General features: G+C 32.3%; 5 protein-coding genes across 9 annotated transcripts; 3 read left to right on the forward strand and 2 right to left on the reverse strand.

Annotated features, from left to right (window-relative positions):
- Positions 1-10,034: 10,034 nt before the first annotated feature.
- Positions 10,035-15,703, reverse strand: LOC143084921 (sequestosome-1-like). Its single transcript, XM_076260986.1, has 7 exons — positions 15,360-15,703; positions 14,177-14,272; positions 13,260-13,573; positions 12,643-12,844; positions 12,005-12,303; positions 10,985-11,123; positions 10,035-10,668 (listed from the first exon to the last, which is right to left on the reverse strand). The coding sequence occupies exons 1-7, from the start codon at positions 15,526-15,528 to the stop codon at positions 10,502-10,504; spliced, it is 1,386 nt and encodes a 461-aa protein (XP_076117101.1). The 5' UTR covers positions 15,529-15,703; the 3' UTR covers positions 10,035-10,501.
- Positions 15,704-17,545: 1,842 nt separating this feature from the next.
- Positions 17,546-21,287, forward strand: LOC143084917 (uncharacterized). 2 transcript variants are annotated; one of them, XM_076260981.1, is made up of 4 exons: positions 17,553-17,849; positions 18,420-18,524; positions 19,582-19,685; positions 20,035-21,287. In XM_076260981.1, the coding sequence occupies exons 1-4, from the start codon at positions 17,624-17,626 to the stop codon at positions 21,040-21,042; spliced, it is 1,443 nt and encodes a 480-aa protein (XP_076117096.1). In that variant the 5' UTR covers positions 17,553-17,623; the 3' UTR covers positions 21,043-21,287. The 2 variants fall into 2 exon arrangements, with proteins under 2 accessions (XP_076117097.1, XP_076117096.1); XM_076260982.1 differs by lacking the exon at positions 18,420-18,524 and having other exon boundaries at positions 17,546-17,849.
- A 7,334-nt stretch (positions 21,288-28,621) lies between these two features.
- Positions 28,622-31,225, reverse strand: LOC143084918 (sequestosome-1-like). The gene is made up of 3 exons (XM_076260983.1): positions 30,845-31,225; positions 29,339-29,434; positions 28,622-28,853 (listed from the first exon to the last, which is right to left on the reverse strand). The coding sequence occupies exons 1-3, from the start codon at positions 31,011-31,013 to the stop codon at positions 28,819-28,821; spliced, it is 300 nt and encodes a 99-aa protein (XP_076117098.1). The 5' UTR covers positions 31,014-31,225; the 3' UTR covers positions 28,622-28,818.
- Positions 31,226-37,016: 5,791 nt separating this feature from the next.
- On the forward strand, positions 37,017-98,444 carry LOC143084922 (transcriptional regulator ATRX-like). 2 transcript variants are annotated; one of them, XM_076260987.1, is made up of 31 exons: positions 37,017-37,131; positions 38,199-38,218; positions 45,639-45,772; positions 47,170-47,253; positions 48,059-48,171; positions 49,032-49,212; positions 50,018-51,823; positions 52,532-52,798; positions 53,455-53,549; positions 54,305-54,392; positions 60,859-61,036; positions 68,700-68,940; positions 69,342-69,539; positions 73,214-73,367; positions 73,851-73,966; positions 78,156-78,299; positions 79,300-79,477; positions 80,280-80,417; positions 80,703-80,878; positions 81,426-81,668; positions 84,008-84,186; positions 84,825-84,889; positions 87,667-87,823; positions 88,877-89,042; positions 89,530-89,648; positions 90,951-91,128; positions 91,339-91,524; positions 94,290-94,473; positions 95,236-95,357; positions 95,932-96,036; positions 97,859-98,444. In XM_076260987.1, exons 2-31 carry the CDS (start codon positions 38,199-38,201, stop codon positions 98,096-98,098), a joined length of 6,255 nt encoding a protein of 2,084 aa, XP_076117102.1. In that variant the 5' UTR covers positions 37,017-37,131; the 3' UTR covers positions 98,099-98,444. The 2 variants fall into 2 exon arrangements, with proteins under 2 accessions (XP_076117102.1, XP_076117103.1); XM_076260988.1 differs by having other exon boundaries at positions 50,018-50,212.
- A 17,428-nt stretch (positions 98,445-115,872) lies between these two features.
- On the forward strand, positions 115,873-125,856 carry LOC143084923 (thyrotroph embryonic factor-like). 3 transcript variants are annotated; one of them, XM_076260989.1, is made up of 6 exons: positions 115,873-116,093; positions 119,666-120,004; positions 121,175-121,270; positions 122,241-122,327; positions 123,431-123,513; positions 125,231-125,856. In XM_076260989.1, the coding sequence occupies exons 1-6, from the start codon at positions 116,003-116,005 to the stop codon at positions 125,471-125,473; spliced, it is 939 nt and encodes a 312-aa protein (XP_076117104.1). In that variant the 5' UTR covers positions 115,873-116,002; the 3' UTR covers positions 125,474-125,856. The 3 variants fall into 3 exon arrangements, with proteins under 3 accessions (XP_076117104.1, XP_076117105.1, XP_076117106.1); XM_076260990.1 differs by lacking the exon at positions 122,241-122,327; XM_076260991.1 differs by lacking the exon at positions 121,175-121,270.
- The last annotated feature ends 18,323 nt before the right edge of the window (positions 125,857-144,179 follow it).

Consider the following 144,179-nt stretch of genomic DNA (forward strand, 5'->3'; position numbering starts at 1 on the left):
CGTAGTTTATCGATTGTCACCTTATAGTAAACAATCAACAAAGACGCACGGATATTGAGCACGTGTATAACTTGTACAATCAGATAATAGTTTAACTAAATGACAGATCCATGCATATTGCAATTACCGGATTTTTACGAGTAGGGTCAAGCTAAGGTCACTTGAAAACGGAAAATATATCGGCGAATTGCTCCCTGGAAGCAAGCAATTAAAAAAAGTTAACTTCAGCTAAATGTGGGCAAATTTAAAAATTTTCTTCAGAATAAAGTACATGTACATAAGTTTAATAATGACAACTATCCATCTTATTATAAAAAAAATAGGTATGCATTTTTTTTTTAATTTGAGGTTTCATATGACTTTAAATATTTTAATAAAATATATGGGTTTTTTTTTATAAATAGTTATCTGCTGTGAACTTTCATACAAGCTTCAAGTGGCAGTACAACTAAAATATATTTGACAAATAACTAGACAAGCTGATCAAAATTGCATTTGAACACACTTTTTCACATGGAATTTAGTTACGATATGAAATGACATAATTTTATCTTCCCAATTGTGAACTTCTCACTTCCCACACAGAAATTAACAGCGAACCCCGTCTTAATAGTTTTCCCATGTTTCATTTTATTTGGTAAAACTGCGATATTTAATATGTGACTTTCCGAAAACAAAATCTTTCTAATCATCAAACATTGACACACTTATCATTGATAGCCAAATTTAGATATCAGTCACATATTTGGTGTAAATAGAAAGAGTAATGTATCAGCTTTATAAATATACTAAACACAGAGCCCTGTCTATATTGCATATGGTACCATCGTGCAAAAGCGGTTTTCTACAAAATCAGCGCCCCACTCATAGATTAACAAACGTTTGCTTACAATTTCAGAGTTCATCACACGTACCTATAGGATAGAATTTCAGTTTATGACACGTATTTATAGGATAAACTCAATTTATTCATAGTCAATATAATCTAGGTCGTTACCTGCATACGACTTATAACATGATTAACATTCATCAAAGAAACAATCTCATAATATAGAAATTTAGAAGCGCGCGTCTTTCGAGTGAGATGCATCAGTGGCGCAAGAAGATAGACAACAGACTGAATCATTGTATCTTCAATATTCAACGGATAAGCACTATACAATTCGCTAAATTTTAGGGTTTCATCAAAATTTGTAGCATTTCATACCTTTTTCAAACTGTAATATTAATGAAAAATATGACCCCATTTCTATCACGTTGGGTGTACTATCTTAAATTGGTACAAAGTTGTGATAATTAACACCATTAGTTTTCCTACGCGATATTAACACTTTTTTGTTTCTTACAAATCATATAAACATGTGTTGGCAAACAGTCTTTCTAGTGGGTCATTTTAGCTTAGGATTGGCAACTATAGGGCACTCTATGGCCTTCAAACATCAGCAAACCAATATCACGAAATAATAATATTCTAATGCTAATAAAAAGCCAAGTTGATTAATACAAAACTTTATATTATACTTAAGATATGGAGAAGATACCAGTAGACATTGACACAGCAACAATGAATAAAACGAAAGTCAATGTCATAAAGGCTTGAGATACCAGCATACATATACGTAGTGTGGACCAAGCTGTTTATAAAAAGTAGCTTCCTTTTCTTTTATATGCAAACCTACATGTGTTTAACTCATTCCAAGCTTTACAAAATTATTTAATTTACCTTTATCTGTTTGGTTTTTATTCTAAGTGGTATCACCCTCCTAGTATTCAGCTCTTCGGTAAAACAAATTACTGTTTGCATAAAAGTATGAATTATTTGAAATATTAAATATATTCGTATCCCAGACATAGCTGTATTTGGCACAAGTTTTTAGAATTTTGGATCCTTAATGCTCTTTAACTATTTTGATCTGAGCGTCACTGACGAGTCTTTTGAAGACACGCGTTTGGCGTATCAAATTATAAGCCTGGTACCTTGGATACTTATAACTTATGAATTTTACATTTGACATTTGACAAGGGTCTTTTTGTATTTTTGTCATTTTTCTTTTTCACTCGCACTATTTTATAGTAATTCCGTCAATGCAATAGCTATTGTCAACACAGTTTAAATTATTAATTGAAGTGACATATCTATTAAAGCAAAAGTAACAGTTTATATTTGTTTTCATTGAGAAGCTTTATTATGTTAGACAAGTCTGCAAATAAGGCGGTACAGATTGTTCCCATAGACATACCGGTGAACAATTGAAAAACAATTGCATAAAAATATTGTATGAGATGAAGAAATACAAAATAAAGAATTATAAAAAAAAATAATTGAAAAACACTTTCTCCAAACGTAAAACGCGAGTTTAAGCTAACTTATATCACATCTGATTTCAAGACATGCATTCAATTGTAAAGTTTTAGTCCTGGTATATCTTTGATGAGTTTATTCATGCCACACGTCAACTTTTTTATGATAACAATGATTAAAGAGAAAATGTCTTCTTCTGTTGAATCTGTTTGGAGGAAAATAGTAATTGTATTAATGTAGATGTGCGATCTGTGTATATCAACGACTCTCCTCGAGTTATACATTATACACAAACAAACTGTTAGCACATATGCTCGAACCAAGTCATAATGTGACAGTTGTTATCCATTCGTTTGAGGTGTTTGTGCTTTTGATTTTACCATTTGATTAGAGACTTTCCGTTTTGAATTTTCCTCGAAGTTCAGTATTTTTGTGATTTTATGTTTTTGAGTAAAGCACGAAGGGTGTGTTTATACAATATAAAGTTTTGAATTATAAAAAACATTTAGATTATAAAAACAATTGAAAAACACTTTCTCCAAACGTAAAACGCGAGTTTAAGCTAACTTATATCACATCTGATTTCAAGACACGTATTCAATTGTAAAATTTTAGTCCTGGTTCGAGCATATGTGCTCACAGTTGTTTTTTTTTTTTTTTTTTGTGAATTTGATGAGACTGTCATCAAAGGGAGAGGTTTAGCGCTATAAAACCAGGTTTAATCCACCATTTTCTACATTTGAAAATGCCGGTACCAGGTCAGGAATATGACAATTCATGCCCATTCGTTTTTGAAGTGTTTTGTCATTTGATTTTGCCATGTGATTATGGACTTTTCGATTGGATTTTTCTCTGAGTTTAGTATTTTTGTGATTTTACTTTTTTATAAGAAGAATGTTTATCATTGAAAATATGTTTATTAACGAATGTCAACAGTAAACATGATAAAGGTTTTGCTACTAATGAAAGTATAACTATCCAGAAATGTATGCATTGGAGCGAATGCTTTCATGCAGGAATTGTAGGCAAACTATTTTTTATTTTATTTGAAACATGGTTTAATTGGCCTGATTGGTACAGTCAGAAACAATTTGTTAAATTACAGAAACCTTAAAGTCCTTTACCTCGTAGACACATGAAAAAAAGTAAATTCAGAAAAGTACTGAACTCCGAAGAAATTTCAAAACGGAAATTCCCTAATCACATGGCAAAATCAAAAGTTCAAACATGAAACTTTGTGTAGTCTGCGATCGCTTTAACGTTTGACGGTCATGTAAAGATTTGCTTGAGTCGTTCAGCTAAGGGTCGTCTGATGTTAAAGCAATCTCAGACTAGGTATGTCAAAGAACGACTTTCAAGATGTTTCATTATTTTCAAAGTAATGTTTATGATCGTAATTATGCTTCTAATGGATACAATATACTTGTAGATGAAAGATTTACTCTCATTAAGGGTGCGCTATTGAACAGAAATCTCTCAAAAAGGATAAGTTGATGAACCTTTGACTCAAATAAATGATATAGTTATGAAATAATTACTTTTATAAAATGTCTGTTAATAAAATACAAATACCTTTTATGTAAGGTTTGTTTATGAAAAAAATACTCTCATGATTGTAATGAAAGGCATGTTTATAAGTGTCTAATGGATGATATATTTAAGAACGAAGGACTCTCATAAAGGGTATTCGTTTAACAAAATGTCTCATGAAGGGTATGTTTATCAAAGAATTACAAACATAAAGGATATGTCTATAACCATAGAACGTCCTTTAGGGTGTGTAAATTTGCTTTTTGATTTTCAAATATAATGGCTTCGAGCATTACTTAAGAGAGATGATTGACAAATGCGCATCTGATGCAAATAAAAAATTGGTATGGTGTATGGTATTAATGAACGAAAAATTGTCGTGCTGGGTATACTTATGAACGCATGAGACTCATTAAGGTAATGAGCAATCTGAATATGACATTTAAATTTCATTCATATATGCATTGAGAGTCAATCCGCTGTGTAAGAGGAATAACTCTATTTCTGTTTATAGTTATTAAACTGTAAATTTTAAGCTCTTCGACTATGTTTTTTTAGTTTTTAACTGCATAGATAAAGTATATTATTCCCTCACCAAAAGTATAATGATAAAGACAAAGGAGGGAGAAGAGGGAAGATATCTGGATAAGATCATCATCGAGACTACTTCACATTTTTGTTTGTGATTACTTATTTTGGTTATATAGTGGATGTTGTTGTATTTAAAGCTATTTAAATTCGAAGACGCACTAAAGATTACCAGATACTTCATAAATCTCCAATAATGGTATATATAATTAGATTGCGGTCTAGATTAGAGGTCAGAGTAACTTAAACAAATGAATGAGCATGCATGCACAAAGATCTACAATATTAGAATGTTAAAACTATATATATATAAATTCCTTGGGGTAGGTTGATTTACTAGTATATGACTCAAATATTTTAGACCCGCAGCTAAACTGTTCATTATCACTGAACTAGTATATATTTGTTTAGGGGCCAGCTGAAGGACGCCTCCGGGTGTGGGAATTTCTCGCTACATTGAAGACCTGTTGGTGACCTTCTGCTGTTGTTGTTTTTTTTTTTTCTATGGTCGGGTTGTTGTCTCTTTGGCACATTCCCATTTCCATTCTCAATTTTATCACCCATTTTTTGTTCAAATTTATTGTAACATAGTGTTGTGCGAGGGGGCACTATGGCGTTGCCTAATGTAAGTTCAGAGTATATGTTTGAAGTAGATATAATTTAAATTTAATTATACATAATCAATATATTTTTAGACATTTAGCCGTAATGTCTCTTAAAAAGGATCATAGTCCATGTTTTTTTTTATAAATTTCATGACAATTATATTGTTGAAACAACTAATTAGAGAATTGCAATTAATTAGTGATTCTTTAAATGAAGGGATTTTAGAAAATTTCTTAAAACTACTTGTGATTTATCAAATCTCTAAATGTTTATCTGAAGCATCTGATGCAGAATACATCGTATTATAAATGAACGAAAAATTATTGTGGTGGGTATAATTATGAAATGAAAATCTATTGGCGACAATTCCATTCCATCCAGACATTCATTGAAAGTCAGTCCGCTGTATAAAGAGGGATAACTCTATTTTCATTCATATTTATTAACCTATATATCTAAGCTCTGCGACTGTGGTCTTTTTAGAACAATTTAAACTGCATATATGAAGTAATGACTATCCTCACAACGACTATAATGATAAAGACAAAGAAAGGAGGAAAACTTAGAAAATATCTGGACAAACCATATACGGGAAGTAAGCCTATAAAAGGTCCAGTAATGACAAAATAACAAAAAATATAAAACTTTTTTTTAAAAGAGCCTGGTATGTGCGGAAAAAAACACAAATAAGCAGATAAGACAACAACAAACGACAACTACTGTAGTTAAGACTATTGACTTGGAACAGCATACGCAGAACGTGGTGAGGTTAAACATGTTATTGAAAATTTAAGGTTCCCTCTAATATGGGACACTGTAATAACAGGTTTTATTAATTGGGAAATGTATTTGTTTTACTTTATCCAATCACAGCTATGTTTTCAATAACAAACAGGGACAAGCTCCACAATTTTTTTGAATACTCGTATTTATGAAATTTGCTTTCTTAGCGGAACAAGTTTTTCGAAGATTTAAACAAACAATCTATTTATTTTTTAAAGCAATGCCCCACAACGGTTGCCACAGGTGAAACAGGATCGTCTTACCTAATCGGAGCACAAGTAATGGTGTGTTTAGTGTTGCTCAGTCTCTAATTTTCTAAGTAGTTTTTGGTGTATTATTGTTTGTGGTGTTTTCTTTTCTAGTTATGAATTTGTAAATTTATTTTCGACTCATGGGTTTGAGAGTCCCTTTGCCTTCATTTCCTATCATTATTTTCTTGATAGAGGGTTGCTGCTCACAAGGAAGCTATTAAACCAAGAGTTCCAAATGGTGAAGTTGAAATCATCCCTTCGTTAATTTTACGGACACCATCACGAGTTGGTTGACCGTTATGGAATAACCGTTTCACAAATGATATCGGATATGTTCCTAACGTCGTAACTGCAATACCCTTCCCTTTCATGAATGTGACCTACCGAATTAGACTATTTACCGGATTTGTTAACAAATAAGCAACACGACGAGTGCCACATGTGAAGCAGGATCTGCTTATCCTTCCGGAGCACCTGAGATCACCCCTAGTTTTTGGTGGGGTTCGTGTTGTTTATTCTTTAGTTTTCTATGTTGCGTCATGTGTACTATTGTTTGTCTGTTTGTCTTTTTCATTTTTAGCCATGGCGTTGTCAGTTTATTTTCGATTTATGAGTTTGACTGTTCTTCTGGTATCTTTCGTCCCTTTTTGGTATCTTTCGCCTCTTTTCTACAAATTCTAATTTGTCTTCGTCTCATCTTCTCAATGCTTTCTTTACTTTCTGATCATATTTTCAAAATGTATCTACCTAAGATAGTGTTGTAACTGTATTTAACAGCCTCAGTTTATGTATGAGAAGTGTTTTGTCTCGATCTGTTCAAGGAATATCCTTTTATTCGTTACAATATTGATACTTGAAATTGCTTCCTTAGTTTATCATGTACATCTACGCCTCTTCCTTTTCCTCGTAAATTATAATATGAAGGAAGTCGACAACCAGCTGTTATGTGTACTGCACTTGAATAAATGTAGTTAACCATTCAGACTCAATGACTAAAGAACAACACACACACACAGGGAATTCAACAACTGCAGATATTGTTAAATGTGTGATTCATCTAGTAGACAAAAGGAAGCTTAATGGGAAAATTGATGGGCGTGGGAATCTTTTCTACGAACAATTATCAGCTTAGAAATCCCAATTCTTATTATATCAAGAGTTCACACGCTGAAATGTCTTGCCTGCTTTACATAGACTTTTCCTGATTTATGTTGAAATTCAGGAATATCACGTATCACATAATCATAGTAGTAGCATTGCCTAATCGAATCCGACCATATGAATGTGAGTTGTTCAGCAAACAGTTTTGTTTGAATGAATGTCCAATTGATATGATTCTCAAAAACATAATACAAACTGTTAACAAAGAAAAACGTCTCGCAATTATTGAATTTTGATAGCATAATGCAAATGTTGAAACTAATATGACAATACTTTTAAGTGTAAACTATGCAAACCGGTCCCGCTATTCCAACACCCAATCGGTCACCCCATTGATCCGAAACCTCATAAGTCGGACACTAGTCGTAATTGAAAATCTACTTCATATCGCAAATTTACCTGACAATATCGGGAAAAAGGTATTTAGTCGGATCTTAACACGTACTTGTGATTTTGTTTAAAACCGGTTTTGATAAAAAATAAACGAAGAAATGTCGAAATATTCAGGACTTAATTAAATCCGTATTTCGGTAAGATGGTGCAAGCATACGATTTTTATTGCGTCTTACACTTTGAGAACCGAATAATCTTTAACTACTTTATTCAAATATTGTTTAAAAACTTTAAGTATGAGCTATGAAAGTCAAGTGGCTCGAGCATTTTTCTGAGGAAGTTTTAAAAAATTGCAAAGAAATATTTTTACAGTAGGTTAGCTTGCATTAGTCTTCACTATCTTTAGATTAACAACTTTTGGTTATATTTATAATTTAGAATCATCATTGAAGGTAGAGCACGATTGCACAGTTAAAATTATATTGATGTGCCATTTGTATGCAAGAGTGACATTCCGTTGTATTATGTGCCAATTCGAAAAAGTTATGCGAGTATCGTCTCCCTTTAACAGGTTCATTATTTTATAATTAAGTTTAGGTTTCTGATATAATTTTGAATAATTACGAATGTATCAATTCAATATATTTCAGTGTTTGTTATTGGTGTATCAAAAACATTGATGTACGAATATAATTTCATAAATTTGAAACGTTTAAAATGATTACATACCAATATAAAGAACCGTTCATCATTTTTGAAAAAGACTATGAATGTAAATCGAATTACATATCTTCCCTTGATGATAGATTGATTGGGAAATGAACCAGAGTTATCTAATGATAATCACAAAGAGGGACTAGCAAGCAATTTTTGATTGTAGCTTATTCAACGTGAAAACAATTTTCCACTATAAACGAATGTTACTTTTTACAAATGTAAGGACTTTGTTAGCTAAATCTACAAATTGTATTAGATATTATGATTTTTTATTGCAATAGATTAAAAATATGCTACTTCATATATAAAAAAAAGTCTTGAAAAATGTGGTATGATTGCCAATGAGACAACTCTTTACAAGAGACAAGACAATAAGACCGCTAAAATCTGAACTAGCATTATTGAGGCAAGACAATAAGTCCACTAGAATCGGAACTAGAATTATTAAGGCAAGACAATAAGATCACTAGAATCCGAACTAGCATTATTGAGGCCAGACAATAAGTCCACTAGAATCGGAACTAGAATTATTAAGGCAAGACAATAAGATCACTAGAATCCGAACTGGCATTATTGAGGCAAGACAATAAGATCACTAGAATCGAAACTAGCATTATTGAGGCGAGACAATAAGTCCACTAGAATCAGAACTAGCATTATTGAGGCAAGACAATAAGATCACTAGAATCGGAATTAACATTATTGAGGCGAGACAATAAGATCACTAGAATCGGACCTAACATTATTGAGGCGAGACAATAAGATCACCAGAATCGGAACTAACATTATTGAGGCAAGACAATAAGATCACTAGAATCGGACCTAACATTATTGAGGCAAGACAATAAGTCCACTAGAATCAGAACTAGCATTATTGAGGCAAGACAATAAGTCCACTAGAATCGGAATTAGCATTATTGAGGCGAGATAATAAGATCACTAGAATCAGAACTAGCATTATTGAGGCAAGACAATAAGTCCACTAGAATCAGAACTAGTATTATTGAGGCCAGACAATAAGTCCACTAGAATCGGAACTAGAATTATTAAGGCAAGACAATAAGATCACTAGAATCCGAACTGGCATTATTGAGGCAAGACAATAAGTCCACTAGAACCAGAACTAGCATTATTGAGGCAAGACAATAAGCTCACTAGAATCGGAACTAGCATTACTGAGGCCAGACAATAAGTCCACTAGAATCAGAACTAGCATTGTTGAGGCGAGACAATAAGTCCACTAGAATCAGAACTAGCATTATTGAGGCAAGACAATAAGATCACTAGAATCAGAACTAACATTATTGAGGCGAGATGATAAGATCACTAGAATCGGAACTAGCATTATTGAGGCAAGACAATAAGTCCACTAGAACAATGTAGAATCAGAACTAACATTATTGAGGCGAGATAATAAGATCACTAGAATCGGAACTAACATTATTGAGGCGAGATAATAAGATCACTAGAATCTGAACTAGCATTATTGAGGCGAGACAATAAGATCACTAATTGAATGAAGAATAGACGACAATGAAACAGAAACCTGGTCATTAAATTCCTGTGTTGAAATGCCTGTACCAGTCAGGAATGTGACAGTTGTTTTCAATTCCTTTGATGTGTTTTTTTTTAGTATTTTAGTCATTTTACTTTTAGCTCTTTTGGTATTTTGTGACACATTTATTATGCCACTCCACCACTTGAATGGCATATTTGTATTTAGGTATGATGATGGCAAATTAGTTCATTCAATCAATAAACTGTAACATTTAATTATTTATTTCATAACAAAATCACAGAAACAATTGTTTTGTCAGTAAAAATATAAATATAAAGTAATCACTTTCTGTTTCATACAATTTTCTCAACTATTTCGCAAAAATATTAATCATAATCAGATTCTTAACGTTTTTTGTACCTAAAAATACAACAACTGAAACAGACACCAATAAGATATTAAAATTTTTCTTAAAATTTCTTTCAATTTTTGTTTTTTAAAAGCTATAACAAACATGATTATCTTATAACATGAAATACCCCAACAAAACCAAAGTCTTAATTTCTTAGCAACCACTAAAATAACAAGTTACAACATTAAAATAATAAAGCTGACATTTACAATATTAAAATAATATTAATTAAAACCTCAAAAATGTCATTAGATTTGTATATATATCAATAACAAAGCATCCAATTATTAGTCCCAAAACCACATGATTGTGTTTGAATCTCAGGCCATGTATCCGCCATCAGTGGTCCTGTTACGTCTCTGCTGGATAGAATCTAGAGCTTTCCCAATGTCTCCCTCTTTCTCGTTCAGAAGAGAGGTCAACCAGCCTCCTTCATTATGAAATCCCATTCCCATCATGGTATCCAAAGCCTCTCTTATCTTAGGATCTGTAATTAAAATACACTGATTTAAAACATGGGAGACAACTCTTGATGCTTTATTCATTATTCAAGGGAGATAATCAAACTTTCTCAAAAATATTTTTTTTATTCATTGTTAAACTATATCTCGTCTAATATACAAATGCATTTAGGATTGATTTCATAATAAGTCTCATTTAGTACATGTATGTCTGAAAAGAATATAACTTTTTTTTTCTCCAGAAAATACATAAAAAGAAACATGTTTCTCAAAAAAGAAAAACACTTTTTAATTTGGTTAAGTATGGTTTCGTAGCCTGATAAATCTGAGAATTAAACCTACCTAAAGAAGGGTAGAGACTAGTTGTACTTAACACAGAAGGTTCAGGCACTTCTGAAGGTCCTGGTTTGGGTCCACTAGATTCAGTGGCTTCTGTCAAAATAGTCCAATCTTCTGGCTCATTTGGCTTCTTTGTTGAGTCCTGAAGAAAATATAAGTTTGAAATAAGTTTTTGTACTTTTATCTAAATGTAACAAAATATCTAGAAAATTTCTTTATACAATTATTTCACTTTTGAATTAAGAATTATCCTTTTAATATATAGCCCTTGGTTCCTGCTAATTTACATCTTGGAATTTGCTTGATAGCTTAATAAATTTTATTAATTTTTTTTTTGCAATTCAGTTCACAACTTGAAATAAATCTAATTTTTAACAATATCGTGTTCAATATTGTTCACCCTTATGAGTTTTATAGGGTTATTGCACGAATATTGGGGAAAATTGTCCCGAGTAGAATTTTATATTGCACGAGCTTGTGAGTGCAATATATGTTCTACGAGGGACAATATTCCACAATATTCATGCAATAACCCTTTTATTGTATAGCAATATAATATTTGAAAGTAAAAATTGGTTTAAACTAAGATTTAAACGTTGATGACGTCATGAATTTTGAAGATTTATTGCATTAGTGCAATATTAGAATTTATTGCACACTAACTTTTGGTTACGTTCTGTGGGAAATATTATATTGCTATACAATAATATAGGGTTATTGCATGAATATTGGGGAATATTGTCCCGAGTAGAATTTTATATTGCACGAGCTTGCGAGTGCAATATATGTTCTACGAGGGACAATATTCCCAAATATTCATGCAATAACCCTTTTATTGTATAGCAATATAATATTTGAGAGTAAAAATTGGTTTAAACTAAGATTTTGTCGTTGATGACGTCATGAATTTTGAAGATTTATTGCACTAGTGCAATATTAGAATTTATTGCACGCTAACTTTTGGTTACGTTCTGTGGGAAATATTATATTGCTATGCAATAATATGTATTATTACAGCATTACCTTAAGAGAGGCCTCTTTGTGTCCCTCAGTATTCATTGGAACCTCCTTGGCAGGCTCAGCCTCTTTCATTGGAACATCATCTTTCTTTGTTTCACTTTTTTTATCTTTTGACTGTTGTGTTGCTGGTCCACCAAATCCAAATGGACACCCTGGAAACTGTCCAGGAAACTGTCCTTGACGTCCTGGGCAGCTTTGTGGTCTGGACCATCCACCACCACGTCCACAGCGCCCTCTACCAGCCCCACGCCCACATCTTTTCCTCTGTCCATGGTGTTCAACATCAATTTCTACATCTATTCCTGCAATCGGAAAGAAATGTTTTAAATAAACGTTTAGTTTTTCATCACATACATAATAAAACTTTGAACTGATACATTTTAACTTAAAGGTGTTTAAGAATTAAGGACTATTTTCTTGAATTTTAAATCTATAAAAACAACTTTTTCAATTTATTTAATAACCATTGCCAATTATTTACTTTTTCCTACAAAAGAAAGTTCAAAAGTCTATTCCATATATATATTGACCTAGTTAAAGTTTTGAATAACTTGATGAAGAAGTTATAAACATTTAATAAATAGCATTTTTACAGATGCATATCAACACTTCGATAGCTTCAATAAAAATAAATATCTTACCGAAAGGATCAAGCATTGCCTGGACACTTTCACCAACATTACGAAGATAATCATCAGCTTGTCCATCTTCTTCAGTTGCCTCCCCTTGTTTAGGATCTTCTTCCATTGGAGACTCATTCTGATCACCACATCCTTGCTGGTTCTTCTGCCAGCGTTTCATAAATCTCTGCATCCATCGACGAAAGTGTGGTGGAGGAACAAACTGTAATAAATTAAATAATTAATTATAATCAAGTGAGGATCTTAAACCATACACAATACAGGAGGGTATGAATGCCCTTTTCTGACAGGCATCAAACAATCATTTTCTGCTACAGTTAGCGTCAAATTGTTTAAACTTTAATCATAATTTTTCACAGGTATCAAAATGGTACATGTACATGTACCCACATTGAGACCCTCATACAGGGGATGTCGATTAATAAAAAAAAAACATTTTTAAAGGCTTTCATTACATGTATCTAATATATTTATAAATTTTTTCACTCAATATTTGGAATTGAAGGCTGTGCAATGTATAATGCAGAGACATACCATAACAAAATATAAAATGGTAATTATATAAAAAGATAAGTGATATTAGGTTATTAAAAGAAATCCAAGGACTATTGACTTACTCCGCCATGATTTCCTGTTGTACCAAATGGTGGAGGGGGTCCACAAGGAGGGCCTCCAAAAGGTCCACAAGGTCCTCCTCCAAAAGATGGACCTCCGAAAGCTCCAAAGAGTCCTTGACTAGGTGTTGTTATTTTCATCATATCATGTTCCTGGTGTAGTCCCTTTTTTTCACATGTTTCACACAGATCATAGTCTGGACAGATGGCACACTTAAATCTGTTACCCACTACTGGTCCCTCACAACCATCACATACTACTCTAGGGTGAATCACTTTCTCCTTCTTTTCATCATCACAGCTTTCTTTCTTTGTTTCTGAGGGAAAATACAGGTAATAATATTTTTTCATCTTCCTCTATAATATATCACAATTGTTGATTTATTTTTGTTTTTAACATTTGAATCCCTTAAAGAACAGTAGTTGTTTAAGTTATTATATATACATGTAAGCTACTTTTTATATGTGTGTAATGTTTAATTGAACTGTCTGTTCCACCATTTGATTGATTGATTGATTGTTGGTTGCTTAATGTCCAGTGGCAAATATTTCATGCATGATCAGGTAATCCACCATCATACTTAACAAATCAATATATATATCTTCTTAAGTTTTTAGCATTGAGTTTAATTTTACAATTCTGATGGGACCCTTTAAAGTACAAGTATTCTCACTTGTTCTATGTATTAACATATTGATTATTGTACTTTTCAGGATAAACGGAAATTAATATCTACTTTGTCTTTCTTAAACTATTAAGCAAACATCTGTTGCACAGTTTCATTTTTTCATATCAAAATCAATTGGAAATAAATTTAAATTATTATATTTCAATCAGTCTCAGAGACAAAAGTTACATGATGTGAACATGATGTACCGTCATTTAAAGTGCAATTAGCTCTTATATAATAACTAACTACCTTTGATTTTTATCCTAAAAACTCCATCATCTACGAAACCCAGAGCCTCTGTTAATTCATCGTCTGTAGAAAAGGCAATCTGGTCACCCTCAGGATCTAAAATAAATAAGATAGGTACATGTAATTCCTGATTAAGTCTGCCACAGAAACTTTAAATATCTGAACAATTTTAGAACAATCTGCAATGGGTTTTCCACTTTTTTCAAATAAGTTGAGTGTCTTGATAAACTATATCAGGGACATAATATATAGTCAGTATATTATTCTCAGATATTAGTAATTGTTTCCTTTTAGTTTTCAGTTTCAATAGTGTTTTCCTTGTAAACATAAGGAAATCTTTATATATATATATTCATGTACAAAATGTACATGAACTTATTCAGTGTCTATTGTGGAAATTAACATGTATTTGTTTCTGTTTCAATCAATCTTATTTTTTAAACATAATTAAGATTAATTGAACAAGAGTCAAAACATTTAAAAATCTCTTGCATTTATTGAGACAATGACTGGAATAAGAATTATAATTGTTATAAAAAATATTTAAACATCTGTTCACTTTAAATTCAACAAACTAATAATGCAGCATTTTAAATTGCAATAAGCCTGGTTTGAAAGCAGGTGAACTATTATTACACAAATTATACAGGATATACATTTTTGTACAGGTATACAACATTATATTCATGTATATATATATGATGAAACATCAGGGGCATTTAACAGAACATAATACATTACATAATTAATTATAAACTTAACCAAAAGTAAAATGGCAATTCAAAATACCGTGACTTTAATAAAAAAAAAAACTTTTTAGACAGCAATTCAATTTATAAAAGCTTCCTTTCATTGCATAAATTCATAAATTGACATACTGCTTCCATATATCAAATCCGTGAATTTAAACCATCGGTCTTATATATATATATATATATATATATATATATATATATATATATATATATATATATATATATATATATATATGACAAGATTGTTTTTATTTTCTATCCTATAAACTACATGAAGCAATCAGTTTTATAACAGCTGCATACAATCGTATACAGTTGATTTTTTTGGTTGCCTATTATAGTATATCATGTTATGTACAAATGTACAGGTATACATATCGCTTTTGTAAATAGTGTAAATAATTTTAAAATAATCAAAATCAACATACCAGTCCAATATAGATTAAAATTTCCTTGCTTTAGGGTAGGATAAATATCCGCCACTTTCTTCTGAAGATAGCTGAAGCTGCTTGAAACATCAGCAGGCACAGCAAATCTCCTTATTTCTCTCTTTTCCTCTCCTTTCTTTACCAAATAGGCTTTTACTGTCAATGACATCTTCGCGGGAAATTATTGTTGTTGTGTACACTTTGGCTACTAAATAGAGTTATGTCTAAATTCGTCAACTCTTCTCTTTTTATAAGCCCAAGTTGTCAGGTATGAATGACGATGAATCGACGAAAGATTTAATTCCAGAACCAACTAGACCAGGTAATTGAAAGTAATGATGACAAACATTTGTTCAAATATGAATCCAATGCGCAAGTTCCGTTCTGAAAAATATCAACAAACAACGATGTCATGTCTATTTTAGGAACACACATGCTTCCTATTTATGCAATACAAAATGACACAACGGAATTGAACAGAGAATAAGAAACTTATGACCATGACGAATACGTTATTCTTGAATTTCTGACAAACAAACAATTAGCAATGACAATTTCTATTGTCTTCAAATATTCCTTTTTTTTTTTAAGAATTTATCAAGGATTTGTATATATATAGTAACTATTAAAGATTTTATGTAAAAAAAATATTGTCTATTGTCATATTGTAAGCTGCAAAAAAAAAGACTTGAATTCCTTTGTTAGGCTAATTTTGTCACAGTATTGAAAATTAAATTATGAACGATACGCTAGGGAGGAGAAAGGAGGATATATTTTTTGTGCCGATTCAGATGATGACAAGGATTATGAAGAAATCATATAAGAGGGACCGCCCCGCCCCCCTTTTTGAGTACTAAATCCACCAGTGTAAATCTAATATTCATTTTCATCTCTTGTGAGACACTGCTATTGTTTTAATTTATTTCACTTTAACATTTCCTACGTTTTGATTTACAAACTGTTCATTTTCATTCTATTTTTTTTTATATTTGTCAATCACGGTTGAATATAAGCAGTTCGTACCTACGAGGCGGATCCAGCCATTTTAAAAAGAGGGGGGTTCTCAACCCAGGACAAAAAAGGGGGGTTCCACTTATATTTCCCCATTCAAATGCATTGATCGGCAAAAAAAGGGGGTTCCAACCCCCGGAACCCCCGCGCCCCCCCCCCCCCTTGAATCCGCCAATGTACCAGGCCAACCGCAGTATCATAATATGCAATTTACCAAACTACTCTTGGTTCCCGTATAATATAGGTCGCCCCAATATTTGGGGGAAATGTATTATGGTAAACTATCTATAGTACACACACCTTCTCTCCCAGTCCTTCTTTTCTTTATGTTGAGTCCTACCTTTTGAGAGAACTCTATATAAGCGTGAAAAATTTGCACGGATTATTTATATTACTGTTCCGTGAATTTCATAAAAAAAAAACAAAAAAAAACATGCTTATCCGTACAAGCTAGAAAGGTTTCAACTCCAAATATACAGAGTTTTAAATAAACAATAATCTAAAAAAAAAAATAGTTCGTATTGTTGTGGTGTTTTAATTTTTTTAGTCTAAACAGTTTTGTTTCAAAAGAGGGTTAACCTTAAAATAGTGCAATTTCTTCCTTTATTTAACATCCAAAAGGGAAAAAATAACCCCTCCCCAACACACACACACTCACTTACATACATGTACATATCTCGATCATGACTGGGAATGGATGAATTTTGTGATTTTTTTTGTTTGGATGCTTGAGGATAGTAGTTTATTATATGGTACTTCGATCATCTTCATCACAATATAAACCCTGCTCAAATATTTTAGAAATCCTGTATGTTGTCGGCTGCATGTGTATGACTTGACCTTTCAGTTTTGAATTTAATATTGATAAATAAATATGTTCATTGTTCCTTGTTTCGGGAGATAAATATAAGTTAGTGTAATGTTTGTTGATAATGTGAATGTTATATGTTTCCCAACAAGGCCCCTCAAATGTTCTATAACCTTAATTTTAAATAAAACGTTTTAAATCGTTTAATTGCTCCTTTGATAAATTGCCAAATTTTTCTCTTTGATTCTTTACAATCCTCTTTCGTCTATTCATCTACCGCGTGGCTCATTGTAAACCTTTAATAAGTTGAACAAATAGAATGACGTTATTCGATTTCATCTAATTTAAAAACCAATGACTCATCATCACGAGGTATTTCATCGTTGTTCTAGAACATTCTTTTCATCTATTTTCGTCTATGACTCACGGTCATGGGACATGTTAGATGAATGGTATAAAAAGCGATGATTCGTTTAAATGCGCATTTGTAGCGACGAAAATAAAGTTAGAATCAACTGTGAAAATGCCGCTCGTAATTAAAGCAGCCTTTATTAAAGGAGACGAAACCTCTGAATTCCGACGATTTACTGTCGATGAAAATTTGAGCTATGAATTCCTGAAGAGGAAAATTACCGAGATTTTCACAGATAAATGTGAACTAATGTGGAAAGGTAAGTTAACATATTATAATTAACTCAGGTAAATATACACATATATATATAGAGATAGATCGATGAAAGATTAGTAAATATAAGTTATTTATATAGAAAATATTTATTTAAATAAATACAAAATATGTATATATTGAAACTGTTCGTTTATTATTTTATAATGTCAGAGCTCTAGTATAATGAAAAAAAATAATGGACGGAAACGTGATTGAAATAAAATGTGCTGCTCTTTTAATTAAATAAAAGTGGTGAACAAAAGAAACTTTTGAAACTTGCGGTTTTTTTGCCAATTAAATCCGAATTAAAAATGTGAAAAATGCTGGTTTTGTTTTATGCATGGGGAACTATTTTACCTATTTTGTTCAACGTATTTAAAAGAAGAGAGATAATGTACACCCCTTTTTCAAAACTTAGTTTGATATATATTGGTGTGAAATAAGTGATCAATTATAGCAGTAAAAGCTTAGTGTTGTCAGTGTCTGCATTTCATCGTAGGCCACATGCGCATCATTTTATAATTTTAATTTTACAGGGAGTAATTAATCAATCACCATGTTATATCAATTGTAGATGCTGATGGCGATCTTGTCTCATTTTCTTCAGACGAAGAATTACAAGAGGCTTTGGACGGTGTCTCCGCGCGATCCGGTGGTATATTTAGAATGTTCGTCACAGGTAGGTTAAAGACATTTTATTTATCATATATGTGGTTCATTGTCTAGTGCCTGAAAAGGTAAAAAAAAAACATAACTTATTAAATATAGATTGAAGAACTATTAATTCTCTTAGAGATTTTTATTGACATAAAATCCTAAATACAAAATCCTATTAGCTGTGTCAATTTTTATAAGCATGAATTGTATATGTTGAAACTTTACACGTTATAGAAATTCTATTGCTAAAAAATTCGGTCTCTGTTGTTAGTTTAACATATCAGTGCCGAAAATAAAATCATCACACATGTATTAGATGTAGGATTTTCGTAGCCGAGGGCCGTCAACCCCGAAGATATGAGACATCTTCTCTTCATTTAAATCACATAGAATTAATAAATAATTGTTTTACCATGTCTCTTGTTCTTGAAAGAGCAATTGATTTTGATAAAACAGGAATAGTTTCGTGATCTGTTAGGCTTTGATCCTGTCCATAACGTTATAGTATGGTATTAGTTTTCTGTTGTGCTTTTTCCAATCATATTGTGTTGTAAAATGATGCCCTTTATGGGTTCTTGATTAGATTAATAAAATTCTTAAAATAAATTCTTATAGAACATCATTCATAGCTATGGACATGGAATGAAATCCTAATTGCGTCTATTTTTCACTGTCATCAGAGGCGAATCTAGACATTTTTATAAGGGGTACAGTGTCTGCCTAATAGGGGGCTGCTTTAGTCATGCTTCAGTGGTTCCCTATATAATCAACCATTTTTTCCACTAAAGGGCCCAGGATACCCCTCCCCCTCCCCCTAAATTCGCCTCTAAAATAGTCATTACATTGATACGCTTATATCACTGCTTTTGTTTTGCAATATGCATCGCTCTACTATCTTGTCTTTTTCTGGTTTAACTGCAATCTGAACTTTTTGCTGAATTAATAATGACATTATTCAGATCGAAATCTCGATTTTACAATGTAATTTTTGTGTGAAATATTTGATTCATGAATATTTTTTGTGGGTAAGTTTATTATATATAGTTCAATGCATGTAAAATTACATTTATTTATTTCAGTTGACCAACAGAAATATATGAAAAGTGTACCTCAGCTTAAATATTGTAACACAGTCAATAAACACAAAGGAGCTGGGAGAAGGCTGCACAAAGCTCAAATGATGGTAAGTAAAATTAAGATAAGAGGAACTTCCAACTATCTTATTTGCTTACCGAAACAAACTGAATGATCAACTAGGAGCAATTAACCAATTCGTAAACCATGAAAAAAAAAACACACAGACAGAAACTCAGATACGGACTTCGTAGTCTTATAAATGTGTATAGCCACATATACATCTGGATACACCCTATTTCACCACACAAATCATGTTTTGAAAGTAATTTATAGACATTCAATTGTTTAACATCCATATAAATAAAAAGACGAACTACTCTTGCGTGCATTCCTAAAATTAAATTCTCAGTTGAACTTAATATAATAATGACCTATTTTTCGTATATTTTTTGTAGAAGTCTCCTGATTTCAACGTTGACCAGAATAATGGGCGGTCTATATTCAAAATAAGACCCAGTAACCATGAATCTGCGCTTGAATCTTTTAGATTTTATCATCGTCGTCATGGAAACAAAATGCAGAGGAAATCTAATGAAGAAATGGAAGCCTGGTTTAACAGAAGACAACAAAAATGGTTGAAGCGACAACAAGAAATGGAACATTCATTAAACACAAGAACTGAAGGCAACAAGAACCAAAATGGTGAGAACGATCGTCTGCAAAAACGCATCTGGCGCATAAGGAACAAACTCGCACAATTTGAAATTGGAGATTTGACTCCAGAATCCACTAACCAGGAAGGAAGTATGAATTCAGGACCTCCGTCTACAAGAAAAGAAAAGGTGGGCCGTGGAAGATTCGGACGTCAACAAGGCAAATTTGGTATAGATAAAGACAATGCAGTGATAAAACTGAAACTGAAAAATCATCACCGTGCAAGAAGTTGTCCAGGTCGTATCACTGGGACAATATCTAGAGCAGTACAATTTGGTCGGTTTAATGCAGGGAGACGGTTTGGTAAGTTTGGTCCACACCATCATACCGCGGAATGTCATGATCGTAAATGCCGAAATGGTCACCACGGTGACAAACAATTGAGAAATGGTCCGTTTAAAAAGAATATACGCAAGATGTTCGTCGAGTCACAAGATAAACCAGATGATTATATAAACGATGAAATGAAAACTAAGCGTCGTTGTCGTCGTCAAGAAAATCTTGAAAAGAAAATCCATTTCCGACAGATGCGTGAGGAAAACAAGAAAATGCCAAATGCATGGAGGGTGAAGCAACGAGGGTTAGGAAACCGTCATGGGCATGGCATGAACTACTGGATACCAAGACGAATGAGACTTCTCAACAACCTGTCAAAACTGGAAGAGGAGAAGAATTTGGTACAATCTGAACTGAAGCATGGATGTAGACATACTCCAGGCGGCTCTATAGATTGTTTACACAAAGTCTAAACAAAAGTTTAAACCACCTTTGTGAACTTTTCAGTATCACTACAATATTATAATCATGTAACAATTAATGTTGTTTTATTTTTTTATGATAAATGTTAATAGTGAAGGGACGTTTTGAGAGATCAGTGTAACTTTGACAAACTGTATTTTATGTGTACATCATTGTAGCCTTAAAGAATTCTTCATCTGTAATTTTATAATGATAGATATGAGATTAGTCATTAAAATTGTTCATTATAACTATACTTCTGGTGTTTTTTCCTTGTAAAAGAAACCCTCTAAATATGTTCTTATGTACTTCTTGCGGACGGTATAGTCAAATAGCTTTTTAATGAAATTCCTACAATATAAAAATTTGAGATGTGATATGATTGGCAATGAGGCAACTCTGAACAAAGTCCAAATGATGTGGATGTAAGCAACTATATATATATGTCACCGTACATCCTTTAATATTCAGTAAAACCTATGCCGTATATAGTCTGCGATAAAAGGTCACAACATGACAAAAGGTCACAACATGACAAAAGGTCACAACATGACAAAAGGGGAAACATATCAAACAAACGAGCAAAGGTGTAAACATAACAATAAACAACAAACAGACAGACATCAGCCAACGACTAACACTTAACTATACATAGAAAGTCTGTCTTGGGACATCCATGTAGAGTGTGAACATGTTTGTAAGCACTCATCCCTCCTCTGATTGAGGTAGGTGGTGTAAAATATGATACGCTTGGAATCCTCGTTGCTATATAGGAACAATGTGTACCAGGGGAATTAGCTGACTAAAGACGACAACCAAGTTACGCTCGTACACTTGTTGGTTTGTGGACAACGATGTTTTGCCATATTTGGTATCACTTCATTAATATCCCAATAATAACTGAGTTTGTTGTGAAGGTTATACATCTTTAAATCTATCTAAATATACAGGTAGTTAAATCTTTATATAATATATTAATATGTGTGTACAGTTGAGTTTCTGAACAATATATCATCTAGCATAAAAATGACTAAATCTAAATTTCTCACGATCGCCACTTTAAACCTTCGCCAACTCTGACATGTGTTTTCTATAATTTCTCACGATCGCCACTTTAAACCTTCGCCAACTCTGACATGTGTTTTCTAAGTTTAGAGAACCCCAACACATCAATTGGAACCATAACTTCAAAATAATTATGGATTCCATTGAGGACTACGCCAGAGCATGGGCTAAGCGAGAAGAAGTTGAACTGGACACTTTGTCAGAATGGGTTAAAACTATCAGGTCTCTGATAAAACGTCGCATTCACAAGTTGAAAAACTGTGTGAACGATCGACCAAAGTCCGTTTTCAGAGACAAAGAGGCCATGAAATGTCTATCATCTCTTCATGATAAGTATGTTGTTGTTCCTGCGGACAAAGCTTCAAATAATATTGTCTTTGTATGTAAATCGTATTACTACGAATGTCTTGTAAAAGAATTGGGTATAAATGAGCACTCAGGTAATCCCACATACAAAGACATATCATTTGACAAGGATGAGATTTTAGCAAATCATAAGTCCTTCATGGCTTCAATAAACATTACATTGAACACCAAATCGGAGGACTTACCTTGTTTGTATTGGATACCAAAGCTTCATAAAATTCCGTACAAACAACGGTATATTGCTGGCTCATCTTCATGTTCCACTAAAGAATTGTCCATTAGATTGACTAAAATTTTATCCGCAGTGAAAGAGGGTCTTCAGAAATACTGTGAAACTGTTTACTCGCGTAGTGGTATTAACCATATGTGGATTCTTAAAAATTCTAAAGAACTTCTAGACAATTTTAAATCTCGGTCTATTTCTGAAATTAGTTCTATCAAAACTTTTGATTTTTCAACCCTGTATACCACCATTCCCCATGTGAAATTGAAAAATCGCCTAAAAGAAATTATCCACAATGCCTTTCAACATAAAAATGGTAGCATACGCTATAAATTTATTACTTTGGGATTTCATAAGGCATATTTCGTTAATAGTGACAAACAAAAAGGTAAAACATGCTACACAAAAGAACAAGTGGTCAGTATGCTGGAGTTTCTTATCGACAACATATTTGTTGAGTTTGGAGGTAGACTTTTTCAACAAATTGTCGGCATTCCTATGGGAACGAACTGCGCGCCTCTCCTTGCTGACCTCTTCTTGTTTTCATATGAATCTGAGTTCCTTCAGACACTTGTCAAAAACAAGAAGATCAAAGAAGCCAGGTTATTTAATTTCACTTTCAGATATATTGATGATGTTCTTTCCATTAACAATCCGAACTTTTCTGATTGGGTTCCATTAATATATCCACCAGAACTAGAAATTAAAGAGACAACAGACACGGCTTCCTCCGCCTCATTTTTAGACTTATACCTCGAATTTGACATACACAGTCATCTTAGTACCAGAATCTATGACAAACGAGACGATTTTGATTTTGAAATTATCAATTTCCCCCACCTTAGTAGCAATATACCAACTTCACCTGCATATGGAATATACATTTCCCAACTTATTCGGTATTCTAGAGCTTGCAGCTCCTACTCAGACTTTGTAAAACGTCACCAGTGTCTGAGCAGAAAGTTGATGAACCAGGGGTATGTCAAAGAACGTCTCGTCCTTTTTCTAAAAAAGTTCATCGGAAGGTACCCAGAACTTGTTGATAAATATTCCGTATCAACTTCACAAATAATACACGATGGTCTTGAAGTATAGATTTTGCGTACTGACGTTGTTTATCATCTTAATAACGTGTTATATTATTCTTTTATTTGTCTTTATTAATATAACTTTTACTGTTAAGTCTGTTTTTTTAGATATCCTTTTGACGTAACTCTGTGCTGATGTATCCCATCATACTTTGAACGACAAAATTATTTCATGATGTGACTCTGTACCTATGTATCTTGTAATACCTTGAATGACAAAATTATTTTATTTATTAATATTACTTTTACTGTTAACCCACTGTTTTTGTGATATACATTTGACGTGCCTCTGTACTTATGTATCCCGTCATACTTTGAACCGCACTATTATTTTATTTATTATTATTACTTTAACTGTTAAGCCAGTTTTTGTTATATCTATTTTGCGTGACTGTATTTATGCATCCCGTCATACTTTGAACGACAAAATTATTTCATGTCTACCTGTGCGAATTTCAAACGCGCAATTTTCACCAGTACTCAAAACCCTCCTTCCTTGATGGGTGCATTTTACATAGACAAATAAAATCGTATAATATAATCAAAATGAGGATGTTAATTTGATGTATGCCTTTTTGTGCTTCGTTACATTTGTTGTTTTTATAGTGATTAAGATGATAACACAATGTTGATTGCTGTACCCCTATTTTTGACATTTTTACCTATTGTGTCTATTTGTTTTGTTCACGCATCGGTTACAATATAATGGAATTTGATGCGACTGTCATACAAGTGAGAGGTTTAGCTAGCTATAAAACCAGGTTCAATCCACCATTTTCTACATTTGAAAATGCCTGTACCAAGTCAGGAATATGACAGTTCTTGTCCATTCATTTTTGATGCGTTTTGTTATTTGATTTTGCCATGTGATTATGGACTTTCCGAATTGATTTTCCTCTGAGTTCAGTATTTTTGTGATTTTACTTTTTTCTATAATTTCTCACGATCGCCACTCTAAACCTTCGCCAACTCTGACATGTGTTTTCTATAATTTCTCACGATCGCCACTTTAAACCTTCACCAACTCTGACATGTGTTTTCTATAATTTCTCACGCCACACTTTACTTCAGCGTAAGAACAAAGTGTATAAAACCGTAGGAAATGACTCGTAAGATTGGCACGAAGCACAAAATAAACTACTAAAAAAGACAAATGACAAAAACATACTTGCATGCATTTACTGAAAGCTAAATCAAAAGGCAATTTCAGTTAAAAGCATAAGAAGTTGTGGGTTGATTCTAAATTAGCCAAATATCAACCAGAGTCCAACTGACATGGGTGTTAGCAGCTATAGGTCACGATACGGCCTCCAACAATGACAATGAAAAAAGTAACATCGCATAAGCCTCTATAAGAACCCCTGATATATATGACAAAATGAAAAACAGTTCAAACGAGAAAAAAAAACATTCATGAATTATGACAGACGTAAAATAATGTGGCGGGGTTAAACATATATGTGTGGGTACTCTATACTCATCTAACTGGAAGTTGTTCAAAGTCATGCAAACAAAACTAAAACAAGAAATAGTTATCTCATACTATAGTATACATCAATACAAATCCAACGGATTTAGTGAAAACATGTATAGTCGATTAAAAACGTCATAGTATGTAAAGATAAAATATAAGTACATAGTGAGGGCCCTCATGGGGTTTTTGATTATGTGATTACTTGGCCGTTTTTTTAATGATTATTTGATTATTAAGCCAAATATTTCATGATTATTTGATTACCTAGGACTGTATTTTTAGTTTATGATTATTTGATTACTAAAGATAAGCAAATATTTAATGATTATGTGATTATATTGGCAAAAAAATGGTGATTATGTGATTACTAGGACCCCCCATGAGGGGCCTCCATAGTCTCGACTGGACTTATACAATATAGAATAAGGAGGTGTGGTTTTATTCCAAATACAGACATCAATCCACCAGAGTTCATACAACATGGACTAGTATATATTTTTGTTCAGGGGTCAGCTGAAGCACGCCTCCGGGTGCGGGAGTTTCTCGCTGCATTGATGACCTATTGCCAATTTGGTGGCCTTCGGCTGATTTCTGCTCTTTGGTCGGGTTGTTGTCTCTTTGGCACATTCCCCACTTCCATTTTCAATTTTATGTCACTGAACGGAATTCAAAGGAAGATAACAACAAAAAAATTAAAAAAAAACTATTCTGTAAAGTTAGCTATACAGAAAAACAACCACCACCCTTTTTTTCGACATATCAAAACGTTAAACAAATCAAACTATTTATAATTAAACGAAGATGGCGAATAGCAACCAATAACAAACACTAAACAATAGCTACAATCACTTTACAAAGAACCAACGACAAACACTAAAAAATAGCTACAATCACTTTACAAAGAACCAACTACAAACACTAAACAATAGCTACTATCACTTTACAAAGAACCAACTACAAACACTAAACAATAGCTACAATCACTTTACAAAGAACCAACAACAAACACTAAACAATAGCTACAATCACTTTACAAAGAACCAACGACAAACACTAAACAATAGCTACAATCACTTCCCAAAGAACCAACGACAAACACTAAACAATAGCTACAATCACTTTCCAAAGAACCAACGACAAACACTAAACAATAGCTACAATCACTTTCCAAAGAAACAATAGCTACAATCACTTTCCAAAGAACCAACTACAAACACTAAACAATAGCTACAATCACTTTCCAAAGAACCAACGACAAACACTAAACAATAGCTACAATCACTTTCCAAAGAACCAACTACAAACACTAAACAATAGCTGCAATCACTTTACAAAGAACCAACTACAAACACTAAACAATAGCTACAATCACTTTACAAAGAAAAAATACAACATACCGTTTTGTAATTTTACAGCTACAAAATAAATTTAACCCCTTCAAGTATCCTAAACCCATGAGTGTGTACAACACCCTATCATGCTGTTTAAAAAAAACGCATTTTTCATGACATCTACTATGTCATGCAAAGTAAACCCCCAAATTAAAATGAATCATACGAGTTAAATATGCAGACGATTGCAATTCTCATAAGATCTTTAGAGCAAGACACATTCAATAAATACAATGAAAAACATTTGACTTAAATATTTTATCTCGATAAAGCTTGAATTACATTATTTTTACTTGTCATCTTATATATATATATATATATATATATATATATATATATATATATATATATATGTATGATCATCACCGACTTTAAATGAAATTGCTTTGACTGTGTCTATGTCTTGTTTGGAAGGATCATTTGCCTATGTCTTGTTTGGAAGGATCATTTGTCTATGTCTTGTTTGGAAGGATCATGTGCCTATGTCTTGTTTGGAAGGATCATTTGTCTATGTCTTGTTTGGAAGGATCATGTGTCTATGTCTTGTTTGGAAGGATCATTTGTCTATGTCTTGTTTGGAAGGATCATTTGCCTATGTCTTGTTTGGAAGGATCATTTGTCTATGTCTTGTTTGGAAGGATCATGTGTCTATGTCTTGTTTGGAAGGATCATGTGTCTATGTCTTGTTTGGAAGGATCATGTGTCTATGTCTTGTTTGGAAGGATCATGTGTCTATGTCTTGTTTGGAAGGATCATTTGCCTATGTCTTGTTTGGAAGGATCATTTGTCTATGTCTTGTTTGGAAGGATCATTTGCCTATGTCTTGTTTGGAAGGATCATGTGTCTATGTCTTGTTTGGAAGGATCATGTGTCTATGTCTTGTTTGGAAGGATCATGTGTCTATGTCTTGTTTGGAAGGATCATGTGCCTATGTCTTGTTTGGGAGGATCATTTGTCTATGTCTTGTTTGGGAGGATCATTTGCCTATGTCTTGTTTGGAAGGATCATGTGTCTATGTCTTGTTTGGAAGGATCATTTGTCTATGTCTTGTTTGGGAGGATCATTTGTCTATGTCTTGTTTGGAAGGATCATTTGTCTATGTCTTGTTTGGGAGGATCATTTGTCTATGTCTTGTTTGGAAGGATCATTTGTCTATGTCTTGTTTGGAAGGATCATTTGTCTATGTCTTGTTTGGGAGGATCATTTGTCTATGTCTTGTTTGGAAGGATCATTTGTCTATGTCTTGTTTGGAAGGATCATTTGTCTATGTCTTGTTTGGAAGGATCATTTGTCTATGTCTTGTTTGGAAGGATCATGTGTCTATGTCTTGTTTGGAAGGATCATTTGTTTATGTTTGGGAGGATCATTTGTCTATGTCTTGTTTGGAAGGATCATTTGTTTATGTCTTGTTTGGAAGGATCATTTGCCTATGTCTTGTTTGGGAGGATCATTTGCCTATGTCTTGTTTTGAAGGATCATTTGCCTATGTCTTGTTTGGAAGGATCATTTGTCTATGTCTTGTTTGGAAGGATCATTTGTCTATGTCTTGTTTGGAAGGATCATTTGTCTTTGTCTTGTTTGGAAGGATCATTTGTCTATGTCTTGTTTGGAAGGATCATTTGTCTATGTCTTGTTTGGAAGGATCATTTGTCTATGTCTTGTTTGGAAGGATCATTTGCCTATGTCTTGTTTGGAAGGATCATTTGCCTATGTCTTGTTTGGGAGGATCATTTGCCTATGTCTTGTTTGGAAGGATCATTTGCCTATGTCTTGTTTGGAAGGATCATTTGCCTATGTCTTGTTTGGAAGGATCATTTGCCTATGTCTTGTTTGGGAGGATCATTTGCCTATGTCTTGTTTGGAAGGATCATTTGCCTATGTCTTGTTTGGAAGGATCATTTGCCTATGTCTTGTTTGGAAGAAGGATCATTTGCGCATTGATTCGTATGACTGCATGTGAGGTGACAATGAGTTAAAAGTCAGTTGACCTTTTCACAGGCACATTCATTCTTTATTTCAGTTGTTCTTATTTTCTTAGATAAGATAGCCATGAGCATCCATATATTTTTTGTTGGGGGAGAGGGGATTTCTCCAGGGGCTTTTTTGCAATTTCTTTTCTTCCGCTTTTCCTCCATTTGGAAATTTCTTCTTGGAGTCAATCGAATTAATTTGCGGAGTAACTAATTCTCCTGCTCGCAGTCCTCTCTTTTAGTTTCTGTGAAAAAATAAAAGTATAACAATTATATCCTTAACTTCCTTTATACTGGTACGCAAACAACAACTTATAGCAACTACATATTTCATTTGACAATCATGGCAACTACGTATTTCATTTGAAAATCATGGCAACTACATAATTCATTTGACAATCATGGCAACTACATATTTCATTTGACAATCAAGGCAACTATACATATTTCTTTTGACAATCATGGAAACTACATATTTCTTTTGACAATCATGGCAACTATACATATTTCATTTGACAATCATGGCAACTATACATATTTCTTTTGACAATCATGGCAACTACATATTTCATATGTAAAATAATTATTTTAATGTATCAATTTGTCTTATATGTAAAAAAAAAAAACGGAAAAAAAGGGTTGACGACCTTGACTCCCATGAAGAACCAAAAGTCAAATAAAGGGATTTTTAATGCATGTAATGTAGTTCAAATGTAAATATGATAATTACCTTTGATTTTTATCTTAAAAACTCCATCTTCTACGAAACCCAGAGCTTCTGTTAGTTCCCTGTCTGTAGAAAAGGCAATCTGGTCTCCATCGGGATCTATAATGAATAAGTCAGAATTAGAATCCAAGGAATCTGAAATCTACAACGGATGTTTCTCCTTTTTCTAAGTATAAAAGTAAAAACAGTTCAACAGATTCGTGTTAATTTCAGTAACTTTTTCGTTATTGTTCAGTTTTTCTTTGTAGGCATACGAACGGTTGCATACAAATGCTTACATCCACTTCATCTGACTTTTGGTGGATAACTGTCTCATTGGGAATTATACCACATCTCCTATTTTTTAAATAAGGAAAAAAAACATGTTTAATGTTTTAAATTTAAGAATAAATATTGTTCTGTCAATGTTAAAATTCTTCATTTCGTGGTTCTAGATTTGTCAGGTTCAAAATTTGTTAAAATATGCTCAATTACATTGCTTATGTTATAGTGACTTGCAAGTGAATTAATTCGACCGCAAGTGAATCCGTATTTTGTGAACTTCAATTAATCCCATAGCTGGAGATGGGTATGCATATTCTACGTTTTCATCTCTGAAAGGAAATTATGTTAACATTGAAAGTGAAACAAGGGTGAACCATTTTGTTGACTGATAAGATCCTCAAAAAAAATCATTCTCATAAAGGTAAACAATTATTAATATATCTTGTTAACCCATAACATGAAATCAAACAGACCTAAAAATAATCCAATAGCACGTACTCGCTATCTTTTCATATTTATATTTAAGTTTATATCTGTTTACAAATGACCACCGGTTTCTAAGGTCATTCGATGGTTTATTAGATGACACTTAGATTAAGATGCACACTAAATGCTGATATTTATTATCAAGTCCATCTTTTATTTATTGTTTATTTTATACTTTTTGTTATTTTGATATACGTTTTAGCATGATATAAATCAAATATGAGAATTTAATAAAATCGGGGAACATGAACTTGACAGCTAGTGCTCCTTTAACAAAACAGGTCAGGTAGAATTTAACAAAACAGGTCAGGTAGAATTTAACAAAACAGGTCAGGTAGAATTTCTCCTTTAACAAAACAGGTCAGGTAGAATTTCTCCTTTAACAGAACAGGTGAGGTAGAATTTCAAATCGAACAGAAAATAAAACTGGTCTTCGAAATATACTGTTGCTTTCAGAACTTAAACACTGTCTTGAAAGACGAAAACTCAATAACTAAGTTAACACTAAACATAGAAACTTCCTTGATAAAAAATTAACATCTGGAAAAAAAGTATTAGCCTTGTCATCACTCAATAGTATTCATGGTCAATCGCCCTTTCTCTGAACTCAAAGATTATTAAATTAAAGATAAGATTGTATTAATAGCAGTTATATTACAGATTGAATAATAAGAAAAACATGGTATGGCCTATCAATATTGTCGAATGTTATTCAAAAGTTAAAAGTTCATTTAACATTTTAAAGAATTCTTGACCTACCTGTCCAAAACAGATTAAAGTTTCCTTGTTTCAAACTAGGATAAGTTTCTAAAATTTTCTCCTGAAGATGACTGAAACTGGTTGAAACGTCAGCAGGCACAGAAAATCTCCTTATTTCTCTCTTTTCCTCTCCTTTCTTTACCAAAAAAGCTTTTACTGTCAATGACATCTTCGCGGGAAATTATTGTTGTGTTCACCTTGCTATCAAAGAGCTCTTATATTCAAATTCGTCAACTTTTCTCTTTTTATAACTCGAAGTTGGATGGTATCAAATTTATGCCAAATTAACAAGGGAACGAGAAGGTCGCACTTGTTTGGCTGCCATTCGTTGTTCTTTTGAAACAATGATTTCTTTTTATTTAACACACAGATACGAAACAAATAAAAGCTTAGTATTTATGAACACTTTAAATTTGAACGACACAGATTTATCATAATCCCATAAGAATGCTAAGTTCAGTACAATACATTAATGATTTAATAAGAATTTTAAAAATATTTCTAAAGAAAATAATTACAATATGAAATAATGTTAGAAATAAGTGAGGGTGTGTGGGATATTATCATTTCTAATGTTATTTGTTATTTATTTTCTACTTATCACTAAAACAACTACTAGTGACAAAGAGACAAATGACACATGGTATCAATCTATAAGTACTCCCGGTTACTAAATGCTAGTACCTGCTTCACTCCAGTTGCTACCCAAATATCATAAGTGTCACACTGCGAACAACGTTACATCGCTTGGTCTAACCATTTGTCCATCAAATCGTAGTATTCCATCAGTCAATCTTCTATCATCTGACAGTATAGAAGTCGCAAAAATTTAAAAAAAAAAAACGCAAATTCACATTTAGATTAACTTAAGCTACAGGAGTTGTATACATGGGAAACTGAATCGAGCATCTATAATTCCTATACACGTACTTTGAAAATATCTATGATTCGTGTTAGACAACAATTTAAATCTAAAATTGAGAATGGAAATGGGGAATGTGTCAAAGAGACAACAACCCGACCAAATAAAAAACAACAGCAGAAGGTCACCAACAGGTCTTCAATGTAACGAGAAATTCCCGCACCCGGAGGCGTCCTTCAGCTGGCCCCTAAACAAATATATACTAGTCCAGTGATAATGAACGCCATACTAATTTCCAAATTGTACACAAGAAACTAAAATTAAAATAATACAAGACTAACAAAGGCCAGAGGCTCCTGACTTGGGACAGGCGCAAAAATGCGGCGGGGTTAAACATGTTTGTGAGATCTCAACCCTCCCCCTATACCTCTAACCAATGTAGAAAAGTAAACGCATAACAATACGCACATTAAAATTTAGTTCAAGAGAAGTCCGAGTCTGATGTCAGAAGATGTAACCAAAGAAAATAAACAAAATGACAATAATACATAAATAACAACAGACTACTAGCAGTTAACTGACATGCCAGCTCCAGACCTCAATTAAACTGACTGAAAGATTATGATTTCATCATATGAACATCAGGCACAATCCTTCCCGTTAGGGGTTTAGTATCATACCATCATAACATATATGAGAAGAACATAACCCGTGTCATGCCAACAACTGTTTTTAGAATAAATGTGTTTAGTTCCGATGCAAAGACCTTATCAGTGACTCAATGTTAACGCCAAAATATGCAATCTTTAATGACTTGACAACAGTATCGTAATTATATCCCTTCTTAATAAGTCTATTCAAAGGTTTTGTAAGTTTCTGAGGTGAATACTGACACCTTTGTGCTTTATAAAGAATATTTCCATAAAAAATTGGATGTGAAATACCTGAATGTATTAGAAGTCTGCATGTTGAGCTATATTTACGAATGATGTCTTTATACCGATGATAAAATTTAGTAAATGTTTTGACTAGTTTGTGATATCGAAAACCCTGGTGTAATAATTTTTCAGTAATACATAAATTTCTCTCGTTAAAATCTAAAACATTGTTACATACACGAGCGAATCGTACAAGTTGAGATATATAAACACCGTAAGATGGTGACAAGGGAACGTCACCATCTAAAAACGGATAATTAACGATAGGAAATGAAAAATCATCCCTTTTATCATAAATTTTAGTATTCAGCTTTCCATTAGTGATATAAATATCAAGATCGAGAAAAGGGCAGTGGTCATTGTTAGTATTAGCTTTATTTAAAGTAAGTTCAACAGGATAAATTCCATTAATATACATACTGAAGTCGTCATTATTGAGAGCCAAAATATCATCCAAATATCTAAAAGTATTATTAAATTTGTTTATCAGATGTTGTTTCGATGGGTCTTTGCTTATTTTTGTCATAAATTGTAACTCATAACAATACAAAAACAGGTCCGCAATAAGTGGTGCACAGTTAGTCCCCATTGGAATTCCGATAATCTGACGATATACGGAATCCCCAAAGCGAACAAAAATGTTATCTAGTAAAAATTCAAGGGCATATATAGTCTTTTCCCAAGTTTTTTTTTCTCTAAATTTTAACATTGCTTTCTATTTCCTTCGTGTAGAAATCTTATGCATTAAAAATTCAGAAAGAATTTTTGTTATTTGTGTCGTTAGGTTGTTGAATTATAGATTTACCCCCCACATCTCCTTTTACAAATTGATTTACGAAAAGCTCCGGTTGGAACGAAAATAGATTTATAACAGGAGAAATCGTTAAAAGAGAGACAACTCTTGAATTTTATATAATACTGAGTTGACACGGCCTTGCCATTTGAATAAAGGGAGAAATCCGTTTGCGCCAAAAATGCGTCCTTTTGGTCCACAACTTTTCCTCTCCTATGCTACGTTTGCGCCACATGTTTCAAAATTACATAGTATCATTTGCGTCAAAAATAAAACATGCGATTGCGCCAATTAAAAGAAAAATAACTTCCCTACTCGTTTATTCGGACTTGGAACCGGCAGTTTTCACGGCAAATGTTTCCTGTTCTGAAACATATTTTCTTCTGACTGCTGCTGCATGGGTACTTCCCAATTTTATGAATGTAGTAGCTTGTAACTTCACTCTATTGTCCAAAAACACAAACATTGAAGGTTGAAATACATAAAACAGTTCATAATAATTCCTAGTAATAATAAAGCCCATACGCATGGTGGGAACAAAGCACTACGTTATCAACATATGTGGCTAAAAAATAATCATCAAATGCTTCTATTTTCTTCTCTATTGGTATATCTTTATTAAATATTCAGCAAAGCAATAAGTATTATTCTCTCTCTGTACATTGACTGTCTAATGCATTTTAAGTCATTTCTCTCCAGTTGTTCATCTTCATGGGGAAATATCTCCGAACATATGATACTTTTAAAGCCAAAAATAAGAATAAATATATATCAATCATTAATATTTATGATAGATATGTGTACAGGTAAATTGGCGCAAATGAGTTTCGAATATTGGCGCAATTGATACATTTGAAAAACAAAATTTGGCGCAAATGATACCCCTGAAAAACAGCAATTGGCGCAAAAGGAGTGAATAAAGAACTATAAAACATAAACTATTGAATCCATTGGCGGATTCCAGGGGACGTATAGAGAGTGTTTTCATCCCTTTTGATAGGAAGATACAATTTTTAGGCCAAAATCGTCCATAAAAGGTGTTTCATCCTTTATATAACCGTAGTTGTCAAGCATGTTAATAATTTAAAATAAAACGACAACGTTTAATTGTATAATATCTCTCAGGTAGAATAGATGATGGCGAAGTAAATAATAAGTTTGAAGAAAATAAGAATCAAACAATTTACTTAAAAACCCTGCAAAATAGTTCGTTTCTATTGAAAATTAGGAAGATAAATGTTAAGATATCATAGGTTATCGAGTCTTACGTCAGTCCGTCTTATATTCTGATTGACATTAATATGATAAAAGCTCCATCTGTTTTATTCATACAGCTCCTTTCATGTAGGAGGTACATGTGATGCGTATATATGTTATGTTCTGTTGAAACACTGATTTGTTGTCTATATTTTTAGAGTTGATTGTTTCTAAGTTTTCGTATACAACACTCACACCCGTAAATTTCCATCTGTAATCTTTACAATCTTTAACGGTTTATTGTTAAAATGATTTATTTATACATTTTAATGGAAAGTTTTTTGTTTGTAAATTAAAAATGTATTTCCCAGAGATAGTTCCGAGTTCCGTCCTGTTTACATATAAATGTTTTCTTCCCTATAAGTATATATTTTTTGTTTTATTGTTTCATACTAAAAAGGAAAGACACCAACACAAAATATTTCTATTGTTTTATAAATATATGACCTTTGTCTTTGTCCAACTGATTTGTGTGTGAAAACTTTGACACACTAAATATATATTAGATATAGGAATTTCGCTAACGTGACAAGACATATATATGTTGTGTACAAGTTGTAATGTTGTACAAATTATAGTTTGTACAGATTTTTGTACAAGTTATCAGTGTTTTGTGATGGAAGTATTATATTGTCAATATAATACTTCCATGGTTTTATGAACCGCTTAACACATATGGATGATGCAAGTACATAATCTTTTGTTTCGTGTATTTCTGTCATATGTCTACAACTAAATGATGCAATCTTATGCTGAGCATTGATACAAAACATATTAAAAGAACACAAAAAGACTTATTATGGATATGATTTTGGTATAAGGAGAAAAATAAAATAAGAATTCAAACCATTTAGGTATCATCATTTCCAGTTTTTGGACAATGAGTATAGCACTAAAAAATGTTAAGTTGAAGTATATAAATTTGAGTTTAAGACATTAAACTGATACATTTTAGAAGATACATTTGTATCACCTGTTGCAAGAAGGTAGGTGTCAAAAATCTTATAAAATGTACCAAAATCTTGCACAAATTATAATGTGTACAAACTTACATCTTGTACACAACATATACATCAAATACGTTAAAAAAAACTTTGAGGCAAGAAAAAAAACTCTTGTAAAAAATAATCTTGGAATAAAATCGGGAGATACGGAAAATGACGTACATATATGATTTATCGTTTATGATATTCCTTGGCAACCTTAGAAATTGTTAAGTTAAACATGAATTTCATCCGCTTAAAAAATTACTAAAAATTATCTTTATAATATTTGTTCCCTCATTGACTGACTTAGTTTTAATGTTTCAGATAGAAATAATCTTGAAAAATTAAAGTAGAGGTATATATAAACTGGGAAATGTGTTTATATAGGCCTGTCCATTATTGGTCTGCGGATGTACATTTAACAAGCTAGTTTGTTTTGGACAATTTACTTGGAGATTATGAAAATCATAGTTTGACAATTTATCGAATAACTGAAGCATGGCTACGAAACGAAATAGGAAAATTTTATTAAATTTGGTAAAACTATGTCTGTATAAAGGTGCATTGAGTTTGGCAATTATTTTTTCTAGCGACTGATGATTAATGCTAGTGATGTGAGAAATTTTCTTTGCAGTGGTGCAGGGAAAGTTAAACGTGTCTATATCAACTTGGGCAAGCACGTGACATAAAATGATTAATTAAGTCTGAGACTACTACTCAGATTAAGTTAAATCCAATCATTTCACAGAGTTTTAAATTTCTTGTTCTAGGGAAGATAACTCGAGCGACTAATTTAAAAAAAATATTGTTATCTCATGTCACAATGTATCAGTACTGTACGCTGAGATTATATCAAATAAACGTCAGCGAAGAACCATCAACAGAACGGTTATTTTTCGTGAAAAAATAAATACTTGTCATAAGAATATGAGATACATTTTATGACGGACGTTCGTTAATATTAAAATAGGAACTTTTTACGTGACGTCTACTCGATTCAATTCAATGTTTGTATAACGTCGTTCACCAAAATTAAACAAAACGTCAAATCACATTGCTTTATTGGTGTAAAAGTGAGAGTATTCTTTAAATTAAAGGAATGTACGATTCTTGTTCCGTTAAAAAGTGAGGAATTGCGTCACAAAATGAAGAAACGTCACTTTTGAAAAATTTTTACTTTTGACGTTGAAAGGTCTGAAAAACGTCCAGGGAACCGATTTTTCATTGACCTTGAAAATTGGGCCTTGACCTTGAAATTATGCAAATTATATGCAAATGAGTAATGTGACGTCATGCATAAATTATGCTAATTAGGTGGCCAAAACGAGGTTGTCATGTGACTTCTACGTCCTTTCCGTTTGCCGCCATTTGTACAGAAAAGAATAATAAATCGTTATGGAATAACATTTATAATCTAATATTTTTTTAACATAACCGTATATTTTGGAAGGGTAAGTTTTGCTGAAACATATTAACCTAAGTAGATATTTTGTACTCCGCGGGTTTTCCGAATGTATATTATTTCTTATCGTATGCCAACCGGTGCATGCGCAAATTTTGTCGGTAATATAATTTCCTGTTATAATCGGTGGTCGCTCTTTGTTTAATATCTATAATAGTCATTGCAATGATAAATAAACTGTTAAAACTATATAGATATTAAAAAATTGGTTATTTCCACATTCTTTCTGAAGCTTCTTTGGGACTAATTAAAAACAAAAGATGAAATCAAAATCGTTCCACCCAGTCAAAAATTCTGGTTCTGCATTGAAAAATCTGCCTTTATAAACTACTAAAATATTAAGCATAATATAAACTTGCACATTTGATAAGGAATATTAACATTACACATTGTATAAATGTGCGCTAAACAGGCACTTGAAACTGAGCCTATGAGAACCAACGGTAAAAAGGTGGAGGGAATGATAACATTTCAAATTCAATTCAGAGATATTTTCTTTTTGGGCTTTCCAATTTATTAACACTCAGTATTTAACTCTACTGAACGAGCTGTAGTGGTCAACATCATTGCAGCTGGTTATTTTCCCTGTCAAACCTTTTTTATATATAGATATATATTATAATTATATCAGTATATTTTTGATGATTTTTGCTTTTAAGGCCTGCAATGATGATCTGTGCATTGTAGCTGTGGAACCATAGCTCTTTGGTCCTTATGTAATTTTTTTGTGGACAATACATCTACAAGCACTGCTTTACAAACTATCTTGTTATAATATTAGAGGAAATTTTATTAATATTATAGATATGCCGCTATTTACGCTCTTGGACAGAGCGTATTACTCATATAACACGAATATTTCATGCCCTTCTCACAATCAACCTCTATTTTCGGTGATGATGGTGTCATCATGGAGCAACAGACTATGCAGACATTTTGGTTAAATTGCTTGGAAAACTGAATACGAAAAACGAATTTTAAAACAGAAAGTTTAAAAAGGAAACAAAATTATCAATTAATTTAAGTTGGCCTTACTTATCTGTTCTTTATTTTCAGATGTCCTCTTCAAGAAGAAGGTATGTATATGTTTTAAATAAAATTTGAACATGCAATATATAAAATGCTAAAAATCAAATTACAGCATCCTATAGCATTTGTATAGTAATATAAAAAGTGTTTTGGGGAGATATTTAGGTCAACTAAAAAATGTAGGCCTCAAATATATACCAAAATTTACACAAATTAATAAACTTAATGTCATAATGAAGTTTCTGATCATTACAAATCTGTGAATGAATACATAAAAGGTGTGAAATTACTTATTTCTATTTGATCTATGAACATGTACATGTAAAACAGATGATCTGGTACTTAAAATAAATATTAGGCCAGGAAGGCATTTCATTGGATCTCATTGGCTTTAGCCTTTTTAACTACTGGAAGCAAATCAAGGGCAATGAATTTCATTCAGGGTCATAAGTTCTTCCTTTTGACATGTTTGATATTTGTTACATGAACTGACAGTAACTCTTACATGCATGTAGATCTCTGTTGTTATGGGTTTCATCAGGGCTTTCTAAAGTAGCCAGTAGACATGGATTTCCGCTGTTTACGGTGGGTTCAAGTGCCGGCTACTTCACTGACAAAAATATAAATTCAAAAAGAAAAAGAATCTTTTTCAAATGTTTACAAACAGCTGAGAGACATATTGTTGCAAAGTCGCGGTCAAGATAAACAAAGATGAAAAGTCAGTGTTTAACTTGGGCTAAATATAGTTCTCATGAATTCAGGTCACTGATTGGTTGTCTATTTAAAGTCAGAATGCATCACTTCTTTTCAAAGATAACAAGAGAGACGTTCCGATATTCATTGAATGATAATAATAGAGACGTTCCGTTGGTCATTAACTCCCGACAATCAGATAGGATGACAATTTTATGTTATGGAATAATATCAGTCAAACAAAAGAAAGTGTAGTAGATCATGTTGTTCAGAATCTGGAAAACAGTATATTTTAAAGTACATTTTTCAAAGCCCACGTGGTGTTCAGAGAATCAAGGTTAAAAACGAAAGTAGAATATTGTCGACTCAACCACAAATAAATAACATTTCCAAATGATTTATGTATCCGACTTATTTAATCATGTTAATAGTTTACAAAAAAAGAGAAAATCAGAGGATATATCAATTTTCTGTCAATGGTTGAGAAATAATTGTATGATTTAAATGCGCGTAAAAGTCTTTGGAGAAAAAAGGGGGTCATTTGTTTACAAATGCACATATTACTTGATTTATTTCACTTGACTGGGTGGGGTATAACCGGTTCGTTTAGCCTTAGGCCAAAAAAAAATATATGTCTGTTTCCTGCTTCCAATGCAAATAAATCAGGGTCGGTAGGTCGGGATTTATTTTTTTTTTTTTTTTTTTTTTTTTTTTTAATTTTTGCACTCCCTGTCAGATTTGCAGTCGGTTAAATGTCATGTTTGGTTAGGGTCCTGTACCCCAAAATGATTTAATCCCTTTAAAGAAGCTTTAATTGAATAATCCTCCCAGTGCTGACATTTTTTAAACCTTAATTGTAGCACATTTGTGCTGGGAGCAGCCATTTTGATTGTTTGGGCATAGTAAAATACGGATCTGGATCGGACCGTAAACGATTTTTTTCCGGATTTGAATAAAAAGATCTAGGGTCGGGGGGTTTGTGTCAGGGTCGGTCGGGAAACAGGAAACAGACATATATTTTTTTTTGGCCTTATTTAAGACCAGTTTGTCTCCAGACAGGAGTTTTGGGATAGACTCATAAATGAAGTGACCAGTTAATCGTCCTGTATATCCAATCAGTTCTTTTGTATATCCATTGTGGTGACACTGATAGGTGATTATAAATCAGTAATAATTATAACGGCAATCTTTCTAATCATACACATTTTCAAATAGACTGTCCTTATGCAAATTGAAACGTAAGCTCCGCCCGATCATTTGAAATAACATTGGTAATAGTTATGCAAAATAAATCGATCAAGAATTTTAACAAATCAGATTATTATATAAATAAAACTCCTTTAAAAGCAAATGAATTTTAAACATAAGAATAATGATAAAGAAAATAAAAAACAAAACAATTCCATAAAAAAAAAATTGAAATTTCTTTGAGATTTTTTTTTCTTCTTTAATTTCATACATAAAAAATGGTAATTTGAAAGATGAAATTAGGTGCCAGGAGATGGCGAGAATGCAGGATTTAACTCTATTTATGCCAGAGCTTCTGGGGGCCTTAAGTGGCCCCCAGACCACCCCCTGCCGTATAGCACCAAGCTTACAGTGGGTGTCCGGCGAAGGCGTCCGGCTTTGCCGAAGGCATGTTACAGCCACCTATAATTGTAATGTAGCCTACTACTTCAATTTGAAGCGAAAGCCCTGGTTTCATTATCTGACAGTGCATCGTTTGAAGTGAGTTACATGATATTCTAAATATTGTATTGACAAACTAAATAATGTTTGCAAAAAATATTTCCATACAAGCCAGTTGCATTGTAAACATGAGAAACATTTCTTAAAACATTGAGATTTCCATAACATTTCCAAAAAAAATGTTCAGTATTTTAAGTTAACCTATCGGGTGATTATCTCCTCTCATGCATTGTAGGTTCCAGTCATAAAAGCTTTAGTAAATATATGCCACATTTTTGCGCTTGTCCCAAGTCAGGAGCAGCTGGTCTTTGTTAGTCATGTATCATTTTTATACGACCGCACAAATTTAAATTTTTTGGTCGTATATTGCTATCACGTTGGCGTCGTCGTCGTCGTCCGAATACTTTTAGTTTTCGCACTCTAACTTTAGTAAAATATAGAAATCAATGAAATTTTAACACAAGGTTTATGACCACAGAAGGAAGGTTGGGATTGATTTTGGGAGTTTTGGTCCCAACATTTTAGGAATTAGGGGCCAAAAAGGACCCAAATAAGCATTTTCTTGGTTTTCGCACTATAACTTTAGTTTAAGTGAATAGAAATCTATGAAATTTTGACACAAGGTTTATGACCACAAAAGGAAGGTTGGGATTGATTTTGGGAGTTTTGGTTCCAACAGTTTAGGAATTAAGGGCCAAAAAAGGGCCCAAATAAGCATTATTCTTGGTTTTCGCACAATAACTTTAGTATAAGTAAATAGAAATCAATGAAATTTTAACACAAGGTTTATGACCACAAAAGGAAGGTTGGGATTGATTTTTGGAGTTGAGGTCACAACAGTTTATGAATTAGGGGCCAAAAAGTGGCCCAAATAAGCATTATTTTTGGTTTTTGCACCATAACTTTAGTATAAGTAAATAGAAATCTATGAAATTTAAACACAAGGTTTATGACCATAAAAGGAAGGTTGGGTTTGATTTTGGGAGTTTTGGTCCTAACAGTTTAGGAATAAGGGGCCCAAAGGGTCCAAAATTGAACTTTGTGTGATTTCATCAAAAATTGAATAATTGGGGTTATTTGATATGCTGAATCTAACTATGTATGTAGATTCTTAATTTTTGGTCCCGTTTTCAAATTGGTCTACATTAAGGTCCAAAGGGTCCAAAATTAAACTTAGTTTGATTTTAACAAAAATTGAATCCTTGGGGTTCTTTGATATGCTGAATTTAAAAATGTACTTAGATTTTTAATTATTGGCCTAGTTTTCAAGTTGGTCCAAATGGGGGTCCAAAATTAAACTTTGTTTGATTTCATCAAAAATTGAATAAATGGGTTCTTTGATATTCCAAATCTAACTGTGTATGTAGATTCTTAATTTTTGGTCCAGTTTTCAAATTGGTCTACATTAAGGTCCAAAGGGTCTAAAATTAAACTAAGTTTGATTTTAACAAAAATTAAATTCTTGGGCTTATTTGATATGCTTTATCTAAATATGTACTTTGATTTTTGATTATGGGCCCAGTTTTCAAGTTGGTCCAAATCAGGATTCCATATCAAGTATTGTGCAATAGCAAGAAATTTTCAATTGCACAGTATTGCACAATAGCAAGAAATATCTAATTGCACAATATTGTGCAATAGCAATTAATTTTCAATTGGAGTTATCTTTCTTTGTATAGAATAGTAGTTGATAATATATGTTGGAAATTTGCCAGACATGACTATGATGTCATTTTCTATTTTTATTTGCCAATAACTTTATGTAAATAACTTCATTGGAAATTTGCCAATATAAAATGTTGCTGATGAAGCTTTTTTTCCTTATCTTATCTAAAATGTTTTTAGATAATGTATGTTGGACATTTGCCAGACATGACTATGATGTCATTTTCTATTTTTATTTGCCAATAACTTTATGTAAATAACTTCATTGGAAATTTGCCAATATAAAATGTTGCTGATGAAGTTTTTATACGACCGCAAAATTTGAAAAATTTTTCGTCGTATATTGCTATCACGTTGGCGTCGGCGTCGTCGTCGTCGTCGTCGTCGTCCGGCGTCCGAATACTTTTAGTTTTCGCACTCTAACTTTAGTAAAAGTGAATAGAAATCAATGAAATTTTAACACAAGGTTTATGACCACAAAAGGAAGGTTGGGATTGATTTTGGGAGTTTTGGTCCCAACATTTTAGGAATTAGGGGCCAAAAAGGACCCAAATAAGCATTTTCTTGGTTTTCGCACTATAACTTTAGTTTAAGTGAATAGAAATCTATGAAATTTTGACACAAGGTTTATGACCACAAAAGGAAGGTTGGGATTGATTTTGGGAGTTTTGGTTCCAACAGTTTAGGAATTAAGGGCCAAAAAAGGGCCCAAATAAGCATTATTCTTGGTTTTCGCACAATAACTTTAGTACAAGTAAATAGAAATCAATGAAATTTTAACACAAGGTTTATGACCACAAAAGGAAGGTTGGGATTGATTTTTGGAGTTGAGGTCACAACAGTTTATGAATTAGGGGCCAAAAAGGGGCCCAAATAAGCATTATTTTTGGTTTTTGCACCATAACTTTGGTATAAGTAAATAGAAATCTATGAAATTTAAACACAAGGTTTATGACCATAAAAGGAAGGTTGGGTTTGATTTTGGGAGTTTTGGTCCTAACAGTTTAGGAATAAAGGGCCCAAAGGGTCCAAAATTGAACTTTGTGTGATTTCATCAAAAATTGAATAATTGGGGTTCTTTGATATGCCGAATCCAACTATGTATGTAGATTCTTAATTTTTGGTCCGGTTTTCAAATTGGTCTACATTAAGGTCCAAAGGGTCCAAAATTAAACTTAGTTTGATTTTAACAAAAATTGAATCCTTGGGGTTCTTTGATATGCTGAATTTAAAAATGTACTTAGATTTTTAATTATTGGCCTAGTTTTCAAGTTGGTCCAAATGGGGGTCCAAAATTAAACTTTGTTTGATTTCATCAAAAATTGAATAAATAAGTTCTTTGATATTCCAAATCTAACTGTGTATGTAGATTCTTAATTTTTGGTCCAGTTTTCAAATTGGTCTACATTAAGGTCCAAAGGGTCTAAAATTAAACTAAGTTTGATTTTAACAAAAATTAAATTCTTGGGCTTATTTGATATGCTTTATCTAAATATGTACTTTGATTTTTGATTATGGGCCCAGTTTTCAAGTTGGTCCAAATCAGGATTCCATATCAAGTATTGTGCAATAGCAAGAAATTTTCAATTGCACAGTATTGCACAATAGCAAGAAATATCTAATTGCACAATATTGTGCAATAGCAATTAATTTTCAATTGGAGTTATCTTTCTTTGTATAGAATAGTAGTTGATAATATATGTTGGAAATTTGCCAGACATGACTATGATGTCATTTTCTATTTTTATTTGCCAATAACTTTATGTAAATAACTTCATTGGAAATTTGCCAATATAAAATGTTGCTGATGAAGCTTTTTTTCCTTATCTTATCTAAAATGTTTTTAGATAATGTATGTTGGACATTTGCCAGACATGACTATGATGTCATTTTCTATTTTTATTTGCCAATAACTTTATGTAAATAACTTCATTGGAAATTTGCCAATATAAAATGTTGCTGATGAAGTTTTTTTTATTGTTTTATACAATAAACAATGTATATTCACTTTTACTACCAACCAATCTTTACCATTCAGTGATAACAAGCACTTTATTTTACATTTTAATATTTTATGATGTATTTAAAAGAGTAGTTATTGTTGCAAACTCCATTAGAAATTTGAATTGATATCAGTTTTGGAAAAAGGGAAACAGGGATGTGAAAAAAAAGGGGGGGGGGTTAAAATTTTTCTCATTTCATATTTCATAAATAAAAAGAAAATTTCTTCAAACATTTTTTTGAGAGGATTAATATTCAACAGCATAGTGAATTGCTCAAAGGCAAAAAAAAAACTTTTAAGTTCATTAGACCACATTCATTCTGTGTCAGAAACCTATGCTGTGTCAACTATTTAATTTTAGATTTAAAAAGTTTGAAGAAGAAATCTTTAATTGATTTGTAAAATCTTGACATTTGTTTTGTGTAAAAAAACCCATGTTATGTCAAAAATTTGATCACAATCCAAATTCAGAGCTGTATCACGCTTGAATGTTTTGTCCATACTTGCCCCAACTGTTCAGGGTTCGACCTCTGCGGTCGTATAAAGCTTCGCCCTGCGGAGCACCTGGTTTTTACTGTTTTATACAATAAACAATGTATATTCACTTTTACTACCAACCAATCTTTACCATTCAGTGATAACAAGCACTTTATTTTACATTTTAATATTTTATGATGTATTTAAAAGAGTAGTTATTGTTGCAAACTCCATTAGAAATTTGAATTGATATCAGTTTTGGAAAAAGGGAAACGGGTACAACTGTATGTGAAAAAAAAGGGGGGGGTTAAATTTTTCTCATTTCAGATTTCATAAATAAAAAGAAAATTTCTTCAAACATTTTTTTGAGAGGATTAATATTCAACAGCATAGTGAATTGCTCAAAGGCAAAAAAAAACTTTTAAGTTCATTAGACCACATTCATTCTGTGTCAGAAACCTATGCTGTGTCAACTATTTAATTTTAGATTTAAAAAGTTTGAAGAAGAAATCTTTAAATTTGTAAAATCTTGACATTTGTTTTGTGTAAAAAAAACCCATGTAATGTCAAAAATTTGATCACAATCCAAATTCAGAGCTGTATCACGCTTAATATTAGTTTCTTGTGGATAATTTGGAGTTTAGTGTGATGTCCATTATCACTTAACTAGTATACATATTTGTTAAGGGGCCAGCTGAAGGACGCCTCCGGGTGTGGAAGTTTCTCGCTACATTGAAGACCCATTGGTGGCCTTCTGCTGTTGTCTGCTCTATGGTCGGGTTGTTGACACATTCCCCATTTCCATTCTCAATTTTACAAAAAGTGTATTCTGTTCAAAACATTCTGAAATTTTATCATGTAAAATAATTGGTTTGCATGGGACTAGTTATGAAATATTAATTAATACCATGCTACAAAGTTGACTATTACAATGATTATAGAAAACCACTGGTAACAAGAAAAGTGTTGTCAGACGAAGAAGATGATATTAACAGTACAAATGATGAGGACAGTCGTATGACCAATGGAGACAGTCAAAATAAAGATGATGACATTCCAGAGGACCTTCCGGAAGGTAAATTCATGTTAGGAAAATTAATTAAAAAACAAAAGTAAAACTCAGTTATAACAGTGCTAAAGATTTGAACAAAATATTTTCTATTCAAACCAACTCTTCTATCACACTCTCAAGGAACAGTTAAAATGTTTGTCTGATCTCGGGTCTTAGATGTGCTGTTTTCAGTGACAGAAAGGTGAGACAAATATTTTTGTAAAAAATTGTTTTAATAAAAGATGGGATGGAAATCAAAATCAAACTATTTTTGTAACTATCATTGACTATGCAAAAAAAAAATTTGAAGAAACCCAAGATATTTCACCACTACAGTCTGTGCCAAACTGTTTAAGGGTTTGTTTGACCGAAAAAGAAATTTGACTTTTTCTTCTATATTTTCACCAAAAAAGTCAAAATATTTCTGTCTGACCTAATGAATTTTTGTCGGTCAAACAGAGTTTGGGATACACTGCCACTCGACACCCTTAAATTTTGAAATACATGTATTTTAAAAAAGCTATGCAAGCTTCCAGTGGAGAAATATTTCAACAGACTAGACAGGCTAGCAGAATCTACAAATATTGTACAATATGTTGCAATTCAATTCAATTTAATGTTTTATTAAAGTCTCATCTCTCAACAAGTACAATCAATCTTTATACATTGTAAAATAACACTAAATAAAATGAGAGCCATTCTATACAGAATTATAAGAGACTATTAAAATGCATAGATATAATACACAACACAATATGAAATAAAATACTACTTACAATATATAAAATTTCTACGCCTTTTTAAAATCAAATGACAGGTTTTGGCACACACACGTATCATATTTACATCTGAGAATAAAAACACTAACTTTTGGTTATCATCTAAAGTATTAAAATAATCATTAAAAGTTTCTTTCAGCAACAGAATATTAATGGTTTCTAAAATTGTCATAAAGAGGACATCTTAATAAAACATGCGCTTCACCTTCAATAAAAACGTCACATATATGGCACACTCTGTTATCTAAAACAATATTTTCATATCTCCCTGTTTCAATTCTTAGGGAAGCAACACCACATCTAAATTTGGCGAAAGCACTTCTGTGACTGAAGGGTAAAGCTATTTTGCAGTATTCCTCCGGTTCAAAATTTTCTTTAAACCGTCTGTAAGTTCAGAGCTTATTGCCACCTTTACCCGATATAGATTTATCAGAATGTAAAACAGCATGCCAATTATCGACATGTTTTTCGTGTAATTTTGACATCAAAAATTTTACAACAGTTTATTTGCATGATTATTTTTTTGGTACAACTACTTCTTTATTGAACTGTATAGTGTAAGGAACTAATGATATTTTGATGTTTAATACGTAGTCTGACCATGTCTTGTAAATGTTTAATTTAATCTGTTTTCCTACACAGGTACAGTTGTAGTAGAACCAGAACCAGTTGAAGAGAGTGCCTTTAAAGGTCCAGAATTCCCATCAAGCAAGAAAAAAGTCTTAGGTTGGTTAATCTCTGATGTAAAAAAAGTACTGTGGATTCAATTATTGTTTTGTAGTTATCAATTTTTCATGGGTTATGGAAAACTTGCATTTTTGTTGATTTTTTATTTAATGTTTCTACAATCTTTCAATACAAAGCATATAGAAAATGTGTAATTTGTTGAACATGTTAATTATTGGTTCACCTGTACCCAAGAACTCCGTGAAATATTGGTATCCAACCAATAACATTGAATCCACAGTAATGATCACAAGATTGCAACACAATAAAGATTACTGTCGGATTTACAAATTGAAAGAAAACCAAATATAAAAAGCAGACAGATTTTAATTTTTTTACACAAATTATATCAAAATTTAGACAACTTGTAATTCAACCCTATTTCAATATATTTTAAGATAAGACATGTAGGTTTAAAAATTGACTATAAATGAAATATAGAAATGGAATTTGATGAAAAAATAAACTTCTTTTAACACAAGTAATTACAACTACTACTTTATCTTTTGACAGATGTAAATTATTATATTATCAATAATCATAATATTACTACATTCAGATTTGCTTGATTTCACAAGTGTCATCTTATTCACTTAAATTGGGTTATGAATAAAATTGGTGTTAGAAATGACAAACGGCTGACTTTTGCAAGGCTTGTAAATTCTCTTTGGCCAATAAAATAATTTCAAAAACTAATGTCATATTCTGGACTATGTATGTGTACTTTAGAAGAATTCATACTTCCACAAGAAATTTATCCACAAATTTTCTTGTGCCTTTAACATGTTCAATATTCCTGTTACAGAAGCTACTGGGTATTTAGCCACAGTAAATTGTTCTGCTTGTGGAGATCAGATCAACACGAGTAAAAAAGGAGATGCAAGACGTCACCCAGAACTCAGTGTGCTTATCTGTAAGGTACGTGAGTTGTGTTCCGTTAAGATAACACAATATTACGTGTGTTTTGTTTTCTCACACAGTTAAGAGACCTGCAGTGTGTTTTAGAAACATGCAAAATAAGACATGTTCTTATTAAATTGAGAATGGAAATGGGGAATGTGTCACAGAGATATCTACTAATGTAAATAAGACTTTTCAGCAGAGAAAATGTCAGAACTCTGGAAGTCATGATCTCTGACCACAATGATCTTAACAGTATTGTAATAGACTTGTCTTGTGTTAAAAACTCACAAATGCATAAGAGCTAAATAAAATATTTAAACCTTCAAAATGAACATTACTTTTATTAATTGTTATTTGGATGGAGAGTTGTCTCGTTGGCACTCACACAACATCTTCCTATATCTATTAGATAGTTCTTTAAAGTCAATAGCACAATGGTAGGATCTTTAATGATTTCATTGTAAGGGTTACTATAAACTAAATCCTTGTATCCAGATATACCATTTGATTTTATATACTGTTGATTCTTTATTATTGAATGTTGTCAAGTCAAATTTAATCCCCTTTCAAAGTTTTTGATATTTATACATGATTAAAACCTAACCAGAAAGCACATTGTTCAAAATTCAATCTAACAATGGCTTATGTCAATATTTATTCTTAACTGAACCAAATGTACATTAAAAAGCAGAGAACACGTGTTAGAATCGAGTAAACAAATCTGTTTGTTATTGTAAAGCCTGAATATTTATTGACTTGAATTAAAATAGTCAATAACCGATACCTGAAACAGTGAAATTTGAATCTTTACATGGTTTAGAGAGTTGAATGAATATATATACTATATACATAATATATATATGTTGTTATTACAGAGATGTTACAAGTTCCATACAAGTGGTGTAATAAAACAAGATGAAGATGGACTTGATGAATATTGTCGCTGGTGTAGTGAAGGTGGCAATTTGTTTGGCTGTGATTATTGTCATAATGCATTCTGTCAAGCTTGTATCAAACGAAATCTTGGACGTGCTGAATTTTCAAAAGTCAAGGAGGGTAAGTATTGTATGAAATCTATATATAAAAAATGCTTCGGATTTATATGATCTAAACTACAAACTATAATGGTGATCCTAGAATAAGTCATTTGGACTATGGTTGAAATATTTTCGTTGGCAAACATACAATATCGCCTTTCTTTATACTGATCCATAAAAATATCTTTTAAACACAGGGAAGGCACTTTGAAATCTGAACTAGGGATAGCTTTTTCTCTGAATTATTTGGTTATGTAATTGCCTCTATAAGTGGCATCACTAGGTAACAATTAGTATTTTAATGGAGTGGCTCTAAATTGGAAATCTTCTAAAAAGTAAATAGAAATGAAGCTGTGTAAATTTAGAACTTACTTAATATTAATGTAAATCTATAAGGGCTTTTCCATAATATGTATGGTAGGGTTGGACACCATCTGACTTTTTGTTCTGTTGTTTGTAATAGATTTTGGAGCATTGACATTTCCAGGAATATCCTTGACAATATATGAAGGTTATTAACTCTGTACCTTATCACAGATGGAAATAAAAGTTGTGAAAATCCTAATACTTTTTATTTGCTTATTAATGTCAGATATATTGAATAAAACATAGGACTGAAAGTTTAATAGAATAAAATAAAAGAATTCCCAGCACCTACCATTTACATACAAACTATCACAGTCATTCAAAACATTGGCTATTCCAGATATTCAAAACATCACAAAAAAATATTGCTATATTAATTTAACATTTGCATTATTTAAATTACAAAAAAGGCAAGCTTATCTCTGTGTTAACAGTTTAGTTCTACACTTATTTTGTAGCTGATAAATTCAAGTGTTATGTGTGTGATCCTGCTCCACTGGCTGCCATGGTAGAACAATGTAATTCAGTACTGGATATGATCAGCAAAGAATATGAAAAGCTCAATGAATCGTTAAAGAAGAAAAAAGATGCTGAGAAACAAAAATCAACGAGTAAATCAGACAGTAAAGATAAAACAAAAGAAGAGGATAAAAGTAAGACTACAACAAATAAATCTCTGGTAATCAAATTACCAGGTATGGGACCAAAAACATCAACTCCAAAGTCTACTTCAGTATCAGGCACGGTTAAAACTCCATCCACCAATTCTCTATTAGCACCAGGTATGATTAAATACCCGGCTATCAATATAAATGCTTCAAATACTAACTTTGTAAGGCAGGCGACTTATCCAAAACAGAGCCTGGCACCAATGTACAATAACACATCTAAACAAAACATCATCTTTGTAGAGCCTACCAAGGGTTCTGCTAAACAGCTGGTATACGTCCAGCCTAAACCTCACAATGTACCCATGATGAGTTCTGTACCTCCAAGTCAACAGGCTAGAAATCCATTGAACTGGACAAACGTAACGGCTAAAAATGTTCCATTTATCACTGATCAGCTGATGCAGTCAACTAATGAATTACTCAGCTTGTTAAAATCTGTCAGAATCAATGTACAGGGTTCTAGCAGTTCTTTATCTAATATTGCCTTTGAGGGTAGAATGACTGCTATCACTTGTATGAAAAGTGGAGTAGATTTATTTCTTGGACAGTTATCAAGTATTGTAGGAACTGACATAGTACAGGCCAATGCGTCTAAAACAATGCTTGCCCCTACAGTCCCTTCTCAGCCATCACAATCTGCTGGAGTTAAATTAACTGGAGGTAACAGCTCGTTAATGAGTACATCAGAAAAAGATTTGATTGTGTTAGATTCAGACGATAGCAGAATGGAAGTGGAGGACGTAACTGATAGTGACAAGGGCAATAACTCTGAAAAAGATACAGCAAGTTGTGATATAATCAGTATTGAAAGTAAAGATATTAATAAACATGAAGACAAATCAAATGATAAAGACAAGAAAGAAAAAAAAGAGGACTCTATAGTAAAAGAAGACAAATCGAGTGATAAGGACAAGAAAGAGAAAAAAGAAGACTCTTTAGTAAATGGAGATAAGAATGTTGAAATATCAGAAGACAAAACCTCTGAAGAATCAAATGAATCAGAGGACACTAAAAACTCTAAATCAGACGAGTCCAAGAGGGATGTCTCTAAAAAATCTAAATCAGACGAGTCCAGGTCTGATGTCTCTAAAAAACCTGAAAAGAAAAATGACAAAGAATCCGACTATGAGTCTTCAACGGAAGCTGAAAATGATGCAGCACATCTAGAATTGCTGCAGGAACTACAAGAACTTTCAGGCGCTATAGAGGAGAAAAAGGAGGAAAATGAGGAGGAAAAGTCAAAGGATAAGAAAGAGGGCAAGCAGAAAAAGGAACAGGAAAAATCAAAAGAGAAGAAAGAGGGCAAGCAAAAAAAGGAAGATGAAAAATCTTCAGATAAAAAAGAGCGAAAGCAAAATAAGGAAGATGAAAAATCGAAAGACAAAAAGGAGGGCAAACAAAAAAAGGAAAATGAAAAATCAAGGGCAAGAAAAGAAAGCTCTGAAAAGAATGAAAAAAAGAAAGATGATAATGAAAGTAGTGATGATTCCTCCAGCAGTGGAAGTGAAAGTGATGACGAAGATTCAGATAATTCTAAAGATTCAGATTTTAATGTTAAATCAGAAAGGAGAACAAGAAGATCTGACATGAAAGGTAATAATATACATACATCTTAGATATGTATAAAGTATGGGTTAAAAAAAAATGGAGACATTGGGACATTTTTGTATTTGTTACTAAAGGCATTCAAGCAATCAATACAAGCATTGGTTGATCGCATTTTGTCGCTAAACATGAAAGTGATTTTTGCATACTTAAAACTGTGTTCAGTTAACAGACAGAGAATTCTTAGAAGTGTGATACAGTCGGAAAACCTCATTAATGCAATATCACATTGACTGAAACTTTACTTTTGGTATAAAAAAACAAAACATGTTTTGTGCACCTTGATTATGGCTTTGTAAATTTCAATGAAGTATAATACAAATGTACATAATATATATGTGTATGTTTTTGTCAATTGTCATGATTGTCCTGAAGTTGTTCTTTTGTATGTAAATGAATCGGTATAATTTTTGCTCTCAAACTTTATTTTTATCAGCTTAGATATTATTTTGACAAAGTAAGTCATATTTGCTGCAAACCAGGTTAAACATGGAAAATAAATTTTGAATGATGTACTAGTTTACCTGTTAGCCATCTTATAACCAAAAATAAGAAATAACTAAAGATCCAAAGGATTGTCTAAGTGTGAAGGATTAAAAAAACATAAATTTAAATTGTGCATGGTGTAAAATATACCTTACTGTCAAAATAAATGTTAAGAATTTACATAAAGAAATGTTATATTTATATTTGTAGCGTCAGAGAAAAAGAAATTCCAGGATCTTAGAAATAAAAGAAAGGAAAAAGAAAGATCTGCTAAGAAAAAAGCAAAAGAAGAAAAAAGGAGAAAGGGGTCTGATGAATCTGACTTTGATGATGAACTTGAAAATGAAATTGACAAGTTGGAAAAAGATCCCGTGATAAAGAAAGGAAAAAGGAAAAAAGAAAAAGAGGAAGAAGACAAAGGAAAGTCAAAAAAGGAGAAGAAGACAGAAAAAAAGAAAGTTGAAAAATCTACAAAAGGTAAAATTGTCAGTCTTCGCAAAAAAAAAAATTATAGACTGAGATTTATCATGTAAACAGGATTCTCCCTAAGGATTTTTGAAAGTGATTCCTATTTTCACCATGTCTAGTCAAACAGTGAAAAAAATTGTATTGCTATATTATTTTTTATTTCATTCTCCATGAAGCAAGGAATAACACCATCAAAATTTGATTATTATTTAAACTTCTATGAAATGTGTGCTCATTTGATGAAACATTTTAGAATCTTGATTAATATTTGTATTCACAATTTTTGAAAATGATTTGTCTTGTTAGATTTTCATGAGTTCAGGAATCATGGACTCCCCTTAGTGAATACTCTGCAAAATGAACACAAACAGGTTAAAAAAGGTCAACTGAGCTCATAATTAAGTACATACATGTATGTTACATACCAATCATGTTTAGAATTTGATAGTATATGTATGGAAAGTATCGTCATAGATACCAACCATATTTATAGTCGAGACTTGGATGTTTTAATTTGCACTCAATTAAGAAACCTATCTATCTTTTGATCTGAAAATCTCCAAAAGAGAACAAAAAAATGTAAATTTAAGACTATGGTGTTCAGTAATAACAATAAACACTTTATTAAAGCTATAATTTTGACATTTCCATACATATTTTATCAGAGAAAAAGAAAGGCACAGATTTAGATGATTTGAGTTCAACAGAGGAAGACAATGTGGAGGAAGATGATGAGGAGGAGGACAAGGAAAATGAAGAGGTAAGAGCTGGTAGAGATAAAATTGAGAATTGAAATGGGAAGTTTTTCAACGAGACAACAACCCAACCAAGAGCAGATAACAGCTGAAGGCCACCAATGGGTCTTCAATGCAGCAAGAAAAATCCTGCAACCTGAGGTTGGCCTCAACTGGCTCCCTAAATAAAAATATGTACTAGTTCAGTGAAAATTGACTTCATACCAAACTTCAAAACATACAAATGAACTAAAATTAAAAAACATACAAGACCAACAAAGGCCAGAGGCTCCTGACTTGGGTCAGATGTAGGTCCAGTTCTAATTATACATACTAGAACACATTGTGGTCCTAATCATATTGTAGGTATTTAAACATATAGATCATATGATAACAATAAAGACATAGGTTTGGACAACAATTCTTTAGATAATTCTACAAAATGGTATTAGATGCATACTGGAAAAAGACCCATGACCAACATTCAATAATCAAACTTCCCTTCCTTCCCTTCGGCATACACTTTAATGGAATAGCCCTGACCATGTGCCATCATCAAAGTAAACATCAACAACGTCATAGGTAGAATAGAGATTATCTGTTGTCTTTTAAACTATAGGAAGTTTCTTGGCCACATTTCTTCTCAAGGCTTTTGCCCTACAGTGAGGTTGTAGCTTAGAAACACTTTTTTGTTTGAAAATATCACTATAATCTATAACTTCTAATTAAATGCTACTACAAAGCCTTGTCCTATGTAATTGTGTATTTTGTTTTGTTTTAGGTCCCTATGGATGCAGATGATGGTGATGCAACAGAAGATCTCAGTGCTGCTGAAAATGAAGATGTAGTGGACGACAGCAGTGACTCAGGTAAAAACTAATAGATCTTTACATACAGGCTATGATGTTTATGGGACCAGTAATAATTGAAGAAAGTCATTAGACATGAAAATAGACTTACCCCTCTTTGTTTTAGAAAAACAAAAAGATGCTTCATCTTTCTAAGGGGGAAAAATAATCCCATAATCTAAAAGGAAATGTGAGCTTTTGCCATCACTTGTCGTCGTCGTCCGTCCGTCGTCGTCGTTGTCGTCGTAAACTATTTCAAAGATCTTCTTCTCTGAAACTACTGAATCAATTCAAACCAAACTTCATCTGATTGATTCCTAGGGTATCTAGAATAAAGTTTGTGTTTTAATTCCCATTTCATCAAAAAACATGGCCGCCATGGCTAAAAATAGAACATAGGGGTAAAATGCAGTTTTTGGCTTATAACTCAAAAACCAAAGCATTTAGAGCAAATCTGACGGTGTAAAATTGTTTATCAGGTCAAGATCTAACTGCCTGGAAATTTTCAGATGAATCGGACAACCCGTTGTTAGGTTGCTGCCCCTGAATTGGTAATTTTAAGGAAAATTTTGCTATTTTTGGTTATTATCTTGAATATTATTATAGATAGAGAAAAACTGTAAATAGAAAAAATGTTCAGCAAAGTAAGATTTACAAATAAGTCAACAGGTTCAAAATGGTCAGTTGACCCCTTTAGGAGTTATTGCCCTTTATAGTCAATTTTTAACCATTTTTCGTAAATCTTAGTTATCTTTTAAAAAAATCTTCTCCTCTGAAACTACTGGGCCAAATTTAACCAAATATGGCCAAAATCATAATTAGGGTATCAAGTTTAAAAATTGTGTCCGGTGACCCGTCCAACCAACCAAGATGGCCGCCATGGCTAAAAATAGAACATAGTGGTAAAATGCAGTTTTTGGCTTATAACTCAAAAACCAAAGCAATTAGAGCAAATCTGACAAGTGGTAAAATTGTTTATTAGGTCAAGATTTAACTGCCTGGAAATTTTCAGATGAATCGGACAACCCGTTGTTAGGTTGCTGCCCCTGAATTGGTAATTTTAAGGAAATTTTTGCTATTTTTAGCTCACCTGACCTGAAAGGTCAAGTGAGCTTTTCTCATCACTTGGCGTCCGTTGTCCGTCGTCCTGCGTCCGTCGTCTGTCGTCCGTCGTCCGTCGTCCGTAAACTTTTACAAAAATCTTCTCCTCTGAAACTACTGGGCCAAATTCTACCAAACTTGGCCACAATCATCCTTGGGGTATCTAGTTTAAAAAATGTGTGGCGTGACCCGTCAAACCAACCAAGATGGCCGCCATGGCTAAAAATAGAACATAGGGGTAAAATGCAGTTTTTGGCTAATAACTCAAAAACCAAAGCATTTAGAGCAAATCTGACAGGGTAAAGTGGTTGATCAGGTCAAGATCTATCTGCCTTGAAATTTTCAGAAGAATAGGACAACCTGTTGTTGGGTTGCTGCCTGTGAAATGGTTATTTTAAGGAAATTTTGCAGTTTTTGGTTATTATCTTGAATACTATTATAGATAGAGATAAACTGTAAACAGCAATAATGTTCAGCAAAGTAAGACCTACAAATAAGTCAACATGACCAAAATTGTCAGTTGACCCCTTAAGGAGTTATTGCCCTTTATAGTCAATTTTTAACAACTTTTCGTCATTTTTTGTAACTTTTCTAAAAATCTTCTTCTCCAAAACTACTTTGCCAAATTTAACCAAACTTGGCCACAATTATCATTGTGGTTTATAGTTTAAAAAATGTGTCCGATGACCCAGCCTGCCAAACAAAATGGCCGACATGGCTAAAATTAGAACATAGTGGTAAAATGCAGTTTTTGCTTTATATCTTTGAAACTAAGACATTTAGGGCAAATCTTTCAAGATTTAAATGTCCATCAGAATAAGAGATATCCCCTCACAAATTTTGAGTTGAATCGGACAACCTGTTGTTGGGTTGCTGCCCTAAAATTGGTGATTTTAAGGAAATTTTGCAGTTTTTGGTTATTATCTTGAATACTATTATAGATAGAGATAAACTGTAAACAGCAATAATGTTCAGCAAAGTAAGATCTACAAATAAGTCAGCATGATCAAAATTGTTAGAGGACCCCTTAAGGAGTTATTGCCCTTTATAGTCAATATTGAACAACTTTTGTCATTTTTGTAACTTGTATAAAAATCTTTTCTAAAACGACTTGGCCAAATTTAACCAAACTTGGCCACAATCATAATACTAGGGTATCTATTTTAAAAAATAGTGTCTAATGACCCCGCCTACCAACGAAGATGGCCGACATCAGTAAACACATTAACAGGTGAGCGACACAGGCTCTTGAGAGCCTCTAGTTGGTTATTATTTTCTTGAATATTATTATAGATAGAGATAAACTGTAAATAGAAAAAATGTTCAGCAAAGTAAGATTTACAAATAAGTCAACAGGTCCAAAATGGTCAGTTGACCCCTTTAGGAGTTATTGCCCTTTATAGTCAATTTTTAACCATTTTTCGTAAATCTTAGTTATCTTTTACAAAAATCTTCTCCTCTGAAACTACTGGGCCAAATTTAACCAAATATGGCCAAAATCATAATTAGGGTATCAAGTTTAAAAGTTGTGTCCGGTGACCCGTCCAACCAACCAAGATGGCCGCCATGGCTAAAAATAGAACATAGTGGTAAAATGCAGTTTTTGGCTTATAACTCAAAAACCAAAGCATTTAGAGCAAATCTGACGGTGTAAAATTGTTTATCAGGTCAAGATCTAACTGCCTGGAAATTTTCAGATGAATCGGACAACCCGTTGTTAGGTTGCTGCCCCTGAATTGGTAATTTTAAGGAAAATTTTGCTATTTTTGGTTATTATCTTGAATATTATTATAGATAGAGAAAAACTGTAAATAGAAAAAATGTTCAGCAAAGTAAGATTTACAAATAAGTCAACAGGTCCAAAATGGTCAGTTGACCCCTTTAGGAGTTATTGCCCTTTATAGTCAATTTTTAACCATTTTTCGTAAATCTTAGTTATCTTTTAAAAAAATCTTCTCCTCTGAAACTACTGGGCCAAATTTAACCAAATATGGCCAAAATCATAATTAGGGTATCAAGTTTAAAAATTGTGTCCGGTGACCCGTCCAACCAACCAAGATGGCCGCCATGGCTAAAAATAGAACATAGTGGTAAAATGCAGTTTTTGGCTTATAACTCAAAAACCAAAGCAATTAGAGCAAATCTGACAAGTGGTAAAATTGTTTATTAGGTCAAGATTTAACTGCCTGGAAATTTTCAGATGAATCGGACAACCCGTTGTTAGGTTGCTGCCCCTGAATTGGTAATTTTAAGGAAATTTTTGCTATTTTTAGCTCACCTGACCTGAAAGGTCAAGTGAGTTTCTCATCACTTGGCGTCCGTTGTCCGTCGTCTGTCGTCCGTCGTCCGTCGTCCGTAAACTTTTACAAAAATCTTCTCCTCTGAAACTACTGGGCCAAATTCTACCAAACTTGGCCACAATCATCCTTGGGGTATCTAGTTTAAAAAATGTGTGGCGTGACCCGTCAAACCAACCAAGATGGCCGCCATGGCTAAAAATAGAACATAGGGGTAAAATGCAGTTTTTGGCTAATAACTCAAAAACCAAAGCATTTAGAGCAAATCTGACAGGGTAAAGTGGTTGATCAGGTCAAGATCTATCTGCCTTGAAATTTTCAGAAGAATAGGACAACCTGTTGTTGGGTTGCTGCCTGTGAAATGGTTATTTTAAGGAAATTTTGCAGTTTTTGGTTATTATCTTGAATACTATTATAGATAGAGATAAACTGTAAACAGCAATAATGTTCAGCAAAGTAAGACCTACAAATAAGTCAACATGACCAAAATTGTCAGTTGACCCCTTAAGGAGTTATTGCCCTTTATAGTCAATTTTTAACAACTTTTCGTCATTTTTTGTAACTTTTCTAAAAATCTTCTTCTCCAAAACTACTTTGCCAAATTTAACCAAACTTGGCCACAATTATCATTGTGGTTTATAGTTTAAAAAATGTGTCCGATGACCCAGCCTGCCAAACAAAATGGCCGACATGGCTAAAATTAGAACATAGTGGTAAAATGCAGTTTTTGCTTTATATCTTTGAAACTAAGACATTTAGGGCAAATCTTTCAAGATTTAAATGTCCATCAGAATAAGATATATCCCCTCACAAATTTTGAGTTGAATCGGACAACCTGTTGTTGGGTTGCTGCCCTAAAATTGGTGATTTTAAGGAAATTTTGCAGTTTTTGGTTATTATCTTGAATACTATTATAGATAGAGATAAACTGTAAACAGCAATAATGTTCAGCAAAGTAAGATCTACAAATAAGTCAGCATGATCAAAATTGTTAGAGGACCCCTTAAGGAGTTATTGCCCTTTATAGTCAATATTGAACAACTTTTGTCATTTTTGTAACTTGTATAAAAATCTTTTCTAAAACGACTTGGCCAAATTTAACCAAACTTGGCCACAATCATAATACTAGGGTATCTATTTTAAAAAATAGTGTCTAATGACCCCGCCTACCAACGAAGATGGCCGACATCAGTAAACACATTAACAGGTGAGCGACACAGGCTCTTGAGAGCCTCTAGTTGGTTATTATTTTCTTGAATATTATTATAGATAGAGATAAACTGTAAATAGAAAAAATGTTCAGCAAAGTAAGATTTACAAATAAGTCAACAGGTCCAAAATGGTCAGTTGACCCCTTTAGGAGTTATTGCCCTTTATAGTCAATTTTTAACCATTTTTCGTAAATCTTAGTTATCTTTTACAAAAATCTTCTCCTCTGAAACTACTGGGCCAAATTTAACCAAATATGGCCAAAATCATAATTAGGGTATCAAGTTTAAAAGTTGTGTCCGGTGACCCGTCCAACCAACCAAGATGGCCGCCATGGCTAAAAATAGAACATAGTGGTAAAATGCAGTTTTTGGCTTATAACTCAAAAACCAAAGCAATTAGAGCAAATCTGACAAGTGGTAAAATTGTTTATTAGGTCAAGATTTAACTGCCTGGAAATTTTCAGATGAATCGGACAACCCATTGTTAGGTTGCTGCCCCTGAATTGGTAATTTTAAGGAAATTTTTGCTATTTTTGGTTATTATTTTCTTGAATATTATTATAGATAGAGATAAACTGTAAATAGAAAAAATGTTCAGCAAAGTAAGATTTACAAATAAGTCAACAGGTCCAAAATGGTCAGTTGACCCCTTTAGGAGTTATTGCCCTTTATAGTCAATTTTTAACTATTTTTCGTAAATCTTAGTTATCTTTTACAAAAATCTTCTCCTCTGAAACTACTGGGCCAAATAAAATCAAACTTGGCCACAATCATCATTGGGGTATCTAGTTTAAAAATTGTGTCCAGTGACTTGGCCAACCAACCAAGATGGCCACCATTGCTAAAAATAGAACATAGGGGTAAAATGCAGTTTTGGGCTTATAACTCAAAAACCAAAGCATTTAGAGCAAATCTGACAGTGGGAGAAATTGTTTATTAGGTCCAGATCTATTTGCTCTAAAATTTTTAGATGAATTGGACAACTGGTTGTTAGGTTGCTGCCCCTGAATTGGTAATTTTAAGGAAATTTTGATGTTTTTGGTTATTATCTTGAATACTATTATAGATAGAGATAACCTGTAAAACAGCTATAATGTTCAGAAAAGTAAGATTTACAAATAAGTCAACATGACTGAAATGGTCAATTGACCCCCTAAGGAGTTATTGTCCTTTATAGTCAATTTTTAAAAATTTTCTTAAAATTAGTAAATTTTTACTAACATTTTCCACTGAAACTTCTTGGACAAGTTCATTATAGATAGAGATAATTGTAAGCAGCAAGAATGTTCAGTAAAGTAAGATGTACAAACACATCACCATCACCAAAACACAATTTTGTCATGAATCTATCTGCGTCCTTTGTTTAATATTCACATATACCAAGGTGAGCGACACAGGCTCTTTAGAGCATCTAGTTGTGTATTATTCTCTCACTTAAGAATTTTCCATGCCAAGTCACGGCAATGGGGGGTTTAAGTGTTAATCTTGTCAGTACTTCCCAAAATAAGTTTCTATTCTCTAACTTTAGTTTTGCCTCAATCAAATGTTCAGAAAAAGTAAACTACATGTATATGCTTCTTTACTTAAAATACACACATTAGGTATGAATTTGGATGGTTTTACTTTTACCATTTTTGAGGTATGCCTATTTATTATGTTATGCAAGCTGGGGCATCATTTGTGTCCCATGGACACAGTCCCATTTATTTCCTTTATTTAACCCTATGCAATAACTGCCTTAGTCCTATCATGTTAAGCTGTTATCCAGGAAAGTCAGTTGTCTTTGCTTGCAAAAGTAATGAAAACCCTCAAAATTGTAGCTTTAACCCTGGTGATACAGTAAAAGGAATCTTACTAAATAATAATATTTGTTTTTAGAAATAGTTTTGTCACCAAGGAAACAGAAAAAAGGTGATAAAAAGAAAGGAAAGTCAGAATCAGGCAGTAACACAGAGGAAGAAGAAGTAATTCCACCAAAGAAAAAGAGATTGAGAAGTAGTCTTTTGGATGCTAAATTATCTGACAGCGAATCAGATTTTCAACCTGTCAAAAAACGGTAAGTTGAAACTTTTATCTGTCATATTTCTTAATAAAGGATAACTGTCTTATCTCAAAAAGAAAAAAAAAGTCTGATTAAACTTATAATATTTAAAACATGATTTCAGCCTCTGAGATTGGTCTTTTTGAAATTGAAGTTTTTAGGATCAATCTTCTGCAGATTTTTGAAAAGTCATAAACCTCAAGTTGCTGTTATTGATCTAAACAAACACACACATTATAATATCTAACACAAATAAAAATAGATTTTTATCAGTAAACTTATATCCAATCCAGGGCTTCCAAAACGGTCATATATTCTGGACAATTGTATAATGTCCGGTAAAAGTCTGGATGGGCAAAGCATGAAACAGTCATCTACTTTATAGTTTTCAAGGTTTTATCGGTCATTTTAACATAATTCACGATCTTTTTGACCCAACCTTTTACCTTTAACATCCACACATTTCCAGTCATTAAAGTGACATGATGATTAATTACCATCAAAACAACCCCTAAATCAATACTTTCTAATTTTAATCAAGGCTAATTAGTTGTTGGACAGCTGAAATCGACCTGTTCAGGTGACAGGTAACTATTTTCAGTACCCGACATCATATAAATTGATCGCTCTATTCACAATTATTTTCTTACATTTCAACGGTTTAAAATATCTAATTGGGCCAAAAATAAAATATTGTTTGTTTCCCCTCACACGACCGACCCGGTAAAATCATCGCGACCCGAAAAATTTTATTGGCCATTCTTGTCCACTATTTTTTTTTTTTGCTATGTTGGTTATTGGTGTTATCTTTCCGATGCTGTAGTCAACGAGCGTTGGTTTTTGGTGATACCTTTCCGATGCTGTAGTCAAAGAACGTTTTAAATCAAGGCATTTTTGCAAGGAAGCGCCTACATGATTCGGAATCATGGAAACAAACAAAATGCTTTGCCACACGATTTGTTTGCAAGGGTGATCTTTTTTGAAAATAAAAAAAACCTGAAGCACCTTTCAACCCGCTGAGTGCATCTTGATTTGCTTTGTGTCTAACCTCTGTTCCTGTTTGAAGGATAAAATCTTAAAGACTTTGAGTAAAAATGGTCTCAGGGTTCGTACGGGGCATGGAATCCTGGAAAAGTCATGGATTTTTATTTAGGGGGGGAAAGGCCTTTAAAAGTCATGGAAAGCTATATTTTAGTGACAAGTCCTTGAATAGTCATGGAAAATGATTATTTGCACTGTAATCTTTATTGCACGTCTTCAAACATCTAAAATTAAATGATCCCCGTAGTTTTTGTCGAAACTGTTTCTTTTTCGAATGCTAGAAACAAGGCCCCAGTTGTGGTAAGTGTAAAATGAGAATTTAAAATTCATTTCTTCAAAATTGTTTATAAAAATATGCAACCGCATCTGGTTCCCTTCATAGTGCAATTTGCTTTAACAGTATTGAAATAAGAAACCAGCTATTGGAATATTCGAAAACGAAGTTATTGCTACCAAACAGCCGTTGAAAAACACTTTTTATGATAATGTATGGATAGAGGAGCTGAAATGATAAGAGTCTTACATATAGTAAAGAGCAATTTTTCATACAAAAGTTGTGAGGATATCGTCTTGTTATTTAAGAATATGTTTCTGGATAGTAGACAAATGTCACTTCTGAAATGGCAATGATGCCTCTAAGTGGGAATGCGATAGTTTTTTGTCTACAATGTATTATCTGTTTGATGAAAGTCCAACCAGTCAAGAGGATTATGCCAAAAAACCTTTTCTAATACTTTGTTTATTAAAATATTTCAAAATTTGTATATATTCTTTTATACTGTAAAAAGAGGCAGAACATATACCAAAGGGGACATTCAAATGAGTGTGTAGGTCATACTCTTTCATAGAATCTTTTATAACAAGGAGGTCTACATCATTGTTAGCAAACTTAACTCAGTATTGTCATTCATAAATATGTTGGTATTTCTCATTGTGTTTCAGTGCAATTGTGTCATTATTGGATGTTAAAAAGATTGTTTATTCAGTTGCATGGAAATGACACAAAAGCATGTTTATAGCATTAGGGATGACTTTTTGGTCTATAGTTTTGGGGTATGGAAATTTCATAAAACATCCTTGAAAAGTCATGGAAAAGTCATGGAAAAATGGAACTTAAAGGGAAACTTCGCAAAAAAATCAAAAATTGATATTATGTCCATTCTATATAAAAAGGCTCAAATTTATAGATATTAAAGTTTTATTCCGCTAGATAAGAGATCAACATCGATTTTAAAATTTAAGTATCAATTTTCTACGCTCCGCCATCTTGTCATCTTCTACGATTATAATCACGATATGTCTATAAAACACAAAGGACCAAAACTACAGTAACCGATGTAGTCGTAATTGCGTGTCGATATCTTGTCAATCGTACGATTGTTTTATCTGACTAACTATAAACTTGATACGGAAAATGTTCTTATTTTTTTTTAAATGACCATTATTATATATCTGTTATTTTTAAACTGTTAATATTGGAATTAGTTAAAGAGTCACAGTTCAAATAATAAATAAGTGTTCCGTGAAAATTGTTTTCAAAAATCTAATTCGTTCATAATTCTTTAAAGTAATAAACTTTATTCAAATAAATTCGGATCTTTCCTCATCTGATCACCAGCATTACTCCCAAAGGTATTGTGAGGGGTGTGAGGACTCAGGTGACACGTCCGGGTATTCAAGCGATTTCCTGTCGGGCTTGTAAGTTCATGCATCGTTTCACTTCTGTAGGTATTGATCAGTGTACACGGCAGACTTATAACTTTCCATTTTGAACTATCAGGTGTATAATACACATCTCTGTCTTGTGTGTCCGAAAGTGATATGATGCCAATAATTTAACTCGTACGCTTGTTTATAAATAACATTTCTGGTGTAAAGAATATTATTTATGAAAATATAAAAAATAACACAAAAAAAAAAAAAAAGATTTGAAGAAATAAAAATCTATATACATATTTTTTCCGAGGGTTAATTTGGGAAAATGTAATTTGTCAATTATAGTAAAGGACAGACTGGTACATACCAAAAATATTGATTTAAAAAATGTACGCACTTGTCGATGTTGGCTTATACGCCTGGATAGAAAGTTACGGAACTATAGTGCAATTTAAAATATATACATGTATCAGACTATATTGTATACCAAAAGAAGAAGAAGAAGAAGAAGAAGAAGAAGAAGAAGAAGAAGAAGAAGAGAACCAGTTTGATTTAAATACAGGTCGATATATATCTTGCTTTGGTTCATCGAAGTTATGAACATAGTAAAATCCCAGTTTTATGTATCAATTAGATTGTTCTCGAATAAAGGAAGAAATTCGTCACAATTGTTCCGACATTCATGTAAAATATATGCAACTGGACGTACACTAATAATCCCAAAGGGGTGTGAGTATTTTCTAGGAAAACTATTGAGTATTAAAGTTTCAAATCAATTTCGGGATTTATTTTCTTTCTTGCCGTGATATGATAGCAATTTAAAGAATAAACTGCTTGTTCGCTTTAGCGGTATCAGAGACATGTATATATGTCTCTGGCGGTATTCTTGCCAGTTGAACAGCCTTATAAGTTACATTCAAAAATAGGGAAAGATGACATAAAATTCGCTGTCTTTTGTTTTTGAACATCGTTGGTCAAATAGATAGAGTATTATACGTTGTGAGACGAGGACTATTTCAACAAATACTATAAATACAATTGGAAGTTTTCGTTTTTTGCAATTTGAGAGTAAATGATGTATCAAACGTTCAAGAATACGCATGTAAAATGTGTCACTGGATATAAAAAAAAATCAATCTCAAAACCTACTTCCGTATGGAACTTCCCCTTTCAGTGACCTGCAAATTTAACAGATGATACACTTTATAAGATTTGCATGTCCAACAACGACCCACTACTCTACATGTGTTACTGACAGCCTAAGATAGTAATTCTTCTGTTAGGTCAATTCTCTTTCGAACAATACCAGAAAACATGGAAAATAAGTTCTTTAAATTTTGACTCTGGAATTAACACCATTTTTTCGTGCGACAAACTTTATTTCTGGCGATGAGCAGACATGGACGGAAAACAATAAACAGATAGGTTTAATATTTGTTCATTCATTTAACATGTATAATATGAATACGATTGTACTTAAAAAAAACTTATATAGTTAGTTTCAAGAACAACCGGGTTCAGACAAACTGTTATGAAATCGATGCTGTTACTTATGCATTCACCCAATTCAATATTACGATCAAAGAGAGTAAATTAGTGGCAACATAGACATTCCGTTAATAACGGCATAAGTATGCAGTTAGTACACGAACACCAATCTGTGTTTTAAAAACTAGCGATGGTTGCTAAGGATATCTTGATTTCGGGAACTTTCTGCAGCTCAAGTTCCATTTTATGGAGCTCTTCTTCGGTATACCCTGGCTCTAGTGCGTACCAAATATGACCATACTCGTCAAAATCTGACTCTTTTGACTGACTGGAACCACTGTTATAGTACTATCATTCTCCGAACAAGATATTTTTATTTATGATTTTATGATAAATTTTTGGACCATATATAAACTGCTCTATAAAAACAAGCACGCAAAAATCATAAGATAGAAATATAAGTAATATGTGAGTAAAGTTAATTGAATCATTTAAGTTAATATCCTTTGGGCTCGAATGTAGTTAACTAATAAATGTGTTTTATAGGATAGCTCAAATCCTCATCCAAATAATATAATCTAGTATATGTAATAAAACCCTTCCTACTACACCGAGTTTTAATGCCAAGCGGTAGACATATTTTAGGTACCAATTAAGTAATTGAATGAGTAATAGATAACAATAATTAATCATGAATGTGCAAAGATTTAAAAACAAAAGTATTTTTCTTTGTTCGTACATATTATACTCCGCTTCGGTAGATTTATCTACTTATCTTCAGATAGTTTCAGATATACATTAATACATGGTTTTCAAAAGTCTAAATGTAAGTGTTCTCGTACATTTTTTGCCTAATAAAGAAAATCAAAATGCTTTGGTAAAGCTATTTCTAATTCCCCCTTTTTAATGAGACATACATCAAGGACAAGAGGTGTATATCATTTCATTCTGACACATGAATTAAGTTTCCCGTCTTTACCGAAAATTGTTTAAATTTTATTACTTAGTAAATTAATTTATTTGAATTGAAATAAATGATACAGCAAATATAATTAAATAATTCCACGGCGATCTATTTTTATTTGTAACAAACTTGAAACTTGAATTAGTATTATAGATGTGTATATTGAATGCTCCCTTGTTTTATAATCCACTGATCCGAAAAGACAGTCACACCTGGCAAGGTGTGCCCTAGAGGCGTGGTTAAATACCGAAGTGCAAATAACAATTTACCTTTCAACAAGCCATCTAAGAGTATTCAATTTGCCACAGAACCGTGAATACACACATCGTATAAATCTAGTCAAAGCAGAGATAGTAAAAGGTCAATAAGAGTACACCAACATATTGTCTTTACAGATTATTGTACTTTAATTTGTTCACCTCATATATCAGTCCGAAAATGCATTAATTAATAAATTTATAACTTTTTTGGTTGTCTACTAAAATAATTTGAATATATACGTTTAACATAGAAAATTTATCTCATGAATGTGTACAATTGCACGTCTGTGCGTCTTATCTTCTTATTATCGGATGTTTATTAGATAAACCATAAGTCATCGGCGCGCTTACGATTACGTTTAAATATCATTAAAAACCAAGACTTTTACTGATTGTATTTTAAATCCCGGCATGCAAAAACCAGGAGAAAACGTCACGACCTACAGGAAGTAGTTAAAAAAATTTCATTAATTGTTGAATTTCTCCTTTATTACTGGACATATAGCGATAAAACTTTGTGAATATATATATTTTGTCATAATGAACATATTTAAACCATAAGAAAAAAATCGCGAATTTTCCCTTTAAAAGGTGTATGAACCCTGTGGTCTGAATCGTGCTTTAAAATTTATCTACTTTGTCTTTAAACAGGTTGGGCACAAGTCAGGAAATGTTGGATACATGTATTCCCTGCTTTCAGGGAACGTCCCTGTTTTCTGGTGTAAAAAAAAAAACAGTTTAAATGGGATTTCCTTTTTTAATTTATGGCATGAACATTACAAAAGGGCACGTTTTAATGTTATAACTAGTACTGCATCAGTAGAATTCATAAATAATTATTAAAAGTATTTTAGGAAATACAAAATATGAATATAAAGTGAAGCCTTGTTTACTTCTAGAACTCGAAAAACATACAAATCTTTGTTTAGTAATCAATTGACCAAGCTGCATGATCCAGGTGTAACTGAACATAACTAAATTATGTTCACTTCTATTGAAAATTTTGATTCACTGAATTTTAATTCCCAAGTGATTTACATACATGTATCTTTTTGTCATCTCATAATTGATGATCAAGGTATGAATTGGTGAACAAAGGAATTGTTTTGTTGTGAGTTGTGCATCAAATTAGACTTGAAATAAGGTTGATTTTTTAACTAAAAAAACACTTGCTATCATTAAGCATTGTTATCACAAGTAGAATATGCGCTTTTGTAAATTTCATTATATTGAATGAATAGGAAATTAAGGAGGTCCCTGTATACTGTTTTTTTAACACCAGAAAGCTGGGTTGTACACTGAATTAGAATACAAGGAATACCCCACTTTTCTTCACTTGAGCCTTACCTGTTGAATTTTATACAAATTCAATATAAAAAACCTATCAAGGAATAAAATAAAATAATTTGCCTACCTACCTACCCATACCCTAACAACCTCAGTCGGGTGAGGGGAAACAAAGATATTTTTAATGTTGGCCTTGATATAGTCCAAAAGATTAAAATTATAAGAAATACGTTTATAAACTAAACATGATTTGATGAAAATTTTTTAAAAGTTTCAAATGAAAAATCGTCAGAACTACTTTGTATGAACGAGAACATGTGTGTGCATGTGCACAGGTGGGAAATTTAATATGCATCCTACATTTCTTCAAAAATGCTAAAATTATCATTGATACCTGTATCTAACGTTCATTTCAAGTATTTGGTTGAAAAAATAACGTGGAAAGAGCTTCTTCACTCAGTCGTGCTTTGTAATCGTACACAGATTTTACGTATCTGTTTATGGTCCATGTTTACCTTGTCAAGTCAACATCTGGTTTTAGGAAAATGTGATTTTAAAAACGAAAGTAAAGCTTTTGACAACGTCATTTTGCACAAATAAAGAGTCTATGGCAAATATGGGCACGCTGATGTGCACACTTTGAATGATGCACTGCCAATTTAACAGTTTATGTGAGAACATCAAATTCATATCAAAGTTTTTTTTAATCTAATGTCAATCATTTGGATGGCCATCTGATTACCATAATTGCCTTTTGTGACTTGGTCTTGTGGACTAAAATCGGGATCAGATATAAAATGTCCGGGCTGGCTTAAATATTTTTGGAAGCCCTCATCCAATGCCCCAAACATGTTATATCTAATTTTGTGGTTATTCCAAATTTTTTAAGATCTGGAAAAAATTGACCCATCAATTTCTTGGCAGAACAATGTAGACAACTCTGGTTTTATGTGTGTTGATGGGTAACATTATATATCTGTAGAAAGAAGAGGAAGGCAAGTTCTTCAGAGGACAAATCTGATAACAGTTCTGATTCTGATAATGAGTTTATTGCTCTGGGCAAAAAGGGAAAAGGGAAAAAAAAGAAAAATCAGAAAAAGAAAGATGGCACTGGAAAGAAAAGAAAACGGATAAAGAAAGTCGATTCTTCTGATGAAGGTGGAGAAGACTCGGCCAATGAAACAGACGCTGATAGTGATGAATTAGAAGAGATGAAAAATAAGGTTGGTTAATAGCTTTTTCTAAATGTTGGGTTATTGTTCAAGAAAGTAAGGTCCATGATCTGCTATTTGTAATTGGATTTCATAAGGATTTTTGACTTAATATTGATTTGGGGATATACTGTTGACAGCTGTCAAACAGTGTCAGTGCTTTAACTCATGAACCGTTCAAGCAAAGCTTTTTGAATTAAAATTTGTTGTTACTGGTGACAAAATTGAGGTCATGTTCAATATTTTTACTGTTTAGGAGTTATGGTCCTTGTAATATTAAAAATTGCCAGGACACAAATAAGTGTAAAAAATCTGGTTTGCTGTCACTCTGACAGCATCTTGTTATTTGATATTTTGTAAATATTTATGTAAAGCAATTATCTCATTGAATTAAGTATAAATTATTTTTGTAGAAAAAAAGAAAAAGGAAGAAGAAAGGAGAGGAAGACTCTGAAGAAGACCAAGATGAAGACGATGATGGATCACCAAGTAAAGCTAAGAGGAAGGACATCAGGAAGTTAATCACTAGCAAAAAACTCAAGGATACCACTAAGGCTGCTTCTAGAGCTGAGGAGGAAAGGCGGGAGAGGATCAGAGAAAAACAGAGAAAGGTAGGACATAGATAGAAGATATGGTATGAGACAACTCTATTTGAGTCACAATGTGTAGAAAGTGAACAATTATAGGTCAAAGTACATCTTCGACGCAGTGCCTTGGCTCACACTGAACTACAAGCTATAAAGGACCCAAAAAAATAATTAGCCTTTCAAAACATGTCTGTTGGTGTCAATGGACTTATTAATTAGGCATACAGAATTTATAGGTACATTAGGTCATTCTTAACAGAATATAATTCTGTAAATTTAGAAAAAAAATGTCATCATATATTTTTATACGACCGCAAAAATTTTAATTTTTTGGTCGTATATTGCTATCACGTTGGCGTCGTCGTCGTCGTCGTCCGAATACTTTTAGTTTTCGCACTCTAACTTTAGTAAAAGTGAATAGAAATCAATGAAATTTTAACACAAGGTTTCTGACCACAAAAGGAAGGTTGGGATTGATTTTGGGAGTTTTGGTCCCAACATTTAAGGAATTAGGGGTCAAAAAGGGCCCAAATAAGCATTTTCTTGGTTTTCGCACTATAACTTTAGTTTAAGTGAATAGAAATCTATGAAATTTTGACACAAGGTTTATGACCACAAAAGGACGGTTAGGATTGATTTTGGGAGTTTTGGTTCCAACAGTTTAGGAATTAAGGGCCAAAAAGGGCCCAAATAAGCATTATTCTTGGTTTTCGCACAATAACTTTAGTAAAATAAATAGAAATCAATGAAATTTAAACACAAGGTTTATGACCACAAAAGGACGGTTGGGATTGATTTTGGGAGTTTTGGTTCCAACAGTTTAGGAATTAAGGGCCAAAAAAGTGCCCAAATAAGCATTATTCTTGGTTTTCGCACAATAACTTTAGTAAAATAAATAGAAATCAATGAAATTTAAACACAAGGTTTATGACCATAAAAGGAAGGTTGGGTTTGATTTTGGGAGTTTTGGTCCCAACAGTTTAGGAATAAGGGGCCCAAAGGGTCCAAAATTGAACTTTGTGTGATTTCATCAAAAATTGAATAATTGGGGTTCTTTGATATGCCGAATCTAACTATGTATGTAGATTCTTAATTTTTGGTCCCGTTTTAAAATTGGTCTACATTAAGGTCCAAAGGGTCCAGAATTAAACTTAGTTTGATTTTAACAAAAATTGAATCCTTGGGGTTCTTTGTTATTATGAATTTAAAAATGTACTTAGATTTTTGTCGAGCCTGCAACTTTTGTTGCAGAAAGCTCGACATAGGGATAGTGATCCGGCGGCGGCGGCTACGGCGGCGGCGTTAGCTCACTTCTTAAAAGCTTTATATTTTAGAAGGTAGAAGACCTGGATACTTCATACTTTGTATATAGATGCTTCATGTTACGAAGTTTCCGTCAGTCAGATGTCCAATGTCCTTGACCTCATTTTCATGGTTCAGTGACCACTTGAAAAAAAAGTTCAAATTTTTTGTAATGTTGAATTCTCTCTTATTATAAGTAATAGGATAACTATATTTGATATGTGCGTACCTTGCAAGGTCCTCATGTCTGTCAGACAGTTTTCACTTGGCCTCGACCTCATTTCATGGATCAGTGAACAAGGTTAAGTTTTGGTGGTCAAGTCCATATCTCAGATACTATAAGCAATAGGGCTAGTATATTCGGTGTATGGAAGGACTGTAAGGTGTACATGTCTAACTGGCAGGTGTCATCTGACCTTGACCTCATTTTCATGGTTCAGTGGTTATAGTTAAATTTTTGTGTTTTGGTCTGTTTTTCTCATACTATATGCAATAGGTCTACTATATTTGTTGTATGGAATGATTGTAAGGTGTACATATCTAGCGGGCAGATGTCATGTGACCCTGACCTCATTTTCATGGTTCAGTGGTCAAAGTTAAGTTTTTGAGTTTTGGGCTTTTTATCTAATACTATATGCCATAGGTCAACTATATTTGGTGTATGGAAATATATTATGATCTTTATGTCAGTCACGCAGGTTTTATTTGACCCTGACCTCATGTTCACGGTTCATTGCACAGTGTTATGTTTTTGTGTTTTGGTCTATTTTTCTTAAACTATAAGTAATGGGTCAACTATATATGTTGTATAGAAGCATTGTTAGCTGTACATGTCTGCCTGGCATGTTTCATCTGACCTTGACCTCATTTTCAAGGTTCATTGGTCTTTGTTTAGTTATCTTGGTTAATGTTAAGAATATGTGACAGTTGTAATAAAGCTTAGCTTTCTACCTAGGACTATCAACATAATATCAATCATTAGTATAGAAGGCGAGACATTTCAGCGTGTGCACTCTTGTTAATTATTGGCCTAGTTTTCAAGTTGGTCCAAATGGGGGTCCAAAATTAAACTTTGTTTGATTTCATCAAAAATTGAATAAATGGGTTCTTTGATATGCCAAATCTAACTGTGTATGTAGATTCTTAATTTTTGGTCCAGTTTTCAAATTGGTCTACATTAAGGTCCAAAGGGTCCAAAATTAAACTAAGTTTGATTTTAACAAAAATTAAATTCTTGGGCTTATTTGATATGCTTTATCTAAACATGTACTTTGATTTTTGATTATGGGCCCAGTTTTCAAGTTGGTCCAAATCAGGATTCCATATCAAGTATTGTACAATAGCAAGAAATTTTTAATTGCACAGTATTGCACAATAGCAAGAAATATCTAATTGCACAATATTGTGCAATAGCAATTAATTTTCAATTGGAGTTATCTTTCTTTGTATAGAATAGTAGTTGATAATATATGTTGGAAATTTGCCAGACATGACTATGATGTCATTTTCTATTTTTATTTGCCAATAACTTTATGTAAATAACTTCATTGGAAATTTGCCAATATAAAATGTTGCTGATGAAGTTTTTTTATTGTTTTATACAATAAACAATGTATATTCACTTTTACTACCAACCAATCTTTACCATTCAGTGATAACAAGCACTTTATTTTACATTTTAATATTTTATGATGTATTTAAAAGAGTAGTTATTGTTGCAAACTCCATTAGAAATTTGAATTGATATCAGTTTTCGAAAAAGGGAAACGGGGATGTGAAGAAAAAAAATGGGGGGGGGGGGGGGGGGGTAAATTTTCCTCATTTCAGATTTCATAAATAAACAGAAAATTTCTTCAAACAATTTTTTGAGAGGATTAATATTCAACAGCATAGTGAATTGCTCAAAGGCAAAAAAAAATTTTTTTAAGTTCATTAGACCACATTCATTCTGTGTCAGAAACCTATGCTGTGTCAACTATTTAATTTTAAATTTAAATAAGTTTGAAGAAGAAATCTTTAATTGATTTGTAAAATCTTGACATTTGTTTTGTGTAAAAAAAACCATGTAATGTCAAAAATTTGATCACAATCCAAATTCAGAGCTGTATCAAGCTTGAATGTTTTGTCCATACTTGCCCCAACTGTTCAGGGTTCGACCTTTGCGGTCGTATAAAGCTGCGCCCTGCGGAGCACCTGGTTGCAATTATTAAAAGGTGAACATAAGTATGGGAACAATAATTGCTATTATAGAAAATTCGGCATAGAATTAATGTCATGTTTTAATATCTGCCAAACCATTCTGGTCACATTTACTAGAATAATATAAACATTGTTGAACAGTAGTACTGTAAAAATCTATTCCATGGTTTATTGAAAGATACTGTTATTATTTTTAGTATAACAACATAATACAGGAAGTGGATGAGTCTTCACCAACCAAATGTCCAATCACCAAACAGCTGATTCTAGAGAGAGAGGACAAAACAAATGAACCTATACTAGAAGTAGACCAGGACCTTGTGGCTAAACTGAAACCACATCAGGTGGAAGGTAATAAACTTAGGACTAGAATCTCTGTCAAAATAATAAGGTGAAAAGATATGAAAGTGGCAAAAAAAAAATTAATGGAAGGTATTGCCAATTCAATGGCCAAATGAAAAAAAAGACAGATTACAAACAACAGTCTACAAGACACTACACATGAAACTAATTAAATACTGAGATAAACATACACAATCAAAAAGGAAGAGTAGGCATAACTCACTCCACTAGAAGCACCTGTTGTGGTGTTTCACTGTAAATGGCCATGAGGGGTGAAATGTGTGTCGGGTTACAGATAATCAAATACTGAGAAAAACATACACCATCAAAAACTCACTCCACATGAGGGCTGAAATGTGTGTCAGGTTACAGATAATCAAATAAGGGTCTGTCAAATGTATGATATGATTTTCAAATTGTCTTTTTCAATTGGTCATATCATGTGGCTTATGCAATTGTTTGTAGTCAACAGCAATTTTTGATATTTTCCAGCTGTTGAGTTTTTATGGAACTGTACTGTAGAAAGTTTAAAGATGCTTAAAGAAGACAAGACTGAAGGTGCTGGCTGTATACTGGCTCATTGTATGGGGCTGGGTAAAACTCTATCTGTAAGTTCAAAGTTTTAAGAAGGGGTCATAAGGTGCTTGCTATATATTCGCTAATTGCATGGGGCTGGGTAAAACTCTATCTGTAAGTTCAGTTTTACAAAGGGTTGGAGGGTTTTGGCTGTATATTGGCTCATTGTATGGGGCTGGGTAAAACTCTATCTGTAAGTTCAGTTTTACAAAGGGGTGGAGGGTTTTGACTGTATATTGGCTCATTGCATGGGTCTGGGTAAAACTCTATCTGTAAGTTCAGTTTTACAAAGGGGTGGAGGGTTTTGACTGTATATTGGTTCATTGCATGGGTCTGGGTAAAACTCTATCTGTAAGTTCAGTTTTACAAAGGGATGGAGGGTTTTGGTTGTATATTGGCTCATTGCATGGGTCTGGGTAAAACTCTATCTGTAAGTTCAGTTTTACAAAGGGGTGGAGGATTTTGGCTGTATATTGGCTCATTGCATGGGTCTGGGTAAAACTCTATCTGTAAGTTCAGTTTTACAAAGGGTTGGAGGGTTTTGGCTGTATATTGCAATTGGCTCATTGCATGGGTCTAGGTACAACTCTTATATGTAAGTTCAAATAGAACATTTGTACTTCTTTGAATATTGAAATTTGTGGTTTATCTTTACCCATTAAATCAAGGAACTTTTGTATGCAACAAATATTTGTTTGTAACACAAACGTTTTGTCTGGACATTCAGGTAGTTATTCTATGTATGATTGCCAGTATATGTTTTAGTTGTAGGGGTTCTTTTTTAAGACCTCACACCCTAAATTTTCAGTTCAATCAAGAGTTTGAGACAAAGTCCCAGTATCAATACATATGAAAATAAGGAAGAGTTGTATGAATGGCAATGAGACATTCTATCAGAAGGACTGTAAACAATCCATTAATCATTTATTATTGATTTGGAGTGCCTTTAAACCCTGCCATTCAACTTTTCCTGTGGTAGCCATAGGCCTTACTTGAATCATACAAAAACTTAATGTATGAAATCTGAAGCATGCTTTATAACGTATGTTTGTGTATTTTAGGTGAGGCTTAAATTAAAATATTGTTTGTTTGCCCTTTACCGACCAACCCTATCGATTTTTTGGGGAAAGACGGCTTCAAGCCGTCAATTCCCTAATGGGGTTGGCCAGAGTATCATTCCCTCACGTCAATCGTTTTGTTTTGATAGTTTGGAAACCCCCTCAAAATGTCATACTGAAATTGATGACAAGGAGAACAGATTGACTTTAAATACATTTTTTACACATTTCCCTTCTGTTTCTCATGAAATTATCGTATATTGAGATTTCCCTTACACTATATACGTTTCTTTTACAGTCCGGAAAAATCAGTATTACGAAATATTCTAAATATATCTAATCTAGTGACGTCATTGTTGGAATGCCACACTACACAGGGATATCCTTTATTCATTATAAAAATCATTCACAGTATTTGTATACTCATTTAAAATCCGTATTTGTTAAATGTAAACCTAATGATGTTTGCTGTAGTGTAGATGATTCACACACCAACATGCAAAGCTTTATTCTGAGGCTATAATCAGATAATTTGTAGGTCAACTTTCGCGGTAAACAATGTCAATGGGGATACATGAGATTGGGGAGAGAAACGGCAGTTTTCATTGTTTCTGTAAAGTTCTGTTTTTAGAATCTTCCTCCAATTCAGGAGCACCTCAATTGATGAGTAATTATACACTAAAATCAAAAAAAATGTTTCTGAACACTTAAAATGTGACATTTAGTATATGATAAGTAGTCTTCTATATAAAGAAAAATTTGTGTACCAACATAATTATTGAAATGGTTAAAAAGAAAATGTTGCTTTTTGTAGTTTATACCTATTGAGATTGGGGAGAGCAACTGCAGTTTTCATTCTTTCTGTAAAGTTATGTTTTTAGAATCTTCCTCCAATTAAGGAGCACCTCAATTGATGAGTAATTACCCACTAAAATGAAAGTTAATGTATCTGAACACTAAAATGGTCACATTAAGTATATATATGATAAGTAGTCATCAATTAAAAAATAATTTTGCGTACCAACATAATTATTGTAGTGGTCATTTTTTTTTAATTTTTTTTTTTAAATATTGCTTTTTGTAGTTTAAAGCTATTTATTCATGAATTTTACAGATAAATCAAAATGTGGGATCTGGAAACAAACTTCACACAGCTTATATCAATCATATTTGATTTTATAAGTACATGTATCCCTGTGATGAGAGTTGTAACTGGAAACTTTATCAATGGAAAATTAAAACTGAATAGATTTTTCAGTCCTCACTTGCTTGAGAATACTGTCACAAAAAATTGAGAATGGTCTTAGCCTGTCCTTCAGTTGTACATAATTAAAATTCTAAAATATATTGTAGTAGTTGTTAAATTCAATTGAATTTTAGATAATTAACTCCCAACTTTAATCAAATGTTTTGATTTAGAAGGTGCAGGTCTCATTGGTCCAAATTGTCTCTATGATGAATTCTTGACTAAGGAAATGAAATAACAATAAACAACAATTAGTTTCATTATTGTCAACCTTTCTTTATGTTCTAGCTGTTCTTTTGCTCATTCTTTGTATGTAGACTATCAAAAGATACCCCCCTAAAAATTGAAACAATGGCCGTCTTTTCCCTCAGAGCTCTTCAGCTCTTTGATTTTTCGTTCCTACCGACCCTATCGATTTTTTTTTTCGGTCCTACCGAAAATCTTATATTTGTATTTCCCGCTCAAAACTTTTTTACCGGAATCCACGGGTTTTATCTTCCCCGTATAAGGTTAAGTCCATTTGGTATCATGTGAGCGTTTGGCATGAACACTTGCATTTAGAGATTCAAAGCATTTGATTGAAGTCGATGTTGAAAGTATGACGAACGTTGCCCTTTATACTTGAAGAGCAGGGTTCATTCAAAAAATTTGTCCGATACAAAATTATCAACGTGTGTACAAAATATTGTGTTAAAGGATGTTGTATCCTATGTAAGGATGACCTTTAGTGATCCGTATATCAGGATGATTATGTTAACGCTGCCTTCTACCAGCTTTGACATTTTATTTATATCTGACATGAACCGAAGTCCTGTAAATTGGAGAATAATTGGCAGTAAAATCGCCAAGTTTTCCTTGCAGACCATTTATAAATGAGATGTAAAATATGTGACATTTGAGTTTCAAGTCTTTTAGATTTTTATTGATAACACCGGGACACACGAAAATTTAAACACTCAGTCTCCAGGGTTGTAAGTAAAGTAAGATAAATGCCTAGTTTTAGCTCTTTTAACTGGTTGCATGATGATGATGTTGGGAAATGCACTGCCGGGCAGTGGCTTTATATTCTAGTCAAATATTTTTTTTTATTTCACAGATATCATCTCTGATAATTTCAGTTCAAATATTGATAAAATTGGTAGAATGTCGGAATAACACATGCTATAGATGGGGGTAGGAGGGTCCTGATCCTCAAATCCCGGGTTTTAAAACACGAAATCCTGAGCTCCTGAATTTAAATCAAATTCTGCATCCCGAAATTCCAAAAAAACAATTACTGGAAATCCTGAAATCCCGAGCTTAAAAACACCTGATCCAGGAGTCTCGATAAAGTTCCTACCTCCCCCCTTTGATAGGCTAATTGAACAGCTGTTTCACAAACCATGCTAGGGAGATATATATGATATTAGTAAATCTTTCGGTCAAGTTAAGTGTACAAGGTACATGTACGTAGTTCAGAATATCAGTGCAAGTTAAATCTCTTAAAAGTTCCAGGCATATAATTGTTGAAAATATGCTCGAGCCCTATATTTTGATATTTGAAATCAAATAGTAGTGCATATGAATTAACTTCACATTCTACATGATAATTTTTTTTCATAACTTCCTGGGACTATTCAGAAAGTTTAATAAAAGTAAAGATCAGTAAAATCGATCATTCTTAAAACAAAAGCAAATACAGACAAAAATGATATCATGCAGATATTGTATCTATAAAATAAAATATTATACCTACCTGTCTATCCATGACAAAAAATGTACCGAGCCAAGTTATTTTATGGGAAAGAAAAAGAAAATATTTTACCTACCTACCTACCCTGTTTCAAAAAATAGGGTCGGAAAAGGGCAAACAAACAATATTTTAATTTAGGCCTGATAGCATTCTTACATACCATGATGTATATTTGTGTATTTTAGGTGATAGCATTCCTCCATACCATGATGGGTAATTATGAGACAACAGAATTTAGTACAGCCCTCATTGTCTGTCCATTGAATACTGTGTTGAACTGGCAGAGTGAGGTGAAAATGTGGCTGGAAAAGAATGAAGTTCAACTGGAGGTATGTACCTAGTATAGAGAGAGTTCACATCAGAATAGATAGGTGAACTGGAAGTAGGTACTTTGTATATTTATAGAGAGTTATGTCAAAGACATTGTAATGGTCTTTATCTACCCATCTGTAACATAGATATGCACTTCAACTTTGTACTTGTTTGGCTTTATAACCAATTTGATATGAGCATCTCTGGTGAGTCGTATGTAGACAAAACGTGCATCTGGCGTATTAAATTATAAGCCTGGTACTTTTGATTACTACTTACCCATCTGTAACATATAATCAATACACAGTTACTGTTTGACATGAAAGTATGCATACTTGGTAGGATTAATTATTGCCTTAGAGGTGCAATCATACTAAAAGAAATAAGTAAATGTTGAGATGTAACACTGTCAGTTACTTACCATCCATCAGGTCTTAGAAAAACACCAACTTTATATAAACTTTACTTACCATCCATCAGGTCTTGGAAAAACACAAACTTTATATAAACTTTACTTACCATCCATCAGGTCTTAGAAAAGCACCAACTTTATATAAACTTTACTTACCATCCATCAGGTCTTAGAAAAACACAAACTTTATATAAACTTTACTTACCATCCATGAGGTCTTAGAAAAGCACAAACTTTATATAAACTTTACTTACCATTCATGAGGTCTTAGAAAAACACAAACTTTATATAAAAAAATAAGTACATATATGATATTCATTGGTTTACACATTAATAAAAATGTTCTTAATCCTTGAATTTATCAACCCAAACAATTGTTATATCTTACTTTCAATTTCAACTGTCTTAGAATGCCATGAATCCATTCATGTATATTGTGCATGATATATCATAGCGAAATTCCAATAGGTTACAATAATCATTTGGTAACACAGTCCAAGTGAAAACCATGGAACAAAATTTTTTTTTAGTTCAATATGTGATAAGTAATGTATTTGTAAATGCAAATTATTTTAAAATGATTGAAAATGATTTAAATTTTGTAGGTTTATGAACTGGCCAGTGTTAAGGTAAATGAGAGTCGAGCTAGAATGTTGGAAGAATGGCACGAAGATGGTGGTATCATGATCATTGGCTACGAAATGTTCCGTAACTTATCTCAAGGAAGTAATTGTAAAAACAAAAGAATTAAGGCATCCTTTAAAAAGTGTCTGATGGATCCAGGTGAGATGTTTATACAGTAATCACAAATAGTTTGTCAAAGCTTCGATTAGATTGAAATGATGCAAAAAAGAAAAAAAATATAAGACCATACAGGATACTATTTACAAAGATACCGTCATTTAATGTAAATGCACCAAGTATTACTTCTGGAAGAGAAACAACTCCCTCATATAGTACTATTAAAAAATCTCTAAAGTAATCAAAACTATTAAAGCAAATCTTGTAATGAAGTTCTTTTTTCTATAGCTTAATTTGATTTCACAGGAGAAGAAAATTGTTTTGGTTCTTAAAGCTTTTGCTCTTGATCATCTTAAAATTCACTTTCTTTAAAATCTTCTACCAAACTGTATTTTGCCAATTTAATGCAAAGGTTGCTGTATACTTCAATTGAACAGATAAATGCAATTCACAAAAGAAGAAAAATAGCTTCACATTTTTACCATGTGTGGTTAATAATTTTTATGCCCCACCTACGATAGTAGAGGGGCATTATGTTTTCTGTCCGTCCGTTCGTTCAGGTTAAAGATTTTGGTCAAGGTAGTTTTTGATGAAGTTGAAGTCCAATCAACTTCAAACTTAGTACACATGTTCCCTATGATATGATCTTTCTAATTTAATTGCCAAATTAGAGTTTTGATCCCAATTTCACGGTCTACTGAACATAGAAAATGATAATGCGAGTGGGGCATCTGTGTACTATGGACACATTCTTGTTTTGAATGTCTTAAGTTTTGCTTAATGTTATTGTCAATATATATATGGAGGAAAGTTTTAACATTTAGCTTTTGTGTAATATTTCCAGGTCCTGATTTTGTTGTATGTGATGAAGGACATATCTTAAAGAATGATGCATCCGCTCTGTCTAAAGCTATGATGCAGATTAAAACCAGGAGAAGAATCGTACTGACTGGTACTCCACTCCAAAATAATCTGGTGGAATGTAAGTAAACCAGTATATTTATCTCCACTTATGTAATCATTCTGGTTTTCATAGGGAATCTTAAGGTTATTGAAATTGTGAAATACAGTGTGCAGCAGGCAACTGCTAACAGTTTTTGTGCTATGAGTTATGAATGTCACAGTATATAAAACCTGTAATACTACATTGAAAATTTACATCAAGTAAATAAAATTCTTTTACAGCTTTTAATATTTTCATGATTATATCTTTTTTATGGTCAACTTCTTTCACAGTATATATTTTCATGATCTTTTTTATTTCCAGACCATTGTATGGTAAACTTTGTCAAACCTAACTTATTGGGAACAAGGAAGGAGTTTCTAAATCGTTTTGTTAATCCTATCACAAACGGCCAGTGTACAGATTCTAGTTCACATGATGTTAGACTCATGAAGAGGAGAGCTCATATTCTTCATGAAAAATTAGCTGGATGTGTACAGGTAAAATGATTCTTTCATAGTACTGGAAATTCAGAAATTATTGAGTGTATTTATAATAAAGCGATTTGTTCAATTTAGACTAAAATGCTAGTTTAAATTATTGTGAATATAACCCTATCACATTTTTCAACCTCCTCTTAAATGATTAACCACAAAAAGAAAGATTTTACATACCTCTGGTAAAATAATAATTTTTGAATTCCAATTTCACCCTGCAGAAAATCTCTCTTTTAATAACTTATGCCATACATTTATCATGAAACAGATATTTTGTCAACAGACAACTGGACAATGGTTAAACAGATCAGATACACTGTCAATAGGTTTGAATCAGTACACTGACTCTTGCATATTTAGAAGCAGGGCATCTGTGTAAAATGGACATTATGTATGAATTTTATACAAACTATGAAAAAAAAAAAATTTGCTCCTATTTTACCTGAATGTATATTTTTGATATTTTTGTCTGTATTTTCAAAGAAAATGAAAAATGAAAAATTCTGTCCCTTTTGATGTCCTATATATTGAACTTGATTATTTCTTTTAGAGAAAAGATTATTCTGCATTAACAAAATATTTGCCACCCAAACAAGAGTATGTGATAGCTGTAAGACTGGCTAACGTTCAGTGTGATCTGTACAGTAAATATCTAGAAATAGGTGGTTACTCTGGACCTGGGGACATGGGAAAATCTAAAGGAGCCAAACTATTCTCTGATTACCAGGCTCTGATGAGAATATGGACACATCCATGGGTTCTTAAGATGGCTGAAGTTAGACAAGAAATGAAGGTATGCTAGATGTTTAGTAATATAAGTAATCAGACAGTATTGGGCCATTACAGTTAATTTCTGACAGGTGGGGATGGATGGGGAGAATTTTGTTTATACGTATCAGAAAAAAACATCATGAAATACTACCTATCAGATCTAAGAATTACGACCTATCAGATGTAGAGTTTCTGTTCATATTAGGTGGATGGGCTTTCATGGGAAAAAATGACCTATCAGAATTTTTTACTGCAAGGATTGTACCCATCAGAATTTTGAATACAATAACAGATAATGCATGATACGTAACTGTCTACATTCAAAAGCACCCATAAGATCTGACATTGGCATTTTTGTAACCCCTAAGATGTAATTATTTGAAAGTATTTACTGCTGCAAGACCCTCAGAAGTTTTTTGCATAAAAGTGTACGTGTCAGATGAAAAACCCCAAATTTTCACCCCTAAGATGTATGAATTTTACACCCCTCAGAAAGGACCATCCAACCCCCTTTAGCAGATATTAACTGGAATGGCCCATTTTTGTATGCCCCAGTAAAGAAAAGTAAAAGGCATATTAATGTATGCCTGTGTCTGCCCACATACAGGATTATGGTTATAGTTTGGAAAAAACTTCTTTTAGTTTGAAAAGTAGAACATATTCCTAGACAATATGTGCATGTTGGTGCTTTTTAGAGAATGATTTAGCAATTCTCATACATGGTTTACTTTGTCTTATTGTATAAAAGGGAGAAAAATCCATAACTCAAAACGTTAGTCATTGGGAGAAAAAAACCACATCTCTATGTTCAAAAGTCATTGGGAGAAAGATCCACATCTCTATGTTCAAAAGTCATTGGGAGAAAAATCCACATCTCTATGTTCAAAAGTCATTGGGAGAAAGATCCACATCACTATGTTCAAAAGTCATTGGGAGAAAAGTCCACATCTCTATGTTCAAAAGTCATTGGGAGAAAAATCCACATCTCTATGTTCAAAAGTCATTGGAGAAAAATCCACATCACTATGTTCAAAAGTCATTGGGAGAAAAGTCCACATCTCTATGTTCAAAAGTCATTGGGAGAAAAATCCACATCTCTATGTTCAAAAGTCATTGGGAGAAAAATCCCTTTAAAAGATAGAAAAACATCGTAATATTCTTGTCCATTTTATAGAAATGAAAAAGACAATAACTGTTGAATGCAAACAATACATGATCAAAGTTGATGCAGTAGGTAAATTCATAAGGCTGAAAATGTTCGCAATGTTATTGGTTAATAATCCTTTCCAGTTTCAATTTTCCTGATTTCAAAATATTCATAAACCATAATATGTTGTTAAAGCTTAAGTTTATTGTTGTCAAGCCAGGGGTATATACACTCAGTAGGTTAACCAAATGAAAAAATGGTTTGTCAAAATTTTGCATGGTGTTTAAAAACAAAACATAATATAGCCTGTTTTAATAGAAAAAGGGAGACCCAAAGGTGAAGTACTGAAATTGTTCAGGCTGATTTCTAAAAGAATTTGTACAATAGGATTGAAAGGTGTTATCTAGGAATGTATGTAGCAATAGATCATTTTACTGTTTTAAAAATTAATACAGTAAAAATTTGTAGGGATGTTCTTAGGGGAGATAGCACCTTTCAATCTACCCTGCAACATTTTTGAAGATATTACTTTTTGTTCTATATTGAGGCAGAATTGATTAGGGCTGTTCCATTTAAACATTCATTGTATCCAGGGAAGGGACTTGAAAAAGGGGTAACCATCTCTATAGGCAATTTTTAGAATTTTCTTACTTTCACTTTACGAAAACACCAACCTATAGTTTAGATTTTATACCACCTGGGTCCCATTTATGTTTTTATGGAACAGCTTTTATTTTTATCATGGGACAAAAACCATATGTTTTTATTGAAAGTAATTTAATTGTGCATGAAATTTAAAGCAATTTTAATTTGGTAAAGAGAGTTATGTTAATCTGTGTACTATGTTGCAAATTTATCAGCAAAGATACTGTATTATACAAACATTTCACTTAAAAGAAATGTTTATTTTCCATTTAAGTGGCATATAAGAACATTTGCTTATGAACACTGACAAGGTTAGGCAACATTGCCAGCTTGTAATGGCTGAGAAAAAAAAAATAATTACAACAAATTGATTCTAAACAATAGTAGCAAAACTCCTCCAGTCTAGATAACAGACAGATCTTTTATAACAATATCTTAGGCTAATTCAGGTTGATAAAATTATAAATGAAAAAAAATAATATTTTAACATTTGAATTATAACAACTCCTGTTGCCTCTCCCTTTCTTAAAAAACATTATTTATCAACATCATTTTGTGTCTATTTTTAGAACATGTTTGATGATGAATCTTCTTTCATTGATGACACTGACACATCTCAGTCCGAGTCTGAGGCCAAGTCCACGTCAGCTGCAGGGTCAGCATCAGATAACTCATTTAACAGTGGCAGTGAGGAGGAGAGTAAGAAAAAGAAGAAAGGAAAGAAGGAGAGTGAAGAAGAACCTGCTAAGTATACTTCTAATTAAACAGTTACCTGGTGTAATGCTTGTCTGACCTTTTTAACTCATTTCAAGGTTCAGTGTACATAAATCATATTTAAGTCAACTATTTTTTCAGTATATGGAATGATTGTAACAATTAAATATCATTTTAACAGTGGATCCATTTGTAACATTATTTCTTTTTAAATATAACATGTTTTGATAATATACCCATAGATTATAACATGCCCTTTTATATATTGGCCCTGGTATCATCCAGAGACACCCATGGGTTGATGGATGATACCAGGGCCAATTTTGAAAACGGCATGTTATAATCTATTTATCACATATTTAAGCTCTGCAGAAAGGAGCAAAAAAAAATAATTCATAATGATTCAATGAAACATAACAGCTAAAATCTTAATTTTTTTTATCACAAAAGTGTTTTATAAATTTCTTCAAGGACGCAATGACATGGTGTCATTTAAAATCAGGGCACATTAACTCATTACCTCTTTTTTGCCCACATCAATTTTGAGGTTATTACATATGCAAAACCCAATGTATTCGTAAGAAATATGTGATAAATGTGTTAATGTTTTTGATTTTGATCAATGCTATACAAATTTGCTCTTATATTCATATATAAATCATTTTATTTCAGAGAATCATTTGCTGGGGAAATTGTGAAGAAGTGGAAAACCAGATCCAGAGGAGAATACAATGATGGTTTGTTTTATTTGGTTTTTATACGACCGCAAAATTTGAAAAATTTTTCGTCGTATATTGCTATCACGTTGGCGTCGGCGTCGGCGTCGTCGTCGTCGTCCGGCGTCCGAATACTTTTAGTTTTCGCACTCTAACTTTAGTAAAAGTGAATGGAAATCTATGAAATTTTAACACAAGGTTTATGACCACAAAAGGAAGGTTGGTATTGATTTTGGGAGTTTTGGTCCCAACATTTTAGGAATTAGGGGCCAAAAAGGGCCCAAATAAGCATTTTCTTGGTTTTCGCACTATAACTTTAGTTTAAGTTAATAGAAATCTATGAAATTTTGACACAAGGTTTATGACCACAAAAGAACGGTTGGGATTGATTTTGGGAGTTTAGGTTTCAACAGTTTAGGAATTAGGGGCCAAAAAAGGGCCCAAATAAGCATTATTCTTGGTTTTCGCACAATAACTTTAGTTTAAGTAAATAGAAATCAATGAAATTTAAACACAATGTTAATGACTACAAAAGGAAGGTTGGTATTGATTTTGGGAGTTTAGGTCCCAACAGTTTAGGAATTAGGGGCCAAAAAGGGACCCAAATAAGCATTTTTCTTGGTTTTCGCACCATAACGTTAGTATAAGTAAATAGAAATCTATGAAATTTAAACACAAGGTTTATGACCATAAAAGGAAGGTTGGTATTGATTTTGGGAGTTTTGGTCCCAACAGAATAAGGGGCCCAAAGGGTCCAAAATTAAACTTTGTTTGATTTCATCAAAATTGAATAATTGGGGTTCTTTGATATGCCGAATCTAACTGTCATGACTGTGTATGTAGATTCTTAACTTTTGGTCCCGTTTTCAAATTGGTCTACATTAAGGTCCAAAGGGTCCAAAATTAAACTTAGTTTGATTTTGACAAAAAATGAATCCGTTAGGTTCTTTGATATGCTGAATCTAAAAATGTACTTAGATTCTTGATTATTGGCCCAGTTTTCAAGTTGGTCCAAATCGGGGTCCAAAATTGAACTTTGTTTGATTTCATCAAAAATTGAATAAATGGGGTTCTTTGATATACCAAATGTGTATGTAGATTCTTCATTTTTGGTCCTGTTTTCAAATTGGTCTACACTAAAGTCCAAAGGGTCCAAAATTAAACTTAGTCTGATTTCAACAAAAATTGAAATCTTGGGGTTCTTTGATATGCTGAATCCAAAAATGTACTTAGATTTTTTATTATGGGCCCAGTTTTCAAGTTGGTCCAAATCAGGATCTAAAATTATTATATTAAGTGTTGTGCAAAAGCAAGTCTTTTCAATTGCACAGTATTGCGCAATGGCAAGAAATATCTAATTGCACAATATTGTGAAATAGCAAATTTTTTTTTAATTAGAGTTATCTTTCTTTGTCCAGAATAGTAAGCAAGAAATATCTAATTGCAAAATATTGTGCAATAGCAAGATTTTTTTTTAATTGGAGTTATCTTTCTTTGTCCAGAATCAACTTAAATCTTTGTTATATACAATATACAATGTATATTCACTTTTTACTACCAACTGATAAATTATAATAAATAACATTCAGTGATAACAAGCAGTTTTTTTTACATCTTAATATTTTATGATGTATTTAAATGAGTAGTTATTGTTGCAAACTCCATTAGAAATTTTAATTGAGATTAGTTTTGGAATAAGGGAAAGGGGGATGTGATTAAAAAAATTGGGTTCAATTTTTCTCATTTGAAATTTCATAAATAAAAAAGAAAATTTCTTCCAACATTTTTATGCCCCACCTACGATAGTAGAGGGGCATTATGTTTTCTGGTCTGTGCGTCCGTCCGTCCGTCTGTCCCGCTTCAGGTTAAAGTTTTTGGTCAAGGTAGTTTTTGATGAAGTTTAAGTCCAATCAACTTCAAACTTAGTACACATGTCCCCTATGATATGATCTTTCTAATTTTAATGCCAAATTAGAGTTTTTACCCCAATTTCACGGTCCACTGAACATGGAAAATGATAGTGCGAGTGGGGCATTCGTGTACTGAGGACACATTCTTGTTTTGAGAGGATTAATATTGAACAGCATAGTGAATTGCTCTAAGAGAAAACAAAAATTTTAAGTTCATTAGAACACATTCATTCTGTGTCAGAAACCTATGCTGTGTCAACTATTTAATCACAATCCAAATTTAGAGCTGAATCAAGCTTGAATGTTGTGTCCATACTTGCCCCAACCGTTCAGGGTTCAACCTCTGCGGTCGTATAAAGCTACGCCCTGCGGAGCATCTGGTTATATAAACTAAACACATGCCACACATCTTTTCTTATAAAATAAATATTTTAATTAAGGGTAAGAAAGTAAAAACAAATCCTGATATCACTACCATTACAAATTTGTACTAAGACTCAGACTAGCTGATTTATCTTATTTTCTATTGACAAATGCAGCAGTAACTCTTGCAATAAAAATACTTTATTCATAAGCAATACAACTTAACAAAGTATTTGGCATTTTTCACGGGTGTCATCCTACTAAACATTCAGCTTCAAATTATCAATCGCGACTTTAAAAGTATATCTTTCAGTAGTAGAGTTGATGGTAAACTATAGTTTTCTTGTACATCCAAACTTATAACTTAACTATAAATTATAAGACTGTCTTGAACTTAGTAATGTCAAGTTTTATTTTACAACAAACTTTTAAGATTGCTTTGTAGCTATTTCCTGTTTGTTTTTAGTTTGAAATGTTCCTTTTGCTACAATTTTAGAGATTAAAAGAATATTTTTCCCTTTGTAGAAGATTTTGAGAGAATGGACAAAATAGAGACTCCATTTTCTACTGGTTGGTGGGCTGACTATGTAAAGGAGGAAGACCAGTTTAAAATGGAGCTTGGAGGGAAACTTATGTTGTTATTTGAAATCCTGAGAATGTGTGAAGAGATTGGTGATAAAGTGTAAGTATTTGATAGATATTGTAATTTTTTGTAACTGTTAGAAAAGGTCTAATGAAACTCCTGTAATTTCAAATCATGTGCGGTCGTTTGTGGTATTTTCTTGGAAAAACTTGTTTTCCAAACAGAAGCTGAAACTGCTTGTAAATGATTCTAGAACGCTTCATTATTGATAAAATAAGTTTAATTCACTTTAAAAACAATTTAGAAACTTGTGTATGTTTAAACAGGAAGTTTAAAAAGCACGTGTAAAAGAAGAAATTAACTGTTGAGAGTCGAAATCCGTACATTACAGATATCACTTTAATACATCTTTGAAAGTAAAACAGATCCATCCTTTTGTAAAACAGTCTTTAATATATCTATCACATTAATGTTTAAAAGGTCTTAATCTACTACAAACCATATTAGTCAGTATGAAACACCAAAACGGAACGAATAATAGCCGATTACGGTTTATAGTTTACAAATTCAATTTCTAAGCTGGTTTACTGTTGTCTTTTTCACTATGTTTGTATCGTTTCAATTAAGCAGATACCAGTTTATTTCAACCAATGCATTGAAAAGAAATGAAAAATTTGTAATGAAAGGTTTATGTTTATATTTATCAGGATTAATTTGATTTTGATTAGAAATAACTTATTAATATGGATGAGTTAAAATTATTAGTTTGAAAAATGATAAGAGCGCCCTCTACAAAATCAATAACAAAGATGGTGGAACGTAAACAAACCATCTCGCCTGCGAAATTGAAATGGTTCTCTTATTTCTTGCTTATTGTACTCTATAGTCCCCACCCTGTCTGGAAGGTTCAATTTTGGAGAATAAAACCGTAGACTATACAAGCCTTTCTACAGTAGGTTAAATTTTAGGTGGGCAGAAATTTGTTTTCTGTCAATATATATATTTCTCCCATCATGACTATTATGCTGATTAATTATTACATACCATGACTGTCCTGATTAATTATTACATACCATGACTGTCCATATGCATTTCTTAATAGTTGAATTGCCACTAGTAGACATTATAGATGCCTATTTATTATGATTATAGGTTGATATTTAGCCAGAGTCTGCTATCCTTAGACCTTATAGAGGCCTATTTAGATCATGTAGACTCACAGTATGATGAACTACTCAATAATAAAGATAAAAAAGACGATGATAAAGAAAAGAAAGACAAGAAAGAAGAAAAAGATAAACCTGAAACTGCCAATACAGTGAGTTTTAACCAAACAGTGTTTAAGTCAATCTTTCCTTGGTTACCAGTTCAATAACTTGATTATGATTTTAGGGATGTTTTTTTTTATGACATTGACAACTCATAAGTGTCAACTAACAAATCAATGTTAAATTCAACCTGCCTTGACTGATATATTTGTTTCATTGTCAACTTGGCATAAGAAAAACACTACTGCCATTACCTAAAACAAAAGGATTTACTGTATGAAACTTCAAAGTTTTAATGATGATGGCTGGACCAGTTGAAACCAACTATAAAAAATGCAATTGTATGATACTTCCAAATTAGAACAACTTGTAGTAGCTGAAGAGCTCAAATATATGGTTAAAAATAGCTTAAACAGATAAATTGAGATTTATGCACAGTGGGATATTGTAGAGGAAACTATGCCCTGCCACACCCATATCTCTCGATCAGCCTTATTGTATTTTCTTTTCAATTTACACTTTTGTTACTGTATTTAGGATGAGATGTTTGGGAAGACCTGGCTGAAAGGTCAGGATTATTTGAGGATGGATGGGTCAACATCAGCTCCACTGAGGGCTGATATGGCGAAAAACTTTAATAATCCAGATAATTACAGGTAAGAATGTTATTTTAAAATGAACTTAATGATATTAAGACAGCAAACCAACTTTACCATATATATGAATATATAAAGATATCAAAGGGTCACTGAAAAACATCTATTGAAAAGCTCTTATTCCAAACTTTCAATTAATCCATCAATGCAAAATTCCATGAATTTCCACTATTCACCTTGACTTCTAAGTTTTTTAAAATACAATCATCATAATCTGTAATACAAGCAAGACATTCCAGCAAGTGTGCCCTTGTCAGCTCACTTGGCCCTTTGGGCCAAGTGAGCTTTTCTCATCACTTGGCGTCCTTGTCCGTCATCATCATCGTCCGTCGTTAGCTTTTACAAAAATCTCCTCTGAAATCACTAGGCCAAATTAAGCCAAACTAGGCCACAATCATCATTGGGGTATCTAGTTTAAAAAATATGTGGTGTGACCCGGCCAACCAACCAAGATGGCCGCCATGGCTAAAAATAGAACATAGGGGTAAAATGTAGATTTTGGCTTATAACTCTGAAACCAAAGCATTTAGAGCAAATCTGAAACGGGGTTAAATTGTTTATCTAGTCAATATTTATCTACTCTGAAATTTTCAGATGAATTGGACAATGTGTTGTTGGGTTGCAATTGGTAATTTTTTTTAAAGAAATTTTGTTGTTTTTGGTTATTATCTTGAATATTAGTATAGATAGAGATAAACTGTCAACAGAAACTGTTCAGCAAAGTAAGATCTACAAATAATTCAACATGACCTAAATGGTCAGTTGACCCCCTCAAAGAGTTATTGCCATTTATAGTCAATTTTTAACAATTTTCATTAATTTTATAAATTTTTGTAAATTTCTACAAAATATTTTCCTCTGTGTAATTAAAGGGCCAAGTTTATTATAGATAAAGTAAATTGCAAGTAGCAAGAATACTCAGTAAAGTAAGATCTACAAACACATCACCATCATCAAAACACAATTTTGTCATGAATCCATCTGTGTCCTTTGTTTAATACATGTATGCACATAGACCAAGGTGAGCGACACAGGCTCTAGTTATTCCAAAGATCATATCCATGTATTTATTGATTGGTGAATATACATTGTAGTAGACAGAATTACATTCCCATATCAATAACTTATTGAAGTTCACAGAAAAACTATCAAAAAATACAGGTACTTTTAAACATAATTCAACAATAAAACCAGAAGTTTAAGTCAGTACAAAAATTAAGAACAACACAAAACATAAAAAAAAACCTCTTTCTGATACACAAATTTCTGTTCCTTGTTCAATTTAACGTGTTTGTGTTGTAGGTTAAGACTGTTTTTGATATCTACAAAAGCTGGAGGACTTGGTATAAATCTTGTAGCTGCCAATCGTGTTATTATTTTCGATGCATCTTGGAATCCATCACATGATGTCCAGTCTATATTTAGAGTTTACCGATTTGGTCAGACCAAACCAGTCTATGTTTATAGATTCCTTGCACAGGTCAGTAAATACAAATTCATTTAAAATAAAGAGTTTTGTTCATTTTCAAATTCTTTTGGCTACATTGCTTAAAGTGTCGATGGAGAACTGTTACATTCAAATTTGTGTTTTACATCTTACAGAGAAATGTCAAAATAATAACAAAAATGTCAATTACATATTTTGTATCCATAAATTCAATAATTTCTATTTAGTGTTTGCTAATTTAAGGGTACAATGGAAGAAAAGATCTATGAAAGACAAGTAACAAAGCAGTCATTAGCCCAGCGTGTGATAGACGAGCATCAGATTGATAGACATTTTGATTCTAATGATCTGAGAGAGTTATACATCTTCAAACCAGATAGACTAGATGATCCTAACCGAACAGAAAGACCAACGCCTGCACTGCCAAAGGTAAACATCCAGGGGAAAACTTCATTCCTTATGTAAAATCATATATATGATATAACCTGCACTGCCAAAGGTAAACATTCAGGGGAAAACTTCATTCCTTATGGAAAATCATATATCTGATATAACTACAGGTCCTGCACTGCCAAAGGTCCACATCCAGAGGAAAACTTCATTCCTTATGTAAAATCTTATATAGACCAACACTTGCACTGCCAAAGGTAAACATCAAGGGAAAACTTCATTCCTTATGTAAAATCTTATATAGACCAACACCTGTACTGCCAAAGGTAAACATCCAGGGAAAACTTCATTCCTTATGTAAAATCTTATATAGCACTGCCAAAGGTAAACATCCAGGGGAAACTTCATTCCTTATGTAAAATCATATATAACACTGCCAAAGGTAAACATCCAGGGGAAAACTTCATTCCTTATATAAAATCATATATAGCACTGCCAAAGGTAAACATCCTGTGGAAAACTTCATTCCTTATGTAAAATCTTATATAGCACTGCCAAAGGTAAACATCCAGGGGAAAACTTCATTCCTTATATAAAATCATATAGCACTGCCAAAGGTAAACATCCAGGGGAACACTTCATTCCTTATGTAAAATCATATATAGCACTGCCAAAGGTAAACATCCAGGGGAAAACTTCATTCCTTATATAAAATCATATATAGCACTGCCAAAGGTAAACATCCAGGGGAACACTTCATTCCTTATGTAAAATCATATATAGCACTGCCAAAGGTAAACATCCAGGGGAAAACTTCATTCCTTATATAAAATCATATAGCACTGCCAAAGGTAAACATCCAGGGGAACACTTCATTCCTTATGTAAAATCATATATAGCACTGCCAAAGGTAAACATCCAGGGGAAAACTTCATTCCTTATATAAAATCATATAGCACTGCCAAAGGTAAACATCCAGGGGAACACTTCATTCCTTATGTAAAATCATATATAGCACTGCCAAAGGTAAACATCCAGGGGAAAACTTCATTCCTTATATAAAATCATATAGCACTGCCAAAGGTAAACATCCAGGGAAAACTTCATTCCTTATGTAAAATCTTATATAGCACTGCCAAAGGTAAACATCCTGGGGAAAATTTCATTCCTTATGTAAAATCATATATAGCACTGCCAAAGGTAAACATCTAGGGGAAAACTTTATTCCTTATGTAAAATCATATATATGATATAACTACAGGTTTGAAAGTTTAATTTTACTCAAGTTTGGTCATTTTAAAGTAAAAATTGTTGTATTGTGTTTCAAATTCTCTTGTTGTTTAAAAAATTTGTAAGGGTTCCACGGAACCCAGTGTCTCGCCTACTTTTGCTGTTAATCGCGGACTCAACAAAAATGAGGAAAAACATCAATAAAAATTCCCTCTCGATACTGTCTTTTGATTGAAAGAAGCTTCCAAGTTTGGTAAAAAATCCAGGATATCTAATAAATGTTTTATAAACTTTAACTGCAGACTGTATGTAATGTTTACTGGAAGAAAAACTAAGTCCATTTATAAGTAAAATGCGGAAAAAGTGAATTTTTTTTCTTCAAAATTTACTTCTGAATAATATCTTATGATCAGAAACAAGCTATTGTCTAAGTTTGGTAGAAATCCAGGATAGTTTAAGAACATTATAAAAATTTTAAAAACTTAAACCACAGAGTGAATGTTTTGTTTCTGGCAAAAAAAACTAAGTCCATTTATAAGTAAAATATGGAAAAGTGGAAATTTATTCTTACAAAATTTTCTTCTTGATACTATCTTATGATCATAAACAAGCTTCTGTCCAAGTTTGGTACAAATCAAGGATAGTTTATGAAAGTTATTAAAATTTTAAAAACTTTAACCACAGAGTGAATGTAATGTTTCTTCGCAGAAAAACTAAGTCCATTTATAAGTAAAATACGGAAAAGTGGAAATTTAATTTTACAAAATTTTCTTCTTGATACTATCTTATGATCATAAACAAGCTTCAGTCCAAGTTTGATTCAAATCAAGGATAGTTTATGAAAGTTATTAAAATTTTAAAAACTTTAACCACAGAGTGAATGTAATGTTTCCTCGCAGAAAAACTAAGTCCATTTATAAGTAAAATACGGAAAAAATGGAATTTTATTTTTACAAAATTTACTTCTGGATACTTTCTTATGATCATAAACAAGCTTCTGTCGAAGTTTGGTAGAAATTCAGTATAGTTTAAGAAAGTTATTAAAATTTCAAAAACTTTAACCACAGAGTGAATATTTGTGGACGCCGCCGACGACGACGACGCCGACGACGACGGAATGTAGGATCGCTTAGTCTCGCTTTTTCGACTAAAGTCGAAGGCTCGACAAAAAGCAATCCTCAATGTAGATGCAGTAATAACTGTATCTGTGTTAACTATTTAATCGTTTGATTTCTGTATCTGCTGATTGAACAGAAAAGAAATTCTGTTATTCATAATAATATTTTTTGCCTGGACAAAACATATGTATGTTGGAGGAATTTATATATTTAATAAATTTTAATTCCAAAGCAGGTTTATATATATGTTCAGTCTGTAAAGAATATAATCAGACAAACACTTCATTATAAATATGATTGCTTTAAGATTTGAAATTAGGCCATTCTCTATCAATTTCTTTTCTATTTAAAATTCAGTGTTCCTTTGATGTTATGACTTTCAAAGACCTGTGAACAGTAGCTTTTCATGTTTTATAGGTTTAATATAAATATTACTATTAATTCATTCCCTTTCAGGACACATTATTGGCCGAATTATTGACCAATAAGAAAGATTGGATAGTAGGTTATCACGAGCACGATTCCTTGCTGGAGAACAAGATTGATCAGGAATTATCAGAGGAGGAAAGGAAAGCTGCATGGGAGGAGTTTGAGAATGAAAAGAAAGGTCTTATCAACACAGTACAACAGAGAGTCATGGGTAAGCTTATTTATAATTTATTCTTATAACTGGTTTAAACATAGTTCACCAGAATTGTGGTCAAAATATCCTTTATTTAACCTTTGGAAGTTGTTAGGTCTGTTTGAATTTGAATACACTTCCTAGTATCTAAGCTTGTGTAAGTTGATGATGATGAATGGCTATATAAAATCAATATTATTATATTGGCAAATTAAATGCATTTTTTGGGAAAAGAATGTGATATTAAGATGAACCCTTCTTTACGCTGTTACTGCACATTGAGCTGGGGTTTTAACGTGCCAGTTCACTAGTTAACACAAAAGATGCAATTCTTTATTCACCATCTTACTGTAACTGTTTCAACCACAAGTCTGATATTGAACAATTCACTGTTCAATTAAATCCTTGTACATTATTAAAAAGACTATTACTACAGTTGTATTCTTCGTGTGTCAATCTTAATTGCAACACTTGAACAAACATTCAAACCATTTAAACTTTTGTTAAGGGAGAAAGTTTAAAATAGCTCTTAAGTAAAATTTGAAATTGGAGTTATCTACCTTTGTTTATAATTGTTGTTTCACCAACCACATTAATTAATGGACTAAGAATTCATTGTATAGACCTCCAATTCTTTATACAATGTTATGTTTACCCTTAGAACCCTTTTATATTATTGGTATACCATGCTATTATGTCCCTGGTTTTTCCCTACTGAGTAATTAACAGGTACTTGTCAGATTTATCTATCAATGTACTATCTGTTCTTTTTTTTTGTAGGAATGCCTAATCCAAACTTTGGGTATCAATTTGGTGCTGCTGGTATGCCTGGTATGGGAGGAATGTCTCCTCAGCTGAACCAAGAAAACCTACTGAGAATTGTTCAGGAAATGAAGTCTAAGGTAAGGAAAAATAAGCAGAGTCTGGTGGAAAGTTTTGTTGATAGAATCATTGACTTCATGTGTAATCTACAAGACCTGTTTGTTTTGTAGTTCCCAAACCTGCCACAGGAGCAGTTAGCGTTCAGTGATCAATCATAATTAACAATTATATTTTATAGTTCCTACACTTACAACACGAACATGTACAGTTACCTGTTCATAACCAATCATTACACTTACCACACGAACATGTACAGTTACCTGTTCATAACCAATCATTACACTTACCACACGAACATGTACAGTTACCTGTTCATAACCAATCATTACACTTACCACACGAACATGTACAGTTACCTGTTCATAACCAATCATTACACTTACCACACGAACATGTACAGTTACCTGTTCATAACCAATCATTACACTTACCACACGAACATGTACAGTTTACCTGTTCATAACCAATCATTATTTTTATATACTTGATAGTTCCCACACTTATCACAGTTACCAGTTGATAATCTTACTACAAGAATAGTCACCTTTCAAAAACCAATCATAATTAACAAATTTGATATTCTATGTTTTGTAGTTCCCACACTTACCACAGGAACAGTTGACGATGCAGGTCCAGAATGTGATACGTAACATGATCTCAAGACAAATACAACAACAACAATGGGAACAGCGTAGACAGGTAAATATACACTCATCAAACATTTATTTGACACCCATATTTTCAGCTATTTATTGGAATCAGGTGAAGTTTTATTGACTTTAGCTATTTTCCTATTCCATGTTGATTTTAAAATCTTCAGTCGTCTCTTGAATTTATTTACAATATATAAATAAAGACTAGAAATGGCTATAGATACTTTGTTCGCGGATTATTAGGTCCATTGATTGACCTTCTCAACTTTATTTTTGTCTAGCCTTGACAGAGTAAAAAAAGAGAAACAAAGGTATACTATTTCTGGGATAAGCATCAACAATTTGTTAATGTTTGTGATTAGGTCAGTTTGAGGGAAACCACAAGTCATAGATACTTAAAGGCCAAACATCAACATGTGTCTATAGTTTATAAGTATTTGTATTTGTGTTCATAAATAATTTTATATGTTTACAGTTAGAGCATAGAGACTTTTCAGATTTCTCTTACTTTATCCATGTGTTATATGTTTACAGTTAGAGCATAGAGACTTTCAGATTTCTCTTACTTATTCATGTGTTATATGTTTACAGTGAGAGCATAGAGACTTTCAGATGTCTCTTACTTTATCCATGTGTTATATGTTTACAATAAGAGCAAATAAAATTTCAGATTTCTCTTCCTTTATCCATGTGTTATATGTTTACAATAAGAGCAGATAAAACTTCAGATTTCTCTTCCTTTATCCATATGTTATATGTTTACAGTTAGAGCATAGAGACTTTTCAGATTTCTCTTCCTTTATCCATGTGTTATATGTTTACAGTTAGAGCATAGAGACTTTCAGATTTCTCTTACTTTATTCATGTGTTATATGTTTACAGTGAGAGCATAGAGACTTTCAGATTTCTCTTACTTTATCCATGTGTTATATGTTTACAATAAGAGCAAATAAAACTTCAGATTTCTCTTCCTTTATCCATGTGTTATATGTTTACAATAAGAGCAGATAAAACTTCAGATTTCTCTTCCTTTATCCATATGTTATATGTTTACAGTTAGAGCATAGAGACTTTCAGATTTCTCTTACTTTATCCATGTGTTATATGTTTACAGTTAGAGCATAGAGACTTTCAGATTTCTCTTACTTTATCCATGTGTTATATGTTTATAATAAGAGCAAATAAAACTTCAGATTTCTCTTCCTTTATCCATGTGTTATATGTTTACAATAAGAGCAGATAAAATTTCAGATTTCTCTTCCTTTATCCATGTGTTATATGTTTACAATAAGAGCAGATAAAACTTCAGATTTCTCTTCCTTTATCCATATGTTATATGTTTACAGTGAGAGCATAGAGACTTTCAGATTTCTCTTACTTTATTCATGTGTTATATGTTTACAGTGAGAGCATAGAGACTTTCAGATTTCTCTTACTTTATCCATGTGTTATATGTTTACAATAAGAGCAAATAAAACTTCAGATTTCTCTTCCTTTATCCATGTGTTATATGTTTACAATAAGAGCAGATAAAACTTCAGATTTCTCTTCCTTTATCCATATGTTATATGTTTACAGTTAGAGCATAGAGAACTTCAGATTTCTCTTCCTTTATCCATATGTTATATATTTACCGTTAGAGCATAGAGAACTTCAGATTTCTCTTCCTTTATCCATGTGTTATATATTTACCGTTAGAGCATAGAGAACTTCAGATTTCTCTTCCTTTATCCATATGTTATATATTTACCGTTAGAGCATAGAGAACTTCAGATTTCTCTTCCTTTATCCATATGTTATATATTTACCGTTAGAGCATAGAGAACTTCAGATTTCTCTTCCTTTATCCATGTGTTATATATTTACAGTTAGATCATAGAGAACTTCAGCAACAGCAACAGTTACAACAGCTGCAGAATCGTATCATGATGCAGCAGAACCAATTGAGAATGCAGCAACAAGCGCCAGGACGTGGCATGAACATGCCACTCAGTGGCATCCAGCCACCGACATCATCATCAGCATCGTCATCACAATCATTGTTAGCAAGCACATTAATGAATGGGAAACCACAAAATCAACCAAGTACTTCTAAGAAGAAGAGTTGATGATGGTGAACTATAGATCTCTTGACTATAATTGCTGTAAACTTACATTGGACAGTAGATGGTGTGATTTGGGGCAAATTGTTGAGTGATGTGATGAAACAAGTCCAACAAGCTACTAGATTGTACTTGTATATAAGTCTCAGTGTACAAATTTTTAGATTGCAAACAAGAATTCATCGCAACTTTGGTTCAAATCATTGTTTATTATCATCATCAATGTTATTGAGGCTAACTAACATTATGCTTCGGTCAAATCTCAGTTGTATTGTGATCAACAGGTGTTATTGTATTGTTTGTGCTTTTAATATGCTAAATAATGTTCAAAATAAAAGGAGCGTGAACTTCATTGATATTGTACAGTTCTACTTCACAAATAATACCACAATTTCCATATCTGTATTTAGAGTTAAAGCAGTTTTAATTTATGAGGTGTCTGGATTTATCAATGACATTTTTATAAAGTAGCAGATATTTTTCTCAACAATGTTTTCAGTTGTTAATATGAAACAAACATACAAATTGGTATGCAAACCAAAGTATTAAAGATGAAATAACATATTTGTCTTTCAGTACATGTAAAATGAATTAATCTGTTAATCTGAATGTAAATAATTGGTGAAATTTGCAGTTTACATTTTTTTATGTTTTCCGTGTTAATGATCAAATGTAAACATACTCACTGTAAAGTCTTAAGGTTCTTTCTGGCAAAGCAAAGTTCTGAATTCTAAAAAATGATCTGGCATCGCCATAAACATTTGTTAGTGCTGAATGCGTTTGTTGATTTTAGGTCAAATGTTTGTGTATAGGTAGGGTTTTATTGGCCATGTTTTGGGTTTGTATTTGATGGGGTTAGGTGTTGCAGATAGACAGATTTGTTGTGTATAAAATGCTGAAATGAGACTTTTAATTTATACAAAAATAACAAGATGTAGTATAATTTCCAATGAGACATCTATCCACCAGAGTCCAAATGATCTGGTAACCTCTTTATACCCCCTCTGACAGTTGGGAGGTTCATGGGGAGGGAGACTGATGACAAACAATCTATTAATTAGATTATTCCTATGATTTATAAACAAATGTTTTTACACTTCTTCATGGTGATACATTTTTAGTTTGTATTTAATTTTTATTTTTGTGTCTTTTTATTACCATTGTAAAGCTTGATGCTTTATATAAAGTGTGGTGCTTCATAATGTACATAGTATTTAATTATTGTACAGTTAACTGGTACTTTGTCCCATTGTATACCAGTATAATATCAAATTATCAACATCTCTAACACTATGGGAATTCTTTAGATTTAAGTGAGTCAATTCAAAGGACCGATATCATTTTCCAAACCTTGGTTCTTTCTTATGTAACCATGCTTACAGAATCAATCAGTTGTCATATTTCATGCAGCAGAGTTGCGAAGGCTTCAATGTCTGTCTGTCATATTTTTTGTTTTTCTTTTCATTTCTTTGTTTTCATTCTTGTATAATGCACTTTAAAATTTGGACATAAAAATTACAAAACTTGATGGTAAATTTTACATAAGAAATTGTTATCTTTCATATTGAAATTGAATCTATTGATATATATATATATAACAAATTGAGTACATTTTAATAAAAATGAAAATAAAAATAGCAAAAGATAAATAAATATTGTTTATAACATACCAAATAATGATGACCTTGACAATTTTGGTGTTTCACTGTTGCCAAGGTTATAAAGTAACTTAATTATTGAGACAATTGGAAACAAATAAGATCATGAATATATTTGGACAGATATTTCTTTGGTTATATTAACATTACATTACTTACCCCTTGATTTAGTGCTAAAACATAGACAACTTTGTTTTGTATATCAATTCCTGTTTTACTTTATAATTTTGAGAAATAAACCTGATTTACTTGAGAGATGTTTCTTGTAATGATAGGGTAACTTGGTTATTTTCTGTTTTCTTCACTCATTGTGTTAATAAAATGGAATATTTAATTATCTCGTCATTAAAACAGAAGTATCCATCATGTTGTCTTTTTATTATAATGCCATATATTTAAATGATAGATTATAAGGCCTTCTTATTATCAAATGATACATTAATGCCACTTTGTAATTCAATGTTACTTTTTAATGCCACTTTGTAATTCAATGTTACTTTTTAATTCCACTTTGTAATTCACTTTTTAATGCCTCCTTATAACAAATAGTACAGTCGACTCTCGTTATCTCGAAGTCAGTCGGACCAGAGAAATATTTCGAGATACACGTAGTTCGACTCAAACGAAAACTGGAAGTTTGACAAACCAAGGGACACAACTCTTGCTTCACTTGGTTAAACTAAAATAAATCCGGGTGAATATGGGAAGGGGATCGATATTCTGGTATCAGATCCATGTATTTAAATGTCATGGTCTTTCATTATTATAATAACATTATTTTTACTTATTCTGTTGTTTCAGTTACTATTTTTTTCCTATGGCTTTTTTTCAAGAGAGTAATTTCCATCCGTTAGTTTCGTTATTCAATTTGGTTATAGTTGACAAAATTGTTTATTCTCGGATACATGAGATTTTAGAAAATTTAGATATCTCTTCATTTTGTTTAATCTCACTCTTTTTTTTCAAAAGCAAATATAACAAGATTAAAGACGCCAGTTCAGTAGTTTTTGGGAAAAGACGGCTTTAAGCCGTCAATTCCCTAATGGGGTTGGCCAGAGTATCATTCCCTCACGTCAATCATTTTGTTTTGATAGTTTGGAAACCCCCTCAAAAAGGAGAACAGATTGACTTTAAATACATTTTTTACACATTTCCCTTCTGTTTCTCGTGAAATTATCGTATATTGAGCTTTCCCTTACACTATATACGTTTCTTTTACAGTCCGGAAAAATCAGTATTACGAAATATTCTAAATATATCTAACCTAGTGACGTCATTGTTGGAATGCCACACTACACAGGGATATCCTTTATTCATTATAAAAATCATTCACAGTATTTGTATACTAATTTAAAATCCGTATTTGTTAAATATAAACCTAATGATGCTTGCTGTAGTGTAGATGATTCACACACCAACATGAAATGCTTGAATCTGAGGCTATAATCAGATAATATGTAATGTAGGTCAACTTTCGCGGTAAACAATGTCAATGGGGATACATGAGATTGGGGAGAGAAACGGCAGTTTTCATTGTTTCTGTAAAGTTCTGTTTTTAGAATCTTCCTCCAATTCAGGAGCACCTCAATTGATGAGTTATTTTACACTAAAATCAAAGTAAATGTTTCTGAACATTTAAAATGTGACATTTAGTATATGATGAGTAGTCTTCTATATAAAAAAAATGTGTACCAACATAATTATTGAAATGGTTAAAAAAAAAAAAAAAAAAATGTTGCTTTTTGTAGTTTATACCTATTGAGATTGGGGAGAGCAACTGCAGTTTTCATTCTTTCTGTAAAGTTATGTTTTTGGAAAGATTAGAACTTGTTCTAAATCTTTACTTAGGCACTGGCCTCCCTAACAACATGACAGGTTAGCTACTATTACTAAATGTATTCACACCGAAATATAGTTCCCTATAGTTCTCATGTATGTGCACATAATATACATATAAACTGAAAAATGGGTCTAATTTTAGAGCAGTTCATTCAAGAATGTATGTCATTAAGGTGTGTTGATGTGCAGGCTTCTTTTTAAGCATTTTGATTAGGTAACTGGGTATTGATTCAATACTAGTATGATTGACAACTGTGATTATCAACAAACAATTAAAGACAAGGTAGACCTTTAATTGCAATGCCCCACCTCCTAATTATATAAACTGTCAATCAAATTGACCACATTACCTTTCAACCTCTGTCTTACATAATTATACATACCCATCAATATACAATTCAATATACAAATATTTGACCTTATAATTGAATACACAAATGTATATATTAGATGTTTGATATATATAAGGATGATAGATTTGTTTATAGCCTAATTTCTTTTGATTTACATTACATAAAGTGATTCTGTAAATTATGTCTGAAAGATAAATGATTAATGGATTATAATAATAATAATAATAAATAAATAAATAAATAAATAAATAAGCTTTATTTAGAGTCGGCATGGTATATAAAACATAGACAAACATAAGCTCTAATGAGCTTTTAACCGACATCTGAGACATTATTTAACAGTACAACATTTATAACACAATACATAATATAGTACACATGCAATAACTATCACAGCACAAAAATGAAGCACTAAAAGCAGAATATAAGCATAAGCTAGATATTAAGGCTAAAAGCATATAAGTGTAAACTAGGCATAAAAGCTGGTAAAAATGCATAGCATAAAAATTGAAAAAATGGGATATGATCTAGATGGTAAATAAATTTGCATAATATATAAACTAAAAGTCTGCACAAACTGTGCACTTACAGTCATTTCCATTCCATGACTTTAAAATATTTTTGAACTGACTAAAATTAGCAATTTTTCTAAAATCATCAGGTAGATCATTCCATAAAACAGCAGCTGTGTATTTAAAAGAGTTCTTACAATAGGTTGATGTTCGGACCCTAGTTATATCTACAATATTAGAACATCTAAAATTATATTTACAGTCTTTCAAAACAACTAAATCATGTAAGCATGGTGGTGACAATTTATATAAAATTTTAAAACACTCAATAGCCATGTTACGCATACGTCTTATTTTCAGTGATGGAACCTTTGCTCGTAAAAGTAGTTCACCATATGAACTAACATAGTCTTCATATATAAATCATAAAGCCCTTTCCTGAATTTTTTCCAATTTGGTGGTGTTATTTTTGTTGCAAAAATGCCATGCCAAAGGACAAAAATTAAAATTAGATAAAATAAATGTGTGGAAAATTGTCAGTTTATTCAATTTAGTAAGGTAGCAGCCAATGCGCTTTAAAACATTCAGTTGTTGGGATGCTTTACGACAAATATTTTTAATGTGGTGATTAAAATTAAGTTGATAGTCAATATCAATACCTAAAAGTTTGACAATCTCATCACAGGATATGTTTGCTGACTGTATATTAAAACAGGCTTTTTATACGACCGCAAATTTTGAAAAAATTTTCGTCGTATATTGCTATCACGTTGTTTGCAAATGTTTTATTTCCAACTGCAATGGCTTGGAATTTGTCAGGATTTGCCTGCATACAATTAAATCTGAACCAGTCAATTAAAACAGCACTTTCTCTTTCGAGTGTACCTAATAAATTTTCAAAATCATTGTCAGCATAAGACAGAGTATTGTCATCGGCATAATTATACAAGGTACCATGTTCAATAAAATAAAATATGTCGTTTAACAATTAACAAGATCTTTTAAAAAAACAATGAAATATGAATATAAATATGAATATATAAATGGTATTCAAGTAAAGCCGATAATTTACTTAATAAATTTCCAATAATCATCTTTAATTAATCAACAATTCAGATTAGTTCACTTATTTTTTTATCAGGATTTGGCTTGAAACAGTTTTAAAATTTTAAAACTTTTAATTATAACAAACGATTGTTTTATAGTTTATTCCCCATCAATCATAATGTCTATTTTAGTCCTTTCAATTTTTTATAAGAATTGAATATATATTTTTGCAATCTAGAAAAAATCCACATTTCAATAAGATTAAGCTTTTTTAATTTGTTTACATTGAAAACATACATTTTCAATGCCCTGTGTTGAAAAATTCTTTAAAAATTGATCAAGAGGCACTCTACAACTTTTAATCTTCAATGTCATATAACCTATGTTTCAACTTACAAAATGCCCCAAAACAACATTTTTAGATTATTTTTGTTGACACTGTAAAGTTCTTAGCTGTTGGTCTAGATTTTATGTCTTACAAGGATAATTGGTAACATTTACTTAGTAGAAGAATTTTTTATTTTCAATTTTTTTGTTTTTTTTTGCAACATGTTCAGAACAGGCAACATTATTTGGATAAGATATAAACTGCAGTTTAAATAAAATTGTGCAAATTAAGAGACCCCTATTATTTAATTATATTCACACTTTTTCCTTTTAAAGACCTCCTTTCCATGCAATTTTTAGCAATAGTGCTTTATTAATTTTCATTTTCCCCCACCATACCTTAATATGAAATTTTTCAAACTACTCTTCTAATCTTTCCATAAGTGATTTCCATCACTTTGATTAGAATCTTTCTCCAATTCAGGAGCACCTCAATTGATGAGTAATTACCCACTAAAATGAAAGTTAATGTATATGAACACTAAAAATGTCACATTAAGTATATATATTAGTCATCAATTTAAAAATAATTTTGCGTACCAACATAATTATTGTAATGGTCATTTTTTTTTTCTCATTTTTTTTTTAAATATTGCTTTTTGTAGTTTAAAGCTATTTATTCGTGAATTTTACAGATATATCAAAATGTGGGATCTGGAAACAAACTTCACACAGCTTTTATATCAATCATATTTGATTTTATAAGTACATGTATCCCTGTGATGAGAGTTTTAACTGGGAACTTTATCAATGGAAAATTAAAACTGAATAGATTTTTCAGTCATCACTTTCTTGAGAATATTGTGAATAGTCTTAGCCTGCCGTTCAGTTGTACATAATTAAAATTTTAAAATATAATGTAGTAGTTGTTAAATTCAATTGAATTTTAGATAATTAACTCCCAACTTAAATCAAATGTTTTGATTTAGAAGGTGCAGATCTCATTGGTCCAAATTGTCTCTATGATGAATTCTTGACTAAGGAAATGAAATAACAATAAACAACAATTAGTTTCATTATTGTCAGCCTTTCTATATGTTCTAGCTGTTCTTTTGCTCATTCTTTGTATGTAGACTATCAAAAGATACCCCCTAAAAATTGAAACAATGGCCGTCTTTTCCCTCAGAGCTCTTCAGCTCTTTGATTAGGTGATTATTTACGGAAGTCATAATCTTCACTTTATACACACTTAAGCTCATTAGTATAAATCACAATTAATTGTTTTGTAAACACTTTAAATACTTTTTTATGAATATTAACAATGTATCACTAATTACAATGTATTTATATAATTTCTTAGGTAAACACTAGTTGAAATAGCATGTCATAAATTAATACAGTCACAGTGGTCAGTGACCGGAAATTTAATTACACGTGTATTGTCAGATTAACTCTTCGATCCATTTAAATCCCAGAGGTCAAGTTTTGACATATGTGTATTAGTTCCGAGATAGATAATGAATTTTGAATGCTTTTGTTAACCTTGGGACCGTAAATTTAGTTCGACTCATCCATTTCGACTCATCAGGAGTCGAATTACATGCATTTATATGGAACAAAGTTCGGGACCACGTGAAAACTTCGACTCATCCGAAATTTCAAGTCAACCGAGTTCGAGAAAACGAGAGTTAACTGTAATACTGTGGATTCATTTATTTTCGTGGGTATCAATTTGATTGTTAAATGTTTTTGAAAGTGTTCAAATATCCAACAATTTCTGAACTATATAAAGGAAAGGGTTTAATTGCATTGTGAAATACATGAAGGCTGTTTTATGTCCCATTTATGGGCATGTTTTTCGGTCTGTGTGTCTGTCTGTCCCGCTGAAGGTTAAAGTTTTTGGTCAAGGTAGTTTTTGCTGAAGTTGAATTCTGATCAACTTTAAACTTATTACACTCTTGGATAATAAATATGAAAAATCTCATTTCAAGACTTGGTTTTCATTTTATTAATCTAAATCCTATTGATATTAAGATGTATTTAAAACACATTCAAGAAACTGACATCAATCAAAATAAAAAAATGAACTTTTTTGATATACTTTATAAACCAAATAAAAGACCCTCGTATGTTGATCAATGCAAATCCAAAAGTGATAGATCAACATTATGTAAATTGAGGTTAAGTGCTCATACTTTATCTATTGAAAGAGGGCGATATCTAAAAATACCAAAGCAGAATAGGGTATGTCTTTGCTGTAACAATGGAGACATTGAAGATGAACTTCACTTTCTTTTAAAATGTTCCTCCTATAAATATGTGAGAGATAACCTTATTAAAAAATTAAATAATGTTCTATTGAACAACAAATTTTCTTCCTTATCATATAACTTGCTTATATCAATTCTAAATAGTAATTCCCAAACAATATTAAAAATTGTTGTCATCTACCGGTATTTGAATGAATGCTTGTTGGTGAGAAACTCATTATTAAAAGGTACTTGATTTTTGTAATAATGTATATGCTCCTCATTTATTTTTTATATATTTCTCTCATAATTATCCACTGTCACTCCTTCATTGTATATATATTATTGTAGTTAGTCTTTAATTTGTTGCCATAACCATTTATTGTCAATGTGTTAGTGCTAATAAAGTTATCTTATCTTATCTCATGTTCCTTATCCTAATTCTAATTCAAAATTTGAGCTTTAACCCAAATTTCTGGGTCCACTGAACATAGAAAATGATAGTGCAAGTTGGCCATCATGTACTATGGACACATTCTTGTTTTAAACTTAAGTATGTCATTTACCTAAAAATATGTTTGATATGCCGGTCTGTCTTGTTAAATACAAACACCTTACTTTTATTTCAATTAATTTTCAAACCCCAATCTTTACAATAAGTACTTAATCAGTCAAATTTACTATGAAATCCTTTTGTTGAGGTTGAAAAACTGACAAAAGCATCAGCTCATAGTAAATCACGGACTAGTAAAAAATTAACAAGCATCAGACCAACTTTAAACACATTCAGGAATATCATTTATGAAAATTTAAACAAATTGAGCCTCAATTTGTCTCCCTGTTATATACAACTGTCATACAATGAGAGGTTTAGCTAGCTATAAAATAAGGTTTAATCCACCATTTTCTATACAAGGAAATTATGCCTGCAACAAGTCAGGAATATGACAGTTGTTTTCCATTCGTTTGATGTGTTTGACCATTTGATAAGGACAAGGCTTTCCGATTTGAATTTTCCTTAGAGTTCGGTATTTTTGTTATTTTACTTTTTACTCCTACTTTAGTGCTCTCATTCTATGCTTTAATCGAAAAATGCAGACATATATGTGATATGAATATGTATCTGATACATAGAATAATTGCAACATCAGCTTTTGATAGTTATATGAATCTAGTTAATTGCTGTTTCCTAACAAAAATACAAGAGACAGATCGTGGAGTATCATCTTAGTTCAAAGCCAATAGCAACTGGTAAATAAACCATGTTTCCCAGACTTAAATATGAGTCATCACCCAACAGAGTATGTGTAAAGGGGCGTATGACATTTGCGCCGATTTTGAAAATTTTCATTCTTTCATTTGCGCCGATTTCATTTTTTCATTTGCGCCGATTTTATATTTTTCCTAATTGGATTTACAGGTAAGTTACAGGTAAGTTCATACTTTTACATTGGCTGAGCACAGAGTATAAAGACAAATCAAGTGCATTGCAATTGGTAAATGGCTATTCCAATGTTTCGGGTTACCATTCAGGCCTTTCCCTAAATGAATTCGATGACTGCTTCACGTTTGACATTGTCTGACGTTCCTTCTGATGACAAATGTCATACATTCATAGACAACGTACAAGTACACATTCCTTAACGGTCAACCAATTCGTGATGGCCATAGGCGGATCCAGGGGGGGGGGGGGGGCGGTCCCCCCTTTCGTGGGAAAAATTTGGTTGATTATATAGGGAATCATTGAAGCATGACTGGATCGGGCCCCTCTTAGGAAAAGTTCTGGATCCGCCACTGATGGCGTCCATAAAATTAACAAAGGGATGATTTCAACTTCACCATGTGGAACTCTTGGTTGAATAGCTTTCTTGTGAGAAAATGCGAACTCTAGAAATGCCCCCACCAGTACGTATTCCAGACAAAGAAAAGACAACAATTATATTATGTACATATTATTTATGATTGACTATTCATAACATATGTATACAACTGGCTAACGGGAGAGGTCTTTAATGACAAATGAAAATAACATTACTGGGATGGAGAGTTGTCTCATTTGCACTCATACCTGTTATTTACCTGTAAAAAAATCGGCGCAAATGAAAAACAAAATCGGCGCAAATGAAAGAAAAAATCGGCGCAAATGAAATGCAGATCGGCGCAAATGCAAAACGCCGGTGTAAAGACGTCATTCACAGCTCAGATAGAGCATGACCTTAGGTAATGCCAAATTATGATCACTACCGTATGATTTCAAATCAACATTTTATTCTACTATATAGAAGATAGAACTGTGATCGAATAATTGAATATTCAGTGAAAATGACATCTTAATCAAATAAAATAATTGTAAAAGGTCTTATTTGTTTACCTTCTATCATTATTGATGTATCATAGCAACAAAATAGAGAATGGAAACGGTAAAGGTGTATTTGTGATGACAGAAGTCTTGACCTTGTCTGAGGATACTTTGGGTGTTTGTCTGTTTCCAAGGCCAGTTTTACCAAGACTTAGATATTTGTGATGACAGAAGTCTTGACCTTGTCTGAGGATACGTTGGGTGTTTGTCTGTTTCCAAGGCCAATTTTACCAAGACTTATATATTTGTGATGACAGAAGTCTTGACCTTGTCTGAGGATACTTTGGGTGTTAGTCTGTTTCCAAGGCTAGTTTTACCAAGACTTAGATATTTGTGATAACAGAAGTCTTGACCTTGTCTGAGGATACGTTGGGTGTTTGGCTGTTTCCGAGGCCAGTTTTACCAAGACTTAGGTATGTGTGATGACAGAATCTTAACCTTGTCTGAGGATACACAGGTATCATAATTTTAATTGACAGTCTTAGGTTTGTCATCGTCAAATTTTCGTCGTGTGAATCTTACTAGTGGTATAGGTCCACTTTTTGATATCCAAGTGCAACATTACAACTATAATACAATATGTCTACACTCTACCAATGTTTTTCTGAGCTACATTGTTCTATATTAACACTCCCTTTGGATATAATATAAAGAGTTAAACATGTTTTTACCGTATCGGCCCGTTATCAACCCGAGACGTCAGTCGAGGTCTGATATGGTTCATGGGATGATACGTAACCAGGGTCGATATGTAAAAGGACATGTATTGAAATTTTTATCATATATTACCAATGTACGAATTAACGCACCGGGACCCATTCACGGGCTGATAACCCAGTTCAAAAACGCACTTGGTATATCTCCAATAGAAAATAGGGTTACATTATTTATGTACGTACCTGTCCCAAGTCAGGAGCCTGTAATTCAGTGGTTGTCGTTTGTTTATGTGTTACATATTTGTTTTTCGTTCATTTTTTTACATAAATGAGGCCGTTAGTTTTCTCGTTTGAATTGTTTTACCATGATTGTCTTATCGGGGCCTTTTATAGCTGACTATGCGGTATGGGCTTTGCTCATTTTTGAAGGCCGTACGGTGACCTATAGTTGTTACTGTCTGTGTCATTTTGGTCTTTTGTGGATAGTTGTCTCATTGGCAATCATACCACATCTTCTTTTTTATATTTACATTTCTGAAATAACATTGTTTGTAGTGAAAATCTCAAGCATATATTACCCAATAGTTAGAAAAGTGGTAAATACATCATTGTATATAACATTCACACGGCGAATTTCGTAATATATGACATATTAAAAAGGCCCTATTAAAATGTACTTTAAAGCAAACTTCATATTCAATTTTCCAACAGTTAGAAAAATGGGAAATACATCATTATATATAAGATTCACACGACGATTTTTTAATATGTGACATCTATACTTACATCAGATTCGGACTTCTCTTGAACTGAATTTTAATGTGCGTATTGTTATATACGTTTACTTTTCTGCATTGGCTAGAGGTATAGGGGAGGGTTGAGATCTCACAAACATGTTTAACCTCACCGCATTTTTGCGCCTGTCCCAAGTCAGGAGCCTCTGGCCTTTGTTAGTCTTGTATTATTTTAACTTTTAGTTTCTTGTGTACAATTTGGAGTTTAGTATGGTGTTCATTATCACTGAACTAGTATATATTTGTTTAGGGGCCAGCTGAAGGACGCGAGAATTTCTCGTTGCATTGAAGACCTGTTGGTGACCTGCTGTTATCTGCTCTATGGTCGGGTTGTTGTCTCATTGGCACATTCCCCATTTCCATTCTCAATTTTATCTAAACAATTAAATATTAAGATGAAGAAAAAATGGTAACGTTCGAAAACAGACGATTAATAATTATTGTGTGCCAAAAACAGACGAAGAAAAAAATATGTCAAAAACAGATGAAGAAAAAAGGATTATATATATATATGAGTCTAAAAGACTGTGTAACAATACCGATAAATAGATGGAAAACAAAACACTAAAAAGTGTTGAATATCATCCCACAAAGATGGAAAAACTGAACAGATGATATAAATTATACAATAATTGCAAATATTTCGGCTCAACAAATGGCCTTCTTCGGTGCAAAAGTTTTAACAATACTGATATATAATGTATAAGGTGTAAACATAGATCAGTAATAATACAGGTAAGTTTTGGTCGATTGAATTTAATCCAAAATCCTGAATATAATATAAACACTAGACTGTAAATTTAATTATTTCTTTCTATTGATTCCGTCTGGATGGAGGACACCCAGTGTTTTTATCTAAAACTTCTCCCGATTCTCTCTTTGCCTATTTTGCCATGTACAATCCTGTAGAATCCCGGCGAGGGAAGAACCAAAAATTTGCGAAAGCAAATTTACAGATCTAACATTGTTGGGTTGATGTTTAGACGAGTTGTATATACATTATGTACACAGCCATGTATCACCATCATTGATGGCGATCCGATGGATACATCTGTTATAGGGTTGTCACTGACTCAGACGTACTTATAAATATAATTATTTTCTGTGACTGTATCTTACATTAATTTGTAGGATCCTTTACTATAGATAATTTAGCTGATCTGTAACAATAACATCTTCATGCCTTATATATCATGTACTGCAGTACGCCGCTAGATTAAAACTGACGTGGAAAGGTAACATACGGCCAGCGAAAGCTCTTTTTTTTGAGAGCCCAGGTGGTCGTGTGGTCTAGCGGGACGGCTGCAGTGCAGGCGATTTGGTGTCACGATATCACAGTAGCATGGGTTCGAATCCCGGCGAGGGAAGAACCAAAAATTTGCGAAAGCAAATTTACAGATCTAACATTGTTGGGTTGATGTTTAGACGAGTTGTATATATATATATATATATATATATATATAAGTACGTCTGAGTCAGTGACAACTCTACAAAGATTAATCCATCGGATCACCAGCAATGATGGTGATACACGGCTGTGTACATAATGTATATACAACTCGTCTAAACATCAACCCAACAATGTTAGATCTGTAAATTTGCTTTCGCAAATTTCTTTTGTTCTTCCCTCGCCGAGATTCGAACCCATGCCACTGAGATATCGTGACACTGCAGCCGTCCCGCTAGACCACACGACCACCTGGGCTTCACAATAATAAAGCTTTCGGTGGCCGTGTGTTACCTTTCCTCGTCAGTTTTAATCTAGCGTCGTACTACAGTACATGATATATATGGCGAATCCCGGCGAGGGAAGAACAAAAAAAATTTGCGAAAGCAAATATACAGATCTAACATTGTTGGGTTGATGTTTAGACGAGTTGTATATAATATTTATATATATTATAATGTGACAAAAATATACAACCAGCAATATTAACGGTGTTCGTTTCTTAAGATAAATAGTTCAAGCTCAGAATGTAATCTGTGTAAAATGTTGAAAATTTCTTATAAAAGTCGAATAGAAATTCTGAATTAACGAAAAACAACGAACGTTTCAAAATTTCCCGTGAGGAAATCTCCACAAGCAGTGAAATTGTTATGTGTTTGGAAGGGTTCTTAAATATATTGTATTTTTTCTGCAACTCTACAAAGAAAAATTAAGATATTTCTGTGTGGTCAGTGGATTCCCCATAAAAGGAAATCATATACTGGCCCCGTATGTTCCCGTATATTCCTATAGGAAATCATATGCTGGCCACGTATATTCTCGTATAGTCCACTAGGTAATCATATACTGGCCCCGTATATATATATATTCCCGTATATTCCAATTTAAACTAGTCTGTTTGAGTTTTATTCTTGTTTTAAAGTTAAAACAATAAACTATATAAATTCAATATTAAAAAAAAAGTATAATTCACATGAGGAAAATGTATTCCCCGCACAAAACGTCGCGTGTTTTTTCATTATAAAAATATAAGGGAAGTTTTTCCCGAAAAAATAAGAAAAAAAGACGAATTTTGGAAGAATCTGGTGCCATCTCGTACTTAAGAATAGCATTTATTATCAAACAATGTATATGTATAAAGCCCCATTCCCACTAGACCACGATCGCACCACGCTCACCGCGATCTAAAATAAATTCAGATCGTGGTGAGGTCGCGGTATGAGCGGCATAAAAATGTAAATTTCCGTTGCTTTCACGATGCTGCTGCGTCCTCATTACGTTTCTACAACGATCCCACTACGATTATACCACGTTCTCACCGCGCTTATTCTGCGACCTCACTACGCTTATCAAGAAAGATCTTTCTACGCTCATCACGTTCTCACTACGACCATACCACGAGTTATCCGATTGCAACACGATCTTACCACGCTTCTACTGCGATTATAGCACGTTCTTACCACGATTTGACTACGCTCATACCGCAATTTTACTACGTTCTCAGCAATAACGTTGACAATACATCGTTTTCGATATCAATACAGTTTCATTCCATCTATTTCTGATTAATACGTAGATTTCGCGGAAACAATACAAAATCTTCTAGAACACGTGGGCGTGGTGATAGGGGTTGGTGAAGAGGCAGATGGAGCTTTGATAGTAACGAATCCTGATCAAGAGATGTCGGTCCGACCAATCCAACCTAAATTACAACCTATTGCTGGTCCATAAAGCTCAAATGACGATATTTTAGTGAACGATAGCAGAGATGACACAGATGTGTCAATAGATATAGAAATATGTGGTATGAGTGCCAATGAGACAACTCTCCATCCAAGTAAAAATTTATAAAAGTAAACCATTATAGGCCAAGGTACTGCCTTCAACACAGAGCCTTGGCTCACACCGAACAGCAAGCTATAAAGGGCCCAACAAATTCCTAGTGTAAAACCATTCAAACGGGAAACACAACGGTCTAATCTATGAGTTTGGCTGTCCCTTTGGTATCTTTCGTCCCTCTTCTATATAAAAATGAGAATCATGGTTGAGCCGTTAGAGAAAATGGACAAGAAGTACTAATTACATACAGACAAACAAAATATGGAGAGAAGTAGTATAGTTTACGTGAACATGACAATGAGAATGATGGTCGTAGTGTGAACGCACACGGTAGTCAGATCGTAAGGAAACGTGATGAGGACGGCAAGGGCGTGGTAGAATCGTACTATGGTCTTGAACAGCGTGGTGTAAACGTGGTATAGTCGTAATGGAAGCGTAGTTGGGTCGCGGTGAGAACGTGATGGTCGTAGTGAGGTCGTTATAACGTTATCGTCGCTGTGAGATCCGGTAGCGCAGTCTCTCCGAATAGAATCACGCTCTCGCTACGATGGTACAGCGACCTTTGCGATCTTATTACGACCTTGGTGCGCTCTCACTTCGCTTCTACTACGACCTGATTTTGCCACGACCGCACCACGATTGTTTTGAACATGTTCAAAGTTGGCCACGCTCATCACGATCTTGAAGACCTCACCACGACCGTGATACGACCTTACTAGTGGGACTGCGGTATAAAATCGAAAATAGCACACATATTTATTAAAGATTACTGTATAATACACTTTTCTTCTTCTTAAACAACTTGATTTAGACAAGGATTTGTTTAGTAAGAATCTTAATATGCAAATCCTTGATTTAGATCACCAATAATGATATCAATAATGACGTTGCCATATTTTCCAAATATCTATTCTTATCAAATGTTTTATTAAAGTGTCTCTTTAATTTTTCGGGATTCATTGTCGTCTGAATTTATTTCTCTGCGGTCATTCACCCTAATATTTTGATAACACGTGCATGGTTTATTTGAGACGATGATTTGTTGAGTACAACCGTACTTGTATTCATCACGTGAGTTGTAAACGTGTCCAATAACGTGGGAGATTTTCGATTCACGTGACTCGATCATAGATGCAATTTATAGATCCAGCAAAAAGTTTTAAAACTTTTAGACAAGGACGTATATGTTAGTTATACGTCCTTGCTTTTAGAGTATCAATGGATTTATTAAGATATGTTTGTATTCACTGTTAAGTCAATATACTGAATCGACACTAATACAGGACTGTTTTTCATGTTCGCTTTGTAAAGTAAGAGTTCATAATTCCATGACATCCTGTGTTTTAAAAATAGATTCGGTAACCTTTCTGGGCTGAGATAAACACATGTTGAAGAACGTGAACTATTTATAGAATTGATCAGATTTGGACACCACAAATACGCGAGGCGGTAACTTACCACGTACAGAAAATAAATCATGATTGTTTACGGACTTTTCAATAGATGAAACATAATTTTGATCAATTTATTCTAAATGTATTCAGGGGAGAGGGTGTCTATTTGATTATTTTTCTTAGGGGCCAGCTGAGGCACGCCTCTGGGTGCGGGATTTTCTCGCTACGTTGAAGACCCATTGGTGGCCTTTCGGCCGTCAGTGTCTCAAGTGCTCTTTGGTCGGGTTGTTGTCTCTTTGACACATTCCCCATTTCCATTCTCAATTTTATAGTATACAATTCTGATACATGAAATAAATAAGATTCAGAGACAAGTGAAAATTGCTGTTATTAAATCTGTCTCCTAATTACAAGCACGACACTTACTATAGAAACTAGCATAACATTAAGAACACTAGCTAATATTTTTGGGACCGGTGGACATGTACAAATGCATAAGATCTGTGGCAAAACCTAATTGTGGACCCCCTTTTTTTAAGATCAGTTCTTTTTGAATTGGGACACTATATATGGTTAGAACCCCCATTTAGAAATGGCTGGATTGGATCCGCCTAATCATAACATATGATATTTTTTTATGTTTTACATGCCCTCTTAATATATTCTAACCTCTTCTATATATAAAAAAAAAAGCAATAAAGTATTTTTTACTGAAAAATGTTTATATTCTGAATTAAAAAAAAATAATTTAAATAATTGGGTCCACTGGCAATATGTCATATATTATTTACATTATAATTGTCAAATTTAAGGAATTATATATTTAAACTAGGAATAATAAGAGGCTTATATCTAGGAAAAAAACAAGGCACACATTTTATAAATGTAGGAAAAACGTCACAAACTTCTGAAAAAAAATACAAATTATCAACAAAAAAAAACCTAAATAAGTGCCGTTTAATCTGTACAGAGTCTGTACATGCAGTAGCTGAACAGTCTGGACAGGACGATTGACATAAAATGAAAGAGGTAGATTCTGAAGCCAATTTATTAGTTAATATAACCGTTCGTTTTGTGTTAAAAACTTAAAATTTCAACTACAACATTTTACTCCCAAACAATGTATTAAAGGAGCTTATGTTTATAATATTTCATGTAACCCGACTTAAAATAAAATTTTCCATTCTATTCTTTTAAAGGAGCAAATAATCTTCAGTCCGATCCAAACCACATTAAATCTATCCATATTCCTTATACGCTTTGCTCCGAATTCAATTCGTTTTCACACACAGGTAACCAGTACTTATTGACAAGTGCCCGTCTTCTGATTGGCTGAAGTCATTTATTGCATGGTGTCAAACGTGTGTGGTCGGCTAACGTAAACACAGGTTTCTAACATTTGGATTTAACAGTTTTAGAATTGAAAAGATAGTAAGATGTCACTTTTTGGATTAGGACACACTAGCTACAGTCTTAAGGAACTTCTAGAAAACCCAATTCTCCAAAATCCGCCTCAATTTAATAAAGGTAAGATTAAATCGATTTCAGTCTCAGAGGCGAAGGTCAAATTATGTGTTGTATAACAATTTTTTGGTGGTTCCACAAGCAAAGAACAGTACAATATGCACATTTCTAAATCAATAAACAAATGTATATAGCTTGCAACACAAATTGCATTTATCGAAATTTATTGAAAAGATAAATACCACTCTCTCAAAGAAATTGACAATACAAGTCTTTCAATACTACGCATTTGATATAGATAATTTTACTGGGCAACAAAAAACCTTGGCATTAGATGTGCCATCATGTGGGGAAATATAACTTAGTTGAGATCTGTTGTGTTTTGTGAACACACTGGTATATATTGCATATTGTTTAAAAAATCACCAGAGAAACTGATTCCACCAGCAAATCTTGTCATGTGTAAGACAATTTTTATCCTTTATCAACAGTCAAATTTAAATATTTAACTGTCTGAAGTGGATAAATAACGTATTACACTCAATGCAGTGGTAGAATCTATATATATTTTTATTGAGATTCTGCAGAGGTTTCAAATAATATATATTGTTTCCTTTTTGTTTGTTGAAAATATTAGCATGATTCGCCAAAAGCTGTCTATTTTCTTAATGTTCAAAAGCAAGTGGACATTTTATCGTAATGCACCAAAAATTACCATTAATGTCATTTAGCGAGTACTTTTTAAGTTAAGATTTTTTCACTATCAATACAACTTGTAAAATTTTATGTTTTGTAATGAAATAAACTACAAAAAATATTTATTCTAAAAGATAATGCAAATTGAAGTTTGAAGTTCTAGTTTATACATTTTACTTCTAGAAATGAGTCTAGTATAATTTTTATATCACATTTTCGTATCATTACACTGACACCAGGATGTGTGAAATGAAATTGGATACTAAGCATTTATCATGCTTTTCAAAAAAATATGATCAAATCAGTGAATGACTTCCCTCCAAAATTATTGAAATCTTTTCATTCTTCATTGACAATAATTATATTTTCAAAGACAATAATTATATCTTTATGGTCTTGGGGTAAATTATTTGTCTCCATTCAGACTAAATGACCTGAGGGTGTATATACATGTAATACAAAGAATCCGGGTCCGTCCGCCCTGATTTCGGTTCGCCCTAGTTACTGTTAGCCCTAGTTCCGTTTCGCCCTGATACCTGTTCGCCCTGATTTTTATTTTTTATTATAGTGTTGTGTTGTGTGTATTTAATTGAATATGTTGAAGTCAGTCTACAATTTCGCCGAATATTTACGAACTATTGAGAACCAAGTTAGTATCTGTATGTAATTAAGTTACTAGAAAATCACTATCACACATCCTTTTACTTTACATTTCCACACATGATTTGATCAATAAAAATGATACATTAGGAGCACTAAAGTTATACATAAGAAAGTGTTCAAAGTTCAAAGTGTTAATTGATCTAAAATTCTTTACGGCTGAACGTTGTATAGTGGGTTGTCGGACGGCTCGTACAGTTTGGCAATAACTTTGTAAAAATTTTATTTGAGAAAAATGTTATTTTCATTATTAATCCATCAAAGACAATTCATATAACAATCAGTGATATCAAAGATTTCAAATTATCAGCTATCAAAATTCAATCAACAGTAATTAAAAGTAATTATAAAATAAAGTGTAACAATTAATGCAGCCAAGAATTTAATTTCATTAATATTCTGTATTTAACTTTTAATAGATATACATAAATTTTAATATAAATAAATATATATTTCTTTCATTAATGTATCATAATTGAAAATAGGGCGAACGAACTCAGGGCGAACGGATTACCAGGGCGAACGAACCTAGGGCAAACGTGTAATCAGGGCGACCGATCCCGATACCTAATACAATGTACATGTATCGTGAGTTATAAAATATTCTCTACATCAGACATTTTAAGATTTTAAATTAGTATACATTTTTGTTGAGAGAGGAGAAATATTACCATTTTTCATGGAATTCATAGAAAATAAAAAAAGTTGAATTTTGACCCAAATAGTATTGATATCAAAATCCCTCATGTTCATATTAATAAGGAATAATAATCCTGATTAGGAAACTATATACGTGTACAATGTATCTTGACTAAGAATTAAAAAAATGAATTATGATGTAACAAATTACAATTTCCTGCTTTTCTGATTTTATTTTGAGATGATTAAGATGATATGAATAAATAAAATGATGAATTCTACAGATTAATATTAAACATATTCATTGACAATTTAGACATGTTAGATTGAGGATGACCAAATGGGTTCTGTCGATCAGCAGCTCTCATGGGTTCTGTAGATATACAGATCTTATGGGATCTGAAGTTCAGCAGGCACAGCTCTTCTAATTTACAAATGTATGTGGATGAGCAGCTCCCTATATATGCCCTGTAGATGAGCAGCTCCCTATATATGCCCTGTAGATGAGCAGCTCCCTATATATGCCCTGTAGATGAGCAGTTCTAATGGTTTCTGTGGATCAAACAGTAAAGTTTTGTGGATATTACCATTTCAGCAGTAAATTTTATTTTTATGGAAAAATATCAAACCAAAGATGAATTTATCATGTTACAAAATGTATTGTTTAGCATATCAATTGGGTGAATATTTTTCAGCTGCAGTGACTTAATGCTTCTAACTTGCTACCTATTTCAATCCCCTCAGGTACCCTCATGTGAACAGGCCTTATATAAGTAATATACCTGAACTGTATGTACTGTCTATCATATCAGTCGTTAGTACACATGTACTTCCAATGGTCACTGATAAACAGTATGATAACATCAAGACAGTTAGATTGCTTGAATAACACTGCTACATAAGATATCAAATTTGGTGCCTTATAGATTAATAAATAACTGTTATCAAATTTGGTACCACTTATATATTATAATGTAATTGCACACACAATTTCAATGAATGTTGCACGTCTGATTTCTGTTTACTTGATTTTGACAGCTTGAGTGACAGGTATTTTATATAGAAGTGTCACTATTTGCTAGTATGTGTATAATAAATGTATTAATAATGATAATCAGTATAAGAAATATACATTTTTGTTTCTCTTTGAACACAAGTGCTAAAAGGTCTACCTGTATCTCATAATTTATTTATATCATGATATTATGATTGATACAATTATAGTTTCAAAATTAAGAAGTCAAGTCTGTTTTGATTTGGTTCAATCAATATCATTGTTTTAATGGATACATCAAATATTTTTGTTGTGAGGATTGCTCCTTTATTGTTTTTGACTGAAAAAAAAAATCATTTTTAAATCTGATAGACATAATCTTTTCTAGTGGTAAGGGTCCCTGAAATTTTAACTAGTGATCCTTTGCAATTACAATTAATGTAATTTTGCAGAGACATAGCTTGTCAGAACTCTGAAAACTAAAGGATATGTATTTTCATTAGTTAAGAATATTAAAATATTTTTATTTCCTGAAATGGTTATTAAATATCTGAATTGTTAAAAACTTGAACTACCTTGTTTTGTAACAAACATTTTGTATGTTAGCCATAATGTTGCATGTAGTACAAAAGTTTTGTAATTTCAGATGGAGGAAGTCTCAAGCCAAAGGAGAAGGGTAGTATGTCACCTACCTTTGACCCAACGTCAGCTTTTCTGGGTCCAAATTTATGGAGCAGTGCTGACTACACTGATGGGGACATAAGTTTAGAGTATATGGACTTAGATGAGTTTTTATCTGAGAATGGCATCCCTGTAGACCTCGATGAGGCCTCTAATGGAAGCAATAAGTCTAAAGACAGCCAAGTCTCTTCTCCCAAGGAGTCAGACTCTGCACCTACATCAACAGTCAACATCAAGGAAATTCAAAGTCCTCAAGAAGATGACATGGAGGATTCAGATTCAGATGAAGAATCTTGTGAAGAAGGTATTTATATAAGTTACATTTGTGAACATCATGTGACTGAAACATACATGTATGTAAACATCATCTGACTGGAACATATTTTAACATCATGTGACAGGATCGTTTGTGAACCTCATGTGACTAGAACATTTGTTATTGTCATTTGAGAGGCCCCTCATGGGGGGTCCTAGTAATCACATAATCACCATTTTTTTGCCAATATAATCACATAATCATTAAATATTTGCTTATCTTTAGTAATCAAATAATCATAAACTAAAAATACAGTCCTAGGTAATCAAATAATCATGAAATATTTGGCTTAATAATCAAATAATCATTAAAAAAACGGCCAAGTAATCACATAATCAAAAACCCCATGAGGGCCCTCATTTGACTGGGACATTTGTGAATGTCATGTGACTGGAACATTTGTGAACGTCATGTGACTGGAGCATTTGTGAATGTCATGTGACAGGAACATTTGTGAACGTCCTGTGACTGGAACATTAGTGAACGTCATCTGACTGGAACATTTGTGAATGTCATGTGACAGGAACATTTTTGAACGTCATGTGACTGGAACATTTGTGAACGTCATGTGAGAGGAACATTTGTGAACATCATGTGACTTGAACATTTGTGAATGTCATGTGACAAGGAAGCATATTGTGAATTGATCTGGTCATGTGATTGAGCAGTTCAGCATTTGACACACACTCTTATAAGTTATAAAGCTTGCTGATCCCTTTACTAAAAAAAAAATGTTTACACATCAATATTGTATATTTACTTCTAAATACAAAGTAAAATTTGCATGTACATGAATATCCACATGATTTTAAAATTTGTACACATACAGAAATTTAATATTACATGTATTGAAGATGAATGCAAACTGAATACAAACTGATCTCAGTTGAAAATCTAAGATAAAACTAACTTTAGAGGAAAAATAACATGAATAACTTATTTAAATGCAAACAGAAGGAGACACCATGTTTTTCACAGTAATCAAACAGAGGAATTTGTGTTTTTCACACACAATAAACATTACGCAGGCAGGCAATGACCGGGTACATACATTTATTGATATAAATGATTAAAAGTCTACAGGCTGAAGAAAACAAACAAAATATTAAATCTATAAATCTGTTTCCATAGTAACAGTAGATTTGCTATGAATTTCAGAGAAAAAGAAAGATGTTGTAGAAAGTGGTAGTCTGTTAGATATAAACATTGAATTCAATGTCGCTGAACAAGATGTGATCTTATCAACCGTACCAGGTCGGTCTTATACTGAACCTTTTCTCAGTCTTACATTGGTTATCTGTAGCTAAAACAGTCCATACAGGTGAAAGATTCAGAAAGCTCAAAATACATACATATATCTTATTATTCTAAATAAAATAAACATGTTAAATAACATACTTGTATATGTTTTGTTTATTGTAAATTTCCATTTTTTTTTCTTCAAAATTCCACATTTTGCAATGCAAAATGAACACAGTTACTTTTAATTAATACCAGAATACCATGAATACATTGATGAGCATACAGATATGTTTATATTAACCAAATCATTTAAATCTAAGTTGGATTGTTTTAGCTTTCACTTTTGATTTTGCTAGCAATAATGAAGGATTACTATCAGAGACAAAACTAAATAAATTTGATCCTTTCATTATTGTCTCATTATATATAATCATGAATATGCCTGAAAAAGAAATCGCCTGAACATTCATATACTCACGTACACCATGTAGTATTGATTTAATCATTAGGTGTCTTTAGGAAGGACAATGGTCTTTAATGGCTGATTAGCATCTATGATAGATATGGAAAAGATTACTTAAGACTTAAAATCTTTTTACCTTAGCATTTTATTTTTGATTATAAATGATTTTATGGATTAATTTAAATTTTAATCCTAAGATAGATTAACCAATAATGTCTTAGTTAAATTGCTGTCATGATGTTTACCAGTTTGAAGTAGCCATGCGTCTATCCTTTTAAAAAATGAATTTTAAAAATGAAACATAGGTTAGAAAGTCAATTTAAAAAAGGTTTCTTATTCAGGCATGTTTCTCTTTTTGTTTGAGTTACTTCACAAAGCAAGATGTCGTTTAATTCTGTGTAATTATACAATGAATGTATGATTCCTAAAATGACGTCTTGTCTGGTTGGAGGGCAGCACATTTATCATTGTTTATTAAACTATAGAATGATGTTAACCAATGATATTCCTATGTTGTAGTCGTACAGAATGGAGAAAGGCGTTCCCCTGTAGTAGAAATAGATTTTAGCGTTGAGGAGGGGGAACAAGAATTGGTTAATGTCCCAGGTAAAAACATTATTGACCAATATATATGCTGGTCAAAATATTTTGCCTGGTAAAAGAGGAAGTTGAGATATACATGTATAAATATGAAAAAACTTCCATACAACTACATAAAATTAGAGGCATCAATAGTCTATTTGCTAATATTGACTTGATTTTGTTATTACAGACTTTTAACACATGTTTTCTTTTGTCAAATGTAGACTTGTTGTAAACTGGACAAAATGGGCTGATACTCATTGATGATAAAATTAAAGTGATTCATATACATGATATAGGTGATGAACATCTTAATATCAAAAGTTTTAAGCTTTAAAGATTTCAAAATTTAAATAGTTCACACACTTAAAAGAATAAGCATATTTTGGTATGATTTCCAATGAGACATCTATCAATCAGAGTTCAAATGAAGTGGATATAAGCAATTTTAGGTCAGCATACAGATGAATTTTCTCTCTCAGTAAGGTATTTATTTATTATATGCACATCTAAAGGAAAACAACTTGTATCTATAATAACAGGGTCAATAAATGAATTAGCAAATACACTATTGGCTTTTTTCCCAGACTTCAGTCCATAACAATAGAGATTGAGAGATTTTTGTAATTTCCCCTTTTCCACAATAAGTATCCCACTTAGTTTTATTAGATTTTGTAATTTCCCCTTGTCCATCTTGGACATCCTTATGCTGTCAACTCAAATTTAACATTAGATTTTGTAATCATATCGTTGTAGAGTCAAAAATAACTGGACCCTTATTTATAACATGCATTTTAAGAGCAAATATTTATCTTTTAAGAAAATGAGAAATGAACTACTGTATTACATTTGTAAATTTTGTGACAAAATGAATAAAAATTTGATATCATTGTATTTTAACTGTCCATTCAATATCTGTAAAAATATCTTATGCATCATACTAACTTCATACTACATGTAATGTTAATATTTTGTGCAGGACTTCATTACGTTCATACATGTAAAAAAATACATTAAAAGTTTGATTTCCAGCTTTATAACTTTTGACATGATTTATATGTGTAACACTATTATCAGTAGTGAAACATTAATAGCTGTTGCTATAATCAAATGTTGTTTAATTTTAGGAGAAGAAACATTTAATCCAAAAGAAAGAAAATTTTCAGAAGATGAACTTAAACCACAGCCAATGATTAAGAAATCACGAAAGGTGAGCTAGCGTACGATTAATGTCCACTCAGAATAGCTCAGGTTTTCTTTTAATTGATTGATAACATTGTGATGGATAAATAGATAATTTCACTCCTCAGACGTCATACAAAAATTGGTGGTGTCAATTGGAGACAGTTTTCAAAAAGTCATGTGTTCATGGACCAACATTTGACTTTCATTTATAACAATGAGGCATACATGTTTTTTTCTGGTAACATGTTTCAAGTTCCTTAACTAAAGATCAACTGAGCAATTCTACATTCCATAAGAAGCAAACATATCGGCACTATAATACAAATGAGTTCACTTTTGATGAGTTAGTGTTGATGTGATAGGTTTAACACAGTCACAAGGTTTTCCTTAAAAATTATTATGAAATTTGATGATTCACTTCAAATAAAAAATTTGTCCCAAGACGATTTGCTGTGATGAAAAGGAATTTAGAGCAATTAATGCTAGATTATTAGTCCTCTACCGACCTAGTCAAAGGGGACTTTAGGTTTGCACTGCATTCGTCTGTCTGTCTGTCCATCTGCCAGTCCAGCAAATCAATTTTCTATACGTTTTATCCTCATACATGAAGATATTGATTTGATATTTGGTGTATCATGACAAATTACAGATCAAATTAAGATTTTTTTCTGGTCTAAGGATTTTCTTGCAGAGTTATGGTCCTTGTTGATTTGGCTTTCCAACTGTTCTGATTTGAGTGTCACTGATGAGTCTTTATCATGTTGAGTCTACAAACCACATGTCTAACACACTAATTAAAAGATATTTATACCAAATTTTTATCACGGATGACTATATCATGAATATCTTATGGTATATTTAGCGCAATTGAGAAGAACAGTATACTTGAGTATAGACAAAAAGAGACTTCAAAAATTGAGATGTACAGTGTACTTGAGCAGTTAGCATGAAACTTTGGTTACTGGTTTATATCTATTTAGATAATCTCCTTTTATTTTTGTGATACAACATTGAAAAATTATTGCAATCAAACTGTTCCTCTGTTTGTTAGTCTGACAGGTGTTTATATAACACCTTACTCAGGTGCTACAATTATTTGAATCTACACAAAAGGTATACGCTACCTGACATTTGTTTATCATTAAACATATCGTTGCAACAGGTATAACTTTCTTCTGCATCATTGATAGTTATACTCCGTGCATGGCGATACATGTAAGAGAGCTCTATGGAACATGTAACATAATTTGTTAAAATGAAATTACAAATATCAAACATTTACATATGAATAGTAAAAGCATTATTTAAAGACCATTAATGAAATATTCAGTGATGCGATTAAAGAAATTGTACAAGTTCTAAGAGATCAGTTTTAAATTACCTAAAAGAAAAGATGAATATAATATTGATTTGTTTAGGTTCTTACTTTTATAACTTAGTGAATATCAAAACAGAGATATGGTCTGATTGTCAATGGGACCATTTTCCACCAGAAATCAAATAATGTAGATTTCAACAAATATTATGCACAGTATGTACTACCTTCAGCAATGAGCAAAACTGTTATATATGTAAGTCAATTAAACATTGTTAATGCCCAAAGGTAAAATATGAAAAAAAAATCAGAAATTCAGAAATAGACTATTATAACCAATCAATGCTTAGGACCAGTAAGATTAAGAAAGGTTGTCTCTATTGATTCGTTGTTCTAGTTTGATATTGAAAATTTCCTTTTATTTTAGGTATTTGTTCCTGATGAACAAAAAGACGACAAATATTGGTGTCGTAGGAAGAAGAACAATGTAGCTGCAAAACGCTCAAGAGATGCACGACGCGTGAAGGAAAATCAAATAGCTATGCGAGCATGTTACTTAGAGAAATGTAATAATACACTGACAGCAGAAGTTCAAAAACTCAAGAAAGAAAACGCACAGTTAAAGAAGTCTCTAGAAGATGCCCAGCAAAAATTGAATTCCACATCATGAGAACGGTTTAATACATTGATCATTACCTGCAGCAGACATTATCATGATTAATATTTCAATGGGCATTCCTGTTCAATGTTTTATATTGTATAATGAACAGATGGTAAAAAAGGTTAACAATACTTAGGTCCTCAATATATGTATTCTGTTCCCTCCCCCCCAATTCATAAAAAAAAAAAACGGTCTGTAGGTTGTAATTTCTTTCTACATATTTTTTGGGCGCCTAAGTCACAAGTCTACTCAATTAACTCAAAAGTTATTTCTTGAATAATTTTTTGAAAAGATTATAAAAGCTTTAGAGATCTGGTGATTAACTACCTCCAGTTGAGAGGCAGGAAACAGATCCATATATTCTGTTTGGCCTAAAAGCTAGTATAGATTAACAGTACACCCTTGATATTATTCCTTTCACCTTAAGTCATTATCACCATTCATTTTGAAAAAGAGGCCAGACAAAGTTTAAACTTTTTTTTCAGTACATAATTGTCGTCCACAACCAATATTCAATATTTCGCTTTAGGCTGTATAATAGGGCTTTGTTAACTTTGCTTTAAAAATCTGACTCCTCCTTAGCAATTTAGATTTTTTTTATTTTTTTTTTTATTTAAAGCAGTGGAAATTTGATAGTTAAAATATATAATTTAACAAATCAAAATTTTTATTGAGCATATTGTATCAATGTAATGTATTGTGAATTTATAAGTTAGTGTTATGCTTGTAAAGTAACTTGGTTCATATTACATTCTTTAAAGGTTCTTTTTGACAGAAGTTAGTGAACTGCTTGTAATTACACTTTGTTCAAACCTAATAATTGTAAGGTTATGTATTTGTAATGAATTATAACCATCAAGCCAACCCCATCTCCTCTCAAATTCATCTTTCAGCTAAATTTTTTACAATTTGACATTATTTATTTTTTCTGTTTGACATTTTTTATCAGAAAGGGACTTTTTCTTTATAAGATTTTATTCAATCATTTACAAATTTTGAAATAAAAGTGTCATTTCATTTCTTTTATTGTGGAATAGAAAGTTGACATATATACGGGTATTTTTTTTTAATTTTTACCTTTCAAAATCATGGACACCTAGATTTATTTAGAATTTTTTTATCAAGTTATATTTTATTCTCTTATATCTTATGTTTTAGATAGATTCTGTCTGGCTGTTTTCTTTTCATTTATTCCCTTGATTTTTGTAGGTGACCAAAAAAGATACTAGAAAATAGAGATTTATCTATTGAAAGTATAAGAAAGTATCCTAAATTTTTAATAAAGAATGTTAAATGTTTAACTGTATATAAAATAATCTATTTGTCTATATTTTCATTGATGTAAAATATTTATGTTTCATTATTTTTTGTCTCATTTTCATCATTGTCATCATTGTAATCTTTTTATTTCATGACATAGTGTTAATTTTATTTCTGTCAAACACAATGTTTTCATTCTTTATTAGTATTGTCTATGGTTTAATTATGAACTCTTAACAGAAAAGAAAATAATATTAAAAAAAGTTAATTTGAGAATTTGTATAACTGTTTGATCTGAAGATAGAATAGGAGAATCTGTATAGCTTTGTGTTCCTAGAACATGGATGTTTGATTACGATTCTTAAACAAAATTCAGAAATATTTAGTGATAGTTATATATAATTGATCTTTTTGAAGAAAATAATTTTTTTAAAATATAAAAAAAAAACATTAAACAAAAATATAAAAAATTAAAAATGATGAAAAAAAAAATATATAAAAAAAAAAAAAAAGTATATATAAAAAAGATAAAAAGAAAGTGATCTTTTATAAAAGTAAAGCATGTACTTTTGTTGGCTAGTAAGTAAAAGACAGATTTTTAGACTGTTTGTGTATAGAAAACAAACTTAAATTTGTTTTAGACCTGGACTATTCAGAGCCTATGAACATTGTAATCTCATATCTTGGTTAGATTGGACTGTTATCAAGTAACACTAGTCTGAATACAGACGGTTGGTAATAAACTTGTTCAGAAATGCTGTTGCATTATGGGAAGGCTATTGTTGTTTAATCGGTTCAGACATCATTAACAAGAATGTTGAGATTATGAAATGTAAGACAAATGGTCCAAAGTGGATTTACGAATGTTCAATTACAGTTGTAAGAAGAATGGTCTGGAATTTTTATGCAAAATAACATCAAGCCAAATTTGCTTCACATTAAAAGACAAATGACCAAAATTGAAAGAATAAACTTTGAAAAAGTGATAATGAGTAAGAAACTCTTATATACATTAAACTAGACTGAAAAAAGACAAATCATACGTTGGATCAAAACTTGCAGAAATTAAAAAAAAAAATATTGCCACATGTGTTATTTCTGTACATATATATATATATATATACATAGGATGATGTGTACTTTAAGCCATATATAAGTTACAAAATTTAATATGTTATAGAACATGTTTCACGTTATTATAAAAGACTGAAAAAATGTTTCTCTCTCTCAGGTACAGATGACATCTAGCGAAAAAAGTCATTATTTTATTCATTTTATTAATATATAAAGTTTAGATAAAAATCAGTGTAGTATTGAATATATTCTGTCAGTGTGACATTGATTTCAGAGTCTAAACTTTCAACATTAAGAAACTGTAACTGTAAAAGATGTATTTCTTGAAAGTCTTATTCTTTACCACAAAGAACTCAATGTAAATTCTGTTTAAAACATAATTGTTATGTATTGTTAAGTTTTCATAGTTGTATCTCCTGACTATTGGCATTGTTAGTACATGTTAATAAATTTGTTTTTTACTATTTATATTTAATCATTTATTTGCCACCTTGAATATTTGAATGAAATAAGCAGAATATTATATTGAAATATTCCATGACCAATATTCAACATTCCAGATTTGCAGATTAACCAAATTTTTCTGGATAAATTTTGCAGCGGGACATTCCTTGACCAAAATCAAACAAACAAAATTTCCCTGTTTAAAGTTTCAACAGACACATACGTATCCGAAAGTTTGGAAACAATCAATTTAATAAAAAGTTAGAAAGCTACATTGAAAAGAAATTCAAAGAGTTTGCAAATCATTTATAGCTTGTGGTTTATCCTCAGCTTCACAAACATATAACATTTTGCAAACAGACCTTCATGACAGCTTTTGGTCATTCTCGACTAAGGGGGGACCATGAAGACTTGGCATTTGAATGGTTAAAAACGGCAATAAATGAAAATATTAATACTTTTAATTCTATAATGAAAATTCAAATAAATATAATTTAAATAAGCAATGAATTAGCATGTTCACCATTCCTTGTATGGAAGGATAAAATACTTCCGATCGTGCTACACTGTACAGCATAGACACGGTTTGTAATGGTGAAAGTTCCTCCATTGTTCAATTTTCATCCATGGAGATCACTGACAGTTCAATCCTGCAAACGCTGACCTTAGACCAAGTGTCCACTAGCAGTGGTATCAAATAAAGTAAGGAGGAAGGAAAAGGTTATTAAAACGTTTTCTTTTTAATAAAGTTGTGGCATCAGATGATTTGTTATTCCTTTTTATCCTTGTCTAAGCATGTATATAGAGTGGAAATATTTGCTGATTAGTCTTGAAAAGTAAGACCGGTGTAGCATAATGTATTATTAAACGTAAAAGTCATAACTTTGCCAAAGTAAAAGAACCTAAAATAGAGGGGAAAAGTTATCAAATAGAAATTGAAAACTCATAATTGATAACAGAAACTGACAATTCCATGGGAAAAATGAAAAACACTGAAAAGACAGCAGTACACTAAAACAACATAGATAAACAGAAGTCTTGAGTACAATGAACTCCAAAACCCAGGGGCGAATTCATGTGCTAGAAGGGTTAGCAAATCCTGCTTATCATGTTGTACCCATGGTGATAATCATGCAAGTATAACCAAAGTGATGTCTAATTCAGAGGTCACATTCGAGTAAAAAAGGACAGGATTGTAGTTCTGACATTTAGAACATATTAGTTGTCATCTGTGAAGCAGATTTCCTTTTCGGTCAAACAACTTGTGATGGTGTCAGTAATTTTTTTGAAAGCGTGATTTAAACTTTACCACTTGGAAAACTTGGTCCAATACCTTCCTTGTAAGCAGCAACCCTCACAAAAGAAAATATACATACTCTATATACTGGCACTGCTAGAATGTTGCTACATAGAAATAGGAAGCCGAAATCATATCTTTTGTTGTGTCAATTTCGAGATGTAAGTTCATTTGTGAGGTAGACAAGGCTGAATCTGTTGTATCTTCAACCTCAACTCCCAAGGGATATACATGCGTTTAAAATAGTTGCCAAACTTGAATTATTTAGTAAGAGCACTGAGAGGACATAGTCTATATATTGGAACGTATTGTTGGCCGGATGATAATGCAAGCTTATTTTCTTTCCTCTAAAGAAGACCCTGTATGAAGTCAGCCTCTTGTGAATAAAGAAACAAAGTTTACAGGAAGAAGAGCACCGTTGGTTCCCATTGGAATGCCAATTGTTTTTTTTTTAAATAAATATGTCCTCCAAATATAAAAGATATGCTGTCAAGCATATGCATGAAATCAAGAATCTTTATGATGACAGCTTCAGAGAATTTTTCGTTCCTCCCTTATACAAAATACTTTTCATTTATCATTCTTGTTTATGTAACAGGAAAATATTCATCGCAAATTAGTACATGCATGAACAATGTATATTCAAGGATATGTTTGTCCGTCACATTAATACATGCGGGAACAATGTATATTCAACTGTCACGTCATAATTAGGGATATGTTTGTCCATCACATTAATACACGCGGGAACAATGATTATTCAACTGTCACGTCATAATTAGCGACATGCTTGTCTGTTACATTAATACAAGCGTAAACAATGTATATTCAGCTGTGATGTCATAAGGATATGTTTGTCCGTAACATTAATACATGCGTGAACAATGTAAATTCAACTGTCACGTCATAATTAAGGATATGCTTGTCCGTTACATTGATACAAGCGTAAACAATGTATATTCAGCTGTGACGTCACAAAGATGTTTGTTCCTTACATTAAAACATGCGTGAATAATTTATATTCAGCTGCGATGTCATAAGGATATGTTTGTCCGTTACATTAATACATGCGTGAACAATGTATATTCAACTGTCACGTCATAATTAAGGATATGATTGTCCGTTACATTAATACAAGCGTAAACAATGTATATTCAGCTGTCACGTCATAATTAAGGATATGATTGTCCGTTACATTAATACAAGCGTAAACAATGTATATTCAGCTGTGACGTCATAAGCCGGGATATGTTTGTTCCTTACATTAAAACATGTGTGAACAATTTATATTCAGCTGTGATGCATAAGGATATATTTGTCCGTTACATTAATACATGCGTGAACAATGTATATCCAACTGTCACATCATAATTAAGGATATGCTTGTCTGTTACATTAATACAAGCGTAAACAATGTATATCCAGCTGTGACTTCATAAGGATATGTTTTATCCTTACATTAAAACATGCGTGAACAATTTATATTCAGCTGTGATGCATATGCATGTTTGTCTGTTACATTGATACCACTTATGTCTATCTTCGTCAAACATGTCTTATGTATAGGCAAAATAAAATCCTTAAACAAGATGTTATGCAATGTCTTATAAAGTCGACGTTGAACTTTGACCAGTATATACTATGCGGTTTGGGTTTTCGCTCATTGTTGAAAGTCATTTAGTTCAATATGGATGTTTACATCTTCTCCCGTTGGTCTGTGGTGGACTGGGTGGTCACATACGGAATCAGCACATCGCCAAATAGTGTTATATTAGTAGTTAGGGCAAAATCATAAAAATCAAGTAAGCCTAAAGTAAAATGCCAAATCTTTTTCACTTTTTTTTAAATTCAGTAATAGTTCGGTAATATAGTATAAACTTGGTACAGAAGGAAATATTCTGTCAATTTCTTTTGTTTCTTTTTCATGTGCGCGATGGTTTCCATACAGAAATTTGGATAGTAAACTGCATAAATTACGCCTTTTCTTCATTCTCGTTAAAATCGGTCGATCTGGTCACACAGTGCTACTGCATGGTCACATTGGTAGAGAAAAATATCGTTTTAAGTTTTATCACTGTCAAACCAGTATAAATATAGAAAAAGAAGATGTGGTATGATTGCCAATGAGACAACACTCAACAAGAGACCGAAATAACGCAGTAATTAACATCTATAGGTCAGCGTACGGCCTAAACTGGTCCGCCATTCTATCTATAGCTTCGCACAGTAGCGATAAGTGAACACAACAGGGGTCTAGTTTACGTACGACCTTCAAAAGCCCATACCGCATAGTCAGCTATAACAGGCCCCGAAATGACAATGTAAAAATAATTCAAACGAGAAAACTAACGGTCTAAAAAAATTGTATAAATTTTTACAATTTTCTAATTCACACTATCCTCTGCTTTACTATATTCACTACCCGGTGTTCATATTTTGTATGTTTGACTTTGATAAATGACGAATCCATTTAAAAATAAGATCAGGTATAAAGTAATAAAAATCATCAAAGCCTAGCTTATATAAGTTATAAATACGTTAAAAACTTATATTTTTTTATCATATTGTTTAACTCTTGTGGTGCGGATGATATATTAAAGTTTAATTGACACAATTTGCATCATATACCATTATTTTGGGTGACGAACAAGGATATTTCATCATGAATTTGAAACATTTTTATGGCTTCAAATATAGCTAGAGGCTTAATTATATAAACAAAAATCCACGTGTTTGTCGCACGCGGATGTCACACCAAAAAAACATGAAAAATCTATATATTTAAATAATTTATAAACGTTTTGTCATTTCGACAGGTCATAATTGAAATATAAATTCAAAGCTATATTTGAAGCCATTTATACTATATTACCAAACTATTACTGAATTTAAAAAAAAAGTGAAAAAGATTTGGCATTTCACTATAGGCTTACTTGATTTTTATGATTTTACCCTAACTAATAATATAACACTATTTGGCGATGTGCTGATTCTGTATGTGACCACCCAGTCCACCACAGACCAACGGGAGAAGATGTAAACATCTATATTGAACTAAATGACTTTCAACAATGAGCGAAAACCCAAACCGCATAGTATATACTGGTCAAAGTTCAACGTCGACTTTATAAGACATTGCATCATCTTTTAACCAATTACGGTCATCTTTTAACCAATTACGGTCACCCTTGTTATGAATTGCTGATTCATTTTTATGGCTTTAAATATAGCTAGAGGCTAAATTATATAAACAAAAATCCACGTGTTTGTTGCATGCTGATGTCACACCAAAACAACATAAAAAATCTACATATTTAAATAATTTATAAACGTTTTGTCATTTTGACAGGTTATAATTGAAATATAAATTCAAAGCCATACAAATGTTCCAAATTCATGATGAAATATCCTTGTTCGTCACCCAAAATAGTGGTATATGATGCAAATTGTGTCAATTAAACTTTAATATATCATCCGCACCACAGGAGTTAAACAATATAATAAAAAAAAATATAAGTTTTTAACGTATTTATAACTTATATAAGCAAGGCTTTGATGATTTTTATTACTTTATACCTGATCTTATTTTTAAATGGATTCGTCATTTATCAAAGTCAAACATACAAAATATGAACACCGGTTAGTGAATATAGTAATGCAGAAGATAGTGTGAATTAGAAAATTGTAAAAATTTATACAATTTTTTTAAGGCCGTTAGTTTAAATTTCTCGTTTAAATTGTTTTTACATTGTCATTTCTGGACCTCTTATAGCTGACTATGCTGAATGGGCTTTTGAAGGCCGTACGTAAACTAGACCCCTGTTGTGTTCACTTATCGCTACTGTGCGAAGCTATAGATAGAACGGCGGACCAGTTTAGGCCGTACGGTGACATATAGTTGTTAATTACTGTGTTATTTCGGTCTCTTGTGGAGTGTTGTCTCATTGGCAATCATACCACATCTTCTTTTTTATATTTATACTGGTTTGACAGTGATAAAACTTAAAACGATATTTTTCTCTACCAATGTGACCATGCAGTAGCACTGTGTGACCAGATCGACCGATTTTAACGAGAATGAAGAAAAGGCGTAATTTATGCAGTTTACTATCCAAATTTCTGTATGGAAACCATCGCGCACATGAAAAAGAAACAAAAGAAATTGATAGAATATTTCCTTCTGTACCAAGTTTATACTATATTACCGAACTATTACTGAATTAAAAAAAAAAGTGAAAAAGATTTGGCATTTCACTATAGGCTTACTTGATTTTTATGATTTTGCCCTAACTACTAATATAACACTATTTGGCGATGTGCTGATTCCGTATGTGACCACCCAGTCCACCACAGACCAACGGGAGAAGATGTAAACATCTATATTGAACTAAATGACTTTCAACAATGAGCGAAAACCCAAACCGCATAGTATATACTGGACAAAGTTCAACGTCGACTTTATAAGACATTGCATAACATCTTGTTTAAGGATTTTATTTTGCCTATACATAAGACATGTTTGACGAAGATAGACATAAGTGGTATCAATGTAACAGACAAACATCACTGGGGTAAAGCTGATGACCGTAACTGCATTCACGGTCATCCCAAGATGTCGGATGAAAAATAGGTCAGTATCTGTATTGTCTGTTACAGTGTTTCTATATCATTTTTCTTTACAAAGCAGACATTAATACGATGTAAATTTATAAAAGATTCACACGGAAATCACAAATTACTTACGAGAAATGTGCATGAAACAGGAAATTCGATTTAAAAAAATCACTAAGATGACCGTAAATCACAATCCAGATGACGTAACAGAATCAGCAATTCATAACAAGGGTGACCATAATTGGTTAAAAGATGACCGTAATTTGTAAAAGATGACCGTAATTTGTAAACGATGACCGTAATTTCTAAATGGTGAACGTAACTTTTAAAGCAAATTTCTCGTAAACAATGAAATATTTATTGATAACGACTTTAAAATTTTAATACAAATTGACAGAGATACGACGAAAAGTTGAAGAAACAAGAATGTGCCTCTAGTACATGCCTCATCTACACTATAATTTTCTATGTTCATTGGACCGTTAAAATGGAAAAAAACTGTAATTTGGCATTATATTTAGAAAGATCATATCATAGAAAACATGTGTACTAAGTTTCAAGTTGATTGGACGTCATCAAAAACCTCCTCGACCAAAAACTTTAACCTGTGTTGGGACAGACGGACGAACGAGCAGACGAACGGACGAACAAACGAACGGACGCACAGACCAGAAAACATAATGCCCATAAATATGCTTCCTTATTTGACTAGTAATGTTTTACACTAATGCCTCTTTACTCGATCAGTTATGTTATAGATTAATGATGCTTTATTTGACCAGTTATGTTATAGACTCGTGTGCATTTACTTGACCAGTTATGTTTCATGTTCTTTTACTTGACCAGTAATGTTATACACACATGTTCCTTCACTTGACCAGTTATATTATTGACTAATGCTCCTTTACTTGACCAGTTAGGTTATAGACCAATGCTCCTTTACTTGACCAGTGATGCTATAGACTGATGTTCAAGTTACTTGACCAGTTATGTTATAGACTGTTACTAATTTGAAACTTAATTTATTAAATTTTAGACTGACATGCTGAGCTGGATATTGAATTTGCTTGTCACAAGAAAATGGTTGTTAGGAATACTTGTCATGACAAAGCAGTTTAAGCACATTAGTTTTTAACTCTTAAGTGCCAACATACAAGCGGCAAATCAATGTTGGTGTTGGTTTGACATTTACATTTGTATATGATTCTTTATGAAACTAGTTTGTAGACAAAAATGAAACACGTCAACTGAAATATAAAGCCCTTGCATATATGATGACATGTTATTACAGTATAAATCATCATTCCTTTAATTATGAAATTAATCCTAGCAATCCTATCTTTAGTTGTTGGCTGTGTTTTAATATCACAATCATGGGAAAGAGGTAGTTTCTCTTATGATTTGATAGAAATTGGAATAGGATATCTCAAAAATATTTAAAGGGTATTCACATGTGCACAAAAATTCAATCAAGTTGTGTTAAACACAAAAGTATATTAAGCTGACCCAGTAAACGATTTTTTATATTGAAATAAGCAAAATGAAGATTGCATAACTCATTGAAAGACTTTTTAATTTTAAAAAAAAGTTCATCATGGTTAATGGCCAAATAATTATTCATGTATGAGCTGTAGAGATATATAACAGTATACAAATAAGTTATGATAATTCCTATAGAATAAAACATGTTAAATGAAAATTAATACTTTCTCCAACAGGAATGTGTGCATTATTTTCCATTTTCTGCACTTTAATTGCATTTTTTTACATAAAATTAGCGTTTTAACAAAAATAATTTTCTGCATCGTGTGACAAAAAGGATTGTATTGTAGATACACTTTTAAAATAACTTAAATTGCTTTAAAATTTGAAAAAAAACCCACACAAACTTCTTTAAAGAAACAAAGAAAATGCATCAATTTCCAAATGCACATAAAAGAGAAGACTTCATAGTCAGTTTTTAAAAAAAAATACTTTAAAGACTATATGAGAAGAATATCAACAATTATCTAGAGTAGTATTAAAGACTTGTCATAGATTATAATAGAAGTAATATTTTGCTTATGATATTTCAAATCAAAGAGCTGAAAGCTCTGAAGAAAAATGACGCCACTGTCTTTAATATTGTGATATTTTTACGCAAGTCTTGATTTTCACGTACCGTAGTTAGTTTAACATTGCATCATGTCTCGTTAGCATATAATTGATATTCGTATATGTGTGTGTGTGTTAAGTGAAGATGACAACTAGCTGTTTTTTTAGTACAAATTAATAGGTCAACTCTACCGGAATGATCTATAATATCCAATGAAAATGGGATGGGGCCTCTTCCTATATACAGGTCCAGGTCAAGTCAGAAGCGTATAATTCAGTGGTTGACCTTTGTTTCTGTATATCATATTTGTTTTGTACATAAATTATGCATTTAGCTTTTTTCATTTGAATTGTTTTATATTTGCAGCATAGGTTTTGCTAATTGTTGAAGGCTGTACTGTGACCTAAAGTTGTTACCTTCTACATCATTTGGTAACTGATAAAGAGATGTCTCATAGATAATCATAACACATTATCTATCTTTATTAAAGCAGAGACATGCAGCTGGTATGAAGCACTTTGTTGGAATGTCAAATACATGTATATCAACAGGGTGCAATTTCACGTAGGTAATATAAGAAGGAAATCATAGGTCAATGGGTCATTAAATATTCCCTTTCTGCTATGATATTGTTAAAAAAATGTACTGCTTGCAAAAAATGTCCATGTTGTTAACATCTAAACAAAATGTCACAGATTGTATGTCTGTGAAACATGTAAATGAGTTATGAATGTGTTTGACCCTGCTAATTTTTCATGCACCTATTAAAGCTAGGTTCCTGTTACACAATGTTTGTCATTAGTTGCTGTGTATAATTCATTGAACATTATTTTTGTTTATCGTTTCTAGCATAAATCAGGCTGCTTGTTTTCTCTTTTAAATTGTTTCAGGTTTTATCATTTGGGTCCTTTTATTGCTAAGCCTGACACTAGTGATATAAGTACGTCTGAGTCAGTGACAACTCTACAACAGATGTATCCATCGGATCGCCATCAATGATGGTGATACATGGCTGTGTACATAATGTATATACAACTCGTCTAAACATCAACCCAACATATATATATATATATATATATATATATATATATATATATATATATATATATATATATATATATATATATATATATATATATATTGTAACTTGTAGTTGTTTAATGGTTTATAGTGTTTTGTTAAATGACATTGAATTAAACATGCTAGACGAAATGACGAAGAAATACATAAACATTAATATATTTCAATAAAAGACATGTAGTTGTATGGATTTTTTTTTCAAGTCAAATTATCTTCAAATTTAAGGTCATAGTGTCAGACTTTGAGTTTCATGTTTAACTTGTACAAAACATATAATTTAAACAATAGCCTTTACACAACACCTTGTATATATGTAGGACTCTAAAGTGCGATGGGGACGCTAAAGTACGATGGTCACGCTAAAGAGCGATGGTCTACGCTAAAGTACGATGGTTCTATACGCTAAAGTGCGACGGTCCGCAAAATTATAGACGTAATAAACGTACTATGGATTATGACGTGAACAGTCGTTTATAAAAATCAAAGCACCAAAGGCGCTGTAGGCAGTTAAGTAAAAAAAAGGAGAGGCAAACTTGGCAGAAGTTAAGACGAATATTGTTGAAAAATTGGTGAAAATATTATCTCGGCTATTTCTCAAGTATTGAATAATGTTTGTACCCTAAAGTTTTCACTATCAAATCCTGCCACTTTCAAAAGTTATGTCCAATTATTTTTTTTAATATTTAATATCTGCGATTATGCACATACTGTACACTGTCACATGTAAGGGAAGAGTTAAAATTGTGCCTGTCCATATTGAGGACCCAGTAATTTGGTAATTGTTGCTGTATATCATATCCATTTTTCATAATTGTTTTGTACATAAATCAGGCTGCTGTAGTTTTATTGTTTTACATTTGTAATTTTCTGGTCTTTTAAAGCTTACTATGCAGTATACATGTAGGTTTTGCTAATAGTTACAAGCTGCATCGAGGATTATTCTTATCAGATTAATAATTTCAATAATGGGGTCCAGCAGTGGTGTATGGTTTAATTCAACTATATTCTAAAGTATGAATATGCCATATTAGCAGTTTTAGTTGCATCAGTTGGTGCACCTACATTTTAGTGCACAATCATCAAATCATAGCTGAAACTATCTTAAGTGGTGTAATTTCTTGTTAGTTATATTACAATAAATGCTGATGTTGTTATAATGGCCTAGCAATGATACAACATTTTTTGAAGCCTGTATGGTTGCCTAACTATAATTGCTTACTTTCTTCATTAATTTTGGTGGATATATATATAGTTGTCTCATTATGATGCATTGGCTATCATTCCACATATTCTTATCTTTATAATAATTGTACATGTCTTATCTATAATCAGCTTTTAATACAGAGACATGTTTTGCCTATTTGTTATTTTGATAATACAAATAATACAATTAAAATAGAAATGCATTAACATGTAAAATATATTCAAAGACAATGATCCATGACTGATTGTACAGGGCTGAACAATCCCTATGGAAATACGATGTGCCAACACTTATACAACTGCTTACCAAATAACATTGACTTTTCATAAGTTGTCCCCTTTAAACAAACCCTAACACATAGATTACTGGTATCTTAAACTAACATAATTACGACGATTGGTTTCCTTCATAGTAAAATAATGAAAAGCTTTATGAAATTTCAAAGTAACGTAAGTTTCCAAGTAAAGAGAGAATAATTTAGGGGGCAGGGTCAAATATCCTCAATAGAAATTGAAAGTGACAAAGTTTATACAACTGCACACCAAATATCATTGACCATTCACTAGTGGTTCCTCAATAACTGACCTAATAAAAAACTAATACATGTAAACTAAGTTTCAGAGTCAATTGACTATGACAAAGGGGGTGGGGCTAAATAATGTGGTAATCAGGTAATGAGATATACCTATGCTAACACAACTGCGTACCAAATATCATTGACCTCCCATAAACTAGACATAATCACACAATCACAAACTACATTTTTGTAATACATTGTTGATGCTGACCATGCTGACAAAACAACACAACTATATATACATGTATGCCTCTCTTTTTGACTCTGTCATCTTTGGCAAGACAAAAATTCCAACAAATTTAATACAAATATTTTGTCCATCTTTTTTTAATATTTCTTTAATCTTAATTTCTTAAATAAATCAATGCTGCATTTACACATAATTCGATATCAATTTGAAACGTTTAACATGTTTAATGTCTACTTCAATACGCGTCAAAATCACTTCACTGTCCAAATGAGCTTAATTTTTAACTCAATTAATAATATTCCTTTGTTGTAACTGCTGGCAAGTTTATAAATAATTCCTGTCAGAAAGCTGAATCAAAACTTGTTGTATTAGTTGACATGATTACACCTGGCAAAAACAATCTTCAAAATTGATCATGTATGTAGATGTACATGTAGGTATATGTAAATATTTTCATAACATCGTACAAGTAGTAGTCTAGAGTTTCCTTGTTGTTGTGGAACTATACAGTGGCGGATCCAGAACTTTTCCTAAAGGGGGGGGGGGGGCGCTCCAGTCATGCTTCAATGATTCCCTATATAATCAACCAAATTTTTCCCATGAAAGGGGGGGCCCGGGCCCCTTAGGCCCCCCCCCCTGGATCCGCCCATGCTATAGGGGTGAATAGACAATCCAGTTGCTACAGAGAATCATGTATTGTACATATACATGTACATGTATGCCTTGCCTCTTCTTGTATTAGCCATTGCAAAAGATTGGAATCAAGCTGAAATAAAAACAAATACAAATAGGTATAATATTCATTATTGCTTTAAAATTTTTACATATACAATGTAGCATAAAGGCTTCATGTCACGTCCACTTGTATTTTTGTCCATATAATGAGTTAACCTTTTTCAACTGATTTTTATAGTTCGTTCTCATGTTGTACTGTTATACCACTGTCCCCGGTTAGGGGAGGGTTGGGATCCCGCTAACATGTTTAACCCCGCCACATTATTTACGTTTGTGCATGTCCCAAGTCAGGAGCCTGTAATTCAGTGGTAATCGTTTGTTTATGTGTTACATATTTGTTTTTCGTTCATTTTTTTATATAAATAAGGCCGTTAGTTTTCTCGTTTGAATTGTTTTAAATTGTCTTATTGGGGCCTTTTATATGGGGGTATGGGCTTTGCTCATTGTCGAAGGCTGCACGGTGACCTATAGTTGTTAATGTCTGTGTCCTTTTGGTCTCTTGTGGACAGTTGTCTCATTGGCATTCATACCACATCTTCTTTTTTATATATTCATGTCTAAAATCTTTATGTATTAGTTTTGTCCATGTTCATGTTCATTGAGGCCCTTATAATTACATTTGTAATGCTTAAATTCTCTAGGGTCCCAAGTCAGGATCGTCTGGCCTTTGTTAGTCTGGTATGATTTTCAATTTATAGATTCTTGTGTATAATTCTAACTTAAAGCATGACATGAACTCCATAATCATTGAACTAGTAACTTTTGTTTAGGGGTCAATTGAAGCAAGCCTTCATGTTTGAGAGTTTCTCGCTGCATTGAAGACCATTTGGTGGACTTCGGTTATTCTCAGCTCTTTGGTCGTGTTGTTGTCTTTTTAGCACATTCCCCATTTTCATTCCAATTTTATTTGAAATTGTTAGTGAAATATCTTGATCATGGATTCGCTGTCATCCATTGCCAATGTTATAATAAAATAATATATCTGTTCTATAAATAATTGATGTAGGAATTAAGAAAAATACTGTTTGTAACTTGTTAAAAACGTAACTTCGTAACGCACAACGTTACCTTCTACAGGCTTCTTTTCGTACCATGCGAGTTTTATTTCACAGTAATTTCATAGAAAAGCGGTTTACCAGTGAGTATCAAGTTGCTGAAGGAAACGAAAAGTTATAATTCTTGAAAATTTCACGAATGCTTAATATCCGGAAAATGAAAAGTGCTTGTAAATCCAAATCAATTACGGCTTGGGAAGCGTCACAAATTTCGTACTTAATATGTTACAATTATATACTTTTGAAGTGAAATAATGCTGTCCATTAGCAAATTATTGATAAAGTAGTAATCTTAATATTTTTTAAGCGCCTTTGGCTATAGCAAAGCACATGTAGCAGTCTGTAACACCAAAGCCTTAACTAAAACACGATGAAGGAAACCATCTTGAAATGACCTTGACATCGACAAAATCTATAAATACGTATTCAAATGAGGTCCCGATTAAATTGCAAAGGCCCTGATCGAGTATAATGTTTGGGGGTTTCCACGATACATAGCAAGTACGGAGAAACACGATGACAAATAATAATAACATCAGCTTGCATTAAATAATTAAATAAAATGCATATCTTCATGCAATGTAGAAATAAAATAATCAAGTATTCTTACAAATTCAAGACTTATACAGAGAGGAAGTAAGACAATGCTTTTAAATATTTACCTTTATTGGGATGGAATCCACCAAATTCAACGGCGTCACTGATTAAAAATAGCCGCAAAATTATATCCATGCGCCATTTGGCAAATTTTAATGCCTTCATTACAAACATTTTCGGCAATGAAATTATTCTTACAATAGCTCACTTACATCTTCATCAAAAGCACAGACGATAAAAATTAAGCTATGCTTAACATTTTAATTAGCACTTTTTCAAACGGGGAACATCAATTGTTTTGGGAAAATCGACGATCATTTAAGGTAATCTTCCTTATATTTATTGTTTTTCATAACAAAAAGTGTGAAAAAAATGTCTAATTAGTTATAAATAATCTACCAGACCTGCCAGATCAGAGAAATGGCACTTTTTCAAAAATTCCCAGGGGGGAACCAAAATCCAGGGTACTCGCATAAGGCAGCTTAACTGCCTAAAAATGAATATGCTTGCCGAAAAATAAATGTAGAATATTTAATTAACAACTTTAAACAAAACGTCCATGCCTTACTTAATTCAAACCTAACCGTGCTTTGTCGGTCCCCGTTAAAATATTGTCGATTTTATTAAAAATTAAAGTCGGTAAAATAAAGGTACATGTTTTCATGTGTAAATCATAAATTGTCCGCTAAAACATTATTTTGTACATTGTAGGAAAATACAACCTGTATTTGTACTCGCTGCGAAAAAGGAGAAAGCTCGGAGAACATTGCATTTTTCTCTCATTTAAATTACGATTTAAACAAATAAATGTTAAATAATGAACGAAATTTGTATTTGTAAGTTACGATGACGACTTTAAGGGAGGTGTTCACATAAGGGATAGACTACATGTAAACTGTAAGCTGCGCTAATTATCAAAATATATAGGATATATAGATTTTTGTCACCCCTAAATTAAATTACCATTTTAATAATTATCACATGGTCAGTCTATTAAATTAAAAAACAATCACTTAAGCCTACCGGATCATTATCATTGAAAGCCTACATGTAAGTATGTTATAAATAAAACCTTAGCATACTAGCTTTTGCAAATAGACAATTTATTAACATCCGTGATATTTAACATTTTAAGCGCTTTAACATTACGCTTTGATCCATCGCACTATAAATAGCGTGAGACTCTATCGTACTTTAGCAAACAAACAACCATCGCACTTTAGCGTGATACACAATCGTACTTTAGCGTAGACCATCGCACTTTAGCGTCACCATCGCACTTTAGAGTCCTACATATATATAGTAAAACTTTTGACCACTGAACAGTTCTCAATCAGAACAACAACTGTTAACTTTGAACACTGTCATGGGTACCATTTATGTTCATTATTTGTCTTCAACATTGTCACAGGTATAGTTTGCTCCATATCTTTAAATATTGCCAGCTGCAGTTGTTGTTATTATTTCCTCTTTGAACATATATCAATCAATAAAATGTACAACTTGGTGTAGGTTTGATGGCCTTATGTCCCACTGGAGATGAAGTAAGCAGCTTAGGTACACATATTGACCTTAAACATTGCAGTATATACCTTTTTAAAGTTGGTAGAGTTTGGTACGTATGAATGTGATCCAACTGAAGATCTTGAAAACCTTGATCATGCATACAAAATTGATAATCAACTACTCTGGAAAACTATTAAAATGAAAATAAGGGGCACAGCCATCTCTTGCTCTTCATTTAAACAAAAAGAAAAAGACAAGATGGAGAATATGCTTTTTGGAAAATAAGAAAAAAAAACCCAACTTACTAGTATTTGCTTTAAATAATTCAGATGAAATTAGACTTGATATTGAAAAGGTTGAAACAGAACTTAAAGTTTTAAGAGAAGAAAAAATTAATGGACTTATAATAAGAGCAAAGGCAAAATGACAATTTGAAGGGAAGAAAAATACACGTTTCTTTTGTAATCTTTTACATCAAAATTATATCAAAATTACTTTTGGGAGGTAATCAAGTTATTCAAGATCCAAACTCTTTACTTAGGGAACAAAACGTATTTTATGAAACTTTGTACAGAAGGGGATGAGGAGAATGCCACATACATGAATGAAAATCACCCCTTCTTGAATAAACCTAGCAGAGATTCCTAACAACTAGTATCCTGTACCAAGCAAATTCAAACTGCAGATAAGCCTATTAGTCTTAAACTTAACAAATCAAGTTTCAAATTAGCAACAGCCTATAACATAACTGGTCAAGTAAATTGAACATAAGTCTATAACATCACTGGCCAAGTAAAGGAACACTGGTCTATAACATAACTGGTCAAGCAAAGGAGCATCAGTCTATACCATCACTGGTCAAGTAAAGGCGCATTAGTCTATAACATAACTGGTCAAGTAAAGGAGCAATAGTTTATAAAACCGCTGGTCAAGTAAAGGAGCAATAGTCTATAACATAACTGGTCAAGTAAAGGCGCATTAGTCTAT

This window comes from Mytilus galloprovincialis, chromosome 8 (assembly GCF_965363235.1).
Source record: "Mytilus galloprovincialis chromosome 8, xbMytGall1.hap1.1, whole genome shotgun sequence".
Classification (NCBI taxonomy): Eukaryota; Metazoa; Mollusca; class Bivalvia; order Mytilida; family Mytilidae; genus Mytilus; species Mytilus galloprovincialis.

Bases quoted from the DNA above. Each gene is read 5' to 3' on its own strand.
- LOC143084921 (XM_076260986.1), bottom strand. From the start codon at position 15,528: ATGTCATTGACAGTAAAAGCCTATTTGGTAAAGAAAGGAGAGGAAAAG. The intron at 12,845-13,259 runs GTAAGTCAATAG...AATTTATTACAG, and splicing joins CAACAGGAAATCATGGCGGA to TTTGTTCCTCCACCACACTT. The intron at 10,669-10,984 runs GTAGGTTTAATT...TTTTAATTACAG, and splicing joins TAGTCTCTACCCTTCTTTAG to ATCCTAAGATAAGAGAGGCT.
- LOC143084917 (XM_076260981.1), top strand. From the start codon at position 17,624: ATGAATGGTATAAAAAGCGATGATTCGTTTAAATGCGCATTTGTAGCG. The intron at 17,850-18,419 runs GTAAGTTAACAT...TATCAATTGTAG, and splicing joins ATGTGAACTAATGTGGAAAG to ATGCTGATGGCGATCTTGTC. The intron at 19,686-20,034 runs GTAAGTAAAATT...TATTTTTTGTAG, and splicing joins TGCACAAAGCTCAAATGATG to AAGTCTCCTGATTTCAACGT.
- LOC143084918 (XM_076260983.1), bottom strand. From the start codon at position 31,013: ATGTCATTGACAGTAAAAGCTTTTTTGGTAAAGAAAGGAGAGGAAAAG. The intron at 29,435-30,844 runs GTAGGTCAAGAA...TATTCATTATAG, and splicing joins CTTTAATCTGTTTTGGACAG to ATCCCGATGGAGACCAGATT. The intron at 28,854-29,338 runs GTAATTATCATA...ATTTTTTCACAG, and splicing joins TTTTAAGATAAAAATCAAAG to AAACTAAAAGAGAGGACTGC.
- LOC143084922 (XM_076260987.1), top strand. From the start codon at position 38,199: ATGTCCTCTTCAAGAAGAAG. The intron at 47,254-48,058 runs GTTGGTTAATCT...TTCCTGTTACAG, and splicing joins AAGCAAGAAAAAAGTCTTAG to AAGCTACTGGGTATTTAGCC. The intron at 68,941-69,341 runs GTTGGTTAATAG...TTATTTTTGTAG, and splicing joins TAGAAGAGATGAAAAATAAG to AAAAAAAGAAAAAGGAAGAA.
- LOC143084923 (XM_076260989.1), top strand. From the start codon at position 116,003: ATGTCACTTTTTGGATTAGGACACACTAGCTACAGTCTTAAGGAACTT. The intron at 120,005-121,174 runs GTATTTATATAA...TATGAATTTCAG, and splicing joins TGAAGAATCTTGTGAAGAAG to AGAAAAAGAAAGATGTTGTA. The intron at 123,514-125,230 runs GTGAGCTAGCGT...CTTTTATTTTAG, and splicing joins TGATTAAGAAATCACGAAAG to GTATTTGTTCCTGATGAACA.